At 46.6% G+C, this 126,468-nt stretch overlaps 2 protein-coding genes across 4 annotated transcripts; one reads left to right on the forward strand and one right to left on the reverse strand.

Annotated features, from left to right (window-relative positions):
- Positions 1-19,053: 19,053 nt before the first annotated feature.
- On the forward strand, positions 19,054-101,186 carry LOC124011222 (Kv channel-interacting protein 1-like). Of its 3 annotated transcripts, XM_046324363.1 has the most exons (8): positions 38,671-40,281; positions 77,882-77,963; positions 94,193-94,317; positions 94,452-94,521; positions 95,797-95,867; positions 96,024-96,131; positions 97,745-97,912; positions 99,954-101,186. In XM_046324363.1, the coding sequence occupies exons 2-8, from the start codon at positions 77,894-77,896 to the stop codon at positions 99,999-100,001; spliced, it is 660 nt and encodes a 219-aa protein (XP_046180319.1). In that variant the 5' UTR covers positions 38,671-40,281; positions 77,882-77,893; the 3' UTR covers positions 100,002-101,186. The 3 variants fall into 3 exon arrangements, with proteins under 3 accessions (XP_046180318.1, XP_046180319.1, XP_046180320.1); XM_046324362.1 differs by lacking the exons at positions 38,671-40,281; positions 77,882-77,963 and adding an exon at positions 19,054-19,232; XM_046324364.1 differs by lacking the exon at positions 77,882-77,963.
- LOC124011221 (T-cell leukemia homeobox protein 3-like) lies at positions 99,976-111,358 on the reverse strand. Its single transcript, XM_046324361.1, has 3 exons — positions 110,732-111,358; positions 109,536-109,770; positions 99,976-102,336 (listed from the first exon to the last, which is right to left on the reverse strand). The coding sequence occupies exons 1-3, from the start codon at positions 111,123-111,125 to the stop codon at positions 102,153-102,155; spliced, it is 813 nt and encodes a 270-aa protein (XP_046180317.1). The 5' UTR covers positions 111,126-111,358; the 3' UTR covers positions 99,976-102,152.
- Between the last annotated feature and the right edge of the window lie 15,110 nt (positions 111,359-126,468).

The raw sequence follows: 126,468 nt of genomic DNA on the forward strand, positions 1-126,468 counted from the left end.
TTACAGAATAAAAATATTCCAAAACATGCATCCTGTTTGCAATATGGAACTAATGTAAAACTGCAGACAATTTGGCAAAGAAATGAACTTTGTCCTGAATACAAAGTGTAATGTTTGGGGCAAATCCAACACATCACTGACTCCCACTCTTCATATGTTCAAGCATGATGGTGGCTGCATCATGTTATGGGTATGCTTGACATCGGCAAGGATTAGGGAGTTTTTTTGATGAAAAGAAACGCAATAGATCTAAGTACAGAAAAACCAGAGGAAAACCTGGTTCAGTCTGCTTTCCAACATGTTTTCACTTTCATTATGGGGTATCGTGTCAATTGAATCGATTTTGAATTCCGCCTGCAATGCAACAAAATATTGAGGAAGTCCAGGGGTATTAATGCTTTCTGAAGACACGTGTGTGTGTGTGTCTGCTTGTCAGTGACGGCAACATCTGGGCCCCTGCCCCAGTAGGGATTCTGGGACATGCTGTATAACGCAGACAGGCCCCTCTGGAACCTTCCTCACAGCGTGTGTGTGTTTATCTGCACATGTTGGAAAATATGTTTGTATGAACGAGAGCATATCTTTGTCAATTTGTGTGTGTGTGTGTGTAGCATTGCAGACAGACAGCTGTCAGCAGGGTGCCCCCAGGAGGGGAAGAAGAGAGGGATAAGGAGGAGGGGGAGGTGTACGAGAAAAGGAGTAATTGTGGAGGTCCCACAGGGACCCTGTCACCCCATCAAACCCACAGTGATGTGTCCCAAGGGGGATATGGAGACTGGGTGTCTGGAGCTCCAGTTCCAACCCTTCAGGCAGAGCTCGCTGCTCACACCCCACAGTCCAGCTCCCACAATGTGCTTCCCCCTGCAGCATGTCTGGGCCACCCAGCTGGATGGAAGTTGCTTTTTCAGTTTTTTGGACAAAAACTGTTAATAAACATGATTCCATGTAGGGCATCAAAGGCTAATTGGTTTTCTGATGTTGTTTTCAGTCAAGCAATCATTTCTTTTTGTGCCAATTTCTGTCTGTGTGTCTGTGTGTGTGTGTGTGTGTGTGTGTGTGTGCGCATGTGTGCATGTGTGCGTGTGTGTGCATGCGATACCATATGTGTCTGAGTATGTAAATAAGCTTTTCTGTCGTGATGGGCTTCTTTTGTATTTTTTTGTGTTTGCAGTGACTTCATTTCTTGGTCCCTCATCCCCCCCTCTCTCTCTGTTTTGTTCTAGTCTTAACTGTCGATCTTGGCGTGTGTTATATTTAGAGGCAGGATGCTATCGGAGCTTACAGCTGTGTGTGATTCTGCTCAAACAGATCAACTGCATTCAAAGCAATCTCTTCTCTCTCTCCCTCTCCCTTTCCTTCTATTCCCTTCCCGCCCATATATAGTTTAACGATCCCACTCTCCCTCTCTCTATTCCTCTCCCTTTTCGCCTCCCTCTCCTATCTTTATGTTACCCATTCCCCCAACTTATCTGTTCTCCTTTTTGTTTTTATCCATCCCCTTCAAACCATTCCTTTGCCAATTTCCCGCCTCTCGTCCACCCCCTCAGCACCTCTTCCATCCCCTCAGCATCTCTTCCATCCCCTCAGCACCTGTTTCACCCCCTCAGCACTTGTTCCACCCCCTCAGCACCTGTTCCACCCCCTCAGCACCTCTTCCACCCCCTCAGCACCTGTTCCACATCCTCTCTTCCACCCCCTCAGTTTGATTTCCAGGACCACCCATATATAAAAATGAATGCACGCATGATTACACGTTGCTTTGGATAAAAGCGACTGCTAAATGGCCTATGTATATATTTATTATTATTATTATTATATTAAACAAAATGTTTAAAAACACGTATATTTCTTGAATTGGTATGTAAATGTATCCTTAATCGTATGAATGAATATCAATTAAGGATGTAATAGAAAATGTTTATGCATTTTAGGCGAATTCACCCTCAACAATTTCTACAGTTAATAACCACAAACAGAGAAGCTGTATGTAAACAACTCCTCCCCCTTTCTCTAGTCCACTCATCTGTTCTCCTCCCTCATCTGTTCTCCTCCCTCATCTGTTCTCCTCCCTCATCTGTTCTCCTCCCTCATCTGTTCTCCTCCCTCATCTGTTCTCCTCCCTCATCTGTTCTCCTCCACTCATCTGTTCTCCTCCCTCATCTGTTCTCCTCCACTCATCTGTTCTCCTCCCTCATCTGTTCTCCTCCACTCATCTGTTCTCCTCCACTCATCTGTTCTTCTCCACTCATCTGTTCTCCTCCACTCATCTGTTCTCCTCCACTCATCTGTTCTCCTTCACTCATCTGTTCTCCTCCCTCATCAAATCAAATCAAATTTATTTATATAGCCCTTCGTACATCAGCTGATATCTCAAAGTGCTGTACAGAAACCCATCCTAAATCCCCAAACAGCAAGCAATGCAGGTGTAGAAGCACGGTGGCTAGGAAAAACTCCCTAGAAAGGCCAAAACCTAGGAAGAAACCTAGAGAGGAACCAGGCTATGTGGGGTGGCCAGTCCTCTTCTGGCTGTGCCGGGTGGAGATTATAACAGAACATGGCCAAGATGTTCAAATGTTCATAAATGACCAGCATGGTCGAATAATAGTAAGGCAGAACAGTTGAAACTGGAGCAGCAGCATGGCCAGGTGGACTGGGGACAGCAAGGAGTCATCATGTCAGGTAGTCCTGGGGCATGGTCCTAGGGCTCAGGTCCTCCGAGAGAGAGAAAGAAAGAGAGAATTAGAGAGAGCATATGTGGGGTGGCCCGTCCTCTTCTGGCTGTGCCGGGTGGAGATTATAACAGAACATGGCCAAGATGTTCAAATGTTCATAAATGACCAGCATGGTCGAATAATAGTAAGGCAGAACAGTTGAAACTGGAGCAGCAGCATGGCCAGGTGGACTGGGGACAGCAAGGAGTCATCATGTCAGGTAGTCCTGGGGCATGGTCCTAGGGCTCAGGTCCTCCGAGAGAGAGAAAGAAAGAGAGAAGGAGAGAATTAGAGAACGCACACTTAGATTCACACAGGACACCGAATAGGACAGGAGAAGTACTCCAGATATAACAAACTGACCCTAGCCCCCCGACACAAACTACTGCAGCATAAATACTGGAGGCTGAGACAGGAGGGGACAGGAGACACTGTGGCCCCATCCGAGGACACCCCCGGACAGGGCCAAACAGGAAGGATATAACCCCACCCACTTTGCCAAAGCACAGCCCCCACACCACAAGAGGGATATCTTCAACCACCAATTTACCATCCTGAGACAAGGCTGAGTATTGCCCACAATGATCTCCTCCACGGCACAACCCAAGGACGGGGCGCCAACCCAGACAGGATGACCACAACAGTGAATCAACCCACTCAGGTGACGCACCCCCTGCAGGGACGGCATGAGAGAGCCCCAGTAAGCCAGTGACTCAGCCCCTGTAATAGGGTTAGAGGCAGAGAATCCCAGTGGAAAGAGGGGAACCGGCCAGGCAGAGACAGCAAGGGCGGTTCGTTGCTCCAGAGCCTTTCCGTTCACCTTCCCACTCCTGGGCCAGACTACACTCAATCATATGACCCACTGAAGAGAGGAGTCTTCAGTAAAGACTTAAAGGTTGAGACCGAGTTTGCATCTCTGACATGGGTAGGCAGACCGTTCCATAAAAATGGAGCTCTATAGGAGAAAGCCCTGCCTCCAGCTGTTTGCTTAGAAATTCTAGGGACAATTAGGAGGCCTGCATCTTGTGACCGTAGCGTACGTGTAGGTATGTACGGCAAGACCAAATCAGAGAGATAGGTAGGAGCAAGCCCATGTAATGCTTTGTAGGTTAGCAGTAAAACCTTAAAATCAGCCCTTGCCTTAACAGGAAGCCAGTGTAGAGAGGCTAGCACTGGAGTAATATGATCAAATTTTTTGGTTCTAGTCAGGATTCTAGTAGCCGTATTTAACACTAACTGAAGTTTATTTAGTGCTTTATCCGGGTAGCCGGAAAGTAGAGCATTGCAGTAGTCTAACCTAGAAGTGACAAAAGCATGGATTAATTTTTCTGCATCATTTTTGGACAGAAAGTTTCTGATTTTTGCAATATTACGTAGATGGAAAAAAGCTGTCCTCGAAATGGTCTTGATATGTTCTTCAAAAGAGAGATCAGGGTCCAGAGTAACGCCGAGGTCCTTCACAGTTTTATTTGAGACGACTGTACAACCATTAAGATTAATTGTCAGATTCAACAGAAGATCTCTTTGTTTCTTGGGACCTAGAACAAGCATCTCTGTTTTGTCCGATCTGTTCTCCTCCCTCAACTGGTCTCCTCCACTCATCTGTTCTCCTCCACTCATCTGTTCTCCTCCACTCATCTGTTATCCTCCCTCATCTGTTCTCCTCCACTCATCTGTTCTCCTCCACTCATCTGTTCTCCTCCACTCATCTGTTCTCCTCCACTCATCTGTTCTCCTCCACTCATCTGTTCTCCTCCACTCATCTGTTCTCCTCCACTCATCTGTTCTCCTCCACTCATCTGTTATCCTCCACTCATCTGTTCTCCTCCACTCATCTGTTCTCCTCCACTCATCTGTTCTCCTCCACTCATCTGTTCTCCTCCACTCGTCTGTTCTCCTCCACTCATCTGTTCTCCTCCACTCGTCTCATCTCATCTGTTCTCCTCCATCCTCCACTCATCTGTTCTCCTCCACTCATCTGTTCTCCTCCACTCATCTGTTCTCCTCCACTCATCTGTTCTCCTCCCATCATCTGTTCTCCTCCACTCATCTGTTCTCCTCCCATCATCTTTCTCCTCCACTCATCTGTTATCCTCCACTCATCTGTTCTCCTCCACTCATCTGTTCTCCTCCACTCATCTGTTCTCCTCCCATCATCTGCTCTCCTCCACTGTCTGTTCTCCTCCACTCATCTGTTCTCCTCCACTCATCTGTTCTCCTCCCATCATCTGTTCTCCTCCACTCATCTGTTCTCCTCCCATCATCTGTTATCCTCCACTCATCTGTTCTCCTCCCTCATCTGTTCTCCTCCACTCATCTGTTCTCCTCCACTCATCTGTTCTCCTCCACTCATCTGTTCTCCTCCCATCATCTGCTCTCCTCCACTCGTCTGTTCTCCTCCACTCATCTGTTCTCCTCCTCATCTGTTCTCCTCCCTCATCTGTTCTCCCCCTCTTCTGTTCTCCTCCACTCATCTGTTCTCCTCCCTCATCTGTTCTCCTCCCTCATCTGTTCTCCTCCCTCATCTGTTCTCCTCCACTCATCTGTTCTCCTCCACGCATCTGTTCTGTTCTCCTCCACTCATCTGTTCTCCTCCACTCATCTGTTATCCTCCCTCATCTGTTCTCCTCCCATCATCTGCTCTCCTCCACTCATCTGTTCTCCTCCACTCATCTGTTCTCCTCCACTCATCTGTTCTCCTCCACTCATCTGTTCTCCTCCACTCATCTGTTCTCCTCCACTCATCTGTTCTCCTCCCATCATCTGCTCTCCTCCACTCATCTGTTCTCCTCCACTCATCTGTTATCCTCCCTCATCTGTTCTCCCCACTCTTCTGTTCTCCTCCACTCATCTGTTCTCCTCCCTCATCTGTTCTCCTCCACTCATCTGTTATCCTCCACTCATCTGTTCTCCTCCACTCATCTGTTCTCCTCCACTCATCTGTTCTCCTCCCATCATCTGCTCTCCTCCACTCTCTGTTCTCCTCCACTCATCTGTTCTCCTCCTCATCTGTTCTCCTCCCTCATCTGTTCTCCTCCCTCATCTGTTCTCCCCCTCTTCTGTTCTCCTCCACTCATCTGTTCTCCTCCCTCATCTGTTCTCCTCCCCTCATCTGTTCTCATCTGTTCTCCTCCACTCATCTGTTCTCCTCCACGCATCTGTTCTGTTCTCCTCCACTCATCTGTTCTCCTCCACTCATCTGTTATCCTCCTCATCTGTTCTCCTCCCATCATCTGCTCTCCTCCACTCATCTGTTCTCCTCCACTCATCTGTTCTCCTCCACTCATCTGTTCTCCTCCACTCATCTGTTCTCCTCCACTCATCTGTTCTCCTCCACTCATCTGTTCTCCTCCCATCATCTGCTCTCCTCCACTCATCTGTTCTCCTCCACTCATCTGTTCTCCCCACTCTTCTGTTCTCCTCCACTCATCTGTTCTCCTCCCTCATCTGTTCTCCTCCACTCATCTGTTCTCCTCCACGCATCTGTTCTGTTCTCCTCCACTCATCTGTTCTCCTCCACTCATCTGTTATCCTCCCTCTTCTGTTCTCCTCCACTCATCTGTTCTCCTCCCTCATCTGTTCTCCTCCACTCATCTGTTCTCCTCCACGCATCTGTTCTGTTCTCCTCCCTCATCTGTTCTCCTCCCTCATCTGTTCTCCTCCACTCATCTGTTCTCTTCCACTCATCTGTTCTCTTCCACTCATCTGTTCTCCTCCATCATCTGTTCTCCTCCACGCATCTGTTCTGTTCTCCTCCCTCATCTGTTCTCCTCCCTCATCTGTTCTCTTCCACTCATCTGTTCTCCTCCCTCATCTGTTCTCCCCCCTCTTCTGTTCTCCTCCACTCATCTGTTCTCCTCCCTCATCTGTTGTCCTCCCTCATCTGTTCTCCTCCCTCATCTGTTCTCCTCCATCATCTGTTCTCCTCCACGCATCTTTTCTGTTCTCCTCCCTCATCTGTTCTCTTCCACTCATCTGTTCTTCTCCCTCATCTGTTCTCCTCCCTCATCTGTTCTCCTCCTTCATCTGCTCTCCTCCACGCATCTGTTCTCCTCCACTCATCTGTTCTCCTCCCTCATCTGTTCTCCTCCATCATCTGTTCTCCTCCCATCATCTGTTCTCCTCCACTCATCTGTTCTCCTCCCATCATCTGTTCTCCTCCCTCATCTGTTCTCCTCCCTCATCTGTTCTCCTCCCTCATCTGTTCTCCTCCCTCATCTGTTCTCCTCCCATCATCTGTTCTCCTCCACTCATCTGTTCTCCTCCACTCATCTGTTCTCCTCCCATCATCTGTTCTACTCCACTCATCTGTTCTCCTCTCATCATCTGTTCTCCTCCACTCATCTGTTCTCCTCCCTCATCTGTTCTCCTCCCTCATCTGTTCTCCTCCCATCATCTGTTCTCCTCCACTCATCTGTTCTTCTCCCTCATCTGTTCTCCTCCACTCATCTGTTCTCCTCCACTCATCTGTTCTCCTCCCATCATCTGTTCTCCTCCCTCATCTGTTCTCCTCCCATCATCTGTTCTCCTCCCATCATCTGTTCTCCTCCACTCATCTGTTCTCCTCCCTCATCTGTTCTCCTCCACTCATCTGTTCTCCTCCCATCATCTGTTCTCCTCCACTCATCTGTTCTCCTCCACTCATCTGTTCTCCTCCACTCATCTGTTCTCCTCCACTCATCTGTTCTCCTCCACTCATCTGTTCTCCTCCACTCATCTGTTCTCCTCCACTCATCTGTTATCCTCCCTCATCTGTTCTCCTCCCTCATCTGTTCTCTTCCACTCATCTGTTCTCCTCCCTCATCTGTTCTCCTCCCTCATCTGTTCTCCTCCACTCATCTGTTCTCCTCCACTCATCTGTTCTGTTCTCCTCCCTCATCTGTTCTCCTCCCTCATCTGTTATCCTCCCTCATCTGTTCTCCTCCACTCATCTGTTCTCCTCCACTCATCTGTTCTCCTCCCATCATCTGTTCTCCTCCACTCATCTGTTCTCCTCCCTCATCTGTTCTCCTCCCTCATCTGTTCTCCTCCCTCATCTGTTATCCTCCATCATCTGTTCTCCTCCACTCATCTGTTCTCCTCCACTCATCTGTTCTCCTCCCTCATCTGTTCTCCTCCCTCATCTGTTCTCCTCCACTCATCTGTTCTCCTCCCTCATCTGTTATCCTCCATCATCTGTTCTCCTCACTCATCTGTTCTCCTCCACTCATCTGTTCTGTTCTCCTCCCTCATCTGTTATCCTCCCTCATCTGTTCTCCTCCCATCATCTGTTCTCCTCCCATCATCTGTTCTCCTCCACTCATCTGTTCTGTTCTCCTCCCTCATCTGTTCTCCTCCACTCACCTGTTCTCCTCCCATCATCTGTTCTCCTCCCATCATCTGTTCTCATCTGTTCTGTTCTCCTCCCTCATCTGTTATCCTCCCTCATCTGTTCTCCTCCTATCATCTGTTCTCCTCCCTCATCTGTTCTCCTCCCATCATCTGTTCTCCTCCCATCATCTGTTCTCCTCCACTCATCTGTTCTCCTCCACTCATCTGTTCTCCTCCACGCATCTGTTCTGTTCTCCTCCACTCATTTGTTCTCCTCCACTCATCTGTTATCCTCCCTCTTCTGTTCTCCTCCACTCATCTGTTCTCCTCCCTCATCTGTTCTCCTCCACTCATCTGTTCTCCTCCACGCATCTGTTCTGTTCTCCTCCCTCATCTGTTCTCCTCCCTCATCTGTTCTCCTCCACTCATCTGTTCTCTTCCACTCATCTGTTCTCTTCCACTCATCTGTTCTCCTCCATCATCTGTTCTCCTCCACGCATCTGTTCTGTTCTCCTCCCTCATCTGTTCTCCTCCCTCATCTGTTCTCCTCCACTCATTTGTTCTCCTCCACTCATTTGTTCTCCTCCACTCATCTGTTATCCTCCCTCTTCTGTTCTCCTCCACTCATCTGTTCTCCTCCCTCATCTGTTCTCCTCCACTCATCTGTTCTCCTCCACGCATCTGTTCTGTTCTCCCCCCTCATCTGTTCTCCTCCCTCATCTGTTCTCCTCCACTCATCTGTTCTCTTCCACTCATCTGTTCTCTTCCACTCATCTGTTCTCCTCCATCATCTGTTCTCCTCCACGCATCTGTTCTGTTCTCCTCCTCATCTGTTCTCCTCCCTCATCTGTTCTCTTCCACTCATCTGTTCTCCTCCCTCATCTGTTCTCCCCCCTCTTCTGTTCTCCTCCACTCATCTGTTCTCCTCCCTCATCTGTTGTCCTCCCTCATCTGTTCTCCTCCCTCATCTGTTCTCCTCCACTCATCTGTTCTCCTCCACGCATCTTTTCTGTTCTCCTCCCTCATCTGTTCTCTTCCACTCATCTGTTCTCCTCCACTCATCTGTTCTCCTCCCTCATCTGTTCTCCTCCCATCATCTGCTCTCCTCCACTCATCTGTTCTCCTCCCTCATCTGTTCTCCTCCCTCATCTGTTCTCCTCCCTCATCTGTTCTCCTCCCTCATCTGTTCTCCTCCCATCATCTGTTCTCCTCCACTCATCTGTTCTCCTCCACTCATCTGTTCTCCTCCACTCATCTGTTCTCCTCCCATCATCTGTTCTCCTCCACTCATCTGTTCTCCTCTCATCATCTGTTCTCCTCCACTCATCTGTTCTCCTCCCTCATCTGTTCTCCTCCCTCATCTGTTCTCCTCCCATCATCTGTTCTCCTCCACTCATCTGTTCTTCTCCCTCATCTGTTCTCCTCCACTCATCTGTTCTCCTCCACTCATCTGTTCTCCTCCCATCATCTGTTCTCCTCCCATCATCTGTTCTCCTCCCTCATCTGTTCTCCTCCCATCATCTGTTCTCCTCCCATCATCTGTTCTCCTCCACTCATCTGTTCTCCTCCCTCATCTGTTCTCCTCCACTCATCTGTTCTCCTCCCATCATCTGTTCTCCTCCCATCATCTGTTCTCCTCCACTCATCTGTTCTCCTCCACTCATCTGTTCTCCTCCACTCATCTGTTCTCCTCCCTCATCTGTTCTCCTCCCTCATCTGTTCTCTTCCACTCATCTGTTCTCCTCCCTCATCTGTTCTCCTCCCTCATCTGTTCTCCTCCACTCATCTGTTCTCCTCCACTCATCTGTTCTGTTCTCCTCCCTCATCTGTTCTCCTCCCTCATCTGTTCTCCTCCCTCATCTGTTATCCTCCATCATCTGTTCTCCTCCACTCATCTGTTCTCCTCCACTCATCTGTTCTCCTCCCATCATCTGTTCTCCTCCACTCATCTGTTCTCCTCCCTCATCTGTTCTCCTCCCTCATCTGTTCTCCTCCTCATCTGTTCTCCTCCCTCATCTGTTATCCTCCATCATCTGTTCTCCTCCACTCATCTGTTCTCCTCCACTCATCTGTTCTCCTCCCTCATCTGTTCTCCTCCCTCATCTGTTCTCCTCCACTCATCTGTTCTCCTCCCTCATCTGTTATCCTCCATCATCTGTTCTCCTCACTCATCTGTTCTCCTCCACTCATCTGTTCTGTTCTCCTCCCTCATCTGTTATCCTCCCTCATCTGTTCTCCTCCCATCATCTGTTCTCCTCCCATCATCTGTTCTCCTCCACTCATCTGTTCTGTTCTCCTCCCTCATCTGTTCTCCTCCCATATCTGTTCTCCTCCCATCATCTGTTCTCCTCCCATCATCTGTTCTCCTCCCTCATCTGTTCTCCTCCCATCATCTGTTCTCCTCCCATCATCTGTTCTCCTCCCTCATCTGTTCTCCTCCCTCATCTGTTCTCCTCCACTCATCTGTTCTCCTCCCATCATCTGTTCTCCTCCCATCATCTGTTCTCATCTGTTCTGTTCTCCTCCCTCATCTGTTATCCTCCCTCATCTGTTCTCCTCCCATCATCTGTTCTCCTCCCTCATCTGTTCTCCTCCCATCATCTGTTCTCCTCCCATCATCTGTTCTCCTCCACTCATCTGTTCTCCTCCACTCATCTGTTCTCCTCCCATCATCTGTTCTCCTCCCATCATCTGTTCTCCTCCCTCATCTGTTATCCTCCATCATCTGTTCTCCTCACTCATCTGTTCTCCTCCACTCATCTGTTCTGTTCTCCTCCCTCATCTGTTATCCTCCTCATCTGTTATCCTCCCTCATCTGTTATCCTCCATCATCTGTTCTCCTCCACTCATCTGTTCTCCTCCACTCATCTGTTCTCCTCCACTCATCTGTTATCCTCCATCATCTGTTCTCCTCCACTCATCTGTTCTGTTCTCCTCCCTCATCTGTTATCCTCCCTCATCTGTTATCCTCCCTCATCTGTTATCCTCCATCTGTTCTCCTCCCTCATCTGTTATCCTCCATCATCTGTTCTCCTCCACTCATCTGTTCTCCTCCCTCATCTGTTATCCTCCATCATCTGTTCTCCTCACTCATCTGTTCTCCTCCACTCATCTGTTCTGTTCTCCTCCCTCATCTGTTATCCTCCCTCATCTGTTATCCTCCATCATCTGTTATCCTCCCTCATCTGTTATCCTCCCTCATCTGTTATCCTCCCTCATCTGTTATCCTCCCTCATCTGTTATCCTCCATCTGTTCTCCTCCCTCATCTGTTATCCTCCATCATCTGTTCTCCTCCACTCATCTGTTCTCCTCCCTCATCTGTTATCCTCCATCATCTGTTATCCTCACTCATCTGTTCTCCTCCACTCATCTGTTCTGTTCTCCTCCCTCATCTGTTATCCTCCCTCATCTGTTATCCTCCATCATCTGTTATCCTCCCTCATCTGTTATCCTCCACTCATCTGTTCTCCTCCACTCATCTGTTCTGTTCTCCTCCCTCATCTGTTATCCTCCCTCATCTGTTCTCCTCCCATCATCTGTTCTCCTCCCATCATCTGTTCTCCTCCACTCATCTGTTCTGTTCTCCTCCCTCATCTGTTATCCTCCCTCATCTGTTCTCCTCCCATCATCTGTTCTCCTCCCTCATCTGTTCTCCTCCCATCATCTGTTCTCCTCCCATCATCTGTTCTCCTCCACTCATCTGTTCTCCTCCCTCATCTGTTCTCCTCCACTCATCTGTTCTCCTCCCATCATCTGTTCTCCTCCCATCATCTGTTCTCATCTGTTCTGTTCTCCTCCCTCATCTGTTATCCTCCCTCATCTGTTCTCCTCCCATCATCTGTTCTCCTCCCTCATCTGTTCTCCTCCCATCATCTGTTCTCCTCCCATCATCTGTTCTCCTCCACTCATCTGTTCTCCTCCACTCATCTGTTCTCCTCCCATCATCTGTTCTCCTCCCATCATCTGTTCTCCTCCATCATCTGTTCTCCTCCCTCATCTGTTATCCTCCATCATCTGTTCTCCTCACTCATCTGTTATCCTCCCTCATCTGTTATCCTCCCTCATCTGTTATCCTCCATCATCTGTTCTCCTCCACTCATCTGTTCTCCTCCACTCATCTGTTATCCTCCATCATCTGTTCTCCTCCACTCATCTGTTCTGTTCTCCTCCCTCATCTGTTATCCTCCCTCATCTGTTATCCTCCCTCATCTGTTATCCTCCATCTGTTCTCCTCCCTCATCTGTTATCCTCCATCATCTGTTCTCCTCCACTCATCTGTTCTCCTCCCTCATCTGTTATCCTCCATCATCTGTTCTCCTCACTCATCTGTTCTCCTCCACTCATCTGTTCTGTTCTCCTCCCTCATCTGTTATCCTCCCTCATCTGTTATCCTCCATCATCTGTTATCCTCCCTCATCTGTTATCCTCCCTCATCTGTTATCCTCCCTCATCTGTTATCCTCCCTCATCTGTTATCCTCCATCTGTTCTCCTCCCTCATCTGTTATCCTCCCTCATCTGTTCTCCTCCCATCATCTGTTCTCCTCCCATCATCTGTTCTCCTCCACTCATCTGTTCTGTTCTCCTCCCTCATCTGTTATCCTCCCTCATCTGTTCTCCTCCCATCATCTGTTCTCCTCCCTCATCTGTTCTCCTCCATCATCTGTTCTCCTCCCATCATCTGTTCTCCTCCACTCATCTGTTCTCCTCCCTCATCTGTTCTCCTCCACTCATCTGTTCTCCTCCCATCATCTGTTCTCCTCCCATCATCTGTTCTCATCTGTTCTGTTCTCCTCCCTCATCTGTTATCCTCCCTCATCTGTTCTCCTCCTGTTATCCTCATCTGTTATCCTCCCTCATCTGTTATCCTCCATCATCTGTTCTCCTCCACTCATCTGTTCTCCTCCACTCATCTGTTCTCCTCCACTCATCTGTTATCCTCCATCATCTGTTCTCCTCCACTCATCTGTTCCTCCTCATCTGTTATCCTCCCTCATCTCCTCCCTCATCTGTTATCCTCCATCTGTTCTCCTCCCTCATCTGTTATCCTCCATCATCTGTTCTCCTCCACTCATCTGTTCTCCTCCCTCATCTGTTATCCTCCATCATCTGTTCTCCTCCTGTTCTCCTCCACTCATCTGTTCTCTCCTCCCTCATCTGTTATCCTCCCTCATCTGTTATCCTCCATCATCTGTTATCCTCCCTCATCTGTTCCTCCTCCTGTTATCCTCATCTGTTATCCTCCCTCATCATCTGTTCTCCTCCCTCATCTGTTCTCCTCCATCATCTGTTCTCCTCCACTCATCTGTTCTCCTCCCTCATCTGTTATCCTCCATCATCTGTTCTCCTCCACTCATCTGTTCTCCTCCACTCATCTGTTCTGTTCTCCTCCCTCATCTGTTATCCTCCCTCATCTGTTATCCTCCCTCATCTGTTCTCCTCTCATCTGTTCTCCTCCACTCATCTGTTCTGTTCTCCTCCCTCATCTGTTATCCTCCCTCATCTGTTCTCCTCCACTCATCTGTTCTCCTCCCATCATCTGTTCTCCTCCCATCATCTGTTCTCATCTGTTCTGTTCTCCTCCCTCATCTGTTATCCTCCCTCATCTGTTCTCCTCCCATCATCTGTTCTCCTCCCTCATCTGTTCTCCTCCCATCATCTGTTCTCCTCCCATCATCTGTTCTCCTCCACTCATCTGTTCTCCTCCACTCATCTGTTCTCCTCCCATCATCTGTTCTCCTCCCATCATCTGTTCTCCTCCCTCATCTGTTATCCTCCATCATCTGTTCTCCTCACTCATCTGTTCTCCTCCACTCATCTGTTCTGTTCTCCTCCCTCATCTGTTATCCTCCCTCATCTGTTATCCTCCCTCATCTGTTATCCTCCATCATCTGTTCTCCTCCACTCATCTGTTCTCCTCCACTCATCTGTTCTCCTCCACTCATCTGTTATCCTCCATCATCTGTTCTCCTCCACTCATCTGTTCTGTTCTCCTCCCTCATCTGTTATCCTCCCTCATCTGTTATCCTCCCTCATCTGTTATCCTCCATCTGTTCTCCTCCTCATCTGTTATCCTCCATCATCTGTTCTCCTCCACTCATCTGTTCTCCTCCCTCATCTGTTATCCTCCATCATCTGTTCTCCTCACTCATCTGTTCTCCTCCACTCATCTGTTCTGTTCTCCTCCCTCATCTGTTATCCTCCCTCATCTGTTATCCTCCATCATCTGTTATCCTCCCTCATCTGTTATCCTCCCTCATCTGTTATCCTCCCTCATCTGTTATCCTCCCTCATCTGTTATCCTCCATCTGTTCTCCTCCCTCATCTGTTATCCTCCATCATCTGTTCTCCTCCACTCATCTGTTCTCCTCCCTCATCTGTTATCCTCCATCATCTGTTCTCCTCACTCATCTGTTCTCCTCCACTCATCTCTGTTCTCCTCCCTCATCTGTTATCCTCATCTGTTATCCTCCCTCATCTGTTATCCTCCATCATCTGTTATCCTCCCTCATCTGTTATCCTCCACTCATCTGTTCTCCTCCACTCATCTGTTCTGTTCTCCTCCCTCATCTGTTATCCTCCCTCATCTGTTCTCCTCCCATCATCTGTTCTCCTCCCATCATCTGTTCTCCTCCACTCATCTGTTCTGTTCTCCTCCCTCATCTGTTATCCTCCCTCATCTGTTCTCCTCCCATCATCTGTTCTCCTCCCTCATCTGTTCTCCTCCCATCATCTGTTCTCCTCCCATCATCTGTTCTCCTCCACTCATCTGTTCTCCTCCCTCATCTGTTCTCCTCCACTCATCTGTTCTCCTCCCATCATCTGTTCTCTTCCCATCATCTGTTCTCATCTGTTCTGTTCTCCTCCCTCATCTGTTATCCTCCTCATCTGTTCTCCTCCCATCATCTGTTCTCCTCCCTCATCTGTTCTCCTCCCATCATCTGTTCTCCCCATCATCTGTTCTCCTCCACTCATCTGTTCTCCTCCACTCATCTGTTCTCCTCCCATCATCTGTTCTCCTCCCATCATCTGTTCTCCTCCCTCATCTGTTATCCTCCATCATCTGTTCTCCTCACTCATCTGTTCTCCTCCACTCATCTGTTCTGTTCTCCTCCCTCATCTGTTATCCTCCCTCATCTGTTATCCTCCCATCTGTTATCATCATGTTCTCCTCCACTCATCTGTTCTCCTCCACTCATCTGTTATCCTCCATCATCTGTTCTCCTCCCACTCATCTGTTCTGTTCTCCTCCCTCATCTGTTATCCTCCCTCATCTGTTATCCTCCCTCATCTGTTATCCTCCATCTGTTCTCCTCCCTCATCTGTTATCCTCCATCATCTGTTCTCCTCCACTCATCTGTTCTCCTCCCTCATCTGTTATCCTCCATCATCTGTTCTCCTCACTCATCTGTTCTCCTCCACTCATCTGTTCTGTTCTCCTCCCTCATCTGTTATCCTCCCTCATCTGTTATCCTCCCTCATCTGTTCTCCTCCTCATCTGTTCTCCTCCACTCATCTGTTCTGTTCTCCTCCCTCATCTGTTATCCTCCCTCATCTGTTCTCCTCCACTCATCTGTTCTCCTCCACTCATCTGTTCTCCTCACTCATCTGTTCTCCTCCACTCATCTGTTCTCCTCCCTCATCTGTTATCCTCCCTCATCTGTTCTCCTCCACTCATCTGTTCTCCTCCACTCATCTGTTCTCCTCCACTCATCTGTTCTCCTCCCTCATCTGTTCTCCTCCACTCATCTGTTCTCCTCCCTCATCTGTTCTGTTCTCCTCCCTCATCTGTTATCCTCCCTCATCTGTTATCCTCCCTCATCTGTTCTCCTCCCTCATCTGTTCTCCTCACTCATCTGTTCTCCTCCTCATCTGTTCTCCTCCACTCATCTGTTCTGTTCTCCTCCCTCATCTCATCTGTTATCCTCCCTCATCTGTTCTCCTCCACTCATCTGTTCTCCTCCACTCATCTGTTCTCCTCCCTCATCTGTTATCCTCCCTCATCTGTTCTCCTCCACTCATCTGTTCTCCTCCCTCATCTGTTCTGTTCTCCTCCCTCATCTGTTATCCTCCCTCATCTGTTCTCCTCACTCATCTGTTCTCCTCCACTCATCTGTTCTGTTCTCCTCCCTCATCTGTTATCCTCCCTCATCTGTTCTCCTCACTCATCTGTTCTCCTCCACTCATCTGTTCTCTCCTCCCATCTGTTATCCTCCTCATCTGTTCTCCTCCACTCATCTGTTCTCCTCCATCATCTGTTCTCCTCACTCATCTGTTCTCCTCCACTCATCTGTTCTCCTCCACTCATCTGTTCTGTTCTCCTCCACTCATCTGTTCTCCTCCCTCATCTGTTCTCCTCCACTCATCTGTTCTCCTCCACTCATCTGTTCTCCTCCCTCATCTGTCTGTTCTCCTCCCTCATCTGTTCTCCTCCCTCATCTGTTATCCTCCCTCATCTGTTCTCCTCACTCATCTGTTCTGTTCTCCTCCACTCATCTGTTCTCCTCCACTCATCTGTTCTGTTCTCCTCCACTCATCTGTTCTCCTCCCTCATCTGTTCTCCTCCACTCATCTGTTATCCTCCATCATCTGTTCTCCTCACTCATCTGTTCTCCTCCACTCATCTGTTCTGTTCTCTCCCTCATCTGTTATCCTCCCTCATCTGTTATCCTCCTCATCTGTTCTCCTCATCATCTGTTCTCCTCCACTCATCTGTTCTGTTCTCCTCCCTCATCTGTTATCCTCCATCATCTGTTCTCCTCACTCATCTGTTCTCCTCCACTCATCTGTTCTGTTCTCCTCCCTCATCTGTTCCTCCTCATCTGTTCTCCTCATCATCTGTTCTCCTCCACTCATCTGTTCTGTTCTCCTCCCTCATCTGTTATCCTCCCTCATCTGTTCTCCTCCACTCATCTGTTCTGTTCTCCTCCCTCATCTGTTATCCTCCACTCATCTGTTCTCCTCCCTCATCTGTTCTCCTCCCTCATCTGTTCTCCTCCCTCATCTGTTATCCTCCCTCATCTGTTCTCCTCACTCATCTGTTCTCCTCCACTCATCTGTTCTGTTCTCCTCCCTCATCTGTTATCCTCCCTCATCTGTTCTCCTCCCTCATCTGTTATCCTCCACTCATCTGTTATCCTCCACTCATCTGTTCTCCTCCACTCATCTGTTCTCCTCCACTCATCTGTTCTCCTCCTCTTTAACTGATACCTTATGAGATCTCTCCTTAAATGTTCAACTCTCCTTTCCATCTCATGTTCCAATCTTTCTCATGTTGTTCTATTGTATCAGCCTGACCCTAACCATGACCTTTTTCTACCAAACAGTTTTTCTCGCCTCCTCTTCTCCCCCATTCTCTTTTCTAATTCCTCCTCTCCTCTCCTCTCCTCTCCTCTCCTCTCCTCTCCTCTCCTCTCCTCTCCTCTCCTCTCCTCTCCTCTCCTCTCCTCTCCTCTCCTCTCCTCTCCTCTCCTCTCCTCTCCTCTCCTCTCCTCTCCTCTCCTCTCCTCTCCTCCAGGATAGTCACAGAGGTAGTAAACTCGTTTTAGTGTACAGTCAGGGCTCGTTCTGTGTATAAGCAGATATCGAGCCTGGGTGTATATAAACTATGGGGGTTTATGGAGCATTGGACACATTATACAGCCCCACCGGCATTGGTGCTTCTACTATCCTGAGCTCATTTCCTCACTCAATATTCATTCACCTGCTATTCCTATTTTTTTAAATGTTGTATGACTAATGACTCAGCTGTGTTGAGATCATTTTCCTCTGGGGATTAATAATGAAGCTTCAATAGTACAGGCATGGAAGCTCTCCATGTTACAAGATTACTGCTCCGTCCTTTCTCCTATGCTCTCGAACACTATTCTCTCTCTCTCTCTCTCTCTCTCTCTCTCTCTCTCTCTCTCTCTCTCTCTCTCTCTCTCTCTCTCTCTCTCTCTCTCTCTCTCTCTCTCTCTCTCTCTCTCTCTCTCTCTCTCTCTCTCTCTCTCTCTCTCACATATAGCTGAAGTGTGTTAGTTTAGGAAGAAGAGCTACTGGGTCTGAACCTGAGAGGTGGAGAAGGAGGAGGCAGAGCCTACACTTTAAGGTCCCTGATCTCTTGTGAGAGCAGGCTTAATTTGACCCTATTATAATTGGCTGACCGATTGAAGGTGAAGTGAGATTTTAGACTGAGTATGTATGATATTTGTTGCTTAAGTACAGATTGGAGAACATCCATCCCCTGACTTCATGGCTGTTAGTGTGATAATGGACTGGAATTATACAGAGGCAGAACATATGTGAGCACAGTGTAGGGGGTTGTGTGTGTGAGGGGTAGAGGAAGAGGGAGGAGAGAAAGCAAAAGGGTTGAACAGTATGTCTGCGTTGCCCTGCATTGTTGGGAGCTGCCCACCAGTAGTGGTGGCATAGGTGGATTGCCACTGTGTTAATTCAGAGGAAGAGAGAAAGGGTGAAAGAGACCATGGAAGAAAGAGGACTAAAATTAAGCAGGATATTATCAGACACTGGACTGTCTATTCAATGTTTCCTCTTGAAGTTTGGAGTCATTTGGGGAGAAAAGATGTATGATTGTCAAAAGTTGGATTTTATCGCTTACCAATGGTGTCAGTTTTTTTAAATCTGTGATAATTCTGACTCTCCCTCGCTCTCTCGCTCTCTCCCTCGCTCTCTTTCCCTCGCTCTCTCTCCCTCGTTCTCTCTCCCTCGCTCTCGTTCTCGCTCTCTCTCTCCCTCGCTCTCTCCCCCTCGCTCTCCCCCTCGCTCTCTCCCTTGCTCTCTCTCTCTCTCTCTCTCTCGTTCTCTCTCTCTCGCTCTCTCCCTTGCTCTCTCTCTCTCCCTCCCTCGCATTCTCTCTCTCCCTCCCTCGTTCTCTTTGAGACAGAGAATTTGACATATTTAGGGGGAAAGAGGAGGGGTATACGATGGAGGGAGGGAGAGATTGGGAAACAGAGGGTGAGATCACAGTTTTTTTTCAGCCCAGGAAGAGAGATTCAGGAGTGGTCCTCTTTTAATACAACGTATCTTCTCAACTCCTAGTGCCATAGATTGCACCTCCAGCTCCAGACCACATTGGCACCCTTGGGTCCGTCTTGGCCTGCTTTGGCCCAGCTTGGAGTCAGGATGGCAGGCTGTGCTAAGCGCTGTAAACAGGGATTAGTGAAATGTGTCCTGTCCCTGTACAAACTAGTCACAGGGACTCTCAACAAAGGTACGTCACTGGGCGATGTGTGAGTGTGTGCATCCAAGGACACATTTGAGCATGGGCGTGTGAATATACTGTTTATACAGTATAAAGAAGAATGAGTGTGAACTGTATAGGAGTACGTAGCTATAGGGTTAGATTTGCTCTCTCTCAGTTTGACTATCTGTTGTGGAGTTGTATGCGTTGTAGGAACCTCACCCCATCGGTACATGACATTGTGCTTGTGTATCAGTTTTATAGAGTTTGCTTGGCTACTCATCTAAAGCTCAATCTAAACTATTGAACCAACACATAAGTTACAAGGCTAGCCCTAAGTGTCCAACAAAATGTATCTACCTTTCTCTCTCTCTCTCTCTCTCTCTCTCTCTCTCTCTCTCTCTCTCACTCTCTCTCTCTCTCACTCTCTCACTCTCTCACTCTCTCTCTCTCTCTCACTCTCTCACTCTCTCACTCTCTCTCTCTCACTCTCTCTCTCTCACTCTCTCACTCTCTCACTCTCTCACTCTCTCGCTCTCTGTGTGTGTCACTATCTGACTTTAGACAGAGAGAAGGGAGGGAGGCAGGCAGGCAGGGAGAGAGGGAGGGAGGGATGTAGGCAGGGAGGGAAGGATGGAGGAAGGCAGGGAGGAAAGGATGCAGGGAGGGAGGAAGGGATGCAGGGAGGGAGGAAGGGATGCAGGGAGGGAGGAAGGGATGCAGGGAGGGAGGAAGGGATGCAGGGAGGGAGGAAGGGATGCAGGCGGGGGGGGGCAGGGAGGGATGCAGGGACGGAGGAAGGGATGCAGGCGGGGGGGGGCAGGAAGGGATGCAGGGATGGAGGGAGGGAGGGTGTGGTAATAGAGGAGTGATAAACTTGATAGAGAGCAGAATGTGTTTGACAGTGTGATAAATGTGTGTAATAACAGTTATGTGTGGCAACGCAGTGGCTGGGAAAAACAGGGAAAAACTCTCAATATAGAAGAAAAAGCTTTACTGTTGTGATTCATTGGTTTCTAGTGTGTGTGTGGTGTGTGTGTGTGATTCATGATTTCATTATATTGCCTCTATTCCTGGAGGAAAGCAGGGCAGGATTAAACAAAATGAGCTGAATCTGAAATACAGTAGAGTAGAGTACAGTACAGTACATTATGAGACTGGAGGATATACAGCGTACGCACACAAACCAACACACATGCGCAGGCATACTGCTATTGACTTTGTGTTTGAAGGAAGCACAGTTACACACTAGTGTTAGAGCCGGCTCTGTGGAGGGGGTAAACGGGTGATGTTGTTAGGGGATAGAGCCCTGCCACCAGACCCAAGCCCGAGGGGCCCCGACATTATACTACGGGGTAGGGCCTGGTTCTTCATCAATAACTAGGATACGGGCAGGGCTCGGGTATCACTAATTTAATCACTAACATTTTGAAGCTGAGCCATTCACTCGTGCTCTTCTGCACAACACAGTCATATCTGACTAAGATCATAACAAGGTGTCAAGTGCATCAATCTCGTCAAATATAAAACTGGAGAGATTCTTTCATAGAAAATAATCATGTATAGAGTTTAGAGTGACAGACGTAGCTAACAGCTAACTGTTCTCTCGTGTCTCGTCATTGAGCAGAGCAGCCCAAGCGGATCCATTGCCATGGCTACTCGCAGACTCCGAGCCGCCAATGAGCAGAGAGGACCGGCTAATTGATTTACTAACGGAGGAAGTTATTTATGATTTCTGGTTTCGGGCAGTACCTTAAATTTGGCAGAAGCAATCGGGTCTGGGTAGGGTAGGGCCTTAAATTTGGCAGAAGCAATCGGGTCTGGGTAGGGTAGGGCCTGAAAATTGAGGGCAACGGGTAAGTGTTAAAATTCATGTCTGTCCAGGGCTCTATTAGGGGGTCCTGCAGAGGTTATGTTGCATAACAAATGGCTCCTTAAAAGCTGAAAGCGCACACAGGCGCGCACACACACACACAGGCACACACACAGGCACACACAAAGTAATAAGGAAATGAAGAGGAAAATATAAGAGATCTGGGTCTGTATAACATCAAATACACACACACACAATCTCACTGGGCTGTCTCAGAGTCTGAGTCTCAGTGTCTCAGTGTCTCAGTGTCTCAGTGTCTCAGTGTCTCAGTGTCTCAGGGTCTCAGTGTTTCAGGGTCTCAGTGTCTGTGTCCCTGGGTCTCAGAGTTTCAGTGTCTCCGGGTCTCAGAGTCTCAGTGTTTCAGAGTCTCTGTGTCTCAGTGTTTCAGAGTCTCTGTGTCTCAGTGTCTCAGGGTCTCTGTGTTTCAGTTTCTCAGGGTCTCAGTGTTTCAGAATCTCTGTGTCTCAGGGTCTCTGTGTTTCAGGGTCTCTGTGTTTCAGTTTCTCAGGGTCTCAGTGTTTCAGGGTCTCAGTGTTTCAGGGTCTCTGTGTTTCAGTGTCTCAGTGTTTGGGTGTCTCAGTGTTTCAGGGTCTCAGTGTTTCAGTGTTTCAGGGTCTCAGTGTTTCAGAGTCTCAGGGTCTCAGTGTTTCAGTGTTTCAGGGTCTCAGTGTTTCAGTGTCTCAGGGTCTCTGTGTTTCAGTGTCTCAGGGTCTCAGTGTTTCAGTGTTTCAGTGTCTCAGTGTTTCAGTGTCTCAGGGTCTCAGGGTCTCTGTGTTTCAGTGTCTCAGTGTTTCAGTGTTTCAGGGTCTCAGTGTTTCAGTGTCTCAGGGTCTCAGTGTTTCAGGGTCTCAGTGTTTCAGTGTCTCAGGGTCTCTGTGTTTCAGTGTCTCAGGGTCTCAGTGTTTCAGGGTCTCAGTGTTTCAGAGTCTCAGGGTCTCAGAGTCTAATGGTCTCAGGGTCTCAGAGTCTGTGTCCCTGGCTCTCAGTGTCCCTGGCTCTCAGTGTCCCTGGGCCTCAGTGTCCCTGGGCCTCAGTGTCCCTGGGTCTCAGTGTCCCTGGGTCTCAGTGTCCCTGGGTCTCGGAGTCTCGGAGTCTCGGAGTCTCGGAGTCTCGGAGTCTCGGAGTCTGGGGGTCTCAGGTTCTCAGTGCTCCACAGGGAACAAGAGCTACATCTAAGAACATCAGATTACACAATGGTCATAAAGGCTATTGCCAAGATACAAACACACACAGCCATTAGAATCTGAACGTTTTATCTGTGTAGGTACAGTGCATTCGGAAAGTATTCAGATCCCTTGACTTTTTCCACGTTTGTAAGATTAAAACCTTATTCTAAAATGGATTAAATTGTTTTTCCCCCTCATCAATCTATACACAATACCCCAATGACGAAGAAAAAACATTTTTTTTATGTGCAAAGGTATACAAAATGTAAAACTGAAATATACATATTACATAAGTATTCAGACCCTTTACTCAGTACTTTGATGAAGCACCTCCGGCAGCAATTACAGCCTAGAGTCTTCTTGAGTAGGATGCTACAAGCTTGGCACACCTGTATTTGGGGAGTTTCTCCCATTCTTCTCTGCAGATCCTCTCAAGCTATGTCAGGTTGGATGGGGAACGTTGCTGCCCAGCTATTTGCAGTTCTCTAGACATGTTCGATCGGGTTCAAGTCCGGGCTCTGGCTGGGCCACTCAAGGACATTCAGTGACTTGTCCTGAAGCCACTCCTGCATTGTCTTGGCTGTGTGCTTAGGGTCGTTGGAAGGTGAACCTTTACCCCAGTCTGAGGTCCTGTGTCACGACTTCTGCCGAAGTTGCTTCATCTCCTTGTTTGGGCGGTGTTCGGCGGTCGACGACACCGGTTTTCTAGCCATCCATTTTTAATTTTCCATTTGTTTTGTCTTGTTTTCCCACACATCTGGTTTTCATTCCCTCGTTACGTGTTGTGTATTTAACCCTCTGTTCCCCCCATGTCTTTGTGTGGTATTGTTTGTTGTAAGTGCTTGTGCACATTTATGGTCTGGTGGGCGACGGGTTTTGTACCTATTCTTTATTATTCTGGATGCCGGTGGTTATATATATATAGTAAACTGCTCCGGTTATTACCCAGTTCTGCTCTCCTGCGTCTGACTTCTCTGCCAGCAGATACACACCGCTTACATCCTGAGCCCTCTGGAGCAGGTTTTCATCAAGGATCTCTCTGTACTTTGCTCCGTTCATCTTTCCCTCATTCCTGACTAGTTTCCCAGTCCCTGCTACTGAAAACCATTCGCACAGCATGATGCTTGGCATTCAGACAAATAATTCAATCTTGGTTTCATCAGACCAGAGAATCTTGTTTCTCATGGTCTGAGAGTCTTTAGGTGCCTTTTGGAAAACTCCAAGTGGGTTGTCATGTATCTTTTACTGAGGAGTGGCTTCCATCTGGCCTCTCTACCATAAAGAGCTGATTGGTGGAGTGTTGCAGAGATGGTTGTCCTTCTGAAAGCTTCTCCCATCTCCATAGAGGAACTCTGGATCTCTGTCAGAGTGACCACCGGGTTCTTGGTCACCTCCCTGACCAAGTCGCTTCTCCCCCAATTGCTCAGTTTGGCTGGGTGGCCAGCTCTGGGAAGAGTCTTGGTCGTTCCAAACGTCTTCCATTTAAGAATGATGGAGGCCACTGTGTTCTTGAGGAACTTCAATGCTACAGACATTTTTTGGTGCCCTTCCCCAGATCTGTTTCTCGACACAATCCTGTCTCGGAGCTCTAAGGACAATCCCTTCGCCCTCATGGTTTGGTTTTTGCTCTAACTGTGGGACCTTATATAGACAGGTGTGTGCCTTTCCAAATCATGTCCAATCAATTGAATTTACCACAGGTGGACTCCAATCAAGTTGTTGAAACATCTCAAAGATGATCAATGGAAACAGGATGCACCTGAGCTCAATTTTGAGTCTCATAGCAAAGGGTTTGAATACTTATGTAAATAAGGTATTTCTGTTTTTTAAATGTGCAAAAAAAAGTTTTGACCTGTTTTTGCTTTGTCAATATGGGGTATTGTGTGTAGATTGATGAGGGGGAAAACAATTTAATACATTTTAGAATAAGGCTGTAATGTAACAAAATGTGGAAAATTCAAGGGGTCTGAATATTTTCAGAATGTATTGATTGGACTTTGTTTTTACTGCACATTGCTTTCCAATTAGAGTTTTATGCTTGGGTAGAAAGTGCCCATTGCTTTCCAATTAGAGTTTTATGCTTGGGTAGAAAGTGCCCATTGCTTCCAATTTCAGTTAAAATGGTGGAGAGAAAGCAGTGAATCCTGTCTGTCTGGGCTTTGGCTCACAGAAGAGTCACTGACAGAGTAACACTGACCTCTGCTGGTAGCAGTGTTGCTCTGTCCGTTCCTTTCATGCCCACTGGAGCAGGGATTCCCAAACTTTTTCACCCGGGCCCCACTTCCAGCTTTGGTGGGTATCCCACGTCCCCCTGCGCACGCGCCACGTCTATTTCTGTGTGCACAAGCACTGTTCATGAAACAAACTGTTCACACCCCTCTTGTTGGTGGAGAGAATTTTGCAGTTTTAAAGCTTATTTCCTGCAATTCTACACATTTTGTCAAATGTTCCAGTTTTAAAGCAAATCTTCCTGCAATTGTACACATTCTGTCATGGGTTGCAAAGAAAATGTTGCATTTTTAAAGCACATTTTCTTGCAATTGTATACATTTTGCTATGTCTAGTGTGTATGCCTATGATATTTGAGTGACAAAAAAAATGACAACAATATCTATGGGCTAAAAAACTCAACTGGAAAAACGTTAGCTGATATGGGCTAGTTGATGTGGACATTTCTGAAAGGTTATAAATAGCTCTCTACGGTATGCAATGACTGACATGACAAGAGGAACTGATGAGGCACTACCCAATTTAGAAATTGGTGCATGCTACTATTACAAATTTTAAGAGTAAGTTTAACGCCGGACTGTTCCTTTAGGGGGCACGTCCCACAGTTTGGGAACCACTGCCCTAGAGGACCTCTTTGGTTTGCTATTGGGCTGAGGTTCACACTCAACATTGCTTACAGTCATTGGGAGAATCTCAATTGGGTCTGCTCGACTCCTATCGCCTCTCTTCTCCACTCATGTGCCATCAGGCAAATGACATTTACAGAGGTGGATCCTAATAAATGTGTAAAGGGATAAAAACGAATTTAGTTAGTTGTGCCAGACATGTTATAAAGAAAAGGATAAGTATCATATCGTTTTTAAATGTTTGCATGTTTTTCTCCTCTGAGTAAACAACAGCTGATTCAAAGGGTGTGTGGCCCATTTCAAAACTCTTCCACACAGAATGCGCTTCAATATCCTTTGCAAGAGGAGGCTATCAAGCCGAGGAGGACACTTCTCAACTCTAACGAATTGACACTCTCTCTCAATCATCTCCCATAGTCTCAAACTGGAAATTATTAACGACTAAAATATATGTAGAGTATTCTGTCACTAAAAGGTCGTTTTGGATAAAGGCACCTGCAAAGTGCTTTATATTATTTGTAATAGTAATTCCATTTCAACTTACAGTGCAGGTGGGCAGGGACGGTTGGTCATTATGACGGGGGGATTTGAGACAAAACCTCAAGGATCATCCTATTAAACAGACTTTCCAAACGTGGGTCTGTTGTTGACCAACTCCCTCCCTGTTTACCTCATGTCAAAATAAAAGTCCTGCACCTGCGACGTATGTGGATAAATAAGGAATAACTTGTGGGGGACCTCGCACCAGAATATGTACACATGCTAAATATACACTTACTGTAGACTGTTTTAACACAGTTGCAGCCGACAGTATTGTTCAGTGACAACACTTTTACACACAGGTGTTCGGAGACGCAGATAGCTAATTAACACAGGTAGTCGCTTCTGTTTTCCGTAAACAAGCACTGTAACATGGAGAAATGGCTGTTTGGGAACCTTGTACCTATAAAGGTGTGTCGTAATTTAACCTTTTTTTATTTGTATGATTATGTCTCGCTGATATGAAAGATTCCCCACTGGGCAGAGACGTCAATTAAACGTCTATTCCACGTTGGTTCAACGTCATTTCATTGAAATGACGTGGAAACAATGTTGATTCAACCAGTGTGTGCCCAGTGAGATGTTCCTTATGTTTCCAAAACCGTACTGCAAGAGATGCGCTTTAACGTTCAGGGCCGGTCATATGTAACTGTCTGTAAGTGGGGGTGTCAACAGAAGGGGGAGGATCGACAGAAGTGGGTGTAAGGAAAACGGATCAGCTAATTGGGAAAATTTGTTGCCACTCAAGACTGTTTTGCGTAGCTGATTGGCCTGCATGCAAGTAGATTGTTGACAACTGTAGCATTTTAGCTGAGCACAACTCTTTCCCCTAACCATTCTCTTAACCTACTGCGTTAATTCTCTTAACCGGCTACCTACGTTAGTTCTCCTAACCTGCTATGCTAATTCATCTAACCCTGACATGTTAATTCTCCTAACCTGCTACATGAGTTCTCTTAACCTACTACACGAGTTCTCCTAACCTGCTACATGAGTTCTCCTAACCTGCTACATTAGTTCTCCTAACCTGCTACATTAGTTCTCTTAACCTGATACATTAGTTCTCTTAACCTGCTACATACGTTCTCTTAACCTGCTACATGAGTTTTCCTAACCTGCTACATTAGTTCTCCTAACCTGCTACATTAATTCTCTTAACCTGCTACATTAATTATCCTAACCTGTTACATTAGTTCTCTTAACCTGCTACATGAGTTCTCTTAACCTGCTACATGAGTTCTCTTAACCTGCTACATGAGTTCTCTTAACCTGTTACATTAGTTCTCTTAACCTGCTATGTAAACATTAAGCTGACCTGCGGTGCACCTGGCTATGGCCGGTCTAACTAATAATGGAGTGCTGATGTTACAAACATCGCTGTTGATCCACCCATTGATGTTACACCCATTGATGTTACACCCATTGCTGTTGATCCACCCATTGATTTTACACCCATCGCTGTTGATCCACCCATTGATGTTACACCCATTGATGTTACACCCATCGCTGTTGATCCACCCATTGATGTTACACCCATCGCTGTTGATCCACCCATTGATGTTACACCCATTGATGTTACACCCATCGCTGTTGATCCACCCATTGATGTTACACCCATTGATGTTACACCCATCGCTGTTGATCCACCCATTGATGTTACACCCATCGCTGTTGATCCACCCATTGATGTTACACCCATCGCTGTTGATCCACCCATTGATGTTACACCCATCGCTGTTGATCCACCCATTGATGTTACACCCATCGCTGTTGATCCACCCATTGATGTTACACCCATCGCTGTTGATCCACCCATTGATGTTACACCCATCGCTGTTGATCCACCCATTGATGTTACACCCATCGCTGTTGATCCACCCATTGATGTTACACCCATCGCTGTTGATCCACCCATTGATGTTACACCCATCGCTGTTGATCCACCCATTGATGTGATCCACCCACTTCTTTTGCAACACCCACTTTCAGACGCACTCAATGGACTCTGTTTTCGGCTGGCTTTAAGGTGGCGCTAGTGTCCATTTACCCGTAATTTACCTGTCTAACATCAGCACGTAGGTGCTCTGATGGGAGGGGTGGAAATATTTGAGTCGTGTCCTTAAACACATGATCCAAAGGGCTAATTTCAGGCAGCGCTGGTAGGGATATTCAAGACCAACCAAAAGCTGGTTTTAGTGGTAATTCAGTCGGTTATGTCATGAATTTTGACTCCGGAATATTTCTACGCCTCCCATCTGAGCACCTGGCTCTACATCAGGCGGTGTCAGAGGAAGGCCCTAAAGACTCCCATCTGAGCACCTGGCTCTACATCAGGCGGTGTCAGAGGAAGGCCCTAAAGACTCCCATCTGAGCACCTGGCTCTACATCAGGCGGTGTCAGAGGAAGGCCCTAAAGACTCCCATCTGAGCACCTGGCTCTACACCAGGCGGTGTCAGAGGAAGGCCCTAAAGACTCCCATCTGAGCACCTGGCTCTACACCAGGCGGTGTCAGAGGAAGGCCCTAAAGACTCCCATCTGAGCACCTGGCTCTACACCAGGCGGTGTCAGAGGAAGGCCCTAAAGACTCCCATCTGAGCACCTGGCTCTACACCAGGCGGTGTCAGAGGAAGGCCCTAAAGACTCCCATCTGAGCACCTGGCTCTACACCAGGCGGTGTCAGAGGAAGGCCCTAAAGACTCCCATCTGAGCACCTGGCTCTACACCAGGCGGTGTCAGAGGAAGGCCCTAAAGACTCCCATCTGAGCACCTGGCTCTACACCAGGCGGTGTCAGAGGAAGGCCCTAAAGACTCCCATCTGAGCACCTGGCTCTACACCAGGCGGTGTCAGAGGAAGGCCCTAAAGACTCCCATCTGAGCACCTGGCTCTACATCAGGCGGTGTCAGAGGAAGGCCCTAAAGACTCCAGCCACCCTAGTCATAGACTGTTCTCTCAGCTACCGCACGGCAAGCGGTACCGGAGCGCCAAGTCTAGGTCCAATATGCTTCTTAACAGCTTCTACCCCGAAGCAATAAGACTCCAGAACAGCTAATCAAATGGCTACCCAGACTATAATAATTCACTAAACCAAGATTCATTTGCACACATGTTACAGTCAGTAGTGTGTAAGAAAAGCTAAATACAACTCAATTAACATCACATTTATTTGAACAGGTATATGTAGCCTGTACATGTCTTTTATTGTGGTCATCTCAGTTTTCTTTTGAACCACATTTATATTCATTTTACCAGGTAAGTTGACTGAGAACATGCTCATTTACAGCAGCAACCTGGGGAATGGTTAGAGGAGATTAATGAGCCAATTGGAAGCTGGGGATGATTAGGTGGCCATGATGGTATGAGGGGCAGATTAGGAATTTAGCCAGAACATCAGGGTTAACAGCCCTACTCTGACAATAAGTGCCATGGGATCTTTATTTTTAGAACAGAGGAACGGGTGCCTCCTACTGGCCCTCCACCACCACCTGGTGTCCCATCCAGGGACTGACCAGGAACGGGTGCCTCCTACTGGCCCTCCACCACCACCTGGTGTCCCATCCAGGGACTGACCAGGAACGGGTGCCCCCTACTGGCCATCCACCACCACCTGGTGTCCCATCCAGGGACTGACCAGGAACGGGTGCCTCCTACTGGCCCTCCACCACCTCCTGGTGTCCCATCCAGGGACTGACCAGGAACGGGTGCCTCCTACTGGCCCTCCACCACCTCCTGGTGTCCCATCCAGGGACTGACCAGGAACGGGTGCCTCCTACTGGCCCTCCACCACCTCCTGGTGTCCCATCCAGGGACTGACCAGGAACGGGTGCCTCCTACTGGCCCTCCACCACCTCCTGGTGTCCCATCCAGGGACTGACTAGGAACGGGTGCCTCCTACTGGCCCTCCACCACCTCCTGGTGTCCCATCCAGGGACTGACCAGGAACGGGTGCCTCCTACTGGCCCTCCACCACCTCCTGGTGTCCCATCCAGGGACTGACCAGGAACGGGTGCCTCCTACTGGCCCTCCACCACCACCTGGTGTCCCATCCAGGGACTGACCAGGAACGGGTGCCTCCTACTGGCCCTCCACCACCACCTGGTGTCCCATCCAGGGACTGACCAGGAACGGGTGCCTCCTACTGGCCCTCCACCACCTCCTGGTGTCCCATCCAGGGACTGACCAGGATCAACCCAGCATAGCTTCAGAAGCAAGCCAGCAGAGGTATGCTCCTTTGCTCGTTTCTAACAATTGCAAAGACATTGCCGACTTTGTATTTGTAGCCACGTTAGTTCTGAAGTTTTCGGCAGTCACAGTGATAGGCTGTTTTAAAACACAGTTATTTATCCCAGGAAAAGGGAGTGTTTTTTGGGGGCGGGAAATCTCGTTAACCGGGTTCCCACCATTCAACCCTAGTCTCAACTGTCCCTCTAGTGAACAGCAGATGGCGATAGAAGTCCAATTCTGATTCATGATAGTCCACTGATTCATATTGATAAAATAGAAGAAGTCATACTCTTTCATGTTGATGGACAATTTATTCGAAGCAGTTTGCCAAATTGGTCTAAACATAAAAAATCCAATCCATCCAAACCTTACCTGTGGTCCATGGATGCAACCCTGTGCCATAACCCCCCCCCCCAACCCCCACACACACACACATGCACACACATGTTCAAACCAGCTGTGGAAAAAGTACCCAATTGTCATACATGAGTCAAAGTAAAGATACCTTAATAGAAATGACTCAAGTAAATATACATGAGTATCAAATGTAAATGTAATTGCTAAAATATACTTAAGTATGAAAAGTAAAAGTATAAATCACTTCAAACTAGTGGCACACTCCAACACTAAGGCTTCTTTTACAAACAAAGCATGTGTTTAGTGAGTCCGCCAGATCAGAGGCAGTAGGGATGACCAGAGATTTTCTCTTGAGAAGTGCATGAATTGGACAATTTTCCTGTCCTGCTAAGCATTCAAAATATAATGAGTACTTTTGGGTGTCAGAGAAAATGTAAGGAGTAAAAATGACATGATTTCCTTTAGTAATCTAGTGAAGTAAAAGTATAAGTTGTCAAAAATATAACTAGTAACCTACAGATATCCCCAAAAACGACTTAAGTAGTACATTATTTTTACTTAAGTGTTTTACATCGTTGATTCTAAGAATTGCAGCCAAACCATTATTGACGCCGATTGATAGATTCAACAATTTCACAAGGTCCCTACTCACTCCTTGGTCCTCTGCTTTAGGTGTTCTTCAAGAGTGCCTAATAAAAATCCAGAATAATTCCATCATTCAACTGCCTCTGCCCTTCCATAAAGTCAAGGAGAGGTGGCTGTGCTGTTGTATTCAATGTGGAGACAAAGAGAGGGAGGAAGAAACTAGTGTGTGTAAAACACTCATATGGTGTATATGGAACAGTAAATATTTAATCCCAGATGAAAAATGACTGCCTGCCTGCAAGGGGACCCTGTGGTTGCTTTGTTCTGACTCCAGGACTGGACTGTGACATGGTGGAACTATGTGGCAGAGCTGCCAAACTTAACAGATGTTTGTAGAGTGCTGCATTGTGCCCTTCTCACTGAGTGTACTGCCAATTCGAAGCTTCTCTCAGTCTTCTCACAGGCTACAGGTTAAGACAGACACATCAGGGACGCAACTGCGCGAGTCCTTATCCAATTCCTAGGTACATATAGAAGATATTGGAAGAACTGTCCACATGTACTTTTCGTCAGCCAACAAGATAACAAGATGAGTAACCCTAACAAACAGCAAAAGTACTAGCCTATGTCAATCTACTATCCCCCATAGTACAAAAGTCCACCTATTCTGTGTGAGAAGTAAATATTCCAAACATAGTCTGGGACAGTTGTGGGATGCGATTGATCCCAAATTAATACAACCACTAGTATCCAAAAAAAGGTTTTTATGTAATGTGGCTCATGCAACAGATCAGAACATTTAGCTGAAAATGTTGATAAACTATTAAGATATTTCTTCACATTAAAAGCATAGCAAGGCGCACATGGCAGTAGGCTATAAGCACAAAGGTTCCATTCGCGGAAAACACCATTATCAAAAGTGACCTCAATTATAAAGGTGCATTTTTATGGTGAAAATGATCTTCCCCAAACATGACACTCACACACTGTTTATATATGTCAGTTAGGCTCTACACCCCTTGGAAAGTGGATTCATGTGCTTCATTTTAAGACGTTATTTGACCACTTTAGTTGTAATACAAACCTTATTAAAACATATAGGCCTATGGGCTAGGCTACATGAGGTGTGCGACTGTGACAGTATTGTCAGCCATCAGACTTTTCTTGATTTATTTATACATATTTTTAAATGTTTTTAAAAATATTTTATTATTATTATATAATTATTTTAGGGGGTTGATCAGCTTTTCTTCATTTAATATTGTCTTTACATATAATAAATAATATATGTGTGACATTTGTTTTGATTTAGACCATTATATTGCACCTGTATTGAAACAGTGGCAGCGGGAGAAATACATGTCATCTATATACTTACATAGGTAATGGAGGACACTTATCCCCGTGGTTTATTTTCATGCCAGCCAGGTAGGCGATACCACTGTTGTAAGTATAGGCAATGTGATTAATATTAGGAAAGTTGAGAAATAAATACCTGTATATTAAAGCCTATAGAAAGCTGATGGGATACTCATTTTTTTATTAGTGGCCATCACTATTTTCTCGTGCAAGTGCATCGCCTATAGAAATGTTGCGCAACATGAGCTCATGAAGTGTTTGATTCGATATTTGAACACATTTGCATTGATGTCACAGTGATTAGAGGGACAATAGAAAGCTGAGTACCAGGCAGTGAGCAAGTGTGGAATGCTACTAATGACCAGCAGCAGCATCAGAGCTTGGAGACTCGTGACCGCTGGTATGGTAGTAATACGGCCACGGCAACAGCCCACTTTGTGTATTTGGGCTTTGAAGTTCCTCTATTGAACACTGTGTCTGTACTACTGACACTTCAGAACAAACTTCCTTTCCATTTTTTTGGGGGGTGACTATCAGTTGTTCCATGTAGTGAATCTGTTATTCAATGTGTTTGTATGGGCTAATAGCAGTACTGCAAATACACATGTAAATCTAACACTTTTCTGAAGTGTCTGTCCTATATCTGAGCGATATAAGAAATACCAGGATAATGTATTTTAACCTCTTATTTTTGGCACTTAACAGTCTCCATTTATACTTCCATTCATTTTTCAGTACAACAGACACCGTGTTCCATGGAGGATCTCCAACGTCCAAACGCACAAAGTCACTGTCTCAGCTTGGACTCTCTCTCTTTCTGTCTCTCTTTCTCGTCTCTTTCTCTCTCCCTCTCTCACTGTTCTCGTCTCCATCTAAGGTTGGCCTGTCTCCTTATCAGAGGTTAGCCACTGTTTTGTCTGGTCTTCTTGCCTAGAAAGAGATTGCGGTGTAACTCTTGGGCCCCTGTGGTAAAACATGACAGAAAGGAACTAGTACAGTATATGTGAATGTTCTGGTCATTTGTCAACCTTGCTGTTGGTGTTTCCATCATCCCAGTGACAGACACTACACCATCCAGATTCATCAGACTCCGCTCTCCACTTACCCTACAGTGGCTTAGTGTTTCACTGTGCTAAACTGGTTTTTATCGGTCCTCAATTAGGAGCACAAAACATGCATATTGCTTCTCTGCTTTCGACATGTTCAGGTATACCGAATAGCAGGGGGACAAGACCACTTGATTTTGTTCCTGTTTGCTATTTTAGTACCAGGCAGCAACAGAGAGAGCAACAAACAGCAACACAATGCTTTGTCTCTACACTTCAGTGTGTTTAAAAGCTCAGTGCTGACCCTGATGTCTGATGTGTGTTGGAGCTGGTGCTGAATGGCTGGTGCTGAATGGCTGGTGTTGAATGGCTGGTGCTGAATGGCTGGTGCTGAGTGGCTGGTGCTGAGTGGCTGGTGCTGAATGGCTGGTGCTGAGTGGCTGGTGCTGAATGGCTGGTGCTGAATGGCTGGTGCTGAATGGCTGGTGCTGAGTGGCTGGTGCTGAGTGGCTGGTGCTGAGTGGCTGGTGCTGAGTGGCTGGTGCTGAGTGGCTGGTGCTGAGTGGCTGGTGCTGAATGGCTGGTGCTGAGTGGCTGGTGCTGAATGGCTGGTGCTGAATGGCTGGTGCTGAGTGGCTGGTGCTGAGTGGCTGGTGCTGAGTGGCTGGTGCTGAGTGGCTGGTGCTGAGTGGCTGGTGCTGAGTGGCTGGTGCTGAGTGGCTGGTGCTGAGTGGCTGGTGCTGAATGGCTGGTGCTGAATGGCTGGTGCTGAATGGCTGGTGGTGTGATGTCTCTTCAGGGTTGTTGCTGCCCTGCCTGGCACTGTCTGATCAGACATACTGTTTTGTATTCCTCACTCCCCTCCTGTGCATTCCAGGGAGATGGACACAGCGACAGACAGTGTGTGGGTGTGCTGCACCTCTGTATAAGGATAGATCTAAAAATGCTGTCATATCACTTTCACTGAGCCAGGAGGGCAGAGGGAGAGAAGAAAATGTCATGTTTCATTATACACGAGTTTCTCTCTCTCTCTCTCTGTCTGTCTCTCTCTGTCTGTCTGTCTGTCTGTCTGTCTGTCTGTCTGTCTGTCTGTCTGTCTGTCTGTCTGTCTGTCTGTCTGTCTGTCTGTCTGTCTGTCTGTCTGTCTGTCTGTCTGTCTGTCTGTCTGTCTGTCTGTCTGTCTGTCTGTCTGTCTGTCTGTCTGTCTGTCTGTCTGTCTGTCTGTCTGTCTGTCTGTCTGTCTGTCTGTCTGTCTGTCTGTCTGTCTGTCTGTCTGTCTGTCTGTCTGTCTGTCTGTCTGTCTGTCTGTCTGTCTGTCTGTCTGTCTGTCTGTCTGTCTGTCTGTCTGTCTGTCTGTCTGTCTGTCTGTCTGTCTGTCTGTCTGTCTGTCTGTCTGTCTGTCTGTCTGTCTGTCTGTCTGTCTGTCTGTCTGTCTGTCTGTCTGTCTGTCTGTCTGTCTGTCTGTCTGTCTGTCTGTCTGTCTGTCTGTCTGTCTGTCTGTCTGTCTGTCTGTCTGTCTGTCTGTCTGTCTGTCTGTCTGTCCTGATTGACTACCTGTGCTGATTGACTACCTGTGCTGAGGGAGCAGTGTGTTTAATGAGAGAGCTGCCCTAATGACTGTATTACTGCCATTTTATTCTTGGTCTCACTGAGGAACTCTCCTTTAACCCATTAGAGTCTAAACCGGGGGAGGGGGTTCTACCAAGCTATATGGAATTATTTTAAGATTTTCATACCAATGATAATATTTCTATTTGATTTTGTATTTTAAGATCCTTGAAGTATATAAAAAATATACAAAAATTATTAGATTAACATTTTTATAAAAATTAGATATACTACATGGAACACCAGACAGTCCCCCCCCCCAAAAAAAAATCAAAAGGAAGTTTTGTCCTGAAGTGTCTGTCCTATATCTGAGAGATATAAGAAAGATCAGGATAATAGTTTTTTAAAAACAACGTTTTTTACATTTGAACCTCTTATTTTGGGCATTTAACAGTCTCTATATATACTTCTATTCGTCTTTCCAACTGGTACCGAGTAACTTCAGACGAGTCTTGTGAGGCCAAAACGGAGAACACCATCGTGTTTGTGAGAATCTCATCTTTCCATAGAAGTGGAATTGTTTTACATTGTGATTTTTCAGGGGGTTGCCTCAGCACCCCATACTTTTGTCCTGAAGTGTCAACTATGATCAGAGATTCATAACTTTTTTACATTTGAACATTTTGGGCATTTAACAGTCTCTATATATACTTCTGATCAGAGATTCAAACTTCCCACGTGTTTGTGATCAGAGAATTCATTTTTCACTTCCCATGATCAGAGATTCATACTTCTATGATCAGAGATTCATACTTCCCATGGCTATGATCAGAGATTCATACTTCCCACGGCTATGATCAGAGATTCATACTTCCCACGGCTATGATCAGAGATTCATACTTCCCACGGCTATGATCAGAGATTCATACTTCCCACAACTATGATCAGAGATTCATACTTCCCACGGCTATGATCAGAGATTCATACTTCCCACGGCTATGATCAGAGATTCATACTTCCCACGGCTATGATCAGAGATTCATACTTCCCACGGCTATGATCAGAGATTCATACTTCCCACGGCTATGATCAGAGATTCATACTTCCCACGGCTATGATCAGAGATTCATACTTCCCACGGCTATGATCAGAGATTCATACTTCCCACGGCTATGATCAGAGATTCATACTTCCCACTGCTATGATCAGAGATTCATACTTCCCACGGCTATTCCCACGGCTATCCCACGGCAATTGGGTGATGTTGGTGGGAGGACACTAGTGGTGCAATGGGGTGATGTGGGTGGGAGGACAGTAGTGGTCCAATGGGGTGATGTTGGTGGGAGGACACTAGTGGTGCAATGGGGTGATGTGGGTGAGAGGACACTAGTGGTGCAATGGGTTGATGTGGGTGGGAGGACACTAGTGGTCCCTTGGGGTGGTGTGTGTGGGAGGACAATAGTGGTCCAATTGGGTGATGTTGGTGGGAGGACACTAGTGGTCCAATTGGGTGATGTTGGTGGGAGGACACTAGTGGTCCAATGGGGTGATGTGGGTGGGAGGACACTAGTGGTGCAATGGGGTGATGTGGGTGGGAGGACACTAGTGGTCCAATGGGGTGATGTGGGTGGGAGGACACTAGTGGTCCAATGGGGTGATGTGGGTGGGAGGACACTAGTGGTCCAATGGGGTGATGTGGTGGGAGGACACTAGTGGTCCAATGGGGTGATGTGGGTGGGAGGACACTAGTGGTCCAACGGGGTGATGTGGGTGGGAGGACACTAGTGGTCCAATGGGGTGATGTGATGGGAGGACACTAGTGGTCCAATGGGGTGATGTGATGGGAGGACACTAGTGGTCCAATGGGGTGATGTGGGTGGGAGGACACTAGTGGTCCAATGGGGTGATGTGGGTGGGAGGACACTAGTGGTCCTTTGGAGTGGTGTGTGTGGGAGGACAATAGTGGTCCAATTGTGTGATGTTGGTGGGAGGACACTAGTGGTCCCTTGGGGTGGTGTGTGTGGGAGGACAATAGTGGTCAAATTGTGTGATGTTGGTGGGAGGACACTAGTGGTCCCTTGGGGTGGTGTGTGTGGGAGGACAATAGTGGTCCAATGGGGTGATGTGGGTGGGAGGACACTAGTGGTCCCTTGGGGTGATGTGTGTGGGAGGACAATAGTGGTCCAATTGTGTGATGTGGGTGGGAGGACACTAGTGGTCCCTTGGGGTGATGTGTGTGGGAGGACAATAGTGGTCAAATTGTGTGATGTTGGTGGGAGGACACTAGTGGTGGGAGGACACTAGTGGTGGGAGGACACTAGTGGTGGGAGGACACTAGTGGTGGGAGGACACTAGTGGTGCAATGGGGTGATGTGGGTGGGAGGACACTAGTGGTCCCTTGGGGTGATGTGATGGGAGGACACTAGTGGTCCCTTGGGGTGATGTGATGGGAGGACAATAGTGGTCCAATGGGGTGATGTGGTGGGAGGACACTAGTGGTCCAATGGGGTGATGTGGTGGGAGGACACTAGTGGTCCAATGGGGTGATGTGATGGGAGGACACTAGTGGTACAATGGGGTGATGTGGGTGGGAGGACACTAGTGGTCCAATGGGGTGATGTGGGTGGGAGGACACTAGTGGTCCAATTGTGTGATGTTGCTGGGAGGACACTAGTGGTCCCTTGGGGTGATGTGGGTAGGAGGACACTAGTGGTCCCTTGGGGTGGTGTGTGTGGGAGGACAATAGTGGTCCAATTGTGTGATGTTGGTGGGAGGACACTAGTGGTCCCTTGGGGTGGTGTGTGTGGGAGGACAATAGTGGTCAAATTGTGTGATGTTGGTGGGAGGACACTAGTGGTCCCTTGGGGTGGTGTGTGTGGGAGGACAATAGTGGTCCAATGGGGTGATGTGGGTGGGAGGACACTAGTGGTCCCTTGGGGTGATGTGTGTGGGAGGACAATAGTGGTCCAATTGTGTGATGTGAGTGGGAGGACACTAGTGGTCCCTTGGGGTGGTGTGTGTGGGAGGACAATAGTGGTCAAATTGTGTGATGTTGGTGGGAGGACACTAGTGGTCCGATGTGGGTGGGAGGACACTAGTGGTGGGAGGACACTAGTGGTGGGAGGACACTAGTGGTGGGAGGACACTAGTGGTGGGAGGACACTAGTGGTGCAATGGGGTGATGTGGGTGGGAGGACACTAGTGGTCCCTTGGGGTGATGTGATGGGAGGACACTAGTGGTCCAATGGGGTGATGTGGTGGGAGGACACTAGTGGTCCAATGGGGTGATGTGGGTGGGAGGACACTAGTGGTCTAATGGGGTGATGTGATGGGAGGACACTAGTGGTCAAATGGGGTGATGTGATGGGAGGACACTAGTTGTCCCTTGGGGTGGTGTGGGTGGGAGGACACTAGTGGTCCCATATTTAAACACACACACACACACACACACACACACACACACACACACACACACACACACACACACACACACACACACACACACACACACACACACACACACACACACACACACACACACACACACACACACACACACACACACACACACACACACACACACACACACACACACACACACACACACACACACTCTGGTGAATTGTTAGGACATTGTGGACCTGATAAGGTAGGAAAACATGTACACACACAAACACACACACTCACCAAGCCAGTAGTGTGTGAGATAATGGAAAATCCAGTCAACACAGGCAGGCAGTGTGTCTGCAGAATAGCAATAGAGGCAGAGCAGAGCCCTTCCCCTTTCTCACCTCATCTCTCTCTGTTTCTCACTCCGCTGCTTTTTGCATTATCCACTGTCAAATCATTCATCACACTCATTTTCATCAAGCTGAATCTTTCTCTTTCTTTCCCTCTGCATCCCCCTTTCCTCTCTCCTCCCAGCTTACAGCTTTCCTCTGTGAGATTGTCTGCATCCCCCTTTCCTCTCTCCTCCCAGCTTACAGCTTTCCTCTGTGAGATTGTGTCTGCATCCCCCTTTCCTCTCTCCTCCCAGCTTACAGCTTTCCTCTGTGAGATTGTCTGCATCCCCCTTTCCTCTCTCCTCCCAGCTTACAGCTTTCCTCTGTGAGATTGTCTGCATCCCCCTTTCCTCTCTCCTCCCAGCTTACAGCTTTCCTCTGTGAGATTGTCTGCATCCCCCTTTCCTCTCTCCTTCCAGCTTTCAGCTTTCCTCTGTGAGATTGTCTGCATCCCCCTTTCCTCTCTCCTCCCAGCTTACAGCTTTCCTCTGTGAGATTGTCTGCATCCCCCTTTCCTCTCTCCTCCCAGCTTACAGCTTTCCTCTGTGAGATTGTCTGCATCCCCCTTTCCTCTCTCCTCCCAGCTTACAGCTTTCCTCTGTGAGATTGTGTCTGCATCCCCCTTTCCTCTCTCCTCCCAGCTTTCAGCTTTCCTCTGTGAGATTGTGTCTGCATCCCCCTTTCCTCTCTCCTCCCAGCTTTCAGCTTTCCTCTGTGAGATTGTGTCTGCATCCCCCTTTCCTCTCTCCTCCCAGCTTTCAGCTTTCCTCTGTGAGATTGTGTCTGCATCCCCCTTTCCTCTCTCCTCCCAGCTTTCAGCTTTCCTCTGTGAGATTGTGTCTGCTTCCCCCTTTCCTCTCTCCTCCCAGCTTTCAGCTTTCCTCTGTGAGATTGTGTCTGCATCCCCCTTTCCTCTCTCCTCCCAGCTTTCAGCTTTCCTCTGTGAGATTGTCTGCATCCCCCTTTCCTCTCTCCTCCCAACTTTCAGCTTTCCTCTGTGAGATTGTGTCTGCATCCCCCTTTCCTCCCTCCTCCCAGCTTTCAGCTTTCCTCTGTGAGATTGTGTCTGCTTCCTTCCTGTTCCGTAAGCAACAGTGTGATCCCCTCTCCACACGAGACAAAGAGACGGAGAGAGGGGAAAAGAGGGGGAGTAACAGAATGAATAGAATGACAAAATGGCTGTGAAAGAGAGATATTAACAGAAAGACAGAAAGGGATAGAGAGAGAGAGAGACAGAGAGATATTAACAGAAAGACAGAAAGGGATAGAGAGAGAGAGAGACAGAGAGATATTAACAGAAAGACAGAAAGGGATAGAGAGAGAGAGAGACAGAGAGATATTAACAGAAAGACAGAAAGGGATAGAGAGAGAGAGAGACAGAGAGATAGATAGATTCATGTAAACCCAGGGGGTTCAGTGTTGCCATACAGACAAAGGTAGCGCCGTAGTGCATGTGGTCTCTCTCACGCATACACACACTCTCGCACACACACACACTCGCACACACCGGCATTACAACTGCGTAGGAGTCAGACAGAAGAGGAATGCCACTGGCTTGCACACGGAGTAGCCTCACATTCATAACTTAACAACAACAGGCGCACAAGACACACACATGCACGCACGCACACGTACACACACTCAATCAATCGCAGACACAGACTCTTTGTGTGACTGTAAACATGGGGCTCGTCATGGGGACCTTTTCCATGCAGAGCAATAAGCAGGATCGGACCTATCGGAAAGGTAAGACCTCCATCGTTTATTCTCAGAGTGGGAGACTGATTCAGTTTACTGTGTGTTACAGGGTTAGTACTGTATGTCTGTGTGTGAGAGACTTTGTTATGTACGCTGAGTGAACAAAACATTATGAACACCTGCTCTTTCTGTGACATAGACTGACCAGGTGAATCTGGGTGAAAGCTATGATCCCTTATTGATGTCACTTGTTAAATCCACTTCAATCAGTGTGGATGAAGGGGAGGAGACAGGTTAAAGAAGGATGTTTAAGCATTGAGACATGGATAGTGTATGTGTGCCATTCAGAGGGTGAATGGGCAAGACAAAAGATAAAATGCCTTTGAATTGGGTATGGTAGTTGGTGCCAGGCACACAGGGTTGTGTCAAGAACTGCAAAGCTGCTGTTTTCCCCTGCTCAACAGTTGCCTGTGTGTATCAAGAAGGGTCCACCACTAAAAGGACATCCAGCCAACTTGACACAACTGTGGGAAGCAATGAAGTCAACATGGACCAGCATCCCTGTGGAACGCGTTCAGCACCTTGTAGAGTCCATGACCGCAAGAGTTGAGTCTATTCTGAGGGTGAAAAGGGGATGAAACTCCATATTAGGAAGGTGTTCTTAATGTTTTGTACATTCAGTGTATGTAAAGGCTAAATTATGCACATATGTGTCTGCATGTACTGCATATGGACTAGCATCCATTAGTGTCAGTGTCAATGCATGATTTATCAGTTTATGCACATGTGATTACATGTACATGTAGAATACAGTCTGTGAGTGAATATGATTACTTGTAGACTTGTAGGCTGCAGTCTGTGAGTGAATATGATTACTTGTAGGCTGCAGTCTGTGAGTGAATATGATTACTTGTAGGCTGCAGTCTGTGAGTGAATATGATTACTTGTAGGCTGCAGTCTGTGAGTGAATATGATTACTTGTAGGCTGCAGTCTGTGAGTGAATATGATTACTTGTAGGCTGCAGTCTGTGAGTGAATATGATTACTTGTAGGCTTGTAGGCTACAGTCTGTGAGTGAATATGATTACTTGTAGACTTGTAGGCTACAGTCTGTGAGTGAATATGATTACTTGTAGACTTGTAGGCTACAGTCTGTGAGTGAATATGATTACTTGTAGACTTGTAGGCTACAGTCTGTAAGTGAATATGATTACTTGTAGACTTGTAGGCTGCAGTCTGTGAGTGAATAATAAACAAATGTATATTGGACACCAGAGCAGAGCAAAGTCACAGGGAGGATAACCAACTTGGTTTCAGCACTAGCACTACTAGCACTATACCATAGAGTCAACTTCTCCTGTTTTCTGTACACATTGTGTGTATCCGTGTGAGTGTGCATGTGTGTGCATGTGCGTGTGCGTGTGTAGACAGCACACTGCTAAGGTAAATAGAGAGGGTTAGGATAATGTCTATAAAAGGTGATGGTATTCACTAGCCTCCACGTCTCTGCTTCTGCTCATTAAAACAAAACCTGCGTTCTGTCTGCCAGTGTCTTACAAGGACAGGAAATTGTTTGTGTGTGTGTGTGTGTGTGTCTGTCTGTCTGTTGGTCTTAAGGGGCATCTTTCTAGCCCCTTATGTTGTGTTCAGGTAATCACTGTAATCCGTCAGCCATTGGCTGTGGCGTGTCTGCTGACTACAGATTGTCACTCACCATTGGACACAGAACTTGAAAGCATAGGACTCCCATACATAGAGCTAAAAATACTAAACCAACAGAAACGGGTTTTACAGGAGCATTATCCATTACTATAAACTGTTCATCCACGATCTATTCCTGTATTTAATCAGGACATGCCGGATCTGGTACAATTTGAACAGAATTACAATAGCAGAAAGCAGAGCTACAAGCTCCTAAGAAACAGAATATGTGATAAAAACAAGGTGTATCCCTGCAGAAGCTTCAACCTCCAGGATCTAGCTCAACGGAGGCAGGGGCTGCGTCCCAAGGCACACTATTTATATATAGTGCTCTATTTCTGTTCAGCAGAGCCCCATATTTATTAGTGCACTATGTAGAGAATAGGGTGCCATTTGAGATGTACTCAGGGACAAGCAGGAACCGCCAGGGCTTCGGGGGAGCCTTCAGTCCCTCTGCTGGCCATCTGACAGGTTGGAACCTGGACTTACACATAGAGGACCCACACTGAGAGGACCTATATATCTAGATCACAACACCACCAGCCACATACACAACCCTAGCCCAACCAATCAACACCCTCCCAAGTCAACCATGCCCACACCCCATGTAGGCCCCCTCAGATCAGACCTATGCCCCTCCTGCCCATCCCATGCACCCCACTCCAGCAAAGAGGGCCTCAACATGGAAGTCACACATTTGCCCAAGCCATGAGCAGGCAAACAGTCCCAACCCCCACTCTTACACTAGCCCAAGCCAATGGCATGTACCAGATACTCAGCAGGCTCTGCTCACACTTAGTGGCCTGAGGCCAAACTACACGACCAACAACATTGGACACTTTATGGAACACAAAGCCTTCACTAATCTCATCCTGGAATATCCAAGTCCTGAGATCATCTGCCTTTGGTCTAAAGGGCAGGAACATGGACTTCATCAAAGAAATACAGACATTGTCATCCTACAAGAAACCTGGTATAGAGGAGAAGGACCCACTGGTTGCCCTTTAGGTTACAGAGAGCTGGTAGTCCCATCCACCAAACTACCAAGTGTGAAAGAGGGAAGGGACTCAGGGGTTATGATAATTTGGTATAGACCTAACTCACTCCATTAAATTAATCAAAACAGGAACATTTGACACTTGGCTAGAAATTCTAAAGGAAATGATCTTAACAGAGAAAAAGTATTCCTGTGTGCTACCTATATCCCCCCCACTTACATGAAGACAGCTTCTCCATCCTGGAGGGGGAAGTCAATCATTTCCAGGCCCAGGGACATGTACTAGTCTGTTGTAACCTAAATGCCAGAACTGGACAAGAACCTGACACCTTCAGCACACAGGGGGACAAACACCTACCTGGAGGTGACAGCATTCCCTCCCCTATATGCCCCCCTAGGCACAACTATGACAACATAACCAACAAAAACGGTCACAACTCCTGCAGCTCTGTCAGATGCTGGGTATGTACCTGGTCAATGTTAGGCTTCGAGGAGAGTCCTATGGTAGGTAAACCTATAGTTCATCTCTTGGCAGTAGTACTGTAGACTAGTTTATCACTGACCTCTACCCAGAGTCTCTCAGAGCGTTCACAGTCAGCCCACTGACACCCCTATCAGACCACAGCAAAATCCCAGTCTACTTGAACAGAGCAATACTCAATCATGAGGCATCAAAGCCAAAGGAACTGAGTAATATTAAGAAATGCTATAGACGGAAGGAATGTAGTTTGGAAACCTACCAAAAAACAGAAGAGAAGAGGTTAACAGAGGTAGAGAGAGGAGGTTAACAGAGGTAGGTTTAACAGAGGTAGAGAGAGGAGGTTAACAGAGGTAGAGAGAGGAGTTTAACATAGGTAGAGAGAGGAGATTAACAGGTAGACAGAGGAGGTTAACAGAGGTAGAGAGAGGAGGTTAACAGAGGTAGAGAGAGGAGGTTAACAGAGGTAGAGAGAGGAGGTTAACAGAGATAGAGAGAGGAGGTTAACAGAGATAGAGGGAGGAGGTTAACAGAGGTAGAGAGAGGAGGTTAACAGAGGTAGATGTAGGGAGAGGAGGTTAACAGAGGTAGAGAGAGGAGGTTAACAGAGGTTAACAGAGATGTAGGGAGAGATAGAGAGGTTAACAGAGGTAGACAGAGGAGGTTAACAGAGGTAGATGTAGGTTAGAGGTAGACAGAGGTTAACAGAGGTAGACAGAGGAGATTAACAGAGATAGAGAGAACAGAGGTAGATGTAGAGGAGGAGGTTAACAGAGGTAGATGTAGAGAGAGGAACAGAGGTAGACAGAGGGTTAACAGAGGTAGAGAGAGGAGGTTAACAGAGGTAGAGAGAGGAGGTTAACAGAGATAGAGAGAGGAGGTTAACAGAGGTAGAGAGAGGAGTTTAACAGAGGTAGAGAGAGGAGTTTAACAGAGGTAGAGAGAGGAGGTTAACAGAGGTAGAGAGAGGAGGTTAACAGAGGTAGAGAGAGGAGGTTAACAGAGGTAGAGAGAGGAGGTTAACAGAGGTAGACAGAGGAGGTTAACAGAGGTAGATGTAGAGAGAGGAGGTTAACAGAGGTAGACAGAGGAGGTTAACAGAGGTAGATGTAGGGAAAGGAGTTTAACAGAGGTAGATGTAGGGAGAGGAGGTTAAACAGAGGTAGATGTAGAGAGAGGAGATTAACAGAGGTAGACAGAGGAGGTTAACAGAGGTAGATGTAGGGAGAGGAGGTTAACAGAGGTAGATGTAGGAAGAGGAGGTTAACAGAGGTAGATGTAGGAAGAGGAGGTTAACAGAGGTAGATGTAGGGAGAGGAGGTTCACAGAGGTAGATGTAGGGAGAGGTGTGGTCCTTCTGTAGCTCAGTTGGTAGAGCATGGCGCTTGTAACGCCAGGGTAGTGGGTTCGATCCCCGGGACCACCCATACGTAGAATGTATGCACACATGACTGTAAGTCGCTTTGGATAAAAGTGTCTGCTAAATGGCATATATTATAGATGTAGGGAGAGGAGTTTAACAGAGGTAGACAGAGGAGGTTAACAGAGGTAGATGTAGAGAGAGGAGGTTAACAGGGGTAGATGTAGGGAGAGGAGGTTAACAGAGGTAGATGTAGAGAGAGGAGGTTAACAGAGGTAGATGTAGAGAGAGGAGGTTAACAGAGGTAGATGTAGAGAGAGGATGTTAACAGAGGTAGATGTAGAGAGAGGAGGCTAACAGAGGTAGATGTAGAGAGAGGAGGTTCACAGAGGTAGATGTAGAGAGAGGAGGTTCACAGAGGTAGACAGGAGATAACAGAGGTAGATGTAGGGAGAGGAGGTTAACAGAGGTAGATGTAGAGAGAGGAGGTTAACAGAGGTAGATGTAGAGAGAGGAGGTTAACAGAGGTAGATGTAGGGAGAGGAGGTTAACAGAGGTAGATGTAGAGAGAGGAGGTTAACAGAGGTAGATGTAGAGAGAGGAGGTTAACAGAGGTAGATGTAGAGAGAGGAGGTTAACAGAGGTAGATGTAGAGAGAGGAGGTTAACAGAGGTAGATGTAGAGAGAGGAGGTTAACAGAGGTAGATGTAGAGAGAGGAGGTTAACAGAGGTAGATGTAGAGAGAGGAGGTTAACAGAGGTAGATGTAGAGAGAGGAGGTTAACAGAGGTAGATGTAGAGAGAGGAGGTTCACAGAGGTAGACAGGAGATAACAGAGGTAGATGTAGGGAGAGGAGGTTAACAGAGGTAGATGTAGAGAGAGGAGGTTAACAGAGGTAGACAGGAGATAACAGAGGTAGATGTAGGGAGAGGAGGTTAACAGAGGTAGATGTAGAGAGAGGAGGTTCACAGAGGTAGACAGGAGATAACAGAGGTAGATGTAGGGAGAGGAGGTTAACAGAGGTAGATGTAGAGAGAGGAGGTTAACAGAGGTAGATGTAGAGAGAGGAGGTTAACAGAGGTAGATGTAGAGAGAGGAGGTTAACAGAGGTAGATGTAGAGAGAGGAGGTTCACAGAGGTAGACTGGAGATAACAGAGGTAGATGTAGGGAGAGGAGGTTAACAGAGGTAGATGTAGAGAGAGGAGGTTAACAGAGGTAGATGTAGAGAGAGGAGGTTAACAGAGGTAGATGTAGAGAGAGGAGAGTAACAGAGGTAGATGTAGAGAGAGGAGGTTCACAGAGGTAGACAGGAGATAACAGAGGTAGATGTAGGGAGAGGAGGTTAACAGAGGTAGATGTAGAGAGAGGAGGTTAACAGAGGTAGACAGGAGATAACAGAGGTAGATGTAGGGAGAGGAGGTTAACAGAGGTAGATGTAGAGAGAGGAGGTTCACAGAGGTAGACAGGAGATAACAGAGGTAGATGTAGGGAGAGGAGGTTAACAGAGGTAGATGTAGAGAGAGGAGGTTAACAGAGGTAGATGTAGAGAGAGGAGGTTAACAGAGGTAGATGTAGAAAGAGGAGGTTAACAGAGGTAGATGTAGAGAGAGGAGGTTAACAGAGGTAGATGTTGAGAGAGGAGGTTAACAGAGGTAGATGTAGAGAGAGGAGGTTAACAGAGGTAGATGTAGAGAGAGGAGGTTAACAGAGGTAGATGTAGAGAGAGGAGGTTAACAGAGGTAGATGTTGAGAGAGGAGGTTAACAGAGGTAGATGTAGAGAGAGGAGGTTAACAGAGGTAGATGTAGAGAGAGGAGGTTAACAGAGGTAGATGTAGAGAGAGGAGGTTAACAGAGGTAGATGTAGCGAGAAGAGGGTAACAGAGGTAGGGAGAGGAGGTTAACCGAGGTAGATGTAGAGAGAGGAGGTTAACCGAGGTAGATGTAGAGAGAGGAGGTTAACAGAGGTAGATGTAGAGAGAGGAGGTTAACAGAGGTAGATGTAGAGAGAGGAGGTTAACAGAGGTAGATGTAGAGAGAGGAGGTTAACAGAGGTAGATGTAGAGAGAGGAGGTTAACAGAGGTAGATGTAGAGAGAGGAGGTTAACAGAGGTAGATGTAGAGAGAGGAGGTTAACAGAGGTAGATGTTAACAGAGGTAGATGTAGAGAGAGGAGGTTAACAGAGGTAGATGTAGAGAGAGGAGAGTAACAGAGGTAGATGTAGAGAGAGGAGGTTAACAGAGGTAGACAGGAGATAACAGAGGTAGTTGTAGGGAGAGGAGGTTAACAGAGGTAGATGTAGGAAGATGAGGTTAACAGAGGTAGATGTAGAGAGAGGAGGTTAACCGAGGTAGATGTAGAGAGAGGAGGTTAACAGAGGTAGATGTAGAGAGAGGAGGTTAACAGAGGTAGATGTAGAGAGAGGAGGTTAACAGAGGTAGATGTAGAGAGAGGAGGTTAACAGAGGTAGATGTAGAGAGAGGAGGTTAACAGAGGTAGATGTAGCGAGAAGAGGGTAACAGAGGTAGGGAGAGGAGGTTAACAGAGGTAGATGTAGAGAGAGGAGGTTAACAGAGGTAGATGTAGAGAGAGGAGGTTAACAGAGGTAGATGTAGAGAGAGGAGGTTAACAGAGGTAGATGTAGAGAGAGGAGGTTAACAGAGGTAGATGTAGAGAGAGGAGGTTAACAGAGGTAGATGTAGAGAGAGGAGGTTAACAGAGGTAGATGTAGAGAGAGGAGGTTAACAGAGGTAGATGTAGAGAGAGGAGGTTAACAGAGGTAGATGTAGAGAGAGGAGAGTTAACAGAGGTAGATGTAGAGAGAGGAGGTTAGAGGTAGATGTAGAGAGAGGAGATAACAGAGGTAGTTGTAGATGAGAGGAGGTTAACAGAGGTAGATGTAGGAAGATGAGGTTAACAGAGGTAGATGTAGAAGAGAGGAGGTTAACATGAGGTAGATGTAGAGATGAGGGAGGTTAACAGAGGTAGATGTAGAGAGAGGAGGTTAACAGAGGTAGATGTAGAGAGAGGAGATTAACAGAGGTAGATGTAGAGAGAGGAGGTTAACAGAGGTAGATGTAGCGAGAGGAGGTTAACAGAGGTAGACAGGAGATAACAGAGGTAGATGTAGGAAGATGAGGTTAACAGAGGTACATGTAGGGAGAGGAGATTAAGAGGTAGATGTAGGAAGAGGAGGTTAACAGAGGTAGATGTAGAGAGAGGAGGTTAACAGAGGTAGATGTAAAGAGAGGAGATTAACAGAGGTATATGTAGAGAGAGGAGGTTAACAGAGGTAGATGTAGAGAGAGGAGGTTAACAGAGGTAGATGTAAAGAGAGGAGGTTAACAGAGGTAGATGTAGCGAGAGGAGGGTAACAGAGGTAGGGAGAGGAGGTTAACAGAGGTAGATGTAGAGAGAGGAGGTTAACCGAGGTAGATGTAGAGAGAGGAGGTTAACAGAGGTAGATGTAGAGAGAGGAGGTTAACAGAGGTAGATGTAGAGAGAGGAGGTTAACAGAGGTAGATGTAGAGAGAGGAGGTTAACAGAGGTAGATGTAGAGAGAGGAGGTTAACAGAGGTAGATGTAGAGAGAGGAGGTTAACAGAGGTAGATGTAGAGAGAGGAGAGTAACAGAGGTAGATGTAGAGAGAGGAGGTTAACAGAGGTAGACAGGAGATAACAGAGGTACTTGTAGGGAGAGGAGATTAACAGAGGTACATGTAGGGAGAGGAGATTAAGAGGTAGATGTAGGAAGAGGAGGTTAACAGAGGTAGATGTAGGGAGAGGAGATTAACAGAGGTCTCTTGAGAGATTTTGATCTTAGTCAGTAAAGCATGAGGTCCTAGCTCTGGGAATAATAACAGATGGCTTCTTCTGAAGAGCCTCAGGGAACATGATGCAGTGATCTTCTGTCACCTCACAACACACTACTTCCAATAGGAATGATTCCGCGTAACAACAAAAACATAGCAACAAGAAACCCATCACGAATCCCCCCTCTGTCTCTGTCTCAATTCAATTCAAGGGGCTTTATTGACATGGGAAACATATGTTAACATTGCCAAAGCAAGTGAAATAGATCAAAACAGAAGTGAAATAAACAATACAAAATTAACAGTTAATATTACACTGACAAAAGTTCCATAAAGACATTTCATATATATATATACACACACACACAGTTTTGTAACAATGTACAAATAGTTAAAGTAAAGAGGGAAAATAAATAAACATAAATATGGGTTGTATTTACAATGGTGTTTGTTCTTCACTGGTTGTCCTTTTCTTGTGGCAACAGGTCACAAATCTTGCTGCTGTGATGGCACACTGTGGTATTTCACCCAGTAGATATGGGAGTTTTATCAAAACGGGATTTGTTTTCGATTCTTTGTGGATCTGTGTTATCTGAGGGAAATATGTATCTCTAATATGGTCATACATTTGGCAGGAGGTTAGAAAGTGCAGCTCTGTTTCCACCTCATTTTGTGGGCAGGGTGCACATAGCCTGTCTTCTCTTGAGAGCCATGTCTGCCTACGGCGGCTTTTCTCAATAGCAAGGCTATGCTCACTGAGTCTATACGTAGTCAAAGCTTTCCTTAAGTTTGGGTCAGTCACAGTGGTCAGGTATTCTGCCACTGTGTGCTCTCTGTTTAGGGCCAAATAGCTTTCTAGTTTGCTCTCTCTGTCAAACTATTTCTCTTCCCTGTTCTCTCGCACCACTTCTCACTCTATATGCAAACTTCCTCTATCTGTCGTTATCAGGTCTGATAGGGCCATCCACACTGCATGCTACACTAAGCTCATCGCTGGCTTTGAAACATGTGTTGGGCTAATCTTGTTCTGTGAGTGTGGGGCTATCTAGTCTAGGTTAGTGTGTGTGTGTATAGTGAGTGTGTCTTTGGGTTAATATCTTCCTCAGCCACAGGCTAAAGAGGCTACATCAGCAGCATTAGAAGAGCACATCTCCCATCCTCTCCTCTCCGCTCCTCTTCTCTCTGCTCCTCTCCTCTCTGCTCCTCTCCTCTCTGCTCCTCTCCTCTCTGCTCCTCTCCTCTGCTCCTCTTCTCTCCTCTCTCCTCCTCTCCTCTCTGCTCCTCTCCTCTGCTCCTCTTCTCTCCTCTCTGCTCTTCTCTGCTCCTCTCTGCTCTTCACCGCTCCTCTCTGCTCCTCTCCTCTCCGCTCTGCTCCTCTCTGCGCCTCTCCCCTCTGCTCCTCTCCTCTTCGCTCCTCTTCTCTCCTCTCCGCTCTTCTCCGCTCCTCTCTGCTCTTCTCCGCTCCTCTCTGCTCTTCTCCGCTCCCCTCCTCTCCTCTTCGCTCCTCTTCTCTCCTCTCCGCTCTTCTCCGCTCTTCTCCGCTCCGCTCCTCTCCTCTTCTCTTCGCTCCTCTTCTCTCCTCTTCTCTCCTCTCCGCTCTTCTCCGCTGCTCTCTGCTCTTCTCCGCTCCCCTCCTCTCCTCTTCGCTCCTCTTCTCTCCTCTTCTCTCCTCTCCGCTCTTCTCCGCTGCTCTCTGCTCTTCTCCGCTCCCCTCCTCTCCTCTTCGCTCCTCTTCTCTCCGCTCCGCTCCTCTCTGCTCTTCTCCGCTCCTCTCTGCTCTTCTCTCCTCTCTGCTCTTCTCCGCTCCGCTCCTCTCTGCTCTTCTCCGCTCCGCTCCTCTCTGCTCTTCTCTCCTCTCTGCTCTTCTCTCCTCTCCGCTCTTCTCCGCTCCGCTCCTCTCTGCTCTTCTCCGCTCCGCTCCTCTCTGCTCTTCTCTCCTCTCTGTTCTTCTCTCCTCTCCGCTCTTCGCCGCTCAGCTCCTCTCTGCTCTTCTCCGCTCCGCTCCTCTCTGCTCTTCTCTCCTCTCTGCTCTTCTCTCCTCTCCGCTCTTCTCCGCTCCGCTCCTCTCTGTTCTTCTCCGCTCCGCTCCTCTCTGCCCTTCTCTCCTCTCTGCTCTTCTCTCCTCTCCACTCTTCTCCGCTCCGCTCCTCTCTGCTCTTCTCCGCTCCGCTCCTCTCTGCTCTTCTCTCCTCTCCGCTCTTCTCCGCTCCTCTCTGCTCTTCTCTCCTCTCTGCTCTTCTCCGCTCCTCTCTGCTCTTCTCCGCTCCGCTCCTCTCTGCTCTTCTCCGCTCCTCTCTGCTCTTCTCTCCTCTCCGCTCTTCTCCGCTCCTCTCTGCTCTTCTCTCCTCTCTGCTCTTCTCCGCTCCTCTCTGCTCTTCTCCGCTCCGCTCCTCTCTGCTCTTCTCCGCTCCGCTCCTCTCTGCTCTTCTCTCCTCTCTGCTCTTCTCTCCTCTCCGCTCTTCTCCGCTCCGCTCCTCTCTGCTCTTCTCCGCTCCGCTCCTCTCTGCTCTTCTCTCCTCTCTGCTCTTCTCTCCTCTCCGCTCTTCTCCGCTCCGCTCCTCTCTGCTCTTCTCCGCTCCGCTCCTCTCTGCTCTTCTCTCCTCTCCGCTCTTCTCCGCTCCTCTCTGCTCTTCTCTCCTCTCTGCTCTTCTCCGCTCCTCTCTGCTCTTCTCCGCTCCGCTCCTCTCTGCTCTTCTCCGCTCCTCTCTGCTCTTCTCTCCTCTCCGCTCTTCTCCGCTCCTCTCTGCTCTTCTCTCCTCTCCGCTCTTCTCCGCTCCTCTCTGCTCTTCTCTCCTCTCTGCTCTTCTCCGCTCCTCTCTGCTCTTCTCCGCTCCGCTCCTCTCTGCTCTTCTCCGCTCCTCTCTGCTCTTCTCTCCTCTCCGCTCTTCTCCGCTCCTCTCTGCTCTTCTCTCCTTTCCTTTCTTCTCCGCTCCTCTCTGCTCTTCTCTCCTCTCTGCTCTTCTCTCCTCTCCGCTCTTCTCCGCTCCGCTCCTCTCTGCTCTTCTCCGCTCCCCTCCTCTCCACTTCGCTCCTCTTCTCTCCTCTCCGCTCTTCTCCGCTGCTCTCTGCTCTTCTCCGCTCCCCTCCTCTCCTCTTTGCTCCTCTTCGCTCCTCTTCTCTCCTCTCCGCCCTTCTCCGCTCCTCTCCGCTCCAGCCCACTCCTCTCCTCACCGCTCCGCTCCTCTCCGCTCCTCTCCGCTCCAGCCCACTCCTCTCCTCACTGCTCCGCTCCTCTCCGCTCCTCTCCGCTCCAGCCCACTCCTCTCCTCACCGCTCCGCTCCTCTCCTCTCCTCTCTTCTCCGCTCCTCTCTGCTCCTCCAGCTTCATCAGTAACCCCCATCATACCCTCACATCAACAGACACCACAAGGATCAGTTAGAACTGCCAAAGAGCTTTATTAGTCACATGGCTCCATCCAGGGGTGATAATCCACTGCCCACAGCACTGTGTTAGAACTGCCAAAGAGCTTTATAAGTCACATGGCTCCACCCAGTGGTGATAATCCACTGCCCACAGCACTGTGTTAGAACTGCCAAAGAGCTTTATAAATCACATGGCTCCACCCAGTGGTGATAATCCACTGCCCACAGCGCTGTGTTAGAACTGCCAAAGAGCTTTATAAGTCACATGGCTCCACCCAGTGGTGATAATCCACTGCCCACAGCACTGTGTTAGAACTGCCAAAGAGCTTTATAAGTCACATGGCTCCACCCAGTGGTGGTAATCCACTGCCCACAGCGCTGTGTTAGAACTGCCAAAGAGCTTTATAAGTCACATGGCTCCACCCAGTGGTGATAATCCACTGCCCACAGCACTGTGTTAGAACTGCCAAAGAGCTTTATAAGTCACATGGCTCCACCCAGTGGTGATAATCCACTGCCCACAGCACTGTGTTAGAACTGCCAAAGAGCTTTATTAGTCACATGGCTCCATCCAGGGGTGATAATCCACTGCCCACAGCACTGTGTTAGAACTGCCAAAGAGCTTTATTAGTCACATGGCTCCATCCAGGGGTGATAATTCACTGCCCACAGCACTGTGTTAGAACTGCCAAAGAGCTTTATTAGTCACATGGCTCCATCCAGGGGTGATAATCCACTGCCCACAGCACTGTGTTAGAACTGCCAAAGAGCTTTATAAATCACATGGCTCCACCCAGTGGTGATAATCCACTGCCCACAGCACTGTGTTAGAACTGCCAAAGAGCTTTATAAGTCACATGGCTCCACCCAGGGGTGATAATCCACTGCCCACAGCACTGTGTTAGAACTGCCAAAGAGCTTTATAAGTCACATGGCTCCACCCAGTGGTGATAATCCACTGCCCACAGCACTGTGTTAGAACTGCCAAAGAGCTTTATAAGTCACATGGCTCCACCCAGGGGTGATAATCCACTGCCCACAGCACTGTGTTAGAACTGCCAAAGAGCTTTATAAATCACATGGCTCCACCCAGTGGTGATAATCCACTGCCCACAGCGCTGTGTTAGAACTGCCAAAGAGCTTTATAAGTCACATGGCTCCACCCAGTGGTGATAATCCACTGCCCACAGCACTGTGTTAGAACTGCCAAAGAGCTTTATAAATCACATGGCTCCACCCAGTGGTGGTAATCCACTGCCCACAGCCCTGTGTTAGAACTGCCAAAGAGCTTTATAAGTCACATGGCTCCACCCAGTGGTGATAATCCACTGCCCACAACACTGTGTTAGAACTGCCAAAGAGCTTTATAAGTCACATGGCTCCACCCAGTGGTGATAATCCACTGCCCACAGCACTGTGTTAGAACTGCCAAAGAGCTTTATTAGTCACATGGCTCCATCCAGGGGTGATAATCCACTGCCCACAGCACTGTGTTAGAACTGCCAAAGAGCTTTATTAGTCACATGGCTCCATCCAGGGGTGATAATCCACTGCCCACAGCACTGCGTTAGAACTGCCAAAGAGCTTTATTAGTCACATGGCTCCATCCAGGGGTGATAATTCACTGCCCACAGCACTGTGTTAGAACTGCCAAAGAGCTTTATTAGTCACATGGCTCCATCCAGGGGTGATAATCCACTGCCCACAGCACTGTGTTAGAACTGCCAAAGAGCTTTATAAGTCACATGGCTCCACCCAGTGGTGATAATCCACTGCCCACAGCACTGTGTTAGAACTGCCAAAGAGCTTTATTAGTCACATGGCTCCATCCAGGGGTGATAATCCACTGCCCACAGCACTGTGTTAGAACTGCCAAAGAGCTTTATTAGTCACATGGCTCCATCCAGGGGTGATAATCCACTGCCCACAGCACTGCGTTAGAACTGCCAAAGAGCTTTATTAGTCACATGGCTCCATCCAGGGGTGATAATTCACTGCCCACAGCACTGTGTTAGAACTGCCAAAGAGCTTTATTAGTCACATGGCTCCATCCAGGGGTGATAATCCACTGCCCACAGCACTGTGTTAGAACTGCCAAAGAGCTTTATAAGTCACATGGCTCCACCCAGTGGTGATAATCCACTGCCCACAGCACTGTGTTAGAACTGCCAAAGAGCTTTATAAGTCACATGGCTCCACCCAGGGGTGATAATCCACTGCCCACAGCACTGTGTTAGAACTGCCAAAGAGCTTTATAAGTCACATGGCTCCACCCAGTGGTGATAATCCACTGCCCACAGCACTGTGTATGTGTGTATTCACGTGTGCGCATGCATTTTCCGCTGTTTGTGTACCGTATTTTCACTGAACAAAAATATCAATGCAGCATGTAAAGTGTTGGTCCCATGTTTCATGAGCTGCAATAAAAGATCCCAGAAATGTTCCAAACGCACAAAAAGCACATTTGTTTACATCCCTGTTAGTGAGCATTTATCCTTTGCTAAAATAATCCACCCACCTGACGGGTGAGGCATATCAAGAAGCTGATTAAGCAGCATGATCATTACACAGGTGCACCTTATTCTGGGGGCAATAAAAGTTTTGTCACACAACACAATGCCACAGATGTCTCAAGTTTTGAGGGAGCGTGCAATTGGCATGCTGACTGCAGGAATGTCCACCAGAGAATTGAAAGTTTATTTCTCTACCATAAGCCACCTCCAATGTCATTTTTGAGAACTGTGCAGTACGTTCCAACTGGCCTCACAACCGCAGGCCACCTGTATGGTGTTGTGTGGCCGAGTGGTTTGCGGATGTCAATGTTTTGAACAGAGTGCCCCATGGTGGCGGTGGGGTTATGGTATGGGCAGGCATAAGCTACAGACAATCAAATCAAATCAAATGTATTTATATAGCCCTTTGTACATCAGCTGATATCTCAAAGTGCTGTACAGAAACCCAGCCTAAAACCCCAAACAGCAAGCAATGCAGGTGTAGAAGCACAGTGGCTAGGAAAAACTCCCCATCACAGAGATAACGTGACGAGATCCCGAGGCCCATTGTCGTGCCATTCATCCACTGCCATCATCTCATGTTTCAGCATGATAACGGACAGTCCCATGACGCAAGGATCTGTACACAATTCCTAGAAGCTGAAAATGTCCCAGTTCTTCCATGGCCTGCATACTCACTAGACATCTCACCCATGGAGCCCGTTTAGGATGCTCTGGATCGACAGCGTGTTCCAGCCCCGCTAATATACAGCAATTCTGCACAGCCATTGAAGAGGAGTGGGACAACATTCCACAAGCCACAGACACACCAGATACGGACTGGTTTTCTGATCCCCTCCCCTACCTTTTTGTTAAGGTATCTGTGACCAACAGATGTATATCTGTATTCCCAGTCATGTGAAATCCATAGATTAGGGCCTAACAAATTTATTTCAAAGGACTGATTTCCTTATTTGAACTGTAACTCAGTAAAATCTTTTAAATGATTGCATGTTGGTCCTGGTCTGTCCCTGGATGGGAGACCAGATGCTGCTGGAAGTGGTGTTGGAGGTCCAGTAGGAGGCACTCTTTCCTCTGGTCTAAAAATACCCCAATGCCCCAGGGCAGTGATTGGGGACACTACCCTGTGTAGGGTGCAGTCTTTCGGATGGGACGTTAAACGGGTGTCCTGACTCTCTGAGGTCACTAGCAATCCCATGGCACTTATCATAAGAGTAGGGGTGTTAACCCCGGTGTCCTGATAAATTCCTAATCATCCTAATCATCCCCAGTTTACAATTGACTAATTCATCCCCCTCCTCTCCCCTGTAACTATTCCCCAGGTCGTTGCTGTAAATGAGAACGTGTTCTCAATCAACTTACCTGGTAAAATAACGAATAAAAAAAAAAATGTTGTGTATATATTTTTGTTCAGTATAAATTGCTTGATGTGTGTGGTTTGCTGAGTGGTAGACAAGCTTAAGTTCACTATCCTCCACAGAGTTTCCAGTCTTTTCATTTCATATCCAATCCCTGAGGAGCCTGAGTGAGTCATGTGAGAAGCCTATTCAGTCATGTGAAAGGCACCCTGATTAAAGCTGGTGTGCTGAAACGCGTTGGTGTTTAATGGTAAAGAAACACTTTCTATTCAAATCTCATTGGAGAGGGGCTGAATATGTCTGACCGCCAGGAATGTAGCTGAGGAGATTAGGGACATTCAAACATCCTAAATCTCCAGACAGAATTACTAAGAGGAGTGTAATCAAGGCTGTATTCATTCCGTCAATTCTGTTGAAAGACATGTCTTCTGTCACTGCAAATGTTTCTCTCGACCAGTGTGCACCTATGCTGTAAACTTTCCTTCATAGGCTAGGTTGTAGCAACCTCATGATGGGTATAGGGGAAATTCTAGTATCATGTAGTAGTCTAAACCTATCAATGTTACATTGAACTGGGTGAATGGAATATGAATGACAGTCATCCACTATGCTGACATTTTGTCAGGCCATGCTGACAAAAACAATTATCATCTTCCCTTATCTTAAACGACACCGGCCGACCATAGATTTACTGTCAAAACTGTAAATCTCCCACTCCCACAGTACTCCCAACCTATAAACTAATCAGAAGAAGAATCTGTTCTGAACCGAGCACCCAGTCTGTCAAAGACAGCACCAGGAGCAGAGACATCACATCAACCCAGTCTGTCAAAGACAGCACCAGGAGCAGAGACATCACATCAACCCAGTCTGTCACAGACAGCACCAGGAGCAGAGACATCACATCAACCCAGTCTGTCAAAGACAGCACCAGGAGCAGAGACATCACATCAACCCAGTCTGTCAAAGACAGCACCAGGAGCAGAGACATCACATCAACCCAGTCTGTCAAAGACAGCACCAGGAGCAGAGACATCACATCAACCCAGTCTGTCACAGACAGCACCAGGAGCAGAGACATCACATCAACCCAGTCTGTCAAAGACAGCACCAGGAGCAGAGACATCACATCAACCCAGTCTGTCAAAGACAGCACCAGGAGCAGAGACATCACATCAACCCAGTCTGTCAAAGACAGCACCAGGAGCAGAGACATCACATCAACCCAGTCTGTCACAGACAGCACCAGGAGCAGAGACATCACATCAACCCAGTCTGTCACAGACAGCACCAGGAGCAGAGACATCACATCAACCCAGTCTGTCACAGACAACACCAGGAGCAGAGACATCACATCAACCCAGTCTGTCACAGACAGCACCAGGAGCAGAGACATCACATCAACCCAGTCTGTCACAGACAGCACCAGGAGCAGAGACATCACATCAACCCAGTCTGTCACAGACAGCACCAGGAGCAGAGACATCACATCAACCCAGTCTGTCACAGACATCACCAGGAGCAGAGACATCACATCAACCCAGTCTGTCACAGACAACACCAGGAGCAGAGACATCACATCAACCCAGTCTGTCAAAGACAGCACCAGGAGCAGAGACATAACATCAACCCAGTCTGTCAAAGACAGCACCAGGAGCAGAGACATCACATCAACTCAGTCTGTCACAGACAGCACCAGGAGCAGAGACATCACATCAACCCAGTCTGTCACAGACAGCACCAGGAGCAGAGACAAAACATTTCCAGTAAGATGAGAATAATAGCAAGGCGTGTCAGAGAGTTTGGCAGGTCTATTCCCTCTGTCACCTTCTCTGTCTCAGTCTGAGTGTTGGTGACCCATCAATAGGACTGGGTTCCTGAATCATCTGAAGGAAGGTTCATCATTACTACTGTGTACTGATAGAGATAACCCAGTGAGCAAAATGTGTCAAAAAGATGGATTTGAAAAGATGTTTTAGTTGTGTCTTGTGCTCATTGGGAAAGCAAGGTCTGAGATGGGTCTGAGATAGAGAGATGCAGCAAGACTGTGGAGGATGTGAAATTGGTATTCTGAAGAGTCATATTCATGACTCAAGGCTTGTGAAGTCTATCCTGATAAATACCGGATGTCTGAGGAATTTTTAAGACGGTGAAGGAAAGGATTTGATGCAGAATAAATATGACGTATGAAGGTTTCTTCTACACAGATGGAGATCCATATCTGAGGACTGTGGAGGTAAGGAATGGACATTCATGAGCAATTGATTTTGTGAAGAGATATGTGAAGAGATATGTTTATGTCTCAAGGCTCTTAAAGTCTATCTTGATAAAGATACACTACATGACCAAAACTATGTGGACATATGCTCGTCGAACATCTCATTCCAGAATCATGGGGATTAATATGGAGTTGGTCCCCCTTTGCTGCCATAACAGTCTACATTCTTCTGGGAAGACTTTCCACTAGATGTTGGAACATTGCTGTGGGAATTTGCCACCATTAGTGAGGTCGGGCACTGATGTTGGGCGGTTAGGCCTGTCTCGCAGTCGGTGTTCTAATTCATCGCAAAGGTGTTAGTTGGGGTTGAGATCAGGGCTCTGTGCAGGCCAGTCATGTTCTTCCACACCGATGTCAACAAATCATTTCTGTATGGACCTCACTTTGTGCACGGGGGCATTGTCATGCTGAACTAGGAAAGGGCCTTCCCCAAACTGAAGCATAGAATTGTCTAGAATGTCATTGAATTCTCTAGTATTAAGAGTTCCCTTCACTGGAAATAGGGGGCCAAGCCCGAACCATGAAAAAAATGAAGGCCATTATTCTTCCTTCACCAAACTTTACAGTTGGCACTATGCATTGGGGCAGATAGCGTTCTCCTGGCATCCGCCAAACCCAGATTCATTCACCAAACTGCCAGATGGTGAAGCGTACATCATTACTCCAGAGAACACGTTTCCACTGCTCCAGAATCCAATTGCGGCGAGCTTTACACCACACCAGCTGACAGTTGGCATTGCGCATGGTAATCTCAGGCTTGTGTGTTGCTGCTCGACCATGGAAACCCATTTCATGAAGCTCCCGACAAACAGTTCTTGTGCTGACGTTGCTTCCAGAGATAGTTTGGAACTCGGTGTGTTGCATCCGAGGACAGATATTTTTTTACGCACTTCAGCACTCGGCAGTCCCGTTCTGTGAGCTTGTGTGGCCTACCACTTCACGGCTGAGCCGTTATTGCTCCTAGACGTTTCCAATTCACAATAACGGCACTTATAGTTGACCTGGGCAGCTCTAGCAGGGCAGAAATTTGACAAACTGACTTGTTGGAAAGGTGGCATCCCATGACGGTGCCACGTTGAAAGTCACTGACCTCTTCAGTTAGGCCATTCTACTGCCAATGTTTGTCTATGGAGATTGCATGGCTGTGTGCTTGATTTTATACATCTGTCAGCAACGGGTGTGGCTGAAATAGCCGAATCCACTCATTTGAAGGGGTGTCCACATACTTCTGTCTACACTATGCGTTTCCAGAGTTTTTAGGAACTGCCTGTGAGCGAAAGAGAGGCATAATATTTTGTCTAAAGGAGACATGTGTGTCTGAAGTCTGAAGGATGTGTTGCTTTTCAAAGGCTCTTTGGTCTGACTGACTTCTTCATTGTCATCAAGATGTCCCCTTCTGTCCCTCTATCTCTCTTTTCATGTCATCCCTCCTTTCCAGTTCTCTATATGTTTCTTAATTCACATTTGATCCTCCTCTCTCTCTCTCTCTCTCTCTCTCTCTCTCTCTCTCTCTCTCTCTCACCAAGCTTCTCAGGGGCACACACAATATAACACACAATACAACACAGAATACAACACACACACCAACAAGCTCTCATGTCAGAATTAGACGTCACATTTCAAAGTGTTTGGTTACTTCTCTGTATCGTTCCAAGGTTAAGTTTAGGCATTAACTCTGAATTATTACGTTTAGGTATTAACTCTGAATTATTAAGGTTAGGCATGAACTCTGAATTATTAAGGTTAGGCATTAACTCTGAATTATTACGTTTAGGTATTAACTCTGAATGATTAAGGTTAGGCATGAACTCTGAATTATTACGTTTAGGTATTAACTCTGAATTATTAAGGTTAGGCATTAACTCTGAATTATTAAGGTTAGGCATTAACTCTGAATTATTACGTTTAGGTATTAACTCTGAATGATTAAGGTTAGGCATGAACTCTGAATTATTACGTTTAGGTATTAACTCTGAATTATTAAGGTTAGGCATTAACTCTGAATTATTAAGGTTAGGCATTAACTCTGAATTATTACGTTTAGGTATTAACTCTGAATTATTAAGGTTAGGCATTAACTCTGAATTATTAAGGTTAGGCATGAACTCTGAATTATTACGTTTAGGTATTAACTCTGAATTATTAAGGTTAGGCATTAACTCTGAATTATTAAGGTTAGGCATTAACTCTGAATTATTACGTTTAGGTATTAACTCTGAATGATTAAGGTTAGGCATGAACTCTGAATTATTACGTTTAGGTATTAACTCTGAATTATTAAGGTTAGGCATTAACTCTGAATTATTAAGGTTAGGCATTAACTCTGAATTATTAAGGTTAGGCATGAACTCTGAATTATTACGTTTAGGTATTAACTCTGAATTATTAAGGTTAGGCATTAACTCTGAATTATTACGTTTAGGTATTAACTCTGAATTATTAAGTTTAGGCATTAACTCTGAATTATTACGTTTAGGTATTAACTCTGAATTATTAAGTTTAGGCATTAACTCTGAATTATTAAGGTTAGGCATTAACTCTGAATTATTAAGGTTAGGCATTAACTCTGAATTATTAAGGTTAGGCATTAACTCTGAATTATTACGTTTAGGTATTAACTCTGAATGATTAAGTTTAGGCATTAACTCTGAATTATTAAGGTTAGGCATTAACTCTGAATTATTAAGGTTAGGCATTAACTCTGAATTATTAAGGTTAGGCATTAACTCTGAATTATTACGTTTAGGTATTAACTCTGAATGATTAAGGTTAGGCATGAACTCTGAATTATTACGTTTAGGTATTAACTCTGAATTATTAAGGTTAGGCATTAACTCTGAATTATTAAGGTTAGGCATTAACTCTGAATTATTAAGGTTAGGCATTAACTCTGAATTATTACGTTTAGGTATTAACTCTGAATGATTAAGTTTAGGCATTAACTCTGAATTATTAAGGTTAGGCATTAACTCTGAATTATTAAGGTTAGGCATTAACTCTGAATTATTAAGGTTAGGCATTAACTCTGAATTATTAAGGTTAGGCATTAACTCTGAATTATTAAGGTTAGGCATTAACTCTGAATTATTAAGGTTAGGCATTAACTCTGAATTATTAAGGTTAGGCATTAACTCTGAATTATTAAGGTTAGGCATTAACTCTGAATTATTAAGGTTAGGCATTAACTCTGAATTATTAAGGTTAGGCAGGCATTAACTCTGAATTATTAAGGTTAGGCATTAACTCTGAATTATTAAGGTTAGGCATTAACTCTGAATGATTAAGGTTAGGCATTAACTCTGAATTATTAAGGTTAGGCATTAACTCTGAATTATTAGGCATTAACTCTGAATTATTAAGGTTAGGCATTAACTCTGAATGATTAAGGTTAGGCATTAACTCTGAATTATTAAGGTTAGGCATTAACTCTGAATTATTAAGGTTAGGCATTAACTCTGAATTATTAAGGTTAGGCATTAACTCTGAATTATTAAGGTTAGGCATTAACTCTGAATTATTAAGGTTAGGCATTAACTCTGAATTATTAAGGTTAGGCATTAACTCTGAATTATTAAGGTTAGGCATTAACTCTGAATTATTAAGGTTAGGCATTAACTCTGAATTATTACGTTTAGGTATTAACTCTGAATTATTAAGGTTAGGCATTAACTCTGAATTATTAAGGTTAGGCATTAACTCTGAATTATTACGTTTAGGTATTAACTCTGAATTATTAGGCATTAACTCTGATTACGTTTAATGGTTAGGCATTAACTCTGAATTATTAAGGTTAGGCATTAACGTTTAGGTATTAACTCTGAATTATTAAGGTTAGGCATTAACTCTGAATTATTACGTTTAGGTATTAACTCTGAATTATTAAGGTTAGGCATTAACTCTGAATTATTAAGAATTATTAAGTTAGGCATTAACTCTGAATTATTACGTTTAGGTATTAACTCTGAATTATTAAGGTTAGGCATTAACTCTGAATTATTACGTTTAGGTATTAACTCTGAATTATTAACTCTGAATTATTAAGGTTAGGCATTAACTCTGAATTATTAAGGTTAGGCATTAACTCTGAATTATTAAGGTTAGGCATTAGGCATTAACTCTGAATTATTAAGTTTAGGCATTAACTCTGAATTATTAAGGTTAGGCATTAACTCTGAATTATTAAGGTTAGGCATTAACTCTGAATTATTAAGTTTAGGCATTAACATTAACTCTGAATTATTACGTTTAGGTATTAACTCTGAATTATTAAGTTTAGGCATTAACTCTGAATTATTACGTTTAGGTATTAACTCTGAATTATTAAGGTTAGGCATTAACTCTGAATTATTAAGGTTAGGCATTAACTCTGAATTATTACGTTTAGGCATTAACTCTGAATTATTAAGGTTAGGCATTAACTCTGAATTATTAAGGTTAGGCATTAACTCTGAATTATTAAGGTTAGGCATTAACTCTGAATTATTAAGGTTAGGCATTAACTCTGAATTATTAAGGTTAGGCATTAACTCTGAATTATTAAGGTTAGGCATTAACTCTGAATTATTAAGGTTAGGCATTAACTCTGAATTATTAAGGTTAGGCATTAACTCTGAATTATTAAGGTTAGGCATTAACTCTGAATGAATTATTAACTCTGAATTATTAAGTTAGGCATTAACTCTGAATTATTAAGGTTAGGCATTAACTCTGAATTATTACGTTTAGGTATTAACTCTGAATTATTAAGGTTAGGCATTAACTCTGAATTATTACGTTTAGGTATTAACTCTGAATTATTAAGTTTAGGCATTAACTCTGAATTATTACGTTTAGGTATTAACTCTGAATTATTAAGGTTAGGCATTAACTCTGAATTATTAAGGTTAGGCATTAACTCTGAATTATTAAGGTTAGGCATTAACTCTGAATTATTACGTTTAGGTATTAACTCTGAATGATTAAGTTTAGGCATTAACTCTGAATTATTAAGGTTAGGCATTAACTCTGAATTATTAAGGTTAGGCATTAACTCTGAATTATTAAGGTTAGGCATTAACTCTGAATTATTAAGGTTAGGCATTAACTCTGAATTATTAAGGTTAGGCATTAACTCTGAATTATTAAGGTTAGGCATTAACTCTGAATTATTAAGGTTAGGCATTAACTCTGAATTATTAAGGTTAGGCATTAACTCTGAATTATTAAGGTTAGGCATTAACTCTGAATTATTAAGGTTAGGCATTAACTCTGAATGATTAAGGTTAGGCATTAACTCTGAATTATTAAGGTTAGGCATTAACTCTGAATTATTAAGGTTAGGCATTAACTCTGAATTATTAAGGTTAGGTATTAACTCTGAATTATTAAGGTTAGGCATTAACTCTGAATTATTAAGGTTAGGCATTAACTCTGAATTATTAAGGTTAGGTATTAACTCTGAATGATTAAGGTTAGGCATTAACTCTGAATTATTAAGGTTAGGCATTAACTCTGAATTATTAAGGTTAGGCATTAACTCTGAATGATTAAGGTTAGGCATTAACTCTGAATTATTAAGGTTAGGCATTAACTCTGAATTATTAAGGTTAGGCATTAACTCTGAATTATTAAGGTTAGGTATTAACTCTGAATTATTAAGGTTAGGCATTAACTCTGAATTATTAAGGTTAGGCATTAACTCTGAATTATTAAGGTTAGGCATTAACTCTGAATTATTAAGGTTAGGCATTAACTCTGAATTATTAAGGTTAGGCATTAACTCTGAATTATTACGTTTAGGTATTAACTCTGAATGATTAAGTTTAGGCATTAACTCTGAATTATTAAGGTTAGGCATTAACTCTGAATTATTAAGGTTAGGCATTAACTCTGAATTATTAAGGTTAGGCATTAACTCTGAATTATTAAGGTTAGGCATTAACTCTGAATTATTAAGGTTAGGCATTAACATTTACATTTACATTTAAGTCATTTAGCAGACGCTCTTATCCAGAGCGACTTACATTAACTCTGAATTATTAAGGTTAGGCATTAACTCTGAATTATTAAGGTTAGGCATTAACTCTGAATTATTAAGGTTAGGCATTAACTCTGAATTATTACGTTTAGGTATTAACTCTGAATGATTAAGTTTAGGCATTAACTCTGAATTATTAAGGTTAGGCATTAACTCTGAATTATTAAGGTTAGGCATTAACTCTGAATTATTAAGGTTAGGCATTAACTCTGAATTATTAAGGTTAGGCATTAACTCTGAATTATTAAGGTTAGGCATTAACTCTGAATTATTAAGGTTAGGCATTAACTCTGAATTATTAAGGTTAGGCATTAACTCTGAATTATTAAGGTTAGGCATTAACTCTGAATTATTAAGGTTAGGCATTAACTCTGAATTATTAAGGTTAGGCATTAACTCTGAATGATTAAGGTTAGGCATTAACTCTGAATTATTAAGGTTAGGCATTAACTCTGAATTATTAAGGTTAGGCATTAACTCTGAATGATTAAGGTTAGGCATTAACTCTGAATTATTAAGGTTAGGCATTAACTCTGAATTATTAAGGTTAGGCATTAACTCTGAATGATTAAGGTTAGGCATTAACTCTGAATTATTAAGGTTAGGCATTAACTCTGAATTATTAAGGTTAGGCATTAACTCTGAATTATTAAGGTTAGGCATTAACTCTGAATGATTAAGGTTAGGCATGAACTCTGAATGATTAAGTTTAGGCATTAATTCTGAATTATTAAGTTTAGGTATTAACTCTGAATTATTAAGGTTAGGCATTAACTCTGAATTATTAAGGTTAGGCATTAACTCTGAATTATTAAGGTTAGGCATTAACTCTGAATTATTAAGGTTAGGCATTTACTCTGAATTATTAAGGTTAGGCATTAACTCTGAATTATTAAGGTTAGGCATTAACTCTGAATTATTAAGGTTAGGCATTAACTCTGAATTATTAAGGTTAGGCATTAACTCTGAATTATTAAGGTTAGGCATTAACTCTGAATTATTAAGGTTAGGCATTAACTCTGAATTATTAAGGTTAGGCATTAACTCTGAATTATTAAGGTTAGGCATTAACTCTGAATTATTAAGGTTAGGCATTAACTCTCCACCTTTCCCCCCACTCTCCACCTTTCTCCCCCATCCCCACACTCCTTCTCTCCCTGATCCCCACACTCCTTTCCCCCCTTTCTCCCCCCCATCTCCACACTCCTTCTCTCCCCCATCCCCACACTCCTTCTCTCCCTCTTTATACCCCATCCCCACACTCCTTCTCTCCCCGATCCCCACACTCCTTTCCCCCCACCCCACACTCCTTCTCTCCCCCTTTCTCTCCCCCATCCCCACACTCCTTCTCTCCCCCATCCCCACACTCCTTCTCTCCCCCGTCCCCCCCATCTCCACACTCCTTCTCTCCCCCTTCCCCCCATCTCCACACTCCTTCTCTCCCCCTTTCTATCCCCCATCCCCACACTCCTTCTCTCCCCCTTTCCCCCCATCTCCACACCCCTTCTCCCCCTTTCTCTCCCCCCATCCCCACACTCCTTCTCTCCCCATCCCCACACTCCTTCTCTCCCCTTTCTCTCCCCCCATCTCCACACTCATTCTCTCCCCCATCCCCACACTCCTTTCCCCCCTTTCCCCCCCATGCCCCCACACTCCTTCTCTCCCCCTTTCTCTCCCCCACCCCCACACTCCTTCTCTCCCCCTTCCCCCCATCTCCACACCCCTTCTCCCCCTTCTCTCCCCCATCCCCACACTCCTTCTCTCCCCATCCCCACACTCCTTCTCTCCCCTTTCTCTCCCCCATCCCCACACTCCTACTCTCCCCCATCCCCACACTCCTTCTCTCCCCCTTTCTCCCCCATCCCCACACTCCTTCTCTCCCCGATCCCCACACTCCTTTCCCCCTTTTCTCCCCCCCCATCTCCACACTCCTTCTCTCAAATCAAATCCCCAAATCAAATTTATTTATATAGCCTTTCTCTCCCCCATCCCCACATTCCTTCTCTCCCCCTTTCTCCCCCATCCCAAACTCCCTCTCCCAGCAAACAATGCATGTAACACGGTGGCTAGGAAAAACTCCCCCCATGCCAAACCTAGGAAGAAACCCCATCCCGGGCTCCTTGGGGTCCCCCTTTGTCTCCCCAGAGATTATAACAGAAAATGACCAAGATGTTCAAATGTTCTCCCCCCATGACCAGCATGGTCAAATCCCCCATCCCCAACAGTTGAAACCCCTTTCTCCCCCCATCTCCAGCACAGTCAGGTGGATCCCCAGCAAGGAGCCATCATGTCAGGTATCCCCACGGTCCTAGGGCTCCCCCTTCCTCCCGAGATCTCCACACTCTATTGGGGTGGCTCCTCCCTGTGCCGGGTTTCTCCCCATCCCCAATCCTTTATAACAGAACCTTTCTGTTCCCCATGTTCATAAATGACCAGCATTTGAATAATAGTAAGGCAGAACAGTTGAAACTGGAGCAGGATCCCAACCAGGTGGACTGGGGACTCCCCCATCCCCATGTCAGGTAGTCCTGGGACATGGTCCTAGGGCCCAGGCCAGTTGAAACTGGAGCAGCAGCATGGCCAGGTGGACTGGGGACACTCAAGGAGTCCCATTCATGTCAGGTAGTCCCCACATGGTTCTAGGGCTCCCCCTCCTCCCCCATCTCCAAAGAAGGAGAGAAGGAGAGAATCTCCCCCCGCTCCACACTCTTTTCACAGGACACCGAATAGGACAGGAGAAGTACTCCCCCATAAACAAACTGACCCTAGCCCCCTTTCACATAAACTACTGCAGCCAATACTGGAGGCTGAGACAGGAGGGGTCAGGAGACCATGGCTCCCATCCGAGGACACCAGGGCCAAACAGGAAGGATATAACCCCACCCACTTTGCCCCCATCCCCACACTCCATCTCTCCCCCACCACCAGACAAGGCTTTCCATCCTGAGACTCCCCCATCCCAACACTCCTTCTCTCCCCATTTCTCCCCCCCCATGTCCACAGACTCCCCCTTTCTCCCCCCCACAACTCTCTGAATCAACCCCCATCCCCAGGTGACGCATTCTCCCCCCTTTGACCCCCATCTCCAGAGCCCCTTCAAGCCAGTGACTCAGCCCCCGTCCCAGGGTTAGAGGCAGAGAATCCCAGTGGAAAAAGGGGAACCTCTCCAGGCAGAGACAGCAAGGGCGGTTCGTTCCCCCAGAGCCTTTCCGTTCACCTTCCCCACTCCTGGGCCAGACTACACTCAATCATATGACCCCCCCACTGAAGAGATGAGTCTTCAGTAAAGACTTTTGAGACCGAGTTTCTCTCTGACATCCCCAGACTCCTTCCATAAAAATGGAGCTCTATCCCCCTGCCTCCAGCTGTTTGCTTAGAAATTCCCAATTAGGAGGCTCTGCCCCATCCCAACACTCCTTCTCTCCCCAAATCAGAGAGGTAGGTAGGGAGCAAGCCCATCCCTTGAAATCAGCCCTCTTTGAATCAGGAAGCCAGTGTAGAGAGGCTACTGTAATGCTCTCCCCCTTCCCCCCAGTCCCAACACAAATTTTTTGGTTCTAGTCATTCTAGCAGCCGTTTTCCCCCCAACCCCACACTTTATTTAGTGCTTTATCCCCCCCATCCCCAAAATAGAGCATTGCAGTAGTCTAACCTAGAAGTGACAAAAGCATGGATTAATTTTTCTGCATCATTTCTGGACAGAAAGTTTCTGATTTTTGCAATGTTACGTAGATGGAAAAAGCTGTCCTCGAAATGGTCTTGATATGTTCTTCAAAAGAGAGATCAGGGTCCCCCTTTAACCCCCCAGGTCCTTCACAGTTTTATTTGAGACGACTGTACAACCATTAAGATTAATTGTCCCCATTCAACAGAAGATCTCTCCCCTTCTTGGGACCATAGAACAACTCATCTCTGTTTTGTCCCCCAATAGTAGACAGTTTCAGCTCCCCTTTGTCTGAAACACATGCTTCTACGACAATTTTGGTGCTTCACCGTGTTTCCCCCCCATGTACACTGTTCTCCCCCCATCTCCAAGTCTTCCCCTATCCTTTCTACCCCCATCCCCACACTCCTTCTCTCCCTTCCCCATTACTAACTTTTCTCCCCCATCTCCAAATCCTTCTCTCCAATAGTGGTCCTAAAACAGAACCTTGAGGAACACCCCCATGTACAGTTGATTTGTCCCCCTTTCAAACCATTCACAGAGACAAACTGATATCCCCCTTTTCCCCCCCATAAGACCTAAACCAGGCCAGAACATGTCCCCATCCCCAATTTGGGTTTCCTTCTCTCCAAAAGAATGTGGTGATCTGGTCTCAAAAGCAGCACATTCTCTCCCCATCCCCAGGACAGATGCAGAGCTTCTCTCCCCATCCCATCAAAATGTCATTTACCACCTTTCCCCCCATCCCCCCCAGTGCTATGATCCCCTTTCCAGACTGAAGCATTTCCACACATTGTTTGTCTTCAGGAAGGCATCTCCACACAACAGCCTTCTCCCCCTAAAATCTTTCCCCCAGGAATGGAAGATTTGATATAGGCCGATAGTTTTTTATATTTTCTGGGTCAAGGTTTGGCTTTTCTTTTAGTGAGTTTGGTACACAGTGGATAGAGAGCCCCTTTCAGTGCTATGATGGGGTCTAAAACCAGACTGAAGCATTTCGTATACATCCCCCATCTCAGTTTGGTACATCCAGGAGGCCGTTTACACTCTTTCAGTAGTTTAGTTGGAATAGGGTCCAGTATACAGCTTGAAGGTTTAGAGGCCATGATTATTTTCATCATTGTGTCAAGAGATATAGTACTAAAACACTTGAGCGTCTCACATCCTAGGTCCTCTCCCTTTTGTGCCCCCTCAGGACAACTGAGGTTTGGAGGAATCCCCCAGGTTTAAAGAGGAGTCCGTAATTTGCTTTCCCCCATAATCATAATCTTTTCCTCAAAGAAGTTCATGAATTTATCACTGCTAAAGTGCAAGTCATCCCCCTTCCCCAATGCTGCTTTTTAGTTAGCTTTGCCACAGTATCAAAACCCCTTTCGGATTGTTCTTATTTTCCCCAATTAAGTTAGAAAAATCCCCACGATCCTTCTCAGCAGTAAGGGCTCTCCCCCATCTGCACACCATCCTTCTTAACCATCCCCAGACTTCCAGTTTGGTCCCCGCCCACACTTTTCCCCCCTTTCCCCCCCATCCCCCCACAAGCTTTTCTTCCCCAGCCCCACATTTTCTGTGTACCATGGAGCCCCCATTTCTTACACCCCTTTTTAGGGGGGTGCAACTGCATCATCCCCACGCAAGGTTAAATTGAGATCCTCAGTTAGGTGGTTAACGGATTTTTTCCTCTGGCCCTTGGGTAGGCAGAGGGAGTCTGGAAGGGCATCAAGGAATCTTTGTGTTGTCTGTGAATTTATCCCCACGACTTTTGATGTTCCTTGGTTGGGGTCTGAGCAGATTATTTGTTGCAATTGCAAACGTAATAAAATGGTGGTCTGATAGTCCAGGATTATGAGGAAAAACATTAAGATCCACAACATTTATTCCATGGGACAAAACTAGGTCCAGCGTATGACTGTGAGAGTGAGTGGGTCCAGAGACATGTTGGACAAAACCCACTGAGTCGATGATGGCTCCAAAAGCCTCTCCCCCCATCCCCACACTCCTTCTCTCCCCCTTTCTCTCCCCCATCCCCACATTCCTTCTCTCCCCCTTTCTCCCCCCATCCCAACACTCCTTCTCTCCCCATTTCTACCCCCATGTCCACACTCCTCTCCCCCTTTCTCCCCCCATGTCCACACTCTCTCTCCCCCTTTCTCTCCCCCATCCCCACACTCCTTCTCTCCCCCTTTGTCTCCCCATCTCCACACCCTTTCTCCCCTGTCTCTCCCCCATCCCCACACTCCTTCTCTCCCCCATCCCCACACTCCTTCTCTCCCCCTTTCTCCCCCATCTCCACACTCTTTCTCTCCCCCATCCCCACACTCCTTCTCTCCCCCCCATCCCCACACTCCTTCTCTCCCCCTTTCTCCCCCCATCCCCACACTCGTTCTCTCCCCCTTTCTCCCCCCCCATCCCCACATCTCCTTCTCTCCCCCTTTCTCCCCCATCTCCACACTCTTTCTCTCCACCTTTCTCTCCCCCCATCTCCACACTCTTTCTCTCCCCCTTTCTCTCCCCCATCCCCACACTCCTTCTCTCCCCCTTTCTCCCCCCATCTCCACACCCCATCTCCCCCTTTCCCCCCCCATCCCCACACTCCTTCTCTCCCCCTTTCTCCCCCCATCCCAACACTCCTTCTCTCCCCATTTCTCCCCCCATGTCCACACTCCTCTCCCCTTTCTCCCCCATGTCCACACTCTCTCTCCCCCTTTCTCTCCCCCCATCCCCACACTCATTCTCTCCCCCTTTGTCCCCCCATCTCCACACCCCTTCTCCCCCTGTCTCTCCCCCATCCCCACACTCCTTCTCTCCCCTATCCCCACACTCCTTCTCTCCCCCTTTCTCCCCCATCTCCACACTCTTTCTCTCCCCCATCCCCACACTCCTTCTCTCCCCCTTTCTCCCCCATCTCCACACTCTTTCTCTCCCCTTTCTCCCCCATCCCCACACTCCTTCTCTCCCCCATCCCCACACTCCTTTTCTCCCCTTTCTCTCCCCCATCCCCACACTCCTTCTCTCCCCCTTTCTCTCCCCCCATCCCCACACTCCTTCTCTCCCCCTTTCTCCCCCCCCATCCCAACACTCCTTCTCTCCCCCTTTCTCCCCCCCATCCCAACACTCATTCTCTCCCCCTTTCTCCCCCCCCATCCCCACACTCCTTCTCTCCCCCTTTCTTCCCCCCATCCCCACACTCATTCTCTCCCCCTATCCCCCCCATGTCCACACTCTCTCTCCCCCTTTCTCTCCCCCCATCCCCACACTCCATCTCTCCCCCTTTCTCTCCCCCATCCCCACACTCCTCTCCCCTTTCTCTCCCCCATCCCCACACTCCTTCTCCCCCTTTCTCCCCCCATCCCCACACTCCTTCTCCCCCCATCTCCACGCTCTTCCCCTCCCCTTTCTCCCCCCATCCCCACACTCATTCTCTCCCCCTATCTCCCCCCCATGTCCACACTCTCTCTCCCCCTTTCTCTCCCCCATCCCCACACTCCTTCTCTCCCCCTTTTTCTCCCCCATCCCCACACTCCTTCTCTCCCCCTTTCTCCCCCCATCCCCACACTCCTTCTCCCCCCATCTCCACGCTCTTCCCCTCCCCCTTTCTACCCCCCATCCCCACACTCCTTCTCTCCCTCTTTCTACCCCCATCCCCACACTCCTTCTCTCCCCTTTTCTCCCCCCATCTCCACACTCCTTCTCTCCCCCTCCCCCCCCATCTCCACACTCCTTCTCTCCCCCTTCCCCCATCTCCACACTCCTTCTCTCCCCCTTCCCCCCCCATCTCCACACTCCTTCTCTCCCCCTTTCTATCCCCCATCCCCACACTCCTTCTCTCCCCCTTTCTCCCCCCATCCCCACACTCCTTCTCTCCCCCTTTCTCCCCCCATCCCAACACTCATTCTCTCCCCCTTTCTCCCCCCATCCCCACACTCCTTCTCTCCCCCTTTCTCCCCCCATCCCCACACTCATTCTCTCCCCTATCCCCCCCCATGTCCACACTCTCTCTCCCCCTTTCTCTCCCCCATCCCCACACTCCTTCTCTCCCCCTTTCTCTCCCCCCATCCCCACACTCCTCTCCCCCTTTCTCTCCCCCATCCCCACACTCCTTCTCCCCCTTTCTCCCCCCCCATCCCCACACTCCTTCTCCCCCATCTCCACGCTCTTCCCCTCCCCCTTTCTCCCCCCCATCCCCACACTCATTCTCTCCCCTATCTCCCCCCCCATGTCCACACTCTCTCTCCCCCTTTCTCTCCCCCATCCCCACACTCCTTCTCTCCCCCTTTTCCTCCCCCATCCCCACACTCCTTCTCTCCCCCTTTCTCCCCCCCCCCATCCCCACACTCCTTCTCCCCCCATCTCCACGCTCTTCCCCTCCCCTTTCTACCCCCATCCCCACACTCCTTCTCTCCCTCTTTCTACCCCCATCCCCACACTCCTTCTCTCCCCTTTTCTCCCCCATCTCCACACTCCTTCTCTCCCCCCCCCCCATCTCCACACTCCTTCTCTCCCCCTTCCCCCATCTCCACACTCCTTCTCTCCCCCTTCCCCCCCATCTCCACACTCCTTCTCTCCCCCTTTCTATCCCCCCATCCCCACACTCCTTCTCTCCACCTTTCTTCCCCTATCTCCACACTCTTTCTTTCCCCCTTTCTCACCCCCATCCCCACACCCCTTCTCCCCCTTTCTCTCCCCCCATCCCCACACTCCTTCTCTCCCCCATCCCCACACTCCTTCTCTCCCCTTTCTCCCCCATCTCCACACTCCTTCTCTCCCCCATCCCCACACTCCTTCTCTCCCCCTTTCTCCCCCATCCCCACACTCCTTCTCTCCCCGATCCCCCCTTTCCCCCCATCCCCACACTCCTCTCCCCCTTTCTCTCCCCCATCCCCACACTCCTTCTCTCCCCCTTTCTCTCCCTCATCCCCACACTCCTTCTCCCCCCATCTCCACACCCCTTCTCCCCCTTTCTCTCCCCCCATCCCCACACTCCTTCTCTCCCCCATCCCCACACTCCTTCTCTCCCCGTTCTCTCCCCACTCCTTCTCTCCCCCATCCCCACACTCCTTCTCTCCCCCTTTCTCCCCCATCCCCACACTCCTTCTCTCCCCGATCCCCACACTCCTTCTCTCCCCGATCCCCACACTCCTTCTCTCCCCCGATCCCCACACTCCTTCTCTCCCCGATCCCCACACTCCTTCCCCCCCCAATCCCCACACTCCTTCTCTCCCCCTTTCTCTCCCCCATCCCCACACTCCTTCTCTCCCCCTCCCCCACCATCTCCACACCCCTTCTCCCCCTTTCTCTCCCCCATCTCCACACTCCTTCTCTCCCCCTATCCCCACACTCTTTCTCTCCCCCTTTCTCCCCCATCCCCACACTCCTTCTCTCCCCGATCCCCACACTCCTTCTCTCCCGATCCCCACACTCCTTTCCCCCAATCCTATACACTCCTTCTCTCCCCCTTTCTCTTCCCCCATCCCCACACTCTTTCTCTCCCCCTTTCTCCCCCATCCCCACACTCCTTCTCTCCCCCATCCCCACACTCCTTCTCTCCCCCTTTCTCTCCCCCATCCCCACACTCCTTCTCTCCCCCTTTCTCCCCCCATGTCCACACTCTTTCTCTCCCCCATCTCCACACCCCTTCTCCCCCTTTCTCTCCCCCCATCCCCACACTCCTTCTCTCCCCCATCCCCACACTCCTTCTCTCCCCCTTTCTCCCCCCATCTCCACACTCATTCCCTCCCCATTTCTACCCCCAACCCCACACTCCTTCTCTCCCTCTTTCTACCCCCCATCCCCACACTCCTTCTCTCCCACCTCCCCCCATCCCCACACTCCTTCTCTCCCCCTTTCTCTCCCTCCATCCCCACACTCCTTCTCTCCCCCTTTCTCCCCCATCCCATCCCAACACTCATTCTCTCCCCCTTCCCCCCATCTCCACACTCCTTCTCTCCCCCTTCCCCCATCTCCACACTCCTTCTCTCCCCCTTTCTACCCCCCATCCCCACACTCCTTCTCTCCCCCATCCCCACACTCCTTCTCTCCCCCTTTCTCCCCCATCTCCACACTCTTTCTCTCCCCCTTTCTCCCTGATCCCCACACTCCTTTTCCCCCTTTCTCCCCCATCCCCACACTCCTTCTCTCCTCCTTTCTCTCCCCCATCCCCACACTCATTCTCTCCCCCTTTCTCCCCCATCCCATCCCAACACTCCTTCTCTCCCCATTTCTCCCCCATCCCATCCCAACACTCCTTCTCTCCCTCTTTCTCCCCCCATCCCCACACTCCTTCTCCCCCATCCCCACATTCCGTCTCTCCCCCTTTCCCCCCATCCCCACACTCCTTTTCTCGCTCTTTCTCCCCCATCTCCACACTCCTCTCCCCCTTTCTCCTCCCCCATCCCCACACTCCTTCTCCCCCTTTCTCCCTCCCCCATCTCCACACTCCTTCTCTCCCTCTTTCAACCCCCCCATCACCACACTCTTTATCTCCTCCTTTCTCCCCCCCATGTCCACCCTCTTACCTCTTTTCTGTCTCCATCTTCTCTATCCTGGTGTGTTTTTATAGATGGATGATGTATGTAGTGGGTGATCAGTGGGATGGATGATGTATCTAGTGGGTGATCAGTGGGATGGATGATGTATGTAGTGGGTGATCAGTGGGATGGATGATGTATGTAGTGGGTGATCAGTAGGATGGATGATGTATGTAGTGGGTGATCAGTGGGATGGTTGCTGTGTGTGGGAGGTGAAGAGTGGAGGAGAAGTTGTGTGTAAAGGTGTCTGTGTAACAGTATGATTATGTCTGTAATCACTTTAGTTCAAATATATGAAAAATTGTTTTATGGATGGGCGTGTGTATCTGTGTGTGTGTTGAAATAAAAAAAATATTCTCAGGGGGATGGAATGGTGTAACAGTACTGTAACATATGATCTATGATTCAATGAATCAACCTCTTACTGTTTTACTGACTCTGAATCAATGATTCAGGCGTTTCAGTGTTCTGGAGGAGGGAGGTGGGAGGAACACAGCAACAAGGAGAAGGAGAGACGGAGAGAGGAGAGAACGGGAGAAAAGGAGAGCGAGGGAATGAGAGAAGGAGAGGGAGAGAGCGAGAGAGAAGAGACAGCGAGAGAGAAGGAGAGAAAAAATGAGAGAATGAGAGAGAGGGAGAGAAAAGGAGAGAGAGAACGGAGAGAAAGAGGAAAGGAGAGATAGGGGAGAGAGAGAGAGAGAGGGAGAGAGAGGGGGGGAGAGGGAGAAGGAGAGAGAAGAGACAGCGAGAGAGAAGGAAAGAGAGTGAGAGAGAGGGACAGAAAATGAGAGAGAGGGAGAGAGAACAGAGAGAGAGAGAGAGTGAGAGTGAGAGAGAGAGAGAGAGAGAGAGAGAGAGAGAGAGAGAGAGGGGGAGAGGGAGAGAGCGAGAGAGAATAGACAGCGAGAGAGAAGGAAAGAGGGTGAGAGAAAATGAGAGAAAATGAGAGAGAGGGAGAGAAAAGGAGAGAGAGGGAGAGAGAGAGAGGGGGGGAGGAGAGAAATGGAGAGGGAGGGGGAGAGGGGGAGAGAGAAGGAGAAGGATAGAGAAGGAGAGAGAGGGAGAGAGAGAGAAAGAAGGTGAGAGGGAGATATAGGATGAGAGAGGGAGAGAGGAGAGAAGGAGAGAGGGAGAGAGGGAGAGGAGGGGAGAGCCTGAGAGCAAGAGAGAGGGAGAGAGAATGAAATAGGGAGAGAGGGGGAGAGGAGGGAGAGGGTGAAAGAGAGCGAGGGAAAAAGGATAGTAAGAGAGAGGGAGCGAAAAGGAGAATGAGGGAGCGAAAAGGAGAATGAGGGAGAGAGAGAGACTGAAAGAGGGAGAGAGAGGGAAAGAGAGAGAGAGGAGAGGGAGAGCGGGAGGGAGAGGGAGAAATAAGGAGAGAAAGAGAGAGAGAGGGAGCGAGAAGGAGAGAGGGGGAGCGAGAAGGAGAGAGGGGGAGCGAGAAGGAGAGAGGGGGAGCGAGAAGGAGAGAGAGTGAAAGAGAGGAGATAGGTGGAGAGAAGGAGGGAGAGTGAGAAAGAAAGAGAGAGGGGGAGAGATAGTGAGAGAGAAGGAGAGCTAGGGAGAGAGGAGAGAGGAGAGAGATAGGGAGAGAGGGCGAGAGAATGGAAGAGGGAGAGAGAAGGAGAGAAACGGAGAGGGGAGGGGGAGAGAAGGACAATGAGGGAGAAGAATAGAGAAGGAGAGGGAGAGAGGGAGAGAGAGAGAAAAAAGCAAGATGGAGATATAGGGTGATAGAGAGAGAGAATGGGAGAGAGAGAGGGAGGGAGAGAGGGAGAGAGGGAGGGGAGAGAGAAGGAGGGAGAGTGAGAAAGGAGAGAGGGAGAGATAGTGAGAGAGAAGGAGAGCTAGGGAGAGAGGAGAGAGGAGAGAGATGGGGAGAGAGGGCGAGAGAATGGAAGAGGGAGAGAGAAGGAGAGAAACAGAGAGGGAGGGGGAGAGGGGGAGAGAAGGACAATGAGTGAGAAGGATAGAGAAGGAGAGAGGGAGAGAGAGAGAAAGAAGGCGAGAGGGAGATATAGGGTGATAGAGAGAGAGAATGGGAGAGGAGAGAGGAGGGAGAGAGAAGGAGGGAGGGAGGGAGGGAAGGAGGGAGGGAGAAGGAGGGAGGGAGAAGGAGGGAGAGAGAAGGAGAGGGAGAGAGAAGAAGAGGGAGAGAGAAGAAGAGGGAGAGAGGGAGAGAGGGAGAGAGAGGGAGAGAGGGAGAAGGAGAGATGGGGAAGAGAGTAGGAGAGAGGTAAGGAGAGAGAAGGAGAGCAAGGGAGAGAGAGGGAGAGCCAGGGAGAGAGGGTAAGAGAGAGGGAAAGAGAATGAGAGTTATGGAGAGATAGTGAGAGAGAAGGAGTGAGGGAGAGAGTCAGAGAAGGCGAGAGGGAGATATAGGGAGATATAGGGCGATAGAGAGAGAGAATGGGAGAGAGAGAGGGAGGGAGAGAGGGAGAGAGGGAGGGGGAGAGAGAAGGAGGGAGAGTGAGAAAGGAGAGAGGGAGAGATAGTGAGAGAGAAGGAGAGCTAGGGAGAGAGGAGAGAGGAGAGAGATAGGGAGAGAGGGCGAGAGAATGGAAGAGGGAGAGAGAAGGAGAGAAACAGAGAGGGAGGGGGGAGAGGGGGAGAGAAGGACAATGAGTGAGAAGGATAGAGAAGGAGAGAGGGAGAGAGAGAGAGAGAAAGAAGGCGAGAGGGAGATATAGGGTGATAGAGAGAGAGAATGGGAGAGGAGAGAGAAGGAGGGAGAGAGAAGGAGGGAGGGAGGGAGGGAAGGAGGGAGAAGGAGGGAGGGAGGGAGAAGGAGGGAGAGAGAAGGAGAGGGAGAGAGAAGAAGAGGGAGAGAGAGGAGAGAGGGAGAGAGGGAGAGAGGGAGAGAGAGAGAGGGAGAGAGGGAGAAGGAGAGATGGGGAAGAGAGTAGGAGAGAGGTAAGGAGAGAGAAGGAGAGCAAGGGAGAGAGAGGGAGAGCCAGGGAGAGAGGGTAAGAGAGAGGGAAAGAGAATGAGAGTTATGGAGAGATAGTGAGAGAGAAGGAGTGAGGGAGAGAGTCAGAGAAGGCGAGATGGAGATATAGGGCGATATAGAGAGAGAATGAGAGAGAAGGGGAGAGAGAGATATAGGGAGATATAGAGAGAGAGAATGAGAGAGAAGAGGAGAGGGAGAGAGAAAAGGAGGGGGAGAGAGAAGAGGAGAGGGAGAGAGAAGAGGAGTGGGAGAGAGAAGAGGAGTGGGAGAGGGAGAGAGAAGAGGAGAGGGAGAGAGAAGAGGAGAGGGAGAGGGAAGAGGAGAGGGAGAGAGAAGGAGAGATGTGAGAGAGAGATAGAGAGAGATAGGGAGAGAGAGAAGGTGAGAATCGAGGGAGGGGGAGAGATAGGAGAGAGGGAGAGAAGGGGGAGAGAAGAGAGAGGAGAGGGGGAAGCAGAGGGAGAGGAACTTCAAGGCTCCACATAGATCGAGAGAGTAAAAGAACGAAAGAAAGATAGCGGGGCGTCTGAGGTAAACCATTCCGAGTCAGATGACAGGATGAGTGGAAAGAGGGACAGAGAGAGGGAGGGAGTGAGGGAGGCAGTGTGAGAGCTAACTGTCAGACACGTTTACAGACCTCTGACAACATGGGCGCTGTGGTGGGCACGTTAACCATGGGGGAGAGGACCAAGGGGGAGAGGAGGAGGCCATCCAGAGGTGAGACACACGGACACACACGGACACACACGGACACACACGGACACACACGGACACACACGGACACACACGGACACACACACACACACACACACACACACACACACACACACACACACACACACACACACACACACACACACACACACACACACACACACACACACACACACACACACACACACACACACACACACACACACACACACACAGACACACACACACAACTTAAAAAGGATGCTAGCACTCACATACACACATTTATGAAAGCAACACAACCTACACCTATCAACAACACATGCAACCAATATAATGTCATACACACACATAATAATAATAATAATAATAATAATAATAATTATTATTATTATCATAAAGTCACTATTCCATGGAAGCATCAGTTGAATGTGTGTGTGAGAGAGATGTAACACCTGAGGTAATGTGTGGGTGAGAGAGAGAGGTAACACCTGTGGTAATGTGTGTGTGAGAGAGAGAGGTAACACCTAAGGTAATGTGTGAGAGAGAGAGGTAACACCTGAGGTAATGTGTGGGTGAGAGAGAGAGGTAACACCTAAGGTAATGTGTGTGAGAGAAAGGTAACACCTGAGGTAATGTGTGTGTGAGAGAGAGAGGTAACACCTGAGGTAATGTGTGGGTGAGAGAGAGAGGTAACACCTGAGGTAATGTGTGTGTGAGAGAGAGAGAGGTAACACCTGAGGTAATGTGTGGATGAGAGAGAGAGGTAACACCTGAGGTAATGTGTGGGTGAGAGAGAGAGAGAGTTAACACCTGAGGTAATGTGTGGGTGAGAGAGAGAGGTAACACCTGAGGTAATGTGTGGGTGAGAGAGAGAGGTAACACCTGAGGTAATGTGTGGGTGAGAGAGAGAGAGGTAACACCTGAGGTAATGTGTGGGTGAGAGAGAGAGAAAACACCTGAGGTAATGTGTGGGCGAGAGAGAAAACACCTGAGGTAATGTGTGGGTGAGAGAGAGAGAGAGTTAACACCTGAGGTAATGTGTGGGTGAGAGAGAGAGAGAGAGAGAGAGAGAGTTAACACCTGAGGTAATGTGTGGGTGAGAGAGAGAGGTAACACCTGAGGTAATGTGTGGGTGAGAGAGAGAGAAAACACCTGAGGTAATGTGTGGGCGAGAGAGAAAACACCTGAGGTAATGTGTGGGTGAGAGAGAGAGAGGTAACACCTGAGGTAATGTGTGGGTGAGAGAGAGAGGTAACACCTGAGGTAATGTGTGGGTGAGAGAGAGAGAAAACACCTGAGGTAATGTGTGGGCGAGAGAGAAAACACCTGAGGTAATGTGTGGGTGAGAGAGAGAGAAAACACCTGAGGTAATGTGTGGGCGAGAGAGAGAGAAAACACCTGAGGTAATGTGTGGGTGAGAGAGAGAGAAAACACCTGAGGTAATGTGTGGGTGAGAGAGAGAGAAAACACCTGAGGTAATGTGTGGGCGAGAGAGAAAACACCTGAGGTAATGTGTGGGTGAGAGAGAGAGAGAGTTAACACCTGAGGTAATGTGTGGGTGAGAGAGAGAGGTAACACCTGAGGTAATGTGTGGGTGAGAGAGAGAGGTAACACCTGAGGTAATGTGTGGGTGATAACTCTAGAGAGAAGGGTAGTGTCATCAGGACATAGAGGATATATACATGCTCTAGTGTAAGGTAATGTCTATGTGCATGTGTTTGCTTGAGAGGAGTTGTGTGTGCGTGTGTGTGTGTGTGTGTGTGTGTGTGTGTGTGTGTGTGTGTGTGTGTGTGTGTGTGTGTGTGTGTGTGTGTGTGTGTGTGTGTGTGTGTGTGTGTGTGTGTGTGTGTGTGTGTGTGTGTGTGTGTGTGTGTACATAAGTGTATGTGCAGACATCAGTGGAGGGGAAACATACACAAGGTATTTGTCACTCTGCTCACACACTCTGTTCCGTCTTGCCTGTTCCCTTGGAAGCACGGTTGGCATGGCAACACAATATATCAGTTTTGGGGGTCAGTGAGATGATATGAGATTGGTGGTTCCAAAGTTATCCATGCTTATTGCATATTTGCACAATTTTGCATATTGCTCTTTTGATTATTTTTCCATGGGCTATTTCCATATTGTAATATAAATCACATATCATGTTTTATATCATGAAATATTGACATAATGAAGACATTAAATATAAATTATTAAATATAGTTTGCATTGCATTATCTGTCTGGTTCCTTTCATATCTGTCTTGTTCCTTTCATATCTGTCTCGTTCCTTCCATATCTGTCTCGTTCCTTCCATATCTGTCTCGTTCCTTCCTTATCTGTCTGGTTCCTTCCATATCTGTCTCGTTCCTTCCTTATCTGTCTCGTTCCTTCCTTACCTGTCTCGTTCCTTCCATATCTGTCTCGTTCCTTCCATATCTGTCTCGTTCCTTCCATATCTGTCTCGTTCCTTCCTTATCTGTCTCGTTCCTTCCTTATCTGTCTGGTTCCTTCCATATCTGTCTCGTTCCTTCCTTATCTGTCTGGTTCCTTCCATATCTGTCTCGTTCCTTCCATATCTGTCTCGCTCCTTCCATATCTGTCTCGTTCCTTCCATATCTGTCTGGTTCCTTCCATATCTGTCTGGTTCCTTCCTTATCTGTCTCGTTCCTTCCATATCTGTCTCGTTCCTTCCATATCTGTCTCGTTCCTTCCATATCTGTCTGGTTCCTTCCATATCTGTCTGGTTCCTTCCTTATCTGTCTCGTTCCTTCCTTATCTGTCTCGTTCCTTCCTTATCTGTCTCGTTCCTTCCTTATCTGTCTCGTTCCTTCCTTATCTGTCTCGTTCCTTCCTTATCTGTCTCGTTCCTTCCTTATCTGTCTCGTTCCTTCCTTATCTGTCTGGTTCCTTCCTTATCTGTCTGGTTCCTTCCTTATCTGTCTCGTTCCTTCCTTATCTGTCTCGTTCCTTCCTTATCTGTCTCGTTCCTTCCTTATCTGTCTGGTTCCTTCCTTATCTGTCTGGTTCCTTCCTTATCTGTCTGGTTCCTTCCTTATCTTGCTCGTTCCTTCCTTATCTGTCTCGTTCCTTCCTTATCTGTCACGTTCCTTCCTTATCTGTCTGGTTCCTTCCTTATCTGTCTGGTTCCTTCCTTATCTGTCTGGTTCCTTCCTTATCTGTCTCGTTCCTTCCTTATCTGTCTCGTTCCTTCCTTATCTGTCTGGTTCCTTCCTTATCTGTCTGGTTCCTTCCTTATCTGTCTCGTTTCTTCCTTATCTGTCTCGTTCCTTCCTTATCTGTCTCGTTCCTTCCTTATCTGTCTCGTTCCTTCCTTATCTGTCTCGTTCCTTCCTTATCTGTCTCGTTCCTTCCTTATCTGTCTCGTTCCTTCCATATCTGTCTCGTTCCTTCCTTATCTGTCTGGTTCCTTCCATATCTGTCTGGTTCCTTCCATATGTGTCCCTTTCCTTCCATATCTGTCTCGTTCCTTCCTTATCTGTCTGGTTCCTTCCATATCTGTCTGGTTCCTTCCATATCTGTCTGGTTCTTACGTACACTGCATTCAGAAACTATTCAGACCCCTTGACGCTTTCCACATTTTGTTACGTTACAGCTTTAAGGAAGGAACAAGACAGATAGAGATGTAAATGTGATATTTCAGTTGATTTAACTTGTGCATTTTCAAACATTTCTACAATCCTGTTTTTGCTTTGTCATTATGGGGTATTGTGTGTAGATTGATGATGGACAAAAACAAACATTTTGAATATCTGTCTTGTTCCTTACATATTTTTTGTGGAAAGGGTTCTACCTGGAACCAAAAAGGTTTCTCCTTTAAAAAAATGTATTTTATATACAGTATATACAGTTGAGGTCGGAAGTTTGCATACACCTTAGCCAAATTCATTTAAACTCAGTTTTTCACAATTCCTGACATTTAATAATTCCTGACATTAATAAAGAATTCCCTGTCTTATGTCAGTTAGTATCACCACTTTTTTTTAAGAATGTGAAATGTCAGAATAATTGTAGAGAGAATGATTTATTTCAGCTTTTATTTATTTCATCACATTCCCAGTGGGTCAGAAGTTTACATACACTCAATTAGTATTTGGTAGCATTGCCTTTACATTGTTTAACTTGGGTCAAAAGTTTTGGTTATCCTTCCCACAATAAGTTGGTTGAATTTTGGACCATTCCTCCTGACAGAGCTGGTGTAACTGAATCAGGTTTGTCGGCCTCCTTGTTGCACACACTTTTTCAGTTCTGCCCACAAATCTTCTATAGGATTGAGGTCAGGGCTTTGTGATGGCCACTCCAATACCTTGACATCGTTGTCTTTAAGCCATTTTGCCACAACTTTGGAAGTTTTCCTCCAAACATAACGATGGTCATTATGGTCAAACAGTTCTATTTTTGTTTCGTCAGACCAGAGGACATTTCTCCAAAAAGTACGATCTTTGTCCCCATGTGCAGTTGCAAACCATAGTTTTGCTTTTTTATGGCGGTTTTGGAGCAGTGGCTTCTTCCTTGCTGAGCGACCTTTCAGGTTATGTCGATATAATACTCATTTTAATATGGATATAGATCCCTTTGTACCTGTTTCCTCAATCTTCACAAGGTCCTTTGCTGTTGTTCTGGGATTGATTTTCACTTTTCGCACCAGAGTACGTTCATCTCTAGGAGACAGAACGCGTCTCCTTCCTGAGCGGTATGACGGCTGTGTGGTCCCATTGTGTTTATACTTGCGTACTGTTGATTGCACAGATAAACGTGGTACCTTCTGGCATTGGGAATTTGCTCCCAAGGATGAACCAGACTTGTGGAGGTCTTGGCTGATTTCTTTTGATTTTCCCATGATGTCAAGCAAAGAGGCACTGAGTTTGTAGGTAGGCCTTGAAATACATCCACAGGTACACCTCCAATTGACTCAAATGATGTCAATCTGCCTATCAGAAGCTTCTAAAGACATGACATCAGTGTCTGGAATTTTCCAAGCCGTTTAAAGGCACATTCATCTTAGTGTATGTAAACTTCTGACCCTTTGGAATTGTGATGCATTGAATTATAAGTGAAATAATCTGTCTGTAAACAATTGTTGAAAAAATGACTTGTGTCATGCACAAAGTAGATGTCCTAAGCGACTTGCCAAAACAATAGTTTGTTAATTAACAAGAAATTTGTGGAGTGGTTGAAAACGCGTTTTAATGACTCTAACCTAAGTGTATGTGAACTTCTGAATTCAATTGTATAGGAACCGAAATGAGTTCTTCAAAGGATTCTCCTATTGGGGCAGCTGAAGAACCCTTTTAGATAACACCTTTTTTCTAAGAGAGTAGGGCTAGTGGTAACGTCAGATTACAGTTATAGTTCCTTGTTAAATATAGTATCCTAGCTTGACCTTATTAGAGCTGTGCTACGGAGGTGTGTTATCCTATCTGGGTCTTTCCATCTCTGATGTTTTCTGATGCATGTTATCTCTGTGACAGTGTGTGTGTGTGTCTCTTCTCTGTAACAGTCTGACAGGGTCTTAGTGACATGGGGCTGATGACAGCCAGCTCCGACAGAAGCTTTTGATGGCTTTTTCTCTCTGGTGAATGTGTCATTCCTTCTCCTCCGCCCCCATCCTTCCATCCCTTACTCGGGCTCCCTGCAGCAATGTTGTCTTACTCTTCTTGCTTCCTGCCACTCTCCCTCTCTCTCTTGCTCATTTCTTCTGTCCCTTCCTGTCTTTTCCTGCCTTCCTGTCTCCCAAACCCTTTCTCGTCTTCCTTTCTCTGTCATATCTCTCTCCACATCTCCCTCTGTCTCTCTCTCTCTCTCCCGCTCTCTCTCTATATCTCGCTCTGTCTCCTCCTGTCTCCCTCTCTTTCTCTCTCTCTACCGCTCTCTCTCTCTCCATATCTCCCTCTCTCTCTCTCCCCCTCTCTCTTTCTCCATATCTCTCTCTCTCTCTCTCTCTCCCCCTCTCTCTTTCTCCATATCTCCCTCTCTCTCTCTCCCCCTCTCTCTTCTCCATATCTCTCTCTCCATATCTCCCTCTCTCTCTCTCCCCCTCTCTCTTTCTCCGTATCTCTCTCTCCATATCTCCCTCTCTCCGTATCTCTCTCCACATCTCCCTCTGTCTCTCTCCCCCTCTCTCTTTCTCCATATCTCCCTCTGTCTCTCTCCCCCTCTCTTTCTCCATATCTCTCTCTCCATATCTCCCTCTCTCTCTCTCTCTGTCTCTCTCTCTCTCCGTATCTCTCTCTCCATATCTCCCTCTCTCCGTATCTCTCTCTCCACATCTCCCTCTGTCTCTCTCCCCCTCTCTCTTTCTCCATATCTCCCTCTGTCTCTCTCCCCCTCTCTCTTTCTCCATATCTCTCTCTCCATATCTCCCTCTCTCTCTCTCTCTGTCTCTCTCTCTCTCCGTATCTCTCTCTCCATATCTCCCTCTCTCTCTCTCCCCATCTCTCTTTCTCCATATCTCTCTCTCCATATCTCCCTCTCTCTCTCTCCCCCTCTCTCTTTCTCCGTATCTCTCTCTCCATATCTCCCTCTCTCCGTATCTCTCTCTCCACATCTCCCTCTGTCTCTCTCCCCCTCTCTCTTTCTCCATATCTCTCTCTCCATATCTCCCTCTCTCTCTCTCTCTGTCTCTCTCTCTCTCCGTATCTCTCTCTCCGTATCTCTCTCTCCATATCTCCCTCTCTCTCTCTCCCCCTCTCTCTTTCTCCATATCTCTCTCTCCATATCTCCCTCTCTCTCTCTCTCTGTCTCTCTCTCTCTCCGTATCTCTCTCTCCGTATCTCTCTCTCCATATCTCCCTCTCTCTCTCTCCCCCTCTCTCTTTCTCCATATCTCTCTCTCCATATCTCCCTCTCTCTCTCTCTCTCCCCCTCTCTCTTTCTCCATATCTCTCTCTCCATATCTCCCTCTCTCTCTCTCTCTGTCTCTCTCTCTCTCCGTATCTCTCTCTCCGTATCTCTCTCTCCATATCTCCCTCTCTCTCTCTCCCCCTCTCTCTTTCTCCGTATCTCTCTCTCCATATCTCCCTCTCTCCGTATCTCTCTCTCCACATCTCCCTCTGTCTCTCTCTCTCTCCTGCTCTCTCTCTCTATATCTCGCTCTGTCTCCTCCTGTCTCCCTCTCTCTTTCTCTCTCTCGCTCTCTCTCTCTCCATATCTCCCTCTCTCTCTCTCTCTCTCTCCCCCTCTCTCTTTCTCTCTCTCCCGCTCTCTCTCTCTCTCCATATCTCCCTCTGTCTCTCACTCTCTCTCCCCCTCTCTCTTTCTCTCTCTCTCCCCCTCTCTCTCTAGCTCTCTCCATTTCTCGCTCTGTCTCCCTCTCTCTTTCTCTCTCTCTCCCGCTCTCTCTCTCCATATCTCCCTCTGTCTCTTTCTGTCTCTCTCTCTCCCTCTCTCTTTCTGTCATCCTCTCCGTCTTGTCCCCAATTCCACTCCTCCCTCTCTCTTTTTGCTCCCCCCTCCTCCTCATTCCACATTTCTTTCTGGTTTTATCACTTCTTCGTTCTTTTCTCCCACACACTCTGATTCATGATCTACATCTTTCTCCTCACTCTCAACCCAACCCTTGCACATCCCTGGTTTTGCTCTCATCCTCCTTTCCTTCCCTCCCTCCCATCCTCTCTAATATTCCTCCTCTCACCAACGCTCATACAGAGTATTGCAGGTTGTGAGAGTGCCTATTAACCAAGACATCCTGTGACGACAGCCTCAGTTGACTATCTACTACAGTGTTTTTTTTCATCGTGTGTTGATGATAGCAGACTCTTCTTGTCCGTGGGGATGAGCAGACAAACGGCACTCTAATGCATTTCACACGGACTGTGTCATGACATTAGCGTAATATTTAGTGCGATGGTGTGTGTGGGTCTGCTTTTCTGAGTCATTGAATTTGTGTCGGCCAGTGTCTGCCTCTTTTTAATAATGGATGTGTTTCTTTTGCACTTCCTAAGAATATGTGAGATGTCACTGTCTGTCAGTGTTGGACTTAGAGCCCTTCAAAAGGCCAATGATTATGTACATTAGCAGTAACACTGCTTAACATTTCCCAGTGATTATGTACATTAGCAGTAACACTGCTTAACATTTCCCAGTGATTATGTACATTAGCAGTAACACTGCTTAACATTTCCCAGTGATTATGTACATTAGCAGTAACACTGCTTAACATTTCCCAGTGATTATGTACATTAGCAGTAACACTGCTTAACATTTCCCAGTGATTATGTACATTAGCAGTAACACTGCTTAACATTTCCCAGTGATTATGTACATTAGCAGTAACACTGCTTAACATTTCCCAGTGATTATGTACATTAGCAGTAACACTGCTTAACATTTCCCAGTGATTATGTACATTAGCAGTAACACTGCTTAACATTTCCCAGTGATTATGTACATTAGCAGTAACACTGCTTAACATTTCCCAGTGATTATGTACATTAGCAGTAACACTGCTTAACATTTCCCAGTGATTATGTACATTAGCAGTAACACTGCTTAACATTTCCCAGTGATTATGTACATTAGCAGTAACACTGCTTAACATTTCCCAGTGATTATGTACATTAGCAGTAACACTGCTTAACATTTCCCAGTGATTATGTACGTTAGCAGTAACACTGCTTAACATTTCCCAGTGATTTATTGGTGTGAGTGAAGGGTAACCCGAAGGCATGCAAAGTGAAGGTTTAGTTACAGTATGTCAATTTGTGTCACCCTGTCCTGAAGTCGCAAAGTTGCTTTAGTCAAATGGAATTTAGAATGCAGTATCTTATCTCCACTGGCTGTGAGTGGGTGGAATGCTGTGTAAATCTATTGGTGTGTGTGTAATAGTGTGTAATATGGGTGTGTGTGATCCATATACCTGTTCAGTGTTGTGATGACAGAATAGTGGTTCTGCTTCATAGAGAGCGTTCCTCACTGATAAGTGGCCAATGAGAGGCAGCTGGTCGCTGGGGGACGAAACAGATTAGGCTAACTCAGATTATGCAAACGAGAGTCTCATATGGAAGGATTGCAGGGATCAGTTTGAGTAGAACGAGAGAGAGGGGGAAGAGAACAGGAGAGGGAGAGGTGGGAGAGGGAGGGGGAGAGGGGGAGGGGGAAAGGGATAGAGGGAAGAGAACAGGAGAGGGAGAGGTGGGAGAGGGAGTGGGAGAGGGGGATGGGGGAGAGGGGGAAAGGGATAGAGGGAAGAGAACAGGAGAGGGAGAGGTGGGAGAGGGAGTGGGAGAGGGGGAAAGGGATAGAGGGAAGAGAACAGGAGAGGGTGGGGGAAAGGGACAGAGGGAGGAGAACAGGAGACGGAGAGGTGGGAGGGGGAGAGGGGGATGGGTGGAGAGGGGGAAAGGGATAGAGGGAAGAGAACAGGAGAGGGAGAGGTGGGAGAGGGAGTGGGAGAGGGGATGGGGGAGAGGGGGAAAGGGATAGAGGGAAGAGAACAGGAGAGGGTGAGGTGAGAGAGGGAGGGGGAGAGGGGGATGGGGGGAGAGGGGGAAAGGGACAGAGGGAAGAGAACAGAAGAGGGAGAGGGGGAGAGGGGGGAAAGGGATAGAGGGAAGAGAACAGAAGAGGGAGAGGGGGGAGAGGGGGAGAGGGGGAAAGGGATAGAGGGAAGAGAACAGAAGAGGGAGAGGGGGAAAGGGTTAGAGGGAAGAGAACAGAAGAGGGAGAGGGGGAGAGGGGGAAAGGGATAGAGGGAAGAGAACAGGAGAGGGATAGGGGGAGAGGGAGGGGGAAAGGGATAGAGGGAAGAGAACAGGAGAGGGAGAGGTGGGAGAGGGGGAGAGGGGGAAAAGGGATAGAGGGAAGAGAACAGAAGAGGGAGAGGGGGAGAGGGGGAAAGGGATAGAGGGAAGAGAACAGGAGAGGGAGAGGGGGAGAGGGAGGGGGAAAGGGATAGAGGGAAGAGAACAGGAGGGGCAGAGGGGGAGAGGGAGGGGGAAAGGGATATAGGGAAGAGAACGAAGAGGGAGAGGTGGGAGAGTGGGGAGAGGGGGAAAGGGATAGAGGAAAGAGAACAGGAGAGGGAGAGGGGAAAGGGATAGAGGGAAGAGAACAGGAGGGGCAGAGGGGGAGAGGGAGGGGGAAAGGGATAGAGGGAAGAGAACAGGAGGGGCAGAGGGGGAGAGGGAGGGGGAAAGGGATAGAGGGAAGAGAACAGGAGAGGGACAGGGGGAGAGGGATAGAGGGAAGAGAACAGGAGAGGGAGAGGGGGAAAGGGACAGAGGGAAGAGAACAGGAGGGGCAGAGGGGGAGAGGGAGGGGGAAAGGGATAGAGGGAAGAGAACAGGAGAGGGAGAGGGGGAGAGGGAGGGGGAAAGGGATAGAGGGAAGAGAACAGGAGAGGGAGAGGGGGAAGAGGGAGGGGGAAAGGGATAGAGGGAAGAGAACAGGAGAGGGAGAGGGGGAGAGGGAGGGGGAAAGGGATAGAGGGAAGAGAACAGGAGAGGGAGAGGGGGTAGAGGGAGGGGGAAAGGGATAGAGGGAAGAGAACAGGAGAGGGAGAGGGGGAGAGGGGGAAAGGGATAGAGGGAAGAGAACAGGAGGGGCAGAGGGGGAGAGGGAGGGGGAAAGGGATAGAGGGAAAAGAACAGGAGAGGGAGAGGGGGAGAGGGAGGGGGAAAGGGATAGAGGGAAGATAACAGGAGAGGGAGAAGGGGAGAGGGAGGGGGAAAGGGATAGAGGGAAGAGAACAGGAGGGGGAGAGGGAGGGGGAAAGGGATAGAGGGAAGAGAACAGGAGAGGGAGAGGTGGGAGAGGGAGGGGGAAAGGGATAGAGGGAAGAGAACAGGAGAGGGAGAGGGGGAGAGGGAGGGGGAAAGGGATAGAGGGAAGAGAACAGGAGAGGGAGAGGTGGGAGAGGGGGAGAGGGGGAAAGGGATAGAGGGAAGAGAACAGGAGAGGGAGAGGGGGAGAGGGAGGGGGAAAGCGGTAGAGGGAAGACAACAGGAGAGGGAGAGTTGGGAGAGGGGGAAAGGGATAGAGGGAAGAGAACAGGAGAGGGAGAGGGGGAGAGGGAGGGGGAAAGGGATAGAGGGAAGAGAACAGGAGGGTCAGAGGGGGAGAGGGAGGGGGAAAGGGATAGAGGGAAGAGAACAGGAGGGGCAGAGGGGGAGAGGGAGGGGGAAAGGGATAGAGGGAAGAGAACAGGAGGGGCAGAGGGGGAGAGGGAGGGGGAAAGGGATAGAGGGAAGAGAACAGGAGGGGCAGAGGGGGAGATGGTGGGGGGAAAGGGATAGAGGGAAGAGAACAGGAGGGGCAGAGGGGGAGAGGGAGGGGGAAAGGGATAGAGGGAAGAGAACAGGAGGGGCAGAGGGGGAGAGGGTGGGGGGAAAGGGACAGAGGGAAGAGAACAGGAGGGGCAGAGGGGGAGAGGGGAGGGGGAAAGGGATAGAGGGAAGAGAACAGGAGAGAGGGGGGGGAAGAGGGGGGAAAGGGAGAGAGGAAAGAGAGAGGATAAGGGAGAGAAAAATAGAGAAAGAGTCTGGATTATATACTCAATAATAAAATGGTGATATGACTCCAGGAGTGTTTGCTTTCTCATGGTCAGTGAGGTTATGGAAACAACACCATAAGGACAATATAAGAGAATACAAGATGTTGACAGAGGGGAAAAGGAACGTCACAATGACCAAAACTATCTGTCTCCCTCTACTGGTGGATTGTGATTACTACAAGTAGATTTGACTAGATTCATAGTGGCATGTATTTTATTGATAATAATAATAACTATTGGTTGGTCTACATGAGGGACAATGACTTGTGTCATTGTTGGGTATTGTTGAACGGATATAACGACAGTTTAATAAAGTTACTTTCAGGCAAGTTAAGCACAGCTACATTATGCTGTACAGTGAAAAATGCCCACACACACACGCACACGCACACGCACACGCACAACTCCTCTCAAGCAAACACACACACACACATCCCAGCACCAACTTGTTGATGAATGAGTGAGAGTCACTTGCATAAAGTGAAGGACAGGGAGAGAGAAAGAGGAGAGAGGCAGGTAGAATGATAGTAAATGCAGTCAGTGAGAGGGGATACAGAGTGAGAAAGGGGAATGAGTGAGACAGAGAGCAGGACAGGTCCTATAGAATGTTTAGATAAGAGTAGACAGAGGAGTACAGGGGTAAAGAAAGAGACAAAAATCAACAGAGAGAGAGAGAGAAATAAAGAGATGTATAATGAGGAGGGAGAAGATGAGTGGAGCAGAGTCTCCATTCTATAACTATTATAGTACTTATCTGTGTGGGTTAAACTACTGCACGTTCTGGGGTTTATCCACATTGAGGCTGAGTAGTTGCCAGCGGGGGTTATCCACGTTGAGGGTGAGTAGTTACCACTGGGGGTTATCCACGTTGAGGGTGAGTAGTTGCCAGCGGGGGTTATCCACGTTGAGGCTGAGTAGTTACCACTGGGGGTTATCCACGTTGAGGGTGAGTAGTTACCACTGGGGGTTATCCACGTTGAGGGTGAGTAGTTACCACTTGGGGTTATCCACGTTGAGGCTGAGTAGTTACCACTGGGGGTTATCCACGTTGAGGGTGAGTAGTTACCACTGGGGGTTATCCACATTGAGGGTGAGTAGTTACCACTGGGGGTTATCCACATTGAGGCTGAGTAGTTACCACTGGGGGTTATCCACGTTGAGGGTGAGTAGTTAACACTGGGGGTTATCCACGTTGAGGCTGAGTAGTTACCACTTGGGGTTATCCACGTTGAGGCTGAGTAGTTACCACTGGGGGTTATCCACGTTGAGGCTGAGTAGTTACCACTGGGGGTTATCCACGTTGAGGGTGAGTAGTTACCACTTGGGGTTATCCACGTTGAGGGTGAGTAGTTACCATTGGGGGTTATCCACGTTGAGGGTGAGTAGTTACCACTTGGGGTTATCCACGTTGAGGCTGAGTAGTTACCACTGGGGGTTATCCACGTTGAGCCTGAGTAGTTACCATTGGGGGTTATCCACGTTGAGCCTGAGTAGGTACCATTGGGGGTTATCCACGTTGAGCCTGAGTAGGTACCATTGGGGGTTATCCACGTTGAGCCTGAGTAGGTACCATTGGGGGTTATCCACGTTGAGCCTGAGTAGTTACCACTGGGGTTTATCCACGTTGAGCCTGAGTAGTTACCATTAGGGTATATCCACGTTGAGCCTGAGTAGTTGCCATTGGGGGTTATCAACGTTGAGGCTGAGTAGTTACCACTGGGGATTATCCACTTTGAGGCTGAGATGTTACCACTGGGGGTTATCCACGTTGAGCCTGAGTAGTTACCATTGGGGGTTCTCAACGTTTATTCTGAGTAGTTACCATTGGGGGTTATTCTCGTTGACGCTGAGTAGTTACCACTGGGGTTATCCACATTGAGCCTGAGTAGTTACCATTAGGGTATATTCACATTGAGCCTGAGTAGTTGCCATTGGTGGTTATCCACGTTGAGGCTGAGTAGTTACCATTGGGGGTTATCCACGTTGAGCCTGAGTAGTTACCACTGGGGTTATCCACATTGAGCCTGAGTAGTTACCATTAGGGTATATCCACATTGAGCCTGAGTAGTTACCATTAGGGTATATCCACATTGAGCCTGAGTAGTTGCCATTGGGGGTTATCCACGTTCAGGCTGAGTAGTTACCATTGGGGGTTATCCACGTTGAGGGTGAGTAGTTACCATTGGGGGTTATCCACGTGAGGCTGAGTAGTTACCACTGGGGGTTATCCACGTTGATCCTGAGTAGTTACCATTGGGGGTTATCCACGTTGAGGCTGAGTAGTTACCATTAGGGTATATCCACGTTGAGGCTGAGTAGTTACCATTAGGGTATATCCACGTTGAGCCTGAGTAGTTACCATTGGGGGTTATCCACATTGAGCCTGAGTAGTTACCATTGGGGGTTATCCACGTTGAGGGGGAGTAGTTGCCACCGGGGGTTATCCACGTTGAGGGTGAGTAGTTACCACTGGGGGTTATCCACGTTGAGGCTGAGTTGTTACCACTGGGGGTTATCCACATTGAGGTTTAGTAGTTACCATTGGGGTTTATCCACGTTGAGGCTGAGTAGTTACCATATGTGCTAATCCACGGTGAGGGTGAGTAGTTACCACTGGGGGTTATCCACATTGAGGCTGAGTTTTTACCATTGGGGGTTATCCACATTGAGCCTGAGTAGTTACCACTGGGGGTTATCCACATTGAGGCTGAGTAGTTACCACTTGGGGTTATCCACGTTGAGGCTGAGTAGTTACCACTGGGGGTTATCCACATTGAGGCTGAGTAGATACCACTGGGGGTTATCCACATTGAGGCTGAGTAGTTACCACTTGGGGTTATCCACATTGAGGCTGAGTAGTTACCACTGGGGGTTATCCACATTGAGGCTGATTAGTTACCACTGGGGGTTATCCACGTTGGGCCTGAGTAATTACCATTAGGGTATACCCACGTTGAGCCTGAGTAGTTACCATTGGGGTTATCCACGTTGAGCCTGAGTAGTTACCACTGGGGGTTATCCACGTTGAGCCTGAGTAGTTACCATTACGGTATATCCACGTTGAGGCTGAGTAGTTACCACTTGCGGTTATCCACGTTGAGGCTGAGTAGTTACCACTGGGGGTTATCCACATTGAGGCTGAGTAGTTACCACTTCTGGGTTAAACACGTTTATCCTGAGTAGTTACCATTGGGGGTTATCCACGTTGAGGCTGAGTAGTTACCATTGGGGGTTATCCACATTGAGCCTGAGTAGTTACCACTGGGGGTTATCCACATTGAGCCTGAGTAGTTACCACTGGGGGTTATCCACATTGAGCCTGAGTAGTTACCACTGGGGGTTATCCACATTGAGCCTGAGTAGTTACCATTTGGGGTTATCCACATTGAGCCTGAGTAGTTACCACTGGGGGTTATCCACGTTGAGCCTGAGTAGTTACCACTGGGGGTTATCCACATTGAGCCTGAGTAGTTACCACTGGGGGTTATCCACATTGAGCCTGAGTAGTTACCATTGGGGGTTATCTACTTTGAGCGTGAGTAGTTACCATTGGGGGTTATCTACTTTGAGCCTGAGTAGTTAACATTAGGGGTTATCCACGTTGAGGGTGAGTAGTTACCATTGGGGGTTATCGACATTGAGGCTGAGTAGTTACCACTGGGTCATATCCACGTTGAGCCTGAGTAGTTACCATTGGGGGTTATCCACGTTGAGGGTGAGTAGTTACCATTGGGGGTTATCCACGTTGAGGCTGAGTAGTTACCATTGGGGGTTATCCACATTAAGCCTGAGTAGTTACCACTGGGGTTTATCCACATTGAGCCTGAGTAGTTACCATTGGGGGTTATTCATGTGGAGGCTGAGTAGATACCACTGGGGCATATCCACGTTGAGCCTGAGTAGTTACCATTGGGGGTTATCCACATTGAGCCTGAGTAGTTACCATTGGGGGTTATCCACATTGAGGCTGAGTAGTTACCATTGGGGGTTATCCACGTTGAGCCTCAGTAGTTACCACTGGGGGTTATCCACGTTGAGCCTGAGTAGTTACCACTGGGGGTTATCCACGTTTAGCCTGAGTAGTTACCACTGGGGGTTATCCACGTTGAGCCTGAGTAGTTAACATTAGGGTATATCCACATTGAGCCTGAGAAGTTACCATTGGGGGTTAGCCAGGATTTTCAACCCAGATAGTGACCTGGCATGTTACCACTGCTGAGCGTAAAGTGTCTCTCCGATTTTCTGCATAGTGAAACTGTTCCATATGAATGAAGATGCCATGAGTATTGAGAGAGAGTAGGGAAAGTGTACGACCATTACCTGTGTGTAAGGCTGGTTTTGTACGACTGTTCATTCTTAGAAAAAGGGGTTCCAAAAGGCTTCTACGGCTGTCCCCATAGGAGAACCCTTTTTGGTTCCAGGTAACCGAAAAGGGTTCTTCCTGGAACCAAAAGGGGTTCTTCAAAGGGTTCTCCTATGGGGACAGCCGGAAAACCATTTTAGAGTCTAGATAGCACCTTTTTTTCTAAGAGTGTACAGTATCATTGAACAGTGACTCGGTCAGGTGACTGAGGTGGAGGAACACAGGTATTTCTACAATGACCTCTCACTCTCTCTCTGAGATCCATCTCCTCTCTGTGCTATTATGTCCTCTCTTCTCTCTCCCTACCTACATTATTACTCCTTTCTATAGCTGATGAAAATGCAACATTTTGTGTAAATTCCCTCGGATGATATTGATGCTCTGTCTCTCCCTAGATAAAATAGATGATGATTTTGAGTTGAGCATTGTGTGTCATCGGCCAGAAGGGCTGGACAAACTAGAGGCTCAGACCAACTTCAGCAAGCAAGAGCTGCAAGTGCTCTACCGAGGCTTCAAAAACGTATGTAGTCACTCTGTGTGTGTCACTCCATTTCTCCATACTTCATCAATTAGTGTCCGCCACTCTCTCTATGGCTGATCTCTCTCTTTTCTCCCTATTTTCTCTGTCTTTCTCTGCCTCTCTCTCCATCATAGGAGTGCCCTAGTGGGGTGGTGAATGAGGACACCTTCAAACAGATATACGCACAGTTCTTTCCCCATGGAGGTAGGGAATGAGTTTGTGTGTGTGTGTACATAACCTTTAAAAGGTGTTGAGTTGTGCAGTGGATTTGTGTTCTGATCACATAAAGGGTAACACATACATTACATGACCAAATGTATGTGGACACGTGCTAGTCCAACATCTCACTCCAAAACCATGGGCATTACAATGGAGTTGGTCACCCCTTTGCTGCTATAACAACCTCCACTCTTCTAGGAAGGCTTTCCACTAGATGTTGGAACATTGCTCCGGGGACTTGCTTCTATTCAGCCACAAGAGCCTTGGTGAGGTCGGGCACTGATGTTCGGTGATTAGGTCTGGCTCGCAGTCAGCGTTCCAATTCATTCCAAAGGTGTTAGATGGGGTTGAGGTCAGGGCTCTGTGCAGGCCAGTCAAGTTCTTACACACCGATGTTGACAAATACTTTCTGTATGAACCTCGCTTTGTCCGCGGGGGCGATTGTAATAGTATTCTCTAGCGTTAAGATTTCCCTTAAGTGGAGCTAAGGGGCCTAGCCCAAACCATGAAAAACAGCCCCAGACCATTATTCCTCCTCCACCAAACTTTAGAGTTAGCACTTTGTATTGGGGCAGGTAGGGTTCTCCTGGTATCCGCCAAACCCAGATTCATCTGTCGGACTGCCAGTCAGTGAAGCGGGATTCATCAGAGAATGTGTTTCCACTGCTACTGAGTCCAATGGCGGCGAGCTTTAAAGCACTCCAGCCGACGCTTGGCATTGCTCATGGTGATCTCAGGCTTGTGTGTGGTTGCTTGGCCATGGAATTCGATTTCATGAAGCTACTGACAAACATTTATTGTGCTGATGTTGCTTCCAGAGGCCGTTTGGAACTCAATAGTGAGTGTTGCAACTGAGGACAGACGATTTTTATGCGCTACGCGCTTCAGCACTCAACGGTCCCGTTCTGTGAACTTGTGTGGCCTACCACTTCGCTGCTGAGCCGTTGTTGCTCCTAGACATTTACACTTCACAATAACAGCACTTAGAGTTGACTGGAGCAGCTCTGGCAGGGCAGAGATTTGACGAACTGATTTGTTGGAAAGGTGGCATTACATGATGGTGCCACATTGAAAGTCACTGTGCTCTTCAGTACGGCCAGTCTACTGCCAATGTTTGTCTATGGAGATTGCATGGCTGTGTGCTCAATTTTATACACTTGTCAGCGATTGGTGTGGCTGAAATAGCAGAATCCACTAATTTGAAGGGGTGTCCACATACTTTGTATACATAGTGTATCTCTTCTCTCCAATGCTCTGCAGATGCCAGTACCTACGCACACTACCTGTTCAACGCCTTTGACTCAGCACACAGTGGATCCATCAAGTTTGAGGTAAACATTCCTCTACTGTCTCTCTACTCCTCCCCTCGATCTCTCTCTTTCTCTTTCTCACAATCAGATGACTAACCCTTTTTTGTATTCTGGATCCTTCATCTTCTTGTTCTCCCTGATACGCCGTCTCATTCTGTCACTCTCTCCCTCCTCCAGGGCTTTATCATGGCGCTGTCCACCCTGCTGAGGGGTTCAGTGAGGGAGAAACTGACGTGGACGTTCAACCTGTACGACATCAACAGAGATGGCTACATCAACAAGGAGGTGTGTGTACTTAAATATTGCGTGTGGTTATTTCACCATTTAACATCTTGCGTCGAGCCATCCCGGATCCGGGATCGTGAATACAGCCTCAAGCTCATTACCATAACGCAAAGTTAACTATTCATGAAAATCGCAAATGAAATTAAATCAATATGCTAGCTCTCAAGCTTAGCCTTTTGTTAACAACACTGTCATCTCAGATTTTCAAAAATATGCTTCTCAACCATAGCAAAATTAGCATTTGTGTAACAGTATTGATAGCTATTGATAGCTAGCATTAGCATTTAGCGTTAGCATTCAGCAGGCAACATTTTCACAAAAACCAGAAAAGCATTCAAATAAAATCATTTACCTTTGAAGAACTTTGGATGTTTTCAATGAGGAGACTCTCAGTTAGATAGCAAATGTTCAGTTTTTCCTGAAAGATTATTTGTTTAGGAGAAATCGCTCCATTTTGTGCGTCACATTTAGCTACTAAAAAAACCTGTATCCAGGATTGTGTAAATCTATCCGCAAGCTCATTAGCATAACACAACGTTAACTATTCATGAAAATCGTAAATGAAATCAAATCAATATGCTAGCTCTCAAGCCTAGCCTTTTGTTAACAACACTGTCATCTCAGATTTTCAAAAATATGCTTCTCAACCATAGCAAAACTAGCATTTGTGTAACAGTATTGATAGCTATTGATAGCTAGCATTAGCATTTAGAGTTAGCATTCAGCAGGCAACATTTTAACATGAGGAGACTCTCAGTTAGATAGCAAATGTTCAGGTTTTCCTGAAAGATTATTTGTACAGGAGAAATCGGTCCGTTTTCTGCGTCATGTTTGGCTACCAAAAGAAAAACAAATTCATTCGTCAAAACGCCAAACTTTTTTCCAAATTAACTCCATAATATCGACTGAAACATGTTAAACGTTGTTTAGAATCAATCCTCAACGTGTTTTTCACATATCTCTTCGATGATATATTGTTCGTGGAAGTGTGCTTTCCCCTCTGAATCCCATGGGAAAATGCCTGCAGCTGAAGATTAAGCACCAATTTAGACAAAGGACACCAGGCGGACCGCTGGCAAATGTAGTCTCTTATGGCCAATCTTCCAATGATATGCCTACAAATACGTCACAATGCTGCAGACACCTTGGACGAACGGCAGAGAGCTTAGGCTCGTTCATGGCACATTCACAGCCATATAAGGAGACGATGGAAAACAGAGCCTCAAAAATTCTGCTCATTTCCTGTTTGAGGTTTCATCTTGGTTTTGCCTGTAGCATGCGTTCTGTGGCACGCACAGATAATATCTTTGCAGTTTTGGAAAGTCGGAGTGTTTTCTTTCCAAAGCTGCCAATTATATGCATAGTCGAGCATCTTTTCGTGACAAAATATTGCGCTTAAAACGGGCACGTTTTTTATCCAATAATGAAATAGCGCCCCCATATTTTTTTTTCACCTTTATTTAACCAGGTAGTCTAGTTGAGACCAGTTCTCAATTGCAACTGCGACCTGGCCAACAATAGGTTGAAGAGGTTAACAACAACAGGCAAATATTATTGCATATATTTTGCTTCATATGCTGTGGTTTTGTGTATTTTTTGTGTGTGTTTTACAGGAGATGACAGACATCGTCAGTGCGATATATGACATGATGGGAAAGTACACCTACCCTGCCCTGAAGACAGACACTCCCAAACAACATGTGGATGCCTTCTTCCAGAAGATGGACAAGAACAGAGATGGAGTTGTCACTCTGGATGAGTTCATTCTGTCCTGCCAGGAGGTCAACATTCTCTACATTTATACAATCATCATTGTTCCACCCACTTATTCTTGTCTTTTATTGTAGTTTGAGGGTTTTGGATGGATCAAATTCAATGATCAAATGACCAACTTCACAGCCATGAGTCAACTCAGCCACTTTCGGTTTGCTTCCAACCATCTACCATCTCTATGTCAACAACAAACATCTGACCAATCAGATTAGAACAAGTTAGCTGCTAGGCAGATAATCAATTATCATTCCAAACACTGTTGTGTAGTTTTATAGTTTAGAAGTACACAGCAGTGACTTTGGGGTTATTTTATGAGGTATAATATTATTTTCTATTTGCTCCTTCTGTAGGTCTTCACCTTTTTAAATTCTTCAGTCGGTCCACCAAAGACTTAGAATAAAGATGTCACAGACTGGAAAATGTCATGGAAACCGTTCGGGCTCAGAATGCTCAAAACTCTTTCGGCTTGTCATAAAGTCGCCCCAAAATTACTCCAGTCACTGTGTTGGGGAGAAATCCACAATATTCGGTCAAATCCTATGGCTCTCCCATCAAATCAAATGAAATCAAATGAAATCAAACTGTATTTGTTAACACAACAGATGTAGTAGACCTTACAGTGAAATGCTTACTTACAAGCCCTTAACCAACAGTGCAGTTTTAAGAAAAAAGACCCCCCCCCCAAAAAAAAAATTACATTAAAAAAAATCTAAGTAACAAATATTTAAACAGCAGCAGTAAAATAACAATAGTGAGGCTACATACAGGGGTTACCGGTATTCCAATGTGTGGGGGCACCAGTTAGTCAGGGTAATTGAGGTAATATGTACATGTAGGTAGAGTTAAACTGACTATGCATAGATAATAAACAGAGAGTAGCAACGCAAATAGTCTGGGTAGTCATTTGATTAGATGTTCAGGAGTCTTATGGCTTGGGGGTAGAAGCTGTTTAGAAGCCTCTTGGACCTAGACTTGGAGCTCTGTTACCACTTGCCGTGCGGTAGCAGAGAAAACATTCTATGACTAGAGTGGCTGGAGTCTGACAATTTCTAGGGCCTTCCTCTGACACCGCCTGGTAAAGAGGTCCTGGATGGCAGGAAGCTTGGCCCCAGTGATGTACTGGGCCGTACGTACTACCCTCTGTAGTGCCTTGCGGTCGGAGGCCAAACAGTTGCCATACCAGGCAGTGATGCAACCAGATGCTCTCGATGGTACAGCTGTAGAACCTTTTGAGGAACTGAGGACCCATGACAAATCATTTCAGTCTCCTGAGGGGGAATAGGTTTTGTCGTGCCCTCTTCACGACTGTCTTGGTGTGCTTGGACCATAATAGTTTGTTGGTGATGTGGACACCAAGGAACTTGAAGCTCTCAACCTGCTCCACTACAGGTTGGGGGTGTGCTCGGTCCTCCTTTTCCTGTAGTCCACAATCATCTCCTTTGTCTTGATCACGTTGAGGCAGAGGTTGTTGTCCTGGCACCACACGGCCAGGTCTCTGACCTCCTCCCTAAAGGCTGTCTCGTCGTTGTTGGTGATCAGGCCTACCACTGTTGTGTCATCGACAAACTTAATGATGGTGTTGGAGTCGTGCCTGGCAGTGCAGTCATGAGGGAACAGGGAGTACAGGAGGGGACTGAGCATGGACCCCTGAGGGGCCCCTGTGTTGAGGATCAGCGTTGCGGATGTGTTGTTACCTACCCTTACCACCTGGGGGCAGCCTGTCAGGAAGTCCAGGATCCAGTTGCAGAAGAAAGTGTTAAGTCCCAGGGTCCTTAGCTTAGCATAGGCATCACTGTGACAGCAGCTGATTTTGGTTGACTAAACTCCCTCCCTCTTGCCCGTCAAAACCCTGCCCCAACCAGAAAAAACAAGCATGTGAGGTGTCTTGCTTTCTGTACTCTCTGCTGTTCACATTACTGTCCCTTGCTATCTTCTCCTCTGTTTTTGTTGCCCCCTCGTGGTGGTTATGAGAACTGCAAGTTCAGAGGTATCATTTTATCCACCTGATATTAAATCAGCTCTCCTTTTTTCCATACTTTCTTTTCTTAGGATGAAAACATCATGAGGTCCCTGCAGCTCTTCAAAAATGTCATATAGACCACACAGAGAAAAGGAGAGAAAAGACCGGGAGGAATTGGAAGAGATGCTTGAGCTGTGAGAAGGAAAAGCAGCCCGCCATTTAATGGAAAAAAGAGGCACAAATAAACTTTGTTGTCACCATGGTTATGAGAGGTACTCAACACCGGCTGCCCAACAACAGCTATACACACCAGTCGTGTGGCACAGTGTCTCACCATCACGTTACCATGGCAGTGACCATCAAGGGGCTGGGATATGACCCTTGCCATTGACCTCTGACCCCTGTACCTGTTTTTGAACTTCCTGTGACTCTGTAACCTTTCACCCTAGTCCTCTCTGTCTTGTTCTGTTGATGTTGTTATGGTTACTGATCTCTCTGAGAGTGTATATCACACCTGTTAGTGTACCTACTGACAAACACACACAAAGATTAAGGCATACACACATACCTTGGATTGAATCCTCAATCGACTACCAAATAACAAATACACAATCAATACATTTTCATCTGTAAAATTAATCTGATCGGTATTTGACTTAAGAAAAATACATTTGAACCAAGTCAGTCCTAACCTTGCTAAATGCAGAACTCCTACAGAATGTGTGTTAGTGTTATTCAATGTTTTTGGTGTTGTGGTGACTTGTGTCATAGTGTTTTACATTTACATTTAAGTCATTTAGCAGACACTCTTATCCAGAGCGACTTCTATCTTTCTGTCTGCAATGAGCTCTTTTCATCTGTGTCGTGGTTGGTCTCTTTGTCTGTCAATCTAAGTCATGGCCAGACGACATCCCGCCCACAGAGCCTGGATTGGATGTTATGTGGCCTATGATAGAAATATACAGTGGTAGGAAGTTATTGCAAGTCCCATTTTGAAGTGTATTCTTATGTGGGATATTACGACTGTACAGTAACAACTCTCAAGACAATACCCAACCACTCACTGTGACCAGAGAGAGAGAGAGAGAGAGAGAGAGAGAGAGACCTTGTCACTGAGAATACAGGAATAAAGCCATGAGAGATGACAATAGCCTAATCAATGTGAAGACTTACTGACAAGAAAATACAAAATCCCTTTCCTCACAGTTATCTCACAGAAAACATCAGTGTATTCAAATGTGGTGCAAAATGATATTTAACAAACTTCTCTGAAAAAATGGTGATGTTTGCTATGTCTTCTTTGAGTAAAACGAAGCTTCCCATCCGTGTCTGTAACACCACAGGCAACAAATGAAGGGTTCTCAAGTGAAGAGTGTATATCGGTATTTACATATCTACATCCCAAGTACAAATGACGATACATTTACACCCACATCCTCATAGGAAATGAGTCACAAATGGAACATTTGAGGATGTTTTAGTTTCACACTTTACCGACATTACATGCATCATTCTTCCACCACTCCACTTCCTCCCTCTCTTCTGTACCCCTCTACCTCTCACACGTGGCTCCTCCTGTCCTTCCCTCAGTTCCCTGTCACTTGAATATACAATCTGTCTTTAACCATAGAGCTTGTTCCACGTTGCTGCCGACAGGGCTGACTGATCCACAAATCACCTTGCATCATAAATAACTACTCATTCTTATATGTAGATCAGTCAGTCAGTAACCATTTACCCACAATGCACTATGGATGTGACGCTCTCGAACACTGCCACAGTGTGGGATATAACATAAGGCCAGATAGGGGTCAAAACACCTGGAAGGGTGCTTGGCTAGTGTAGATAGATTGAGTCCTATCTAGGTCTAAGGATGAGGGGTTGGGTGTAGTATTAGGGCTATCCGGCACCTTGTCTCCACACAGTCTCAAAGGGGCATCACACACTGTCCATAATCTCCACTTTGCCACTACCAACTGAGCTAGGTTCAAATCATTCAATTCCTCATCTTAACAGTTGGGAAGGATGGACAAATATGTGACCCTGGATCAGTGGTTACGGGAGACTTACTCCCTCTCCTCGGCCCAGGGTTGCAGGTTCCTCCTACTCCCTCTCCTCGGCCCAGGGTTGCAGGTTCCTCCTACTCCCTCTCCTCGGCCCAGGGCTGCAGGTTCCTCCTACTCCCTCTCCTCGGCCCAGGGTTGCAGGTTCCTCCTACTCCCTCTCCTCGTCCCAGGGCTGCAGGTTCCTCCTACTCCCTCTCCTCGGCCCAGGGTTGCAGGTTCCTCCTACTCCCTCTCCTCGGCCCAGGGCTGGAGGTTCTGCAGGGCATACAAGGAGGAGTTATGTGAGCACAGCGGGTCGAAACCTGCAGATTCGTTAAAGGACTTGTGGAGGGCGTCGGCCTGCAGCTGTAGGATCAGCCGATTGGCCTGTTGACGCTCAGCCTCCCGCTCCTCTGCTGTCTGTCTCCTAAAACAGAGAAAGATAGAGATTAGGCCTACTTGCTTACAATGTAATTATGAACATAGAATACTTCTAATATGTTGAAATTCACCAATGGTCAAACTTATGTAGCCTAGTGGATGTTTATATACCATCTCAACTTTCCTTAGGCATCTAGGCCTACAGCTTAATTTTTCTGAAGGCACTGTATAATTGCAGATGACTTGATAAACTTTAGGTCTAGGCCAAACAGACTTGGTGACTGACGCTGGAGACAAGAAGCAAGTACAGGGAGTGAACATTTAATGGACAACAGACATCAAACAAAACAAGAACAGATCCTGGACGAGGCAATGAAATGACATGACGGCAATAATGCTGACACGGGGAACCAACTGAGGAACAGACAGATATAGAGGGGGAATCAACAAACATGAAGGAGTCCAGGTGAGTCTAATTAGAGCAGATGCACGTAATGATGGTGACAGGTGTGCGTAATGAAGGGCAGCCTGGCTCTCTCAAGCTCAGAGAGGGGAGAAGGCGGGAGAAGGGGGAGAAAGTGTGACAGTACCCCCCCCCCCCATGGGCCCCACCCGGCATCCCACCTGGGCGAGCCTGACAGGCCGGGCCGAGGCTTAGGAGTGGGAGCCTAACGATCCAGCTGAGACATGGGAGCCTGCCGAGCCGGATGAGGCAAGGAAACCTTTGGAGCCCGACGAGCCAGCTGAGGCACCCCTGGTTCCATCAGCATTGGCACCCGGATCCGACGTCACCACCAAAAAACTAAAACAAGAACTCCCTCAAATATTGGTGTCAGCATTCTGTAAGGACCGACGCTGGAGACGAGAAGCAAGTACAGGGAGAGAACATTTAATGGAAAACAGACATCAAACAAAACAAGAACAGATCCTGGACGGTGGAATAAAACGACATGACGACAATAATGCGGACACGGGGAACCAACTGAGGAACAGACAGATATAGAGGGGGAATCAACAAACATGAAGGAGTCCAGGTGAGTCTAATGAGTGCAGATGCGAGTAATGATGGTGACAGGTGTGCGTAATGAAGGGCAGCCTGGCGCCCTCGAGCACCAGAGAGTGGAAGCGGGAGCAGGTGTGACACTTGGGCTGATTTGACCATCCTGTTTTCTCCTGACTTATTCTGGTAGGCCTACAGGATAGTCCAATCATTTTTGGGCAGAGGAATTAGGGATCTACCAGCGAGCTGTTCAGTTCGATTGAACGTTCGCTATGTTGCATAATGAACGACATGTTTCATCAAAACTTTCTTCAGCATTCTTGAGCAGACTTTGAGGTACATTTGCTCCATTTGGTGGGGGTGGCAGGGTGTGACTTGAAGCAATGAGTGACATATTTAAAGAGCAGTGGCCATGCTGACAGCTTGCCTGGCTACTCTGGCTCCTTAATTCGGCCAAATTCTACACCACGCCCACGGACCTTTGTTTTCTTACCTGCAATGAGTCTGGATAAACATGTTTACTCCCGAACTTACTTAGGCTTGCCATAAAAAATGGGTTGAATAATTGTTGACTCAAGACCTATAGTTTAAAATCATCAGCAATTATACAGTGCCTACAGAAAGTATTCACACCCCTTGACTTTTTCCACATTTCATTGTGTTACAGCCTGAAATTAAAATGGATTAAATTGCGATTTTGTTTGTCACTGGCCTACACACAATACCCCAGAATGTCAACGTGAAATTACGTTTTTTACATTTTTACAAATGTATAAAAAAAGAAAAGCTGAGATGTCTTGAGTCGATAAATATTCAACCCCTTTGTTATGCCAAGCCTAAATAAGATAAGGAGCAAACATTTGCTTAACAAATCACATAATAAGTTGCATGGAATAGTGTTTAACGTGATTTTTCAATGACTACATCATCTCTGTACCCCACACATACAGTACAAGCAGATGTAAGGTCCCTCAGTCAAGCAGTAAGACTCACAGCTGTAATCGCTGCCAAAGGTGATCCTAACATGGGGGTTGAATACTTATCTATTCAAGATATATTAGTCTTTTATTTTTCATACTTTTTTGGCAAATGTTGAAATGTTTCTTCCACTTTCACATGACAGAGTATTTTGTGTAGATCATTGATAAAAATGACAATTAAATCAATTTTAACCCCACTTTGTGAATCATTTCTGAAGGCACTGCAAAAATCCCCCAAAATCCAGTGTCGCAGCTTTCACACTACCAGAAAACAATTAGTCTCAACAGTCTCAATTCAGGCCTATAGTTTAAAACTAACCTTGTCCCCAGATTAATTGAGTAAAAGTAAACATGCATTAATCGAAAATGACTCAAGTAAAAATGAAAGTCACCGTGTAAATTCCTACTTGAGTAAATGTCTAAAGAGTATTTGGGTTTAAATATACTTAGGTATGAAAAGTAAAAGTATAAATCATTTCAAATTCCTTATATTAAGCAAACCAGACGGCACCATTTTTCATTGTTTTCATTACGGATAGCCAGGGGCACGCAGCAACCATCAGACATCATTCTCAAACGAAGCATGTGTTTAGTGAGTCCACCAGATCAGAGGCAGTAGGGATGACCAGGGATGTTCTCTTGATAAGTGTGAATTAGGCAATTGTCTTCTCCTGCTAAGCATTCAAAATGTAACGAGTACTTTTGAGTGAAGAGGGAAAATGTATGGAGTAAAAAGTACATAATATTATTTAGCAATGCAATGAAGTAAAAGAATGAAGTTGTCAAAAATATAAATAGTAAAGTAATGTACAGATACCCCCAAAATTACTTAATTATCCTTTGAAGTATTTTTAACTACACTACCGTTCAAAAGATTGGGGTCACTTAGAAATGTCCTTGTTTTTCAACGAAAAGCACATTTTTGTTCCATTAAAATAACAAAATTGATCAGAAATACAGTGTAGATATTGTTAATGTTGTAAAAGACTATTGTAGCTGGAAACGGCAGATTTTTAATGGAATATCTACATAGGCGAACAGAGGTCCATTATCAGCAACCATCACTCCTGTGTTCCAATGACACGTTTTGTTAGCTAATCCAAGTTTATCAGTTTAAAAGGCTAATTGATCATTAGAAAACGCTTTTGCAATTATGTTAGCACAGCTGAAAATTGTTGCCCTGATTAAAGAAGCAATCAAACTGCTCACATAATTGCAAACGGGTTTTCTAATGATAAATTAGCCTGTTAAAATTATAAACTTGGATCAGCTAACATTGGAACACAGGAGTGATGGTTGCTGATAATGGTTCTCTGTATGCCTATGTAATTGATCAATTAGATATTCCATAAAAAATCTTCCATTTCCAGCTACAATAGTCATTTACAACATTAACAATGTCTACACTGTATTTCTGATCAATTTGATGTTATTTTAATGGACAAAAAAAACTGTGATTTTTCTCTCAAAAACAAGGACATTTCTAAGTGACCCCAAACTTTGAAACGGTAGTGTAGGTACTTTACATCACTGGTTAAACGTGTTACAGATAGGATTTTCTTGTACTTTTTGCATTGTACACTGAACAACAATATAAACACAATCATTTCAATGATTTTACTGTTATAGTTCATGAGGAAATCAGTCCATTGAAATAAATGCATTAGGCCCTAATCTATGGATTTCACATGACTGGGAATACATATATGCATCTGTTGGTCACAGGTACCTTAAAAAAAGTATGGCCGTGGATCAGAAAACCAGTCAGTATCTGGGGTGACCACTGTTTGGCTCATGCAGCGAGACGCATCTCTTTCATATAGAGTTGATCAGGCTGTTGATTGTGGACTGTGTAATCTTGTCCCACTCCTCTATTCATTGGCTGTGCAAAGTTGCTGGATATTGGCGGGAACTAGAACACGCTGTCGTACATGTGGATCCAGAGCATCCCAAACATGCCCAATGGGTGACATGTCTGGTGAGTATGCAGCAGGCGTTTGAAAAACGGTGACATTTTCATCTTCCAGGAATTGTGTACAGATCCTTGCAACAGGATGTCCTGCTGAAACATGTGGTGATGGCGGCGGGTGAACGGCACGACAACGGGCCTCAGGATCTCGTCACGGTTTCTCTGCATTAAAATGACCTTTAATAAAATGCAAATGTGTTTGCTTTCCGTTGCTTATGCCTGCCCATACCATAACCCCACCACCACCATGGGGCACTCGGATGTCAATGTTGTGAATCACAAACCGCTCGCCCACACGACACCATACATGCTGTCTGCCATCTGCCTGGTATAGTTGAAACCAGGATTCCTCCATGAAGAGCACACTTCTCCAGTGTGCCAGTGGCCATCAAAGGTGAGTATTTGCCCACTTAAGTGGGTTATGATGCCAAACTGCAGTCAGGTCAAGACCCTGGTGGGAACACCGAGCACGCAGATGAGCTTCCCTGAGACGATTTCTGAGTTTGTGCAGAAATTCATCGCTTGTGTAAACCCACAGTTTCATCAGCTGTCCGAGTGGCAGGTCTCAGACAATCTTGCAGGTGAAGTAGCCGGATGTAGAGGTCCTGGGCTGGTGTGCTTACATGTGGTCTGTGGTTGTGAGGCCATTTGGATGTACTGCCAAATTCTCTAAAATTACTTTGGAGGTGGCTTATGGTAGAGAAATGTATATTAAATTTACCTGGCAACAGCTCTGGTGGACATTCCTGCAGTCAGCATGTCAATTGCACGCTCCCTCAAAACTTGTGTGATAATACTGCACATTTTAGTGGCCTTTTATTGTCCCCCAGCACAAGGTGCATCTGTGTAATGATCATACTGTTTAATCAGCTTCTTGATATGCCACACCTGTCAGTTGGATGGATTATCTTGGCAAAGGAGAAATGCTCACTAACAGGGATGTAAACAAATTTGCACACAACTTTTGAAAGAAATAACCTTTTTGGGCATGAGGAGGATTTCTGGGATCTTTTATTTCAGTTCATGAAATAGGACCAACCCTTTACCTGTTGTGTTTATATTTTCATTTAGTATAATTTCAGAAAATGTTCATGATAGATATGTTGCTAATAGTGAAATGATAGTGACTATGAAACACTTTCATTTCACTATTACTGCAGATTTAATACGGACATTTACTGAAATTACAATGCAAAAATCCAACAACAACAGAAATCCTATGTGTAGCACCTTTTAAAGGCAGTAGCTTTTCTGTGTTGAAATGATGTTGGCTTCCTCCAACAACTGAATGGTGTGGGTATAACGTAACAACTGAATGGTGTGGGTATACCGAAACAACTGAATGGTGTGGGTAAAAACAACTGAATGGTGTGGGTATACCGAAACAACTGAATGGTGTGGGTATACCAAACAACTGAATGGTATACCGAAACAACTGAATGGTGTGGGTATACCGAAACAACTGAATGGTGTGGGTATACCGAAACAACTGAATGGTGTGGGTAAAAACAACTGAATGGTGTGGGTATACAACTGAATGGTGTGGGTATACAACTGAATGGTGTGGGTATACCAAAACAACTGAATGGTGTGGGTATACTGAAACAACTGAATGGTGTGGGTATACCAAAACAACTGAATGGTGTGGGTATAACTGAATGGTGTGGGTATACGAAACAACTGAATGGTGTGGGTATACCAAAACAACTGAATGAATGGTGGGTATACTGAAACAACTGAATGGTGTGGGTATACCGAAACAACTGAATGGTGTGGGTATACCGAAACAACTGAATGGTGTGGGTATACCGAAACAACTGGGTATACAGAAACAACTGAATGGTGTGGGTATACAGAAACAACTGAATGGTGTGGGTATACAGAAACAACTGAATGGTGTGGGTATACTGAAACAACTGAATGGTGTGGGTATACCGAAACAACTGAATGGTGTGGGTATACCAAAACAACTGAATGGTGTGGGTATACTGAAACAACTGAATGGTGTGGGTATACCGAAACAACTGAATGGTGTGGGTATACAACTGAAACAACTGAATGGTGTGGGTATACAGAAACAACTGAATGGTGTGGGTATACCGAAACAACTGAATGGTGTGGGTATACCGAAACAACTGAATGGTGTGGGTATACCGAAACAACTGAATGGTGTGGGTATACCGAAACAACTGAATGGTGTGGGTATACCGAAACAACTGAATGGTGTGGGTACTAAACAACTGAATGGTGTGGGTATACTGAAACAACTGAATGGTGTGGGTATGGTGTGGGTATACTGAAACAACTGAATGGTGTGGGTATACCGAATGGTGTGGGTATACCGAAACAACTGAATGGTGTGGGTATACCGAAACAACTGAATGGTGTGGGTATACCGAAACAACTGAATGGTGTGGGTATACCAAAACAACTGAATGGTGTGGGTATACCGAAACAACTGAATGGTGTGGGTATACCGAAACAACTGAATGGTGTGGGTATACCGAAACAACTGAATGGTGTGGGTATACTGAAACAACTGAATGGTGTGGGTATACTGAAACAAATGAATGGTGTGGGTATACAGAAACAACTGAATGGTGTGGGTATACCAAAACAACTGAATGGTGTGGGTATACCGAAACAACTGAATGGTGTGGGTATACCAAAACAACTGAATGGTGTGGGTATACTGAAACAACTGAATGGTGTGGGTATACCGAAACAACTGAATGGTGTGGGTATACCGAAACAACTGAATGGTGTGGGTAAACAACTGAATGGTGTGGGTATACCAAAACAACTGAATGGTGTGGGTATACCTGAAACAACTGAAACAACTGAATGGTGTGGGTATACCAACTGAAACAACTGAATGGTGTGGGTATACCGAAACAACTGAATGGTGTGGGTATACCGAAACAACTGAATGGTGTGGGTATACCGAAACAACTGAATGGTGTGGGTATACCGAAACAACTGAATGGTGTGGGTATACTGAAACAACTGAATGGTGTGGGTATACCGAAACAACTGAATGGTGTGGGTATACTGAAACAACTGAATGGTGTGGGTATACCGAAACAACTGAATGGTGTGGGCATACACCAACAACAGAACGGTGTGGGCATACACCAACAACAGAACGGTGTGGGCATATACCATCGTCATGCGAGTAGACTGCTAATTGGCCAGCTCATTCTCCTCACGAGGAAGACATCATCCATTGAGATTTTCAATGGACATTTACTTTAAGGTATGACTAAACATGTAAACGGTAAAATTGATAAACTGACCTCCACTTGGTCCTGCGGTTCTGGAACCAGGTCTTGACCTGCGCGTCTGTCATCTTCAGGCTCTTGGCGAGGGTGGCCCGCTCCGCGCTCGCAAGGTACTTCTGCCGGTGGAAGCGCTTCTCCAACTCACAAATCTGCACACGGGAGAAGGATGTCCGAGGCTTTTTCCGTTTGGGTGGTGTGCGGTTCTGGTATGGATGACCTATCCGCCGGGTCACCGTGAATGGCACGAGAGCTGAAGGAGGGAGCAGAACAGCAGACTGGAGGATGAGTTCACACGGTGGATGAGTGATGGGTGTTTTGTCCTCTGTGGTAGGAAAGACTCCAACTGGGTTGTTGTACAGTTCATAGATTCTGGAGTATTGTCTGATCCTCAGTAGAAAACGGTTATATTCATTATTAGTCTAGTTAGAAGAGGTTGATTTGGTTGATTTGGCGCCTGCATAAAACTGGGCGTTTCTGTTTGGGCCTACGTCGACTCATCCATCTGCAATTTGCAAATATTCAATTTTTAACCTGATTTTAATCGTTTATTCTCTAGGGATAAAGCCATCATTTCTGTCTGGATATTAAAGTTAGGCTTCCTCTTGCGTGAGCAACAATGACATTACATGGTGAATACAGGAAGTCGGTCATGTTGGGTTTGGCTCTGGGTGCCGAATCAGGCTATTACAAATGGAATAGGCCTGTATTTGAGATCAATAGCATTATTACCTAACATTCACACTACGGCTTACTACTCTTCGCGAGAAGGTTTTCATTTGTCTTTATCAGATTGTATAAACTCTTGGGTGTAATAATTTGATAATTGTAGCAATTGTGTTTTTTGTCTACATTTTATTTGTATAGGTCTATTCAATATTTACACGTGGTTTCCGTTGCTATAAGTATTAATTGAAATAAGGAAATAGGCTACAATTTCAGTAAAATTGCACAAGTGGGTGAAGCCTACATTTTCTTACGTTTTAATGCGTAAAAGGTTGGAGATTGAATTAATTGTTATCAAAATGCTTTGTTATTTTATTGTTCGCATAATCTGTATTATTGTTGTTTTTATTGCCGTATCGTTATCGTTATTATTTAGCTTTTCACTTTTTTGAAGCTTATTACACGTTTATTGTAAGATAAGACGTTTTCAAGATGTTTTGAAAATTGCTATTACGTGAAACCGGGAACATTTTTTATCGGGAAGTTACCTGATAACCTGTCCTTGGCGAACCTATAACCGACCAACGGGAAACACAGGCCTCCATACCCGGGCACAGCGCTCCCCACATGCGGCGGTCCCTCGACCGTCAACGGTCTGTGAGCGGGCACCCGGATCACTCCTCTGCTGCCCAGGCTGCGCTTCACTCCGTACAAATCAGGATCCTCTAACTGTGGTACCATACCCGAGAGGGAGATGGACAGCGCGGTATCGGACGCTGCGCTCCCTCCGGTCGGGTTCCCCAAAAGGTAACCGTCTCCACTGCTGGTCCGGCGGCTCTCTGAGTCAGCACCGCTCCTAAGTATCTGGTCGATGCCGAAGCTGATGGGTTCGTGCTGGACCACTTTGACAGGAGGGCTTGGGGCGCTGAGTGCGCGCTCCATCTCCACCGTTTACTCAGACCGTGGGATGGCTGGACAGGATGGAAATTAAATAACGAGATTAAACAGCCAGTTTGTGCCAAAAAGCAACTGCGGTTGGCTCCATTGTCATCCTCCGTTCAGAATCAGACCATCTGAAACTTCGGAAAGCACTCCCTCAGATCATCCTCGCGCTCGCCAGTGAAAGTTTAATGTTCGTTTGGATAAGTCTGTGACGCTCTCTTCCCTGCGTCAAAATTTTTTGGTCTTGCTGCCCACCCCCCATTCCTGTGTTTTTATTGGTTGGTCCTGTCAATCCCTTGGGGGCAGGATAATTTAACACCATAACCCCGACTGCTTTCCGACAGAGTTAATTTAGTGCAATATCAGAGCATACATTTCTAAACCTTGTATTTGACCTGTTTGGACAATTCACTTGACCTAGTGTTTATTTTATTTAACCAGGCAAGTCTGTTAAGAACATTCTTATTTACAGTTGCGGCCTAGGAACAGTGGGTTATCAGCCTTGTTCAGGGGCAGAACGAAATATTTTTACCTTACCATCTTGGGGATTCAAGCTAGCAACCTTTCGGTAACTGGCACAACACTCTAACCACTAGGCTACCTGCCGCCCCACAGGCTTTGAAAAAGTGCCCGGAGTCCCTATTTTCTAACCTCCATTTTGTATCCTTGACATTGTCCGATCTCCATGAAAATACAGAAGGCTGTAATGAAATATATTAACTGAACAGAAATAACAGATACAAGTTGCAACGATGACATATTTCTTACTTCCCATTGCCTTTTCCTATTTCGATACAGTTTCGTCGTTGATCCCGCAATACACATGTTGGTGGCTGCGCGTCTCTCACCAGACCTGTGGAGTAGTGAAGGTGAATGCAGGCAGTTCAGTCGTCTTATTGATTTTCTACGAGGAACACGAGAGGACCTGTATTAACACCAGAGTCTATTCGTCATGGATTGAAGTGGGCCTTGGTTAGGGCCATTGATTTGAGGTATAGAGGAAGCGAGGCATCACTTCTCCTTTTTGATTACGGCGTCTGTCAACAGCTACTGGCAGGTTACTCCTTCTCTGTGTAAGACATACATTTGAAGTAAACCAATAGGTTGTATCCGAACCGTGTCTGCTGCTGGTGATCATAATGCCTTAAATCCATACAAGGCCTAAACTAAATGACGATAGTGCAGGGTACAACCCGACGGTGGCACATTAATTGATAATAAAAGGGAATTGTCTGACGAGGCCACGGGCTATACGGAGGAAGTAGAGGGTCTGCATGGTCGCTGGAACCTCCTGCCCATCAGAATCAATGAAAAGACGGACACAATTAACTGTTTATGTACCCCTGGCTAGAGCTTTGCTGAGATGTGTTCCTGTCCTCGTCTCTATAGACCTGATATAGGCCCATAGTCTTTAACATATTTACATGTATATTTTATTTATCGACAAAAACAAATATTCTTAACACAGGTAAACATGTAACTATTAGGCTATAATTGAAACCTATATTTTGGGTTGCAAGTTTCTTATAGGTTTTTAATTTTGACAGGCATAGATACTACTATTTTAATGATTCATTTGATGAGGCGATATAAGCTAGGTACCCCCCGCAATCAAAATTATAACCTCGATCGAATTTGTTGTATGAGTAAATGTCCATAACGGAGGTTTTCTTGTTTTTTTTTTTTTGCCCCATCTATATGACTTTAAAAAATGTGTTTAATGTGCGTTAAGGTTTTCATATTCATCCTGAGGAAATTCCTTTATGAATAATAATGAACTCGTATTAATACGTTGTTTACAATACATGTGTTTTCCATAAACGAACAATTGGGGTAGGCATATCAAGAGACCTAACCAAAATTTGACGTGGTTGTTCAGAAATATGGACTGGCAGAATTGGCTATAGTTTCCCCACCATGGTGAGCACACCGGTGGCCTATTTTCACGAGGGAGAAATTGACTGTTATAGCTGTCATTTCCCGTACATATTTTCATATTTACTGCGCAGTTATCAGGCTACTTTATATTAAAATCATAATGACTATTTATTGTGTACCTATATGTGGTTGATCGTTTATTCTATTAAATGATATGGTTCATGTATATATATATTTTTCGATTGCATGCATTTTGATTTAGCCTAATATGACCATCTGCAGTCCTACACACATAGCAAAAACGGGTCTAGTCAACGTTGTTTTCACGTCATGTTAATCAAAAAATGCAACGTGATGACGATCAATTAACGTGGAAAACTGCTTAGATTTGAAAAAAGTATCCAACATTAGGAATTTCGTATTTTTTTCATCCAACTTTGCATCTAAATCCAATGACATGGTGACATTTTTTGGTTGATTTCACTTTGAATTCACGTCAATTGACAACACAACCAAATGTAAATAAAAAAATCGAAGTTGAACTGACATCTGTGCCGGGTGGGTATATTATGCACTGTGGATTTGGGAACACGGCAGAAACGGTGTCATAGCTGGCTCTCTCTCCACTGGAAATGGATTGAGTTGACGCGGACTGGGGAACGTTGGTTCAGGGGTCGTGGGTGTAAATGAGCCGGTGTAATCCTCAGATTATCCGAGTTTATGCCACACCATGAAGCCACTAAATCCGGGGAATGCTAGGCCTACTACATGGATGATACAACCACGATAATAACTATAGGTCTATACGATAACATAACTACTAGGTTTAAAACCATTTAAAATAATACTAGAAATACTAGAAATAGATGAACAAATAAATTGGCTACCGGATACAAAACAAATGAACTTTATACGAAAACAGACGAGTGTGCATGACATTAACAGCAATGGAGGTGGCACACTAAAAATGAGGGGTTCAACAAAGGTTCTTCTAAGATCCTCAAAGATATAAGGACCTTCAGGTTATTGTCACTGAAAATGGCCCCCAAAAGGTTATTCCAAGAACCCGATAGGAAGTGGGGTTAATCGAGAAGCCTCCTTAGTTGGTGGGGGTTCTTGCAGGAACCTAACTGCCCAATGGAAACATTTGGATTTGAATTCGAAATGACAGCAGGTGAAGACACTTAAACTGAAAAATGTAAAGTCTCCTCAATTTAAGGTAAGGTTTGTCCCTTGTATTATATAAATTAATATTGTTTTATGGTGACAACATCTATCTTTTCATATTTGTGCAAATCTTTCTAAGGATCGGACCCTTTTTAACATTTTTGCCTAAAACTACACCCAAATATACTGCCTGTATGTAGCTCAAGGCCCGATGCAAGGATATGCGATTTGAAAGGAAACACTTTGAAGTTTGTGTAAATGTGAATGTAGTGTGGGAGAATATAGCACATTAGATCTGGTACAAGATAATACAAAGACAAAACTACCAGTTTCTTTGTATTTTTGTTGTACCATCATCTTCGAAATGCAAGAGAAAGGCCATAATGAATTATTCTAGCCCAGGTTCAATTTAGGCATTGGCCACCAGATGGCAGCAGTGTATGTGCAAAGTTTTTGAGTGATCCAATGAACTGTTGCATATCTATTCAAAATGTTGTATCAAGACTGCCCAAATGTGCCCAATTGGTGTATTCATACATTTCCAAGTTCATAATTGTACTCTCTCCATTAACAATAGGATGGTATTCTTTCACCGTAGTAGCTACTATAAATTGGACAGCGCAGTTAGTTTAACAAGAATTTAAGATTTCTGCCACTATCAGATATGTCTATGTCCTGGGGATTTCTTTTGTTTCTTACAACCTCATGCTAATCACATTAGCCTACGTTAGCTCAACCGTCCCGAGGACGGGACACCGATCCTTAACAGAAAATGGACACAATTCAATGGATATCAATCAACCAAGAGGTAAGAATATGTAGGCTATAAGAATGTGTTGAAGGCTGGCTGTATTGGGTGCAGATGACTGAACTGCTCACTTTTGTGACCATGTCTGCAGGTATACAGACGAGGAGACATACACAGGTATGTCAATTGGTATTGGTATGTAATGCAGGTCACATGTACCATTCTCCTCCCTTACCTCTTCAATGAATATCCCATAGTCCTCTACATTATGGACAAGGTATGTGTATGAAAACCATTATCAAAACAGTTGTTTCATTCACATTCACAACAAAAACCAAGGTGTGAATACTGTTGTGTGCATGTTTTGTTAATCATCTATATTATGAGTATTTTTGGGGATTCACAGACCTCCCGACAGCTCTGATGAATGTAACAGGAAACTTGTTCGATCACCATTCACTGCTAAATCATTCTGGCTGTATATACAGTGTCAAGAAGAAATATGTGAACCCTTTGGAATTACCTGGATTCCTGCAAAAATTGGTCATAAACTTTGATCTGATCTTCACAACAATAGACAAACACCGTCTGCTTAAAACTAATAACACACAAACAATTATACGTTTTCATGTCTTTATTGAACACACCGTGTAAACATTCACAGTGCAGGGTGGAAAAAGTGTGTGAACCCTTGGATTTAATAACTGGTTGACCCTCCTTTGGCAGCAATAACCTCAACCAAACGTTTCCTGTAGTTGCGGATCAGACCTGCACAACGGTCAGGAGGAATTTTGGACCATTCCTCTTTACAAAACTGTTTCAGTTCAGCAATATTCTTAGGATGTCTGGTGTGAACCGCTCGCTTGAGATCATGCCAAGGCATTTTTAATCGGGTTGAGGTCAAGACTGACTGGGCCACTCTAAAAGGCATCTTTTCTTCTGTTGAAGCCATTCTCTGTTTGGGGTCATTGTCCTGTTGCATCACTCAACTTCTGTTGAGCTTCAATTGGCGGACAGATAGCCTTACATTCTCCTGCAAAATGTCTTGATAAATTTGGGAATTCATTTTTCCGTCGATGATAGCAAGCTGTCCAGGCCCTGAGGCAGCAAAGCAGCCCCAAACCATGATGCTCCCTCCACCATACTTTACAGTTGGGATGAGGTTTTGATGTCGGTGTGCTGTGCTATTTGTCTCTACACATAGTGTTGTGTGTTCCTTAAAAAACAACTTAACTTGAGTTTAATCTGTCCACAAAATATTTTGCCAGAAGCGCAGTGAAACATCTAGGTGCTCTTTTGCGAATTTCAGACGTGCAGCAATGTTTGTTTTGGACAGCAGTGGCTTCTTCCGTGGCGTCCTCCCATGAACACCATTCTTGTTTAGTGTTTGACGTATCATAGACTCCTCAACAGAGAAGTTAGCATGTTCCAGAGATTTCTGTAAGTCTTTAGCTGACACTCTAGGATTCTTCTTAACCTCATTGAGCATTCTGCGCTGTGCTCTTGCAGTCATCTTTGCAGGACGGCCACTCCTATGGAGAGTAGCAACAGTGCTGAACTTTCTCCATTTCTATAGAATTGGTCTTACCGTGGACTGATGAACATCAAGGCTTTTAGAGACACTTGTGTAACCCTTTCCAGCTTTATACAAGTCAGCAATTCTTTATCTTAGGTCTTCTGAGGTCTCTTTTGTTCGAGGCCTGGTTCACACCAGGCAATGTTTCTTGTGAATGACAAACTCACAAAGTCAGCTCTAACCAACATCTCCAATCTATCTCATTGATTGGATTCCAGGTTAGCTGACTCCTGACTCCAATTAGATTTTGTAAAAGTAATTAGCCTAGGAGTTCACATAATTTTTCCAACCTACACTGTGAATGTTTAAATTATGTATTAAATATAGACAAGAAAAATACAATAATTAGTGTGTCATTAGTTTATTTAAGCACACTGTGTTTGTCTATTGGTGTGACTAAGATGAAGATCAGATCAAATTTGATTAAAAATGTATGCAGAAATCCAGGTAATTCACATACTTTTTCTTGCCACTGCACATAGATATGGAGAACGTCGACACATTAACATCAATACGCCAGAGGATATACAGTACCTATTGGACTTGGGACTTTGCTGGGACTTCACCTCATATTTAGATTTTTTAATTCTGCTTTGCCACTAAAATCATAATAAACACTGACAACTAAAATATTGTGTTATTGTTGTTATTGTTACGCATATTATTATTCATAATATTGGGGGGGGGGGGGTTAAAAAAATGAACCCCAAAAGGTTCTTTGAGGATCCATCAAAATAGATTATTTGAATAATTTATAGGGGTTCCCCCACAGTTTCAATTTGAAGTACCCCTAAAGGATTCTCCAGGAACCTTTTCTTTTAGAGTGCAAGAGCACAAACTGACCTGGGACCAGTCTATAGGCTACCTCCCCTTAAAGGCTATATACGCTTACATTTTAATAAAATAAAAATAAGTTTAACTTGTATTTATTTATTTTTATTTTACCTTTATTTAACCAGGTAGGCCAGTTGAGAACACGTTCTCATTTACAACTGCGACTTGGCCAAGATAAAGCAAAGCAGTGCAACACAAACAACAACACAGAGTTACACATGGAATAAACAAACGTACAGTCAATAACACAATAGAAATATCTATATACAGTGGGTGCAAATGTAGTAAGATTAGGGAGGAAAGGCAATAAATAGGCCATAGTGGTGAAATAAATACAATTTAGCATTAACACTGGAGTGATAGATGTGCAGAAGATGAATGTGCAAGTAGAGATACTGGGGTGCAAAGGAGCAAAACAATAAATTACAATATGGGGATGAGGTAGTTGGGTGGGATATTTACAGATGGGCTGTTAACACCAATTTGTCATGCAGGTGAAAGAGGACCCAAAAGCGACTTGGCGAAAACAGAGTCTTTAATCCAGTAAAGTAAATACAATCAAAAAAACACAACTTTCACTCGAAATGACGAGGACAAACTGGAGACTCGATCTTGAACAGCAGGTGAACAGCAGGTTGCCTCGGGAAGGCACTTGAACCAAACAGACTCAGACACCTGCTCACCACGCAGCATCTGAGGGAAACACGACACGACAGGGCGATACACAAACACAGCACGGTGAATTCTAGACAAGGAACCGACAGGGCAGAAACGAATAACAAGGAGAGAAATAGGGACTCTAATCAGGGAAAAGGATCGGGAACAGGTGTGGGAAGACTAAATGATTGATTAGGGGAATAGGAACAGCTGGGAGCAGGAACGGAACGATAGAGAGAAGAGAGAGCGGGAGAGTGAGAGAGGGAGGGGGAGAGAGAGGGATAGAAAGAGGGAAAGAACCTAATAAGACCAGCAGAGGGAAACGAATAGAAGGAGAAGAACAGGGACAAGGCATGATAATCAATGACAAAACATGACAGTACCCCCCACTCACCGAGCGCCTCCTGGCGCACTCGAGGAGGAATCCTGGCGGCAACGGAGGAAATCATCAATGAGTGAACGGTCCAGCACGTCCCGAGACGGAACCCAACTCCTCTCCTCAGGACCGTAACCCTCCCAATCCACTAAGTATTGGTGACCCCGTCCCCGAGAACGCATGTCCATGATCTTATGTACCTTGTAAATAGGTGCGCTCTCGACAAGGACGGGAGGGGGAGGGAAGACGAACGGGGTGCGAAGAAAGGGCTTGACACAGGAGACATGGAAGACAGGATGGACGCGACGAAGATGTCGCGGAAGAAGCAGTCGCACAGCGACAGGATTGACGACCTGGGAGACATGGAACGGACCAATGAACCGCGGAGTCAACTTACGAGAAGCTGTCGTAAGAGGAAGGTTGCGAGTGGAAAGCCACACTCTCTGGCCGCAACAATACCTTGGACTCTTAATCCTGCGTTTATTGGCGGCTCTCACAGTCTGTGCCCTGTAACGGCAAAGTGCAGACCTCACCCTCCTCCAGGTGCGCTCACAACGTTGGACAAACGCTTGAGCGGAGGGAACGCTGGACTCGGCAAGCTGGGATGAGAACAGAGGAGGCTGGTAACCCAGACTACTCTGAAACGGAGATAACCCGGTAGCAGACGAAGGAAGCGAATTGTGAGCGTATTCTGCCCAGGGGAGCTGTTCTGCCCAAGACGCAGGGTTTCTGAAAGAAAGGCTGCGTAGTATGCGACCAATCGTCTGATTGGCCCTCTCTGCTTGACCGTTAGACTGGGGATGAAACCCGGAAGAGAGACTGACGGACGCACCAATCAAACGACAGAACTCCCTCCAAAACTGTGACGTGAATTGCGGGCCTCTGTCTGAAACGGCGTCTAACGGGAGGCCATGAATTCTGAACACATTCTCGATAATGATTTGTGCCGTCTCCTTAGCGGAAGGAAGTTTAGCGAGGGGAATGAAATGTGCCGCCTTAGAGAACCTATCGACAACCGTAAGAATCACAGTCTTCCCCGCAGACAAAGGCAGACCGGTAATGAAGTCTAGGGCGATGTGAGACCATGGTCGAGAAGGAATGGGGAGCGGTCTGAGACGACCGGCAGGAGGAGAGTTACCCGACTTAGTCTGCGCGCAGTCCGAACAAGCAGCCACGAAACGGCGCGTGTCACGCTCCTGAGTCGGCCACCAAAAGCGCTGGCGAATAGACGCAAGAGTGCCTCGAACACCGGGATGACCAGCTAACTTGGCAGAGTGAGCCCACTGAAGAACAGCCAGACGAGTGGAAACAGGAACGAAAAGGAGGTTACTAGGACAAGCGCGCGGCGACGCAGTGTGCGTGAGTGCTTGCTTAACCTGTCTTTCAATTCCCCAGACTGTTAACCCGACAACACGCCCATAAGGAAGAATCCCCTCGGGATCAGTAGAAGCCACAGAAGAACTAAACAGACGGGATAAGGCATCAGGCTTGGTGTTCTTGCTACCCGGACGGTAAGAAATCACAAACTCGAAACGAGCGAAAAACAACGCCCAACGAGCTTGACGGGCATTAAGTCGTTTGGCAGAACGGATGTACTCAAGGTTCTTATGGTCTGTCCAAACGACAAAAGGAACGGTCGCCCCCTCCAACCACTGTCGCCATTTGCCTAGGGCTAAGCGGATGGCGAGCAGTTCACGGTTACCCACATCATAGTTGCGCTCAGATGGCGACAGGCGATGAGAAAAATAAGCGCAAGGATGAACCTTATCGTCAGACTGGAAGCGCTGGGATAGAATGGCTCCCACGCCTACCTCTGAAGCGTCAACCTCGACAATGAATTGTCTAGTGACGTCAGGAGTAACGAGGATAGGAGCGGACGTAAAACGTTCTTTTAGAAGATCAAAAGCTCCCTGGGCGGAACCGGACCACTTAAAACACGTCTTGACAGAAGTAAGAGCTGTGAGAGGGGCAGCAACTTGACCGAAATTACGAATGAAACGCCGATAGAAATTAGCGAAACCTAAAAAGCGCTGCAACTCGACACGTGACCTTGGAACGGGCCAATCACTGACAGCTTGGACCTTAGCGGAATCCATCTGAATGCCTTCAGCGGAAATAACGGAACCGAGAAAAGTAACGGAGGAGACATGAAAAGAGCACTTCTCAGCCTTTACGTAGAGACAATTCTCTAAAAGGCGCTGTAGAACACGTCGAACGTGCTGAACATGAATCTCGAGTGACGGAGAAAAAATCAGGATATCGTCAAGATAGACAAAAACAAAGATGTTCAGCATGTCTCTCAGAACATCATTAACTAATGCCTGAAAAACAGCTGGCGCATTGGCGAGACCAAACGGCAGAACCCGGTACTCAAAATGCCCTAACGGAGTGTTAAACGCCGTTTTCCACTCGTCCCCCTCTCTGATGCGCACGAGATGGTAAGCGTTACGAAGGTCCAACTTAGTAAAGCACCTGGCTCCCTGCAGAATCTCGAAGGCTGATGACATAAGGGGAAGCGGATAACGATTCTTAACCGTTATGTCATTCAGCCCTCGATAATCCACGCAGGGGCGCAGAGTACCGTCCTTCTTCTTAACAAAAAAGAACCCCGCCCCGGCCGGAGAGGAAGAAGGCACTATGGTACCGGCGTCACTAGACACAGACAAATAATCCTCGAGAGCCTTACGTTCGGGAGCCGACAGAGAGTATAGTCTACCCCGAGGAGGAGTGGTCCCCGGAAGGAGATCAATACTACAATCATACGACCGGTGAGGAGGAAGGGAGTTGGCTCGGGACCGACTGAAGACCGTGCGCAGATCATGATATTCCTCCGGCACTCCTGTCAAATCGCCAGGTTCCTCCTGAGAAGTAGGGACAGAAGAAACGGGAGGGATGGCAGACATTAAACACTTCACATGACAAGAAACGTTCCAGGATAGGATAGAATTACTAGACCAATTAATAGAAGGATTATGACATACTAGCCAGGGATGACCCAAAACAACAGGTGTAAACGGTGAACGAAAAATCAAAAAAGAAATAGTCTCACTGTGGTTACCAGATACTGTGAGGGTTAAAGGTAGTGTCTCAAATCTGATACTGGGAAGATGACTACCATCTAAGGCGAACATGGGCGTAGGCTTCTCTAACTCTCTGAAAGGAATGTCATGTTTCCGAACCCATGCTTCGTCCATGAAACAACCCTCAGCCCCAGAGTCTATCAAGGCACTACATGTAGCACCCGAACCGGTCCAGCGTAGATGGACCGACAAAGTAGTACAGGATTTTGATGGAGAGACTTGAGTAGTTGCGCTCACCTGTAGCCCTCCGCTTACTGATGAGCTCTGGCTTTTACTGGACATGAATTAACAAAATGTCCAGCAACTCCGCAATAGAGGCACAGGCGGTTGGTGATCCTCCGTTCCCTCTCCTTAGTCGAGATGCGAATCCCTCCCAGCTGCATGGGCTCAGTCTCTGAGCCAGAGGAGGGAGATGGTTGCGATGCGGAGCAGGGAAACACCGTTGATGCGAGCTCTCTTCCACGAGCCCGGTGACGAAGATCTACCCGTCGTTCTATGCGGATGGCGAGAGCAATCAAAGAGTCCACATCTGAAGGAACCTCCCGGGAGAGAATCTCATCCTTAACCACTGCGTGGAGTCCCTCCAGAAAACGAGCGAGCAGCGCCGGCTCGTTCCACTCACTAGAGGCAGCAAGAGTGCGAAACTCAATAGAATAATCCGTTATGGACCGTTCACCTTGGCATAGGGAAGCCAGGGCCCTAGAAGCCTCCCTACCAAAAACTGAACGGTCAAAAACCCGAATCATCTCCTCTTTAAAGTTCTGGTACTTGTTAGAGCAATCAGCCCTTGCCTCCCAGATAGCTGTGCCCCATTCTCGAGCCCGGCCAGTAAGGAGTGAAATGACGTAAGCAACCCGAGCTCTCTCTCTAGAGTATGTGTTGGGTTGGAGAGAGAACACAATCTCACACTGCGTGAGAAAGGAGCGGCACTCAGTGGGCTGCCCGGAGTAGCAAGGTGGGTTATTAACCCTAGGTTCTGGAGGCTCGGCAGGCCAGGAAGTAACAGGTGGCACGAGACGAAGACTCTGGAACTGTCCAGAGAGGTCGGAAACCTGAGCGGCCAGGTTCTCCACGGCATGGCGAGCAGCAGACAATTCCTGCTCGTGTCTGCCGAGCATGGCTCCTTGGATCTCGACGGCAGTGTTACGAGCGTCTGAAGTCGCTGGGTCCATTCCTTGGTCGGTTCCTTCTGTCATGCAGGTGAAAGAGGACCCAAAAGCGACTTGGCGAAAACAGAGTCTTTAATCCAGTAAAGTAAATACAATCAAAAAAACACAACTTTCACTCGAAATGACGAGGACAAACTGGAGACTCGATCTTGAACAGCAGGTGAACAGCAGGTTGCCTCGGGAAGGCACTTGAACCAAACAGACTCAGACACCTGCTCACCACGCAGCATCTGAGGGAAACACGACACGACAGGGCGATACACAAACACAGCACGGTGAATTCTAGACAAGGAACCGACAGGGCAGAAACGAATAACAAGGAGAGAAATAGGGACTCTAATCAGGGAAAAGGATCGGGAACAGGTGTGGGAAGACTAAATGATTGATTAGGGGAATAGGAACAGCTGGGAGCAGGAACGGAACGATAGAGAGAAGAGAGAGCGGGAGAGTGAGAGAGGGAGGGGGAGAGAGAGGGATAGAAAGAGGGAAAGAACCTAATAAGACCAGCAGAGGGAAACGAATAGAAGGAGAAGAACAGGGACAAGGCATGATAATCAATGACAAAACATGACACAATTAGATAAAAGTAATGACATAAAAAATAATGGATGCCAATACTAAATTAGGCTAAAGCAATTGTAACACTTATAATTATTAGGCAAGTAGGCTAATATCACAATAGACCAATGACATTTCAATCGGAAGCAGTTTTGGTAATGACACTTGACTTTGGAAAGCTATCTTCATAAATGGCCCTCCGTGAGCAATTAGGACATGGTCAATTCTCGTGCAAACTGCAAAGCCAATATATTCAGCTGGCATTCTGGTTCTCTGGAGAGAGAGGCCTAAAGTCCAAAGAAAATGGAACAAAGACTGAAAGTGCACGATTGATTTGAGAAATTAGCTTACCACTTGATCTGGATAATCGAGGTTCGAGCTTGTGGCACCCGCGGGCTCTGTTTTTATTGCACGTGTCTTCACTCTGTCTTTTTAAAGGAAGGGGACGGGCTGCTTTTGAATAATGAATGAGGCGTTTTTCTATTGTCGCTAAAGTGCCGGTGATGTTAGAATATGGAAATACAGCGGTAAGTAATAGTGCATTTAAAGAGGATGTACTAATGTTTTATTATGATATGCAGGGAAAGAGATGGAGATGGGGAGAGGGAGGAAGGGAGGAGAGCTGTTTTATTGCAATATAAGCGACAGTAGAGGAAGAGATTGCCTCGCAGGCAAATTGAGTTGTTAATGAAACTACCGCTCATAACGATTATTTTCCTGCCATCCTCATGAAATATTTAAAGTATTTAATATGCGTATTGGTGCAGGCCATTGGGCAACAGGCAGCTATAGCAATCAATCAAATTGGTGTCATACGACATTTATAGGAGGTATTTCACATTAGCCTACAATGCTTGGCAGAATATATATCTGTTTACAATGAAAAAGAGAAATAGTGTCTTCCCTTTTCCGTGCTCAATGCATGGTGTTGCCAGTGGGAGAGTTGACATGTTGACATGCTCAGTGGGATGTTTCTAGGTCAGAGAGGGGAATGGGATCTCCTTTGGGGACTAGCATAACCCTGCCTGTGTTAGAGACAGGACTATGGGGTGCAAGGGCTATGCCCCTGTGGATACAGGACTGTGGGGTGGAAGGGCTATGCCCTGTGGATACAGGACTGTGGGGTGGAAGGGATATGCCCCTGTGGATACAGGACTGTGGGGGGGAAGGGCTATGTCCCTGTGGATACAGAACTATGGGGGGGAAGGGCTGTGCCCCTGTGGATACAGGACTATGGGGGGGAAGGGCTATGTCACTGTGGATACAGGACTATGGGGGGGAAGGGCTTTGCCCCTGTGGATACAGGACTATGGCGGGGAAGGGCTATGCCCCTGTGTGTGAGCATGGTGTGTGAGCATGGTGTGTGAGCATGGTGTGTGTATGGTGTGTGTGTGTATGGTGTGTGAGCATGGTGTGTGTGTATGGTGTGTGTGTATGGTGTGTGTGTATGGTGTGTGAGCATGGTGTGTGAGCATGGTGTGTGTGTAGGGTGTGTGTTCATGGTGTGTGTTCGTGTTGTGTGTTCATGGTGTGTGTGTATGGTGTGTGTGTAGGGTGTGTGAGCATGGTGTGTGTTCATGGTGTGTGTATATAGTGTGTGAGCATGGTGTGTGTGTATGGTGTGTGCGCATAGTGTGTGTGTATGGTGTGTGTGTATGGTTTGTGTTCATGGTGTGTGTGTAGGGTGTGTGTTCATGTTGTGTGAGTATGGTGTGTGTTCATGGTGTGTGTATATAGTGTGTGAGTATGGTATGTGTGTATGGTTTGTGTTCATGGTGTGTGTGTAGGGTGTGTGTTCATGGTGTGTGTTCATGTTGTGTGAGTATGGTGTGTGTTCATGGTGTGTGTGCATGGCGTGTGTTCATGGTGTGTGTTAATGGTGTGTGTGTAGGGTGTGTGTATGGTTTGTGTTCATGGTGTGTGTTCATGGTGTGTGTGTAGGGTGTGTGTTCATGGTGTGTGTGTATGGTGTGTGTATGGTGTGTGTGCATGGTGTGTGTGTATGGTTTGTGTTCATGGTGTGTGTGTATGGTGTGTGTTCATGGTGTGTGTTAATAGTGTGTGTCTAGGGTGTGTGTTCATGGTGTGTGTTCATGGTGTGTGTATCGTGTGTGTTCATGGTGTGTGTTCATGGTGTGTGTGTATGGTGTGTGTTCATGGTGTGTGTATCGTGTGTGTTCATGGTGTGTGTGTATGGTGTGTGTTCATGGTGTGTGTTCATGGTGTGTGTGTATGGTGTGTGTTCATGGTGTGTGTTCATGGTGTGTGTGTATGGTGTGTGTTCATGGTGTGTGTTCATGGTGTGTGTGTATGGTGTGTGTTCATGGTGTGTGTGTATGGTGTGTGTTCATGGTGTGTGTATCGTGTGTGTATGGTGTGTGTTCATGGTGTGTGTTCATGGTGTGTGTGTATGGTGTGTGTTCATGGTGTGTGTGTATGGTGTGTGTTCATGGTGTGTGTGTATGGTGTGTGTTCATGGTGTGTGTTCATGGTGTGTGTGTATGGTGTGTGTTCGTGGTGTGTGTTCATGGTGTGTGTGTATGGTGTGTGTTCATGGTGTGTGTGTATGGTGTGTGTTCATGGTGTGTGTATCGTGTGTGTATGGTGTGTGTTCATGGTGTGTGTTCATGGTGTGTGTGTATGGCTTGTGTTCATGAATATCTTTCTGTGTCTCAGCCTCTCATAGCTTTTAGACCCAGACAGCCCAATGCTTTAAAAAAAGCATCACATTTCAAAAAGCATTTGGCTGTCCTTGATAAATGACAAATTCAATGATTTAGTGAGCGTGTTAACGGGTGTGTAGATGTGTCAGAGTTGATGTGTGTGTATGTGTGTGTGAGGAGCTGGGGTGACCTGCAGGCCCCTGGTCCTGTGTTAATGTGATAATTCATTAGTGTTCATCTCAGTATCATTGTGCCAGAGCAGCGCTTACCAGCCCTCTCTGTTCTCTACTCTTCATAAAAGCCGATTATCCTGCGTGTCATTGTTCCGCTCATTCTTTTGCCTTTTGACCTCCTCACCCCTTCCCGTTGCCTGGCTGCGGGATGTTGGAGGAGGGGGAGAGAAGGAGGAGGGAAGGCACCAGCTGCCACCAGCTGCAGTACTCCCCTCCCTGGCAGAGGAGATACTCCAGTCCCCTGCTTCGTCCGGCCTTCTGGCCCCTCAGGGTAGAGTAGTCTGCACTGCCACCAGTCCCGCCTGTCCTGCCCCAGGCTGCAGTGTGACACACACAAACACAGTGTGTAAATGATGGATGTGTGTGCCTGTTGTGTCTGTGAATAGAGGTGTTCTGAAACCTTT

This window comes from Oncorhynchus gorbuscha, linkage group LG23 (assembly GCF_021184085.1).
Source record: "Oncorhynchus gorbuscha isolate QuinsamMale2020 ecotype Even-year linkage group LG23, OgorEven_v1.0, whole genome shotgun sequence".
NCBI classification, from domain to species: Eukaryota; Metazoa; Chordata; class Actinopteri; order Salmoniformes; family Salmonidae; genus Oncorhynchus; species Oncorhynchus gorbuscha.

Excerpts from the sequence above, each read along its gene's own strand:
- LOC124011222 (XM_046324362.1), top strand. The coding sequence starts at position 19,145 with ATGGCAGGCTGTGCTAAGCGCTGTAAACAGGGATTAGTGAAATGTGTC. Across the intron at positions 95,868-96,023 it reads GTGGATCCATCAAGTTTGAG|GGCTTTATCATGGCGCTGTC; the intron begins GTAAACATTCCT and ends TCCCTCCTCCAG. Across the intron at positions 97,913-99,953 it reads TCATTCTGTCCTGCCAGGAG|GATGAAAACATCATGAGGTC; the intron begins GTCAACATTCTC and ends TTCTTTTCTTAG.
- LOC124011221 (XM_046324361.1), bottom strand. The coding sequence starts at position 111,125 with ATGGAGCGCGCACTCAGCGCCCCAAGCCCTCCTGTCAAAGTGGTCCAG. Across the intron at positions 109,771-110,731 it reads CGCCAAGGACAGGTTATCAG|CTCTCGTGCCATTCACGGTG; the intron begins GTAACTTCCCGA and ends TCCCTCCTTCAG. Across the intron at positions 102,337-109,535 it reads AACCGCAGGACCAAGTGGAG|GAGACAGACAGCAGAGGAGC; the intron begins GTCAGTTTATCA and ends TCTCTGTTTTAG.